General features: G+C 37.8%; 1 long non-coding RNA gene across 1 annotated transcript; it reads right to left on the bottom strand.

The window, feature by feature from the left end:
- Window positions 1-25,737: 25,737 nt before the first annotated feature.
- Window positions 25,738-134,477, bottom strand: LOC134528802 (uncharacterized). The gene is made up of 2 exons (XR_010074426.1): window positions 134,211-134,477; window positions 25,738-25,900 (listed from the first exon to the last, which is right to left on the bottom strand). It is a non-coding gene; the product is annotated as an uncharacterized LOC134528802 (long non-coding RNA).
- Window positions 134,478-144,179: the final 9,702 nt, after the last annotated feature.

Raw genomic sequence — 144,179 nt, 5'->3', positions numbered from 1 at the left:
TCTCAATTTATGGTTCTTAGATTTTTCTCTAGTACAATAGCTGTTATACCTATATGTAATCAATTCAAATTTATTCTTCCTGTAAATACAGTACTAATAAACTAAAATATTATTTTTTCCTTTAATAGGGATATTAACTTCGTTGTGTTGGTAGTAGATTGTAAACCAGGTGTCCGGTGTTGTAAAGCTGGTCACTGCGCTCGGCAGTGCAGACTGCAGAGGCCGAGGTGCGTACAGCGAGGTCTGCAGGCGAAGCTGCGTCGTGGATACAGTTCAGTGAGTCACGCTGCACGGCTGCATGTCGGCGGCAGTTCATGAAACATTCATAAGGAAGACAGCGACGCGCGGAAAGCGAAAAGGGGCAGTAGGGGGTTGCGCCAGAAGTGTGTGTGTGCGTGTGTGTTTGTGGGGGAGGGGGACTATGACGGAGGGCTGGGGTAGTTAGAAAAGGGGGGGGGGGGGTTTAAGGCAGAGCGGGAACACAATCCCCTTAAAATATTCCGCTGCCTCCCTTAAATAGAACTAATACAGGGTGGCCGCAGCACGCAGACATTCCCTCAAACACGGCGCGCGCGAGTGCTGCAGCTTTATTGATGGCGGCAGTTGTAGCGCCGGCCTGTAATATCCCACGCTATTCCTTCGCCAAAACTGTGGGTCTCGCGAGACCTTCCTTCAGTTCATTTCCAAGACGGCGTCCGTACACTGGTGAGAGTTTTTTTTTTTTAAGTGATCACAAAGCAGGGATGAATTCTGCTACGACCTTCCAATATTAATAAATCACTTCCAGAAACTCATGAAACATTTATTGAAACAATACCCATTTCAGCCGCTTGGAAATGTAGTTAAAAAAAAAAAAGATACTAATGCACTCAGTGCAAACCTTTTGGTCTTTTACGAAGCAACATAAAATGTGAAATGTTTCCATTTATCAAAGTATGTAAGCGTTTTATAGTATTACGATGTTGCATAGTAATGCATATCTATTATTTTTTTCAAATTAAAAATCTACTTTAGAATATTTTAACCACAGAAATCGAAACTAAAGCACATAGCGTTCAGCTACTTAAAGTAAGCCGGGTCTACATATTTTATCATTAGAGACCAGAAAATGTTCGCGGTTTCATTTCGCGATAGGATAAAATTCAAATGCATGTAGGTACCCTTAAGCTAATTTTTTCTAAAGTTCACTGGATGACTCTGGGCCTATGAGAAACCCTCAACCAATTAAGTATAGAATCACAGGCAAAACAGTACAGACGACTCACAAGTCAGCAGCCAATGAACTGGCGTCATTTTTCTGATTGTACAGAGAAATGTGAATTCTATCCTCAGGGTCATCGAAACAGAAAATGTTTTCAATCTCTAATTATTATTCATCCTTCCGAGAAGTTGCTGTGTTGACTTGTCACTCAATAAAAACGCAACAATTTTTTTAAACAACAAAACATTCAAAATTATGTAAATCATAGATCAACACCTATTTCAAGAACCAATCGTAGACAAAGTTATACCTAACCATAATAAAATTCATTAGTGTGACTCTATACTTAGGCTATTTTGTTTATGATAACGTGGTCTGGCTCTGTCGGGAAAAATAACAGGAAAATTTAAACTCATTGCACGATATCCTGGAAATACCGAATAAAAATATTTGGTTGATTCTTTTTTGTACTACGACAGTCATGTTATCCTTTTCAGAAAGTGCGCTATTTTAGTAGCCTCACAGTGAAAATGAGATTAAAGTATGATACCAATTTTTTTTTTTTAGATTTTCTACTGAGGGTCTTTTTGAAATTCTCTCACATATTATCCCGAACTCACTTGATACATTTTAACTTAATCAAGTTCTTTTCCCTAAGTTCATTACTGCCACAAGCTTTTTAAGACTGTATACGAGCTACCTCCACAACGAAGTTACGATCTGCTAATTCGGGTCTCGCCACTAATGTTTATGCAGAACCGAGCTAAAGGTGAGCGGTGCTATACCCGTGGCCTGAAGCCGTGTGGACTAGTAGGCGTTGTTTCTCTCGTGTTGGTGATTCAGGAAGCACCAGTGGCAGAGAGACCACCTTAAAAGTGATTGATAGAGACCTGCAAAATTCGCGGATTCATTCGGTGATAGGCTAGAATTTAAACACACATACCTGTTAGTTAATTTTCATATTGGCTTACTGTTCATCAGGACGAATCTCAACCAGTTATAAACCCTCAACCAAAGAAGGATCGAATCACAGACAAACCAGCTGAGACGACTTACAAGTCGGCAGCCAATGAACTTGCGTTATTTGTCCGAGTATACAGGGGTATGTGCAGTCTATCCTGAAGGCCATCGAAACCGCGAATTTTGCAGGTCTCTAGTGATTGATTAATATTTTTACCTTTCGTGCTTCAGATATAAGTTCAAGGTCAAGGTCAAATTTTAAGGTCAAGATCATCCAAGATGGCCGCCGTGACGTCACAATCAAAGATGGCGGACCGCCACCAGCACCACCGCCTGGCGCCTGTGCCAGAATGCCCATTTACATACTACTGTTAATAATCATGATTACTTTTGTGTTTTGTTATTTGTAACAGGTAATTCTACTCTATCTGAACACTATCCAAAGTTTCAAGATTCCTTTAAAAAAGCTGTAATGAAATTAAAAACTTGTTAAAGTTGGCACATGGTAAAAGCTATTAGAAGCTGTCAAAATATTCTAGAATATGGTTAAAGTGTTAGTGGTTAGTATAAATTGGTATAAACTGGTAGAAATTGTATAAATATTCAGGAACTGATAGAAACTGGTATAATCTGGTGTAAGGTTCTATAAGGAGGTTAAGACTGGTTGAATCTGGTAGAAGCTGGTAGCTGTAACACCGATGCGACCAGTTCCCGTAACCAGCTGCCACTCACTTAAAACTATGGGAACATTTCTTAAGCAATCGACGCTGGCTACTAGTCCAGTGTTTGGCAGACCTAAACTTGCATGGATCACCTGGATGCATTATCGGTGATCATATCCTATATAATTTATGCCAAGGCCTGTTTTCATTCACATACAATCGCATGATTTTTGCTTGTATGCGATTAGGTCGATGTGGCCTTATGCTTTCTCAACTCAAATCATAATCCTTTGTAATTCGAAAACTCCATGCAAATATTGCAAACTGTCATCTTTATGGATGAAGTCTAGGCTGTGTTTTCATTCCAAACTAAATGCATCCCAATGCTAGGGACCACAAAAAACTCGCATATTTGAATGATATTTATATCATTGTATCGCGTGTTGTTTGATAACCCCGGAGGACTAGACAACCAGCAACACTGTGTTGAAAATCACACCAAATATTAGATTGAAACCGGGACAAAGTATAATTTGGGCAAAATGACTCAAACTTGGATGCGCAACAGAATTTTGAGTTCAAGTTGGTGCCAAAAATAACTCGAATTTCGCTGTTACCTTTTATCTGAGTCGAAGTTAATTCTATCGTTGCAAAACTTATTTGTTTACGGTAGATCCCGTGCGGCAACGGTATCACTATAGCCGCGTCGATTCCTGGCAGAAATGCCGTCGGGGTTTTGAAAGGGTTGGTGCTGGCGAGGGAATGGAGGGCTTGCGAAGGGTTGGGCAGATAAGGTAGGGGTGGCAGACAGTCTCTCCGTCTAAGTGGGTGACGACATCGAATCACAGAACGAGGTTTTACACCCTTTCCCCCCTCCCTTGCCATCCCTCCTACTTTCACCCTCCACCGTGATCCCCCCCCCCTATTCCTTCAAGGCCCGCGCGCCCCACCCCCGTCTTGCCGGTTTTGACGGACACTCGGGTGTCGTCAAGTGGGGCCCTTGCGATTGAAAGAAAGGGCCGGCCGTCAAACGGGGCCGGGCGCTTGGGAAGGACCCGCGCTCGCGGCTCAGTTTTGACGCCGCCGCGACTGTACCTCTAATGGGGAAATGTTATCGATTACTCGTGCCCTCCCCCGCATCATGGCGTCGCATGCAAATCAGAATGGCGGGTGGTCGCACTGGCTTGTCGGAGGGGCTGGTGGGCGAGCGAAGCGAGGTGCAGCGGGGACCTGAGGAACGAGGCGCAAAGAGGAGTGCGGAGAAACGCGGCGGGGAGAGAGAGGGCGAGAGAACAGAGGCGCGCCGCGGCGGAAGGCAAGCCCCCTCCTCCCCCGCCATGTTGCGGACGCCGCCACGAACGTGCACACATCCCGCCGTTGTACGGGGCTCTTTCGGAACGCACCTTGTTGCTGCACGCCCTGGCGGCGGGCGAGAGGCGTCGCTACTGGCGCGCTGAAGATAGTCCTTTGCCCTCGGCGTTGAACTGTTTGTCCGCCAGCAGGACTCTGGAATACGTGTTTCATGGCGGACGTGGTCACGTCTTTGGGGTTGCACCATGACGCGGCGATGTGCACATCCGAGCTTGAATCCTCAACGGTTTTTTATTCCGTTACTTCCACGTTGAAATATTTTCTGTTTCAAAATACAAGCGCCAAGCTTAACAAAAGAAGCTTACATCTTGTTTGACCGCCATTTATAGACCAACTCATGAGCTGATTTTCGGAATTACGGAACAATGACATGAGCAGGGACTGGAAAAAAATCGCTGGCTCAATGACCTCCAGGATAGACTACATAGTTCTTTCCACACTGAGGTAAATTCCACTCGTTCATTGGATCCAGCAACATGATATGTCTGAACTGGATAGTCGTGGGTTCTTTACTTCTTTTATTGATGGCATCTCATTGGCTCACGATCCTGCAGATAAATTGTCTGCTAAACACACAGTAGCGGCGTAGGTAAAGTTTCAATGTACGGAATACTAACCAATTGCAAAATGAATCCGCGAATTTTTCCGGTTCCTAATCATGATTAATTTACACTATGTAAGAGCATGCAGCATATTTTTAAGGACGAACTGTTTGTTATAGTATCATACAGTGCAGGTGATTTAAAAACTAGGTACTGAAGTTGTCAGAATACTAGGCCTACACCCGTTTGTGAAGAGCGTTCGAGAAATTATTTTAGTCGGAAAGTTAATCCAGTTCTCGTGTTCCAGAAATTTTTATTTTTAAGAAAAAATAAATAGGGGAATTTTATTTACGCCATAGACCTGGGATACTCGGAAAGAATCACCCATGGCTGTTATAAATTGCAGTAAATAAACGGACTTTATTACGAAGAATTTACCTGAAAGAAACTTCGTAATTTCAGATAACTGGATATTCGTGAAAATTACGGTGGATTCCGACTTTTGAGTTCTGTGTCCTTATGTGTAGACAAAATAACTCAGTAGCAGAAGAAAAAAGGAGGTCTTCGCTGTTGATGACTCAACACGTTCCTGAATGTGTTATTTCATACAACATGATTATCATTGGTTGATTAATTATCAAAGTAAGAGAACACAGCACCCGTAAATTTTCGAAGGTCGCTGGATAATGCGTAAACAGTGTTATTCGTAAATTGTAGGTGAAAATGTCCACAGTGTAGTAAGGAACCTTTGTAAAGTAAGTACGTCAGGATAGCAGGAACAAGGATACGAACCCAGCTCCCCTGGAAAACGAGTCCCTCCATTCGAATTAACAACATTGGACATTCATTACGCTTTGACAGCTTTTATTGACCACAAAATATTAAGGCTGCTGCTCAGAGTCGCGTAGTTGCTCACTGGACGACGCGAAGAACGCACGTCAGCTCACAGCTTGCGCGTGGAGGCGATGCCACGCCATATTCCCCAATGTGCGTCACACTCAATCATTTAAAAATGTCAGCTATTTCAATTTATTAATTTCTGGTTCACGTAAATAAAAAAAATATGATATGTGAAACAATTGGAAAGCTGCACGTCATGGACCCATACACACGTGACAATAGGCCCTTTTGGAAGTCTAGCATGGCTTGGGAAGGAAGAATATTTAAAATATGTTTTTAACGAGCTATGCGTAAGTGTTTATCTTAAAATGACCAGCTTTAAGCGCATCAAATTTACATCGTAATTATTTAGCCTACCTAGAGCGTTTCTTTTATATCGTGTTCTTACCTATGCACCATTCATACTCTCTGCCTGGGCACCATGTCTTCCAATGTCCTTCAAATTCTATTGTTTTCGGTACGACGACGTGTGGATTGGTTTATTACCATCATGGTCAAACCATGAATATTAATTAATTTTTGCAGTTCCTTACGAAAATCATGATAAATTCGTAATCTCATTAAAAATATGTTAAGAGTAATTGTTAAAAATGTAAACACTTTTTAACTGTTAAAAATGCGTCAGAGAATATAATTGTAAATTTAAACTGTTTAGTCTATTTCCTTGCCCAAATGTTATGGCCGAAAGTTAGCTTCTTCCAAAAACGTTTGCAGAAAGTAGTAGGCTATTTGCATCAGACTATAGTTAGCTGTTTTGTAATAAAGTTTTGCAGAAAGAGGTATTTGTGTCAGACTATAGCAAGCGGTTTTACAATAACGTTTGAAAAAAGAAGTAGGCCTATTTGTGTCCGACTATAGTGACCTGTATTACAATAACGTTTGAAAAATTAAGTATTTATGTAAGTATTTAGTTAACTGTTTTGCATTAACGATTGCAGAAAGAAGTATTTGTGTCAAAATCTAGTTAACTGTTTTCCAATAACGTTGTATGAAAGAGGTATTTTTGTCAGTCAATTGTTAGCGGTTTCGGGAGTTCGTGAAGAAACTTTCGTCCGTAAGAAGTGCTCCAGTTGGTCGAATAGCGAATTGCGCAAGGGTCCACAGACGAAAGCAAACTCGGTGGGGAAAATCGTATTCTCGCAAAGCGTTGAACGTAGTGCAGACGAGTGTTGTTCGATTTGTTTGTGCGCTGCACGTCAAGCCACCGAGAGTTTCTGTTGACAATGTTGGCAACCAAACAAGAACTGGAGGACAGGATCACACGAACTCGCCCCAAACATCTTCTTCGAAGCTAGGCGTTTGCGCCGTTAAATGTTGGCCCACGTATTTTCTCGTCACTGAGCAAAACATACTGTTGAATAAACCGATATTTTATATCCGCCACGCCTCTTGACTTTTAATAATAGGTACGCTATTAAGAAAGGTTGGAGGTTTAAAGAAAAATATTATCTCACACACATTGTGTTTTTATAAGCTATGCTTTAGAACAGTCATGGCCTAATAGTGGCTTGCTTGGAAAAATCTTATAATAAATTATCATTAAGTAGACTCTGGTGTATTCGCCATATTTGTGTGCCTGTGTGTAGCATACATAAATTGTCAGTGGGCACTACTATGAAGCCATGGTTTTCTCTCACAAAAAAAATTAAATCTTTTTAATCTAATTGTAGTTTCCTGGTTATTCTTCTTAAATGAAAAGGATTTTCTTTATAATTTTTTTATAAATACTATATTTAAAATATTAATTTTTCGTTTATTCATAACATTCAAAGTATTGTAATTACTTGTTACTCTACAAAATAATACATGAAAAAAGTCGCTGTTAGAAATGAAACATTTCTTTGTGTGTGTATGACCCACATATTAGTTTGAAGAAAGATATCTGGCTCTCTAAGGGAGTGGAGTTGGCCATTGTTGGTGTAAAAGGTACCGTATGTTGATCATTCTGTTGGCAGCCCTGAAGTTTGGCTCCCGTTCTCTTGTATACGTATAAGATACGTGTCATAGTGCCATCTTCCGTTCTCTGCTAACGACACTGTCGTGCGCAGTCGCCTGACAAACGTTTATTGATGCAATGCAGGACTATACATCAAGAAGATATGTCGGCCTTCTGTTCGGTGATTTTTTTTTTAAATAATATATTTTGCTTCCACAGATGGTGCAGCGGTGCAATCACACCACTCTTGGTGACTCGAGGACTGTGAGACAGAACAATGTTCTTGTGACGTCAGAGCAGAAGGTGTAGCCTACTTTCCAGGCAATGCCAGAAGAATTGCCTACCTTCCAGCCATTCCAGAACGCCTTTATCTGACGTATTTCACGTTTTATGATGTTACGTTACCAGCCAAGGTTTCATAACAAAACTTATTCATCTTTCAATTCCAGCCAGTCTTCAGCATTACGTGTTACAACGAGCATTAATGCACCTTTGATAGCCTATTAAAACGGTTTTATTAGGTTTCTACGTAGCCTAAGTATCAATATTTCTACAAATTATTATCTTTACAATGTTATGAATTCAAAATTTACCATTTCGCTAATTTATTACCGATTTTTTCTGTTAAAATTAATTCTAAAAGTTGCTCTATATAAAGGTAAATGAATAACATAAGTAAAAAAGATTTATTTTGGTAAATAAACCTGCTTACAATTGAAACAGTCCCAAGTTGGTATGTGACCATTTTACTTAACTTAATATACTTTTATAAGTTTCTAATCTTCTATAGTTTGCGATGAAACTAAAAACAATGTTGACCAGTCTCTTTCCAAAAGAGTTGTTATCATGGTACCAGTAACGAAATACAGTGGCAGTGAAGGTATTTTATGAAAAACGCTAACCATATTTGACTTGGACTGCGGCCATTTTAAAATCACCCACCCAAATCTTGGAGCGTAAGAAAAAAACTCCTTCGCAAAAACTAGTTGATTTGCCCATTACATAAATAAATTTTCCGAGAAAGTAGCGAAATATTGTTTATGATAATTTTACTAATGATTTATAGGCAATCGAACAGGACTGATTCTCAAATAATTAACGTATTTCTTTTACAAAACTTTATTAACAGTAACCTTGATTTATGCTACCAAGTTTTTCAATGATGATTTGATAAACAACTAAAGCTTGTGGTTCCGGTTCAAAACGCCACAAACAATATGTATTCTTCGTATTTGAAGCAGAATAGCTACTTGTAGTAAAGAGGGTTAGCTGTAGTTTTAGTCAAAAACATTGTTTGTAGTAAGAATTAAAAAAATATTCTAGTTTGAAGAAATCAATGGAATTTTATATTAGGACCAAAAAGACGTAATTAGAAAGGAAAAGTTTTCAGTATTTCGTAGTATTTTATGAATAAGTAATTCAGAACTGAAATTTTTTAATGTAAACAACTCTAAACTGTATCTTCACTGTTACATTGAAGTCATTGTTAAGTTTATGATTTTTAAAAATGTATATCAGGAAGTTGCAATAATTACATATTTTGATATTATAGAAACATTAAAAATTTACTGACAGTTTTATATTCTTGACTAATACTTTATTATGTGATACTAAAATTAATCTTATAAAGATGATCGTGAAAAAAACTTTAAGTGACGAGAAATATTTATATTCCAGAAATGATTATTAAGAATAAAATTTTTACAGTAAAAATGTCTTGAATTAACGCAATAAGAAAAATTTCAAAAACAATTTGTGTTATTAAAGCAAAATGGTTTTGATATAAAAATATTTATGATGTATAAAATTTAGCTTAAGAAAATGGAAATCGGTAATTAAGTAACATTAATCCAACAATCTCATTGATTCGAACAAAACTTATTTCCAGCTTTAGTAACAAAAAAAATATAAAAAAGTGTATTTTTATAATTTATTTGTTTTAACGCGTGAATATGTGGGTTCACTTGGTAGCGTTGTTTTTGGTGTCATTCGCACAGATATTCTGTCTGCGTAGTTTGCAATCACTAGTCAACTGAAAAATTCGTGTCTTTATTTGGTGATGGGCTGAATTGCAAATGCTAATAATGCCCTGAATTACCCGTGTCATGATAGCACGGATTATTTTAACACACCTTGTAGGACTTAGAGCCAAAGAAAACAATTAAAAATTGTACCAACGGTTCACTTGGAACAAAAAAAAAAGTAAAATGGGCAGCAGTCAACGGACACCCGAGGCTAACATGATCACGCGTACGGTTGTTGCGTCTAGCCCGGGAGGAGGAAAAAAGAGAACGCTAGTCGCGCAGGCCTGTAGTGATTCTAGAGACCTGTAAAATTTGCGGATTCATTTCGCGATAGGATAGAGTCCTAAACCTTTTGACATTATTTTGCTTCAGTGATTGGGCCACAGTTTATCTGAACGACTCTGGGCCAATGAAAAATCTTTAACAGAAGAATTAGCGAATCACGATCATTCCAGTCAACAGATGTTACGAGTCGGTAACCAATCAGCAGATGTAATTTGCACGAGTGCGTAGAAGATCATGGAGTCTATCCTTTAGGGATTTGAAATCGCGAATTTTACAGGTCTCTAGCTGATTGATTACTAACTTGTGTTACTCATAAATGGGGGCATGCAGATTCCGCGAAAAGATTTCGAGACTAGATGAAAGTTAAATCACTATAGCATCGTCTGTGATTGTGGGGGGGGGGGTTTCTCTTAGGTACATATACAGTGTAACAACACCAATCACAGTGATTCAGTGATTCAGTGTGGAGCAAACACGTCCTAAGTGGCTCGGTCAAATAAGGCAACGGCTTCGCTCGCAGATGGCCGCCAATCACAAGGAAGAAACCACAGGTGCGGGTATACCTTGTTGCATTCTAATAAGTGTTCAGATCTTTTCACGAAAAATGCCTGCCCCTACTCATAAATAGTAACCAAAATTTAATGTTCGTTAGACTGCAATAAGGTTTGTCCGCGCTAGCAAGTGTTCCCTTGTAATTGGCGGCCATCTGCAAGAGAAGCCATTGCCCCATTTTACCAGGCCATTCATGACGGCGTTTACTTCCGAACTGAATTACTGTGATTGGTGTTCTAACAGCAGACATACACCTGAAATAAACTCATCCAATCACTAAACATAGAAAATGCTACAGTGTTTTTTTTTTTTACTTTCAGCTAGTCTCGGAATCTTTTCGCGAAATATGCATGCCCCTAAGGATTGTTATTGGTGGATCGTGTTCGAAGGGAGTGTGTAGGACTTGCGGAGATGTCCGGGTTTGAGGCGGGAGATGCCCGCAGAGTGCGGCGGCTCGGCGTCGCCTGCCCGACGTCTTCCCGCGCGTCTGGCCGCGAGCGAATCAATACCTGCAGTTTGAACAATGCCAGCCGCGGGTCCCCGCTGCGCTCGGCCGAGTCTGAGCCGCGGCGCAGGCACTGCACCAACACACGTTAGGAATCACTAGAGACCTGCAAAATTCGCGGATTCATTAACCTCTAGGATGGACTCCACAGTCCTTTAAATACTCGCGGAAATGACACCTGTTCATTGGCTACTGACGCGCGAGACGTCTCAACTAAGCTGGCCGTAATTCGGCACTTTCTTGGTTTAGTGTTTCCCATTGGCTGACAGTGCCCCGGATAAAATGTGGGCCAATCGCAGAAGCGGTACGAAGGTATAGTTGTTTTGATGCTAGTCTATCGCGAAATGAATCCGCGAATTTTGCATGTCTCCAGGAAGTATATTAGACTGCAACAAGGTGTACCCGCACCAGCGGTTTCTTCCTTGTGATTGGCGGCCGTCTGCGAGAGAAGCCGTTGCCCCATTTGACCAGGCCATTGAGGACGGCGGTTGCTTCCGCACTGGATGGCTGTGGTTGGTGTTGTAACAATCGACGCGGAACTGAAATAAACTCATCCAACCACGAAACACAGACGATGCTACAGTGTGTTTACTCCCAGCTAGCCAAGAAATCTTTTCCCGAAATATACATGCAAACACTACAGGCCTGCGCGACTAACGCTCTCTTTTTTCCTCCTACCGGGATAGACGCAACAACCGTATTCGTTATCATGTTTGTCCCGGGTGTCCGTTGACTGCTGCCCTTTTTACTTCCTTTATTTTTTTTGTTCGCACGTGAATCGGTGGCACAATTTTTTAAGTGTTTGTCATTGGTAGACACCTGCAAAATTCGCCGATTCATTCGGTGATAGGCTACAATTCAAACACATGTACCTCTTAGATAATTTTGCTATTTGCTTACTGTTCATCTGGACGAATCTCAACCAGTTATAAAACCTCAACCAAAGAAGGATCGAATAACATACAAACCAGCTGAGACGACTTACTAGTCGGCAGCCAATGAACTTTCGTTATTTGCCCGAGTGTACAGGGGTATGTGCAGTCTATCCTGAAGGCCATCGAAACCGCGAATTTTGCAGGTCTCTAGTCATTGGTTCCAAGTGCTTCAAGGTGTGTTAAAATAATCCGCGCTCTCATGACACGGGTCATTCAGGGAATTGTTAGCATTTGCGATTCAGCCCCTTCATTGAATAATGACGGGAATTTTGCAGTTGTCTAGTGATTGAAAACCACACAGGCCGAATATCCGTGCGAAGGATACCAAAAACAACGCTACCAAGTAAACCCACATATTCACGCGTTAAAACCAATTAATTATATAAATGCACTTTTTTTATATAATTTGGTTACTAAAGCTGGAAATACCTTTTTTTTCCGGTTACAGTAACAACAAACCGTTTCCGTTTAAAATAAGCTACAAAAAAATAAATAATAAATACAACGCAGGAAAAGAAAACAAACGATTTACCATTTTGATTTTGCCCCGTGCTACACAATAATTCAATACTCAGTGGTAAGCAGAAGTTATGAGATGTGATATTTCTTGTAAAGAAATCTTTCGAGCTAAAAATATTGTTGAAAATCTATGATGAAGGATACTTAAGCTTCATACCCATACGTACTCACTGCGGCGAATATCACAATGCTCTGTTTCTTGTTTATATCGGCAAGTGTTTATATATATATATATATATATATATATATATATATATATATATATACACACACACACACACAATTTTTGTTGTGTTTTTAAAATGCGACAATCTTTGAGGCCAAGAAAGTTTTTTAATTTGCCAGCCTTCACTATATTAAATAATCTTGAAATAAACATTAACTGAAGGCACTTTTTTTGCTAAAAAAATGTTAATGATACTCTTTAGAATGATTTTTGAAAACTGGAAGCAATAAAACATGACTGTGAATTAACTTCTGCAAAAAATTCAACGAAACAGTGCCTGATACGTCAATTGCTTCATTTTGCTGATATGCTTAAGTTAAACTAAAAAACATATGAAATATACATATTTTATTAGCAAGGTGCTAGGCAATTTTAAACGAATTTTGCCATTATTTATTCTGTATAAGGGTACCAGAGAGTAATTCGGTGGTCTTCCATGACTAGGTCATCGGACCAAAATGGTGAACATGAAGGTTCATCTTGACATTTACCTTGTCTTAGACATGATTTCATGTACTGCTAGTTAAACATATTCATACCTCAACTTCCATACGAAATCATTACCCTCATTGTTTCATGCGAGTTGTGAAAAACTTTATTTTACATGTAGTTTAAATTCATGTTTATATACCTACTATTTATGCCCGCGATTTATAAGCACGGAGAGTAGTCTCAGTGCAATGTTTGCAAAAAAAGAAAAAAAAAGTATTTTGTCAGCGAGAACGATGCAACTTATCGGAATAGAACATGCCCTTAGTAAAACTTAAAGATACATATAGATGCTACTTTATGGTAAAATTTTTCGTAATGCCTAATTTCACTTAAATTTATTAAAAGGGTCTACTTTGGTGCTGTAAATATTAACAAGGAAAAAAATAGTTAAATTGATATTTTGGCCATTATATGACAACTGGGTAAGATAACGAACTCGTATCTAATTTTTTTTTGTGTTTAACGTTTTAATAAAAAATAATGATTTTTACAGTAAAAAAATTTAGGTTTTTGTTTCTTGATTTTTTTTCACTTTTAAATTAAGATCTCGTTATTGACATTATAATATTTTGCTAGTATAAATAGTCATCCGTCTTTCAATGCGATTTTAAGGATTGATATTTATCTAGGCATGTATAATTTATGATGTAAATATAATACATATACTTGTATATGAGCATACAAATGAGAGTATCTAATCCTGGTTCAACCACCAATTAACTTAAAACAATAAAAGGCTGGAGAGTAAAATAATAATACACAAATTAGTTTTCCGTGAAAGCTGGAAACGGGAATAGGGGACTCGTGCATCCGCCACTGTTGTGACGTGTCCTATAGCTGATCACCCCCCCCCCCCCACCCTCTCTGGACAAATGCGAACCCTCCAGGGGTCAGGCTACGCTGCATCAGCCTGTCTTTGTCCGCGCGTCTGTCATTGTTTTGCAGCGCAGCCGGAAGCGGTCCATCAATCGCGGGCGAGCGCCGCGCGTGGCTGCGGCGGCTAATGCTCCGCGCAAACGTGACGTCAGTCCACCGGAGCCAGTCCACCGGAGTCAGTCCACCGGAGCCAGTCCACCGGAGCCAGTCCACCGGAGCCAGTCCCACCGGAGCCAGTCCACTGGAGCCAGTCCACCGGAACGTTCCCACAACGTGGCAGAGACGTGTCGCAGAGTTTTCGTTCTGTTAGAGCATATGGGAGGAGCCACAATTGCTAGACACCTGCAAAATTCGCGGATTCATTCGGTGATAGGCTAGAATTCAAACACATATACCTCTTAGATAATTTTTAATTGGCTTACTGTTCATCTGGACGAATCTCAACCAGTTATAAACCCTCAACCAAAGAAGGATCGAATCACAGACAAACCAGCTGAGACGACTTACAAGTCGGCAGCCAATTAATTTGCGTTATTTGCCCGAGTGTAAAGGGGTATGTGCAGTCTATCCTGAAGGCCAACGAAACCGCGAATTTTGCAGGTCTCTACTTATGACCATGCCTATGTAGGCCTCATAACTGTACTATTTAAATAGGTATATTGGAAAAAATGTTAATTTAAATTTTTAAATATGACTTTAACTCGCCGTCCATAAAGGAAACCCATCTTTCATTCCCGGGGTGTCAAACCAAGATTATTCGCTAGTGAGAAACATGGTGGACGTTTCCATGCAGATATGAGATTTCTCGGTGTATCTCCGTCCCTACCCCTAAAACTCAAATTCATTACGTCAACCTACATTAACATCTCACCATCTGTGATTGTCTCTATTGATCCCGATGTCTTCGTGTAGATATTAGGCTAGGCTCAATTAATTTCCCCAAAACGGAACACTTCTCAGTTCCCGAAACGTCACAACTGTTTTGACTTAGGAACATACTGTGTCCGTTTTTGCTGTCGTTGTGTTGTTCCGAATATCTGTTTCGTCACATCACTGGGTTCTCTTTGGCGTCTCTGTTTTTTCGTCGTGTTGTCTGCATTATCTGTTCAGTAGCATCGTTGGGTTCGTCTGTTTGTCGCTGAGTTGTCCGAAGTCGTTTTTTTGTCTTTATTTACGGTTGTTTTTGCAACGTTCTGGTTGTTGTCAGCCTACTGTGTCTGTCTTTGCTTTCAAAAATTTATAATTCCTTTCTCGGAATTTTTTGTGCTATGTATGTTTTTAACTTTTGACATTGGCTGATTTTGGCTTGTTTTCTATGTGCTTGCAGGTTCATAATTTTTCCGTTATTTATGTGTCTTATATACGCAAAGGCGTATACAAAAACGAAAATTTTAAATCAGTTTTCTCCATTGAAAGAAACTTTCGAAGAACGTTATTCTATTCCATTTTTCTCAGCGTCTGGTATAAATATTTTTTTATTGCTCAAATTCTCGTCGCAAACGAAACATTTGAAATGGTAGGACTCTATGACACAGCAAAGGCCCGTTTTACAACGACATGGAAACGGAGATCGAACACGTAAAATGTGACTGATCTCTGGGAACGGATAGAACAGAAATATTCATGCAAAATTACAGATATTTTTAAAATTGTATATTTACACGAAAAGAACTTATTACTAGAAAATTGTGTTTGCCGTAAAATTGAGTTCGTATTCTTATCTGGGCATTCATTAACTGGGTTATTTCAGTACCTTGAATAGTTAATGTTATTTATAACCTTTCCCTGAATAGCTTTCCGGTATTAACTGCGTACATTAATAAGCATAATAATTAAAGTAAAGTCAAATTATTGAGTATTCTATTATATTTTCCATGGTAAAAAAATGTGTTGGTTACTTAAAAAATCAATTCAAATATAAAATTATGCGCCAATTTTAGTGATAAATACTATTATTTCGAAACACGTATTTCATGTATGCAAAAATAACCATAGAAATGTCTTGTGCAATGTAACATTATCTTTCTTGTAGTATTACAAACTATTTTTTGTTTGAAAACTGGTATCCAAAGGAATCTTTTTATGTGCGGCGGAATAGCTCGTAAACGCACAGCTCTCTCGTTTACGTTACTCCGTGCGACCAATATATGCCGTGGTGGCAGTCATATTTGTTTACGATCTAAAAACGTTTAAAATTGTTTTAATTACTTCAGTCTATACATATCGTTGTATCTTTTCTTTGTGGTTAATTTTTATTGTTTGTGTTAATCGACGTGTCATGTTCTCTTATGTGTAAGCGGCAGACGGACTGAGAAACGTAAATATATTGCGTTTCCGCGATCCGTTTCCGTTTTTACTTTCCCACGTCATTGTGGAAAGGGCTTAATGATGTTGAACCAGGAATGAGCCTCAGTTTGTCCGTGATTCCATAGAATATTTAACACACTGATTATCGTCTTGTCAGCGTAGTTTTATCAATGGCCTAGATTTTCCAAATAAATTTTCAAACTATGTCGAAGTAAAAAATGATGCACGCATTCGTAAACTTTTTTTTAACATAAAGGCAATCTTGTGAATAATTATTACTTTTTAAGATTTAGTGTAGCTCATTGAATTTTTCAGGAAATTTCCATTAAATTAATATTATAATTAATTCATTACTTCATGAATTAAAAATTGTTTTACATCGTGGCTATATTTATATTTATGTTTGGATTTAAGACTTTCAATGTTGTAACATAACCATTTTTTCATTACAAAGACCGAATTATTCATCTATACACTAATAGAAATTGCAGTTAATTTGTGGACATTTTATCGAAGAATTTAACTGAAAGATACAAAGAGTTCTTCGTAATTTCAAATAACTAAATCTTCGTAGAAACTACGCTGTATTTTGACTTCCAAGTTACATAACTCTTTCTTAACGAAGGTAAACACAAACGCGGACAAAAGAAAAATGTTCTTGCTATAGACTTAACCAGTATTTAAGTGTTTTGTTAATGTACCAAGAATATTCTTTTGGATTATGTTCTAAGTACGCGAGCTAAGTGTATGTAAATTTACGAAGGTAGGGCCAAATTTACAAAGATCTTGGATAATTTGTAACCAGCGTTCTTCTTAAATTGAAGGTGAAAATTTTTAAACAGTGTTTAGAGGCAAGGAAATTCCGTGGATTCTTTTTGGTTGCACAGTAGAATGCACACATGTATGTCTCTGAATTGCTTTGATGATTGGATCACAATTGCTTGGATACTCCCCTACAGGACTGTAGCCCAGTCAACAAAAATACAGCACATGAGCAGGCAAATCACTTAAGACCCTCTCCAAAGAAGGGGCGTTTCTGCAGAAAGAAATCAGCCAATAAGAAAGCATATGTATGAAGAGTGTATATTGAACTGTGAATTTTAATCTAATAGAAAACGAATGCCAAAAATTTCCGTGTATATATATGTATATAAATATATATGTATATATATGTGTGTTTGATAAAAACATGTTTATTAATCTTCGCTGTAAGACGATACTATCACAAGAAAAAATAAAAATTAACTCTAAAAAATAATATTATTATTGGTTTTTCATCCGTTCTCATATAGGTATTATTTTTGTTAAATAACTAGGTATATAGACTAGTTCTGCTATCAGAATAATACGTAACTTCTTCTTTTTCTGAATAAAGAAACAATATGTGTCCTATGTAGTTGCTTTAAATAATTGGTGGGCATTAAATTACATTTCTTCGTCATAAAAGGTGAAAATACATGTGATGTGTAGAGACATGCAAAATTCGCGGTTTCGATAGCCTTCAGGATAGACTGCACATACCCCTGTACACTCGGGCAAATAACGCAAGTTCATTGGCTGCCGACTTGTAAGTCGTCTCAGCTGGTTTGTCTGTGATTCGATCCTTCTTTGGTTGAGTGTTTATAACTGGTTGAGATTCATCCAGATAAACATTAAGCCAATAGCAAAATTATCTAAGTGGTATATGTGTTTGAATTCTAGCCTATCACTGAATGAATCCGCGAATTTTGCAGGTCTCTAGTGATGTGGTATAATTGTGTTCTGTTGTTATTTATTGCCTGATATTTGGACTACTCGATTGAATGTTTTAATATGAAAGTACTTCAACTGGTACATTAAATACAGTATAGTTGCATGCAATCCAGTTTTATCCATTTCTGATTTCTAAACATTTATATATAACTAGAGACCCGAAAAATTAGCGGATTCATTTTTCTATTCACTTAAATTCAAATAACTAGAGCTTTGTGATGTTGGTGCATTATTGGTTCATGAGTTATCCGGAGAACTCTAGACCAATAAGGGACACTCTATCAAAGAAATATCAAATCACGTTAAATTTAGTTGCGACGTCTCACAAGTCAACATCCAATGAAATGAGCAGGTTTCATTGGCTCAAGTATGCAGAGAACTGTGAAATGACCTCCAGGATAGACTCCAAAGTTCTCTGCATAAGTACTTGAGCCAAAATATTTTGCTAATTGGTAGGGGCATGCATATTTCGCGAAAATATTCCGACACTAGCTGAGAGTTAAAACACTGTAGCATCATCTGTGTTTCGTGAATGGTTGGGTATCTTTCAGTTACATGTCGATTGTTACAACACCAATCACAGCAATTCAATGCGGAAGCAAACCCGTCCTGAGTGGCTCCGTCACATAATGCAACGACTTCTTTCGTAGACGGCCGCCAATCACAAGGAAGAAACCGCTGGTGCGGGTTTACCTTGTTGCAGTCTAATACGCGTTCAGATTATTTTCGCGAAATATGCCTGTCCCCTACTATTTGGCTGCTGACTGGTGAGACGTCTCAAATAAATTTGACGTAATTCGATATTTCTTTGACTGAGTGTCTTTAACTGGCGAAGAGTCCTCCAGATAAATCATGACTCAATGTAATTGTTTCGAATTTTAGCGTAACGCGAAATGAATCTGCGCCGGCAGTAAGTGGTAGAATTTGAAGAGCCCGCAGCGACGTATGTGGTTTCCGGTTGTAAAATGTAACCATCCCCTCCCTCCCGCAATCTTCTCCTTTCCTTCCCTCCTGAGTTGACTCCTCCCACTCCGCGCATGCGCACTGGGTAACTATGAGTGCAGCGTGATTTAAATTTCTTCTTCTTCGAGCTTTTGGCCAGACGTGTTGTAATAATTTAAGGATAGGTGACGGCCGCTGAACTGGTGTGTGGGCAACACTCAATGTGAGTAACGGTTGCGATGGTCTTTAATTAGCAGTTAAGATGTTAATGTTTGGGAGCCCTTTGAAATTTCAACTCTTGTAAATGGGTAAATTTGGCGAGAAGTATTTTTGTGATCTCGCAGCATCGGATTTTGTACCGAACTTTGCTTGTTCTTGCGGTAACCAACGATTTTGTGAGGCGTAAATACACGCAAGGGTATTAGGATGACGTAGTTTTTGTAGCTTCAATTCTGTTGAAATTATGTTAGAGAAAAAGCATTTAGCAAGTTTGAGCACTCGTTTTTACTCACCCCTGGCGGTTATTAGCTCGCAGTTGAATGCCGGGCGGCATAGTGCGTCTAATGTGCACAAAATACATTTTTTTAAATATTTAGTCCTGATGTTAATTTTGGTATGTGAATTGTTCTCTAGTATTTAGGCTTGACATGTCAGTTAAGGGGTGAGATGTTGACTTCATTTACTTAAACTCGTCGTAAGTAGCTGTGTGGAGATCGTTACAAAAAATGTTCAGTATACAATGGTCGAACAGAGTCTGCATAGACCTTGAATTTGAGTGGCATTTTGCTTGTATAATTTTTCAGAGTGTGGTCGTTCTCAGGAATTCGCACTAATGCTACAAGCTGAAAATTTTCATGTTTTGTATTAAAAGTTAGTATTAAGGTTCATGAGGAAATGAATGCTGAAGGACTATGCTTGTTCAAACAAATAGAGAAGCGATTGATTTTGAATGTAGCGAAAACGTTTATAATAGATATACTTATTTAAAATTAGACATGTTGAATGTAGCATTGTGAAAGATCTCTACTGTATACTTTGTGTTCGTAAAAAACTATTAAATGTGTTGTTCTTTTTATAAACCTGTGATTTCTTGAAGTTTATTGTGTAAAGCCAAGAGTATGATTTATAAGTTTATGTTCTTAAATAAGCTTTGTTGTTTGATACAAAAAGAGATTTAAAGAATATTAAACTGACATGAATGTTAGTGTTGGTCAATGATTATTACTCTGAAAGTCGTGTTCATCCTTCAAAACAAACATTTCAGGGTAAAAGCTAGCTTTTCTTCTAACTTTTTATTTAATTTTTAACCGCTCCGAGATCCCCTGGTTACTTATTGGTAGGGACCGGAAAAATTCGCGGGTTCAATGACCTGCAGGATGAACTCCATAGTTCTACGTACACTCGGTCAAATGTCACCCACTCGTTGGCTGCTGTCTTGTGAGACGTCCCAACGTAGCAGCCTGTGATTCGATAAAGCTTTGGTGGCGTATTTCTAATTGGCCCAGAGTCATCCAGGTGAGTTGTGAGCCAATAGCATAGGCAGCACTGAGGTATAACTATTTGTATTTTAGCCTATCGCGAAATGAATTCGCGCATTTTTCCGGTCTCTACTTATTGGTGACAAATCCGCTAATTTTTCCGGTCTCTACGAATATGGGCAGCGGCCTGTAGGTACATCGTAGGCGAAAGCGTCGTCACGATAGCCGCCTCGCTGTTGTGCTGTTGCCAGATGGGTACCGGTGCGCTGTTGCCAGATGGGTACTGGTGCGCTGTTGCCAGATGGGACAGGTTCAATGTTGCCAGATGGTTACATGTGTGCTTTTGCCAGTGGGAACAGGTGCACTGTAGCCAGATGGTTAGATGTGCGCTGTTGCCAAATGGGTAGAGGTGTGCTGTTACCAGATGTGTACATGTGCGCTGTTGCCAGATGGTTACAGGTGCGCTGTTGCCAGATGGGTACAGGTGTGCTGTTGCCAGATGGGTACAGGTAAACCCCATCCCACTGAAGACTGTTGGTGCAGTTTACCACGGACATATTTAGACCGCTGTTGCAAAGCAGTGTTCCAGTGCAGTCAATTCAGCGGCCATATACTTGAATAGGAACTGAAACAATTCGCGTTATCAATTAATTATTTCTACGATAGAATTATCACTCCTCTGTGAACTCGGGCAATGTCACTTCTTCATTGGCTGTGGACTTGTGAGACTTCTTTACTTGGTAGCCTGCGATTAGATATTTCTTTAGCTGTTTTATTGGTCGAGAGTAATCTCAATAAACCACGGTTCAATAGCAGACGTGGTTTAGAGGTAAATATATTTAAATTTTTTACTATCGTGAAAATAAAGCACGAATTTTTCCAGTCACAATCTATGACGTGATTTCACTCACACTGGCGTGATTCAAATTTCCACACAAATTTCCACCGTATGTTTTTATAAAAATGTATAAAAATCTGAAAATATTTTTTACTTCTCTTTATGGAGTTATATTCTCTCACCGCAAATACAGTTGTTTAAAGGAGCACAGTAAATCTCAGTTATTAATTAGATACTATCTAAGAAAGTTTTAATAAAAAAGTATATTTACTTTATGTATGTATGTGTGAATAAGTCTGTTTTAATTAAAACAGAATAAGATGTACCTACTCAAAAAATACAACAGTGCTGACCAACTGTAACAGTCATGACTAGGGACACCTGTATTTGCGAATACATTTCGTGTCTAGGTACATCGCAAAACACCGTAGTTTTTTTCTTGTAATTATTATCTGTGGTCGGCGACAGGTGTTTTCCCGCACTTGACGGGTCCAATGGGAATGTGGATACCGTACCTACTGCTGCACGCACACGATTCGCCATTACTCTAAGAAAAAGCTACAGTGTTTTGTGACATACCTTGACACGAAATGTATTCGCGAAATACAGGTGTCCCTAGTCATGACTAGAGACCCGGAAAATTCGCGGGTTCATTTCTTGTTATGCTAAAATTCAAATAATTATACCATAGTAGCCTACTGCTTCTGTCATTGGTTCACTGTTAATCTGGAGGACTGAGGGCCAATTAGAGACCCTCACGCATAGAAGTGTCGAATCACAGGCCACCTAGTCGAGACGACTCACAAGTCAGCAGCCAATGAACAGTTGGCATTTTCCCGAGTGTGTAAAGGATATTGGAGTCTATCCGGGAGGTCATTGAACCCGCGAATTTTTCTGGTCTCTAGTCATGACTAATGTTTTACTTACCATATGTATGCACTATAAATTTAAAGTTAACTTAAAATTTGAATTTTTTTCTTTAGTATTGGTCATAGAAACAGTGAAATTAGTTATGCATATTTTCTATCGACGATGATAAATATTTTAAAATTGGTATATGGTTACGGCCATTTAAGGTTTTTTTAATGCAGTAGCGTCCTTTTTAAGCTAAATACGTTAATATAATTTAAAACTTCTTTGGTGAATGATTAAATACTTTCTTCACAAAGCATCAAATTAAAAAGTGTAGTTTATAACTTTAATCAACTATAAAATCAAATATAGCCTAATGTTTTCAAAGTTGCACTTTACATATTATTAGAGACCGGAAAAATTCGCGGGTTCAATGACCTCCAGGATATACTCCAATATCCTCTACACACTCGGGCAAATGCCAACTGTTCATTGGCTGGTGACTTGTGAGTCATCTTGACTGGCTAGCCTGTGATTCGACACTTCAATGAGTGAGGGTCTCTAATTGGCCATCAGTCCTCCAGATTAACAGTGGACCAATTGCAGAAGCAGCACTAAGGTATAATTATTTGAATTTTAGCATAACACGAAATGAACCCGCGAATTTTTCAGGTCTCTACATTTTATCTCTCTAGTAGTAAGAATCACACATTTTTTTAAGATTCACTTAAATATTTGTAATAATATATTTTGTATACCCGTGAAAACAGGGTCTATAATAAATGTTTATTGCCACCGGTTTTTGAAATGTAATTTTGTAGTTTTAAAAGATAATAGAATTTTTAACAAAATATTAGTAACCATTTCATTTAAATGTACACAGAATCGCCACCTTCAATAAACCAAATAAAGCATAACCAAACGCTAAGTATGAAATTCTCTGAGAAGAATGCTACATGCACTGCAAACTATAAGATAGAGTGTTGATGCACCAAAGTGGTGGCAACGTTGTATTTAACAATATGTTGCTTTGAAATGACTCAACCAGTACGTTGAATTATTGAAATTTTATCAGCTGTCGAAGTTTTTTTCATGTGTTTAGGTAGTTTTAGTGTTCACAGCAAAAACGTTCGAACCGATGAGTAGGGACCGGAAAAATTCGCGGGTTCAATGACCTGCAGGATGAACTCCATAGTTCTACGTACACTCGGTCAAATGTCACCCACTCATTGGCTGCTGTCTTGTGAGACGTCCCAACGTAGCAGCCTGTGATTCGATAAAGCTTTGGCGGGGTGTTTCTAATTGGCCCAGAGTCATCCAGGTGAGTTGTGAGCCAATAGCATAGGCAGCACTGAGGTATAACTATTTGTATTTTAGCCTATCGCGAAATGAATTTGCGAATTTTTCCGGTCTCTACCGATGAGTGAAAATCAGCAATGATTAGGGACCGGAAAATTTAGCGATTTCGATGACCTCCAGGACAGACTCCGAGGTTCTCCGCACCATTGAGACGATACACGCTGATCATTGGCTGCTGACTTGTGAGACGTCTCAACTAGGTTGCCTGTGAATCGATACTTCTTTGACTGAAGGTCTCACATTGGTCCAGACTAATAGTACCAGCATCGTAAGTTTATAATTATTTGAATTTTAGAATATTGTGGATGAATGCGCGAATTTTTCCGGTCTCTACCATAGGCATATATGTACATGGAATTAATTCAAAAGAAACATTCATTTGGTACTGCCTGGATTGGTTGCAATCCCAATGAAGACGGCCCTGGAAGTTTCTTTGAGCAGATCTCGGAAATAGAAGGAGAAGTATATCATTTTAGTTGTTATTATCTCACAATGGAAACCTCTTACCTATGCACGTAAGGTTGAAAATTGTTAATTTTGCGATCGCTTAGCATTACTGCTAATTTTCCGACGCTACCCCATTGTTGCACAACAACCACAGCATGCCGTAGGTATGCGGCACTTGTTGCTTGCTTACCAAGCAATTAAAATTTGCCATTTGACACTATAAATTTTACGGATAATAAGCCTACCTAATTGTGTTTAGAAAAAAAAATATTTCTGGCAACCAGCATTTTACTAATAAAATGTATGAATTCATCAGTCTTTTTTTCACAAGTATAAGATACAGTTTTTATTTAAAAAATTCTTTGTTTGTTTGGTTTCAAGTATTTATTTGATTTTTCTTCCAATTTTTTTTTTTCAGTTCAGTTATATTTTTATAGGGACCATGGTAAAATGTTGTCTTATTAATTCATAAGAAATAAACTCCTCAGTTTTGTCGATGTTGTTCGCAAACATGATTTAAACTAAAACCAACCGTAGGTGTTTAGAAGTTGTGATGAGGGACATGTATTTTTCGCGAAATGATCTGATCACTTACTAGACTGCCACATGGTTTGCCCGTGCTAGCGATTGTTATCTTGTTATGGGCGGCCATCTGTAAGAGAAGCCATTGCCCTTTTTGGCTGGGCCATTCAAACAGCGTTTGCTTCCACACTGGTTGGCTATGACTGGTGTGCTGACAGTAGACGTGTAACTGAAATAAACCCAGCAAGCCACCAGACACAAAAAATTCTACAAAGATATAACGCACAACCGGTATGAAAATTTATTATTTTCGCAAAAAATACATGAACCTAGTTATGATACTTTAACTCAAAAATTAAATTATCTTTAATACAAATATTGTAAACAGGGGAATTTGACGAAGTTCTTTAGTAATAGTATAAGGGGTAAAAATGTAAGAAGTGCTCCGTTTGTGTCTAAGTGGTGGGTTGGCTCTATACCTATGGGATATGTAGTACACCGAGAACCTAACCTAACTAAATCAAACTGTACATAACCTAAACTTACATTACTTAATTTATCCTAACCTAACGTAACCATACAAAACCTAACATCACATAACTTAATCAAAGCTAACCTACCATAATTCAACCTAACCTTACATAGCTCAAACTAAGCTTAGAAAACCTAACCTAACGTAACATAACCTAACCCTTACTTAACCTAGCATTACATACATACTCAGCCTAAACTAAGCTAACCTTATTTAACATTACCTACTCTCGCCTAACCTAAACCAAGCTAAGATAACCGTATCTAACATTATAACAAAAATTTTACCTACCTTAATTACTTAACCCAACTGAACCTTAAATAAGCTAATTTTATGTAACCTAACCTAACATTACCTTTTATAACGTGGTGTTTTTCGAGAGTAACGTAAATTCACCTAAATGTTTCTTAAGGGTCACGAAAGTTACTTTGTTAGGTAGTTAGGAGAGCGGACAAGTGAAATTTTTACTTCACGCTAGTGTCTTATACTAATTGTTTATCTGCTGTAACAGTAGGCCCTAAATATTTTTATGATTAAATGTATATAAAATAGATTGCAAAGAATAAAATGCTATTTTAGTCAATAATTTATATACTTTGACAAAGTTTTAGATTTTATTTGTATAACATGTTAGATTTAATTTCACAGTGTGATTTTGTAATTTATCACACATTTTTCTGCAACAGAAAACTAAATACAGGCAAAGAGTAGAGTGGTGACTAAAAATGGTATGATTTTATCAGTGAGTATTTTAAAATACAAAATTTTTATTCAAGGTATTTATTGAATGACGGTGAACATCAATTCATTATATAAGTCTCTTGGAGCTTCAAAATGTTGAGTGAGGCAGCGTTGTTTGACGCTTCAAGATACTACAGTTGAAACCTGAAATTGAAAGAAAATATATATCAGTAATAATTTTGACCACTTTAATAACAATTTTATCAACTTTGGCAGGAAAACTAAATGCAAGAAAAATTAAACACTAAAAAAATTACATAACAAGTACTAACTAGACATTTTATAATAGTAACTATAAAATAAAATTATTATAGAGATTTCACACACCTAGGACGAGATTCATATCAACTCTTTATTTATACATATCTTTAAAACTCATCTGCTAATCTATAGGTTTCCATTTTTGAAGTAACAAGGATGATAAATTAAAAGTTTCCTATTTGAACGCCTTTGGGTACCTATGTGCGTTTTTACATTATGTGTGTGATTTTGCGTTCTCTCAGAATAACGCTTAACCGATTTAAATTAAAATGTTATTTGTGAGTTTTGAATAATACATAAACTGATATTCTGACTTGAATTATTTTCAAATCCTTGCTCTTTGAAAACATTTATGAAGGTAAATTCTACTGTTAGTGTGTGTGTGTGTATATATGTATAACATATATATATATATATATATATATATATATATATATATATTCATCGAAATAAAAATATTTATATGGCTCAAGAGAATTAAATGAGTTTTTACTGCATGATTATTATGATATGTTAAAGATAGAGCCACGATTATTTAGCGGATATATTGGGTAACAAAGTAGACTTGAAGCACATATACATCTGCTTAACGCTAATGATTGGCCAGCTTTGCTCTTGACACGCCCTTGACGACGCTGCCGTCAGTAATAAACAAGGAGGAGAAGTGGTTACCCAATCGTATGTAACCCGCCATAGGTTCTGACCTTGTTATCGACCAATAAGCACTCTAAAAAGGCTTGATTAGGTACATGCAAATTGAGTGTAACCTTCAGTAAAAAAATTACGCAAAAAATTATGGTTCTACTTGTAGATAGTTTAATCCACTAACATTTACTCAAATTAAATTGTTTAGGTATATATTACTAAGCAATAAAAATTAGTTAATAAAGTAAAAATTCTAAATTTTTTTTTTTTTTAGTTTGACGAAAGTAAAAGCTTTTATTGTTGGTTTAGCTACAAGCCGTAAGCATTAAATAAGTTTTTTAATGACGTAATCTTCATTAGTCTATCTTCCAAAATATGTGATGAATTAAACGGTTTCTGATTCCAAAATCCTCTTTGAGTATAAATATCATAATGATATTATAAATTATTTATCATAAAATTTTAATGAACTATTTTTAATGTTTAAATTAATGGGTTGTATTTACTGGTTTATCATATAATAGGTTCCAAAGAATCCACCTTTGTTTCTGTAGTGAAATAAAACTTAGATTAAGCCCATTTTCGCTTTAAAGCTTATATATTAAACAAGTTTTACTTGAAAATTCAAAATCTTTAATCAGGTATTTGCTGGAATAAAATCAGTTTAATAAATAAACGGCACAACAAAACACTTATTTGGTGAAATTTATTCACTTAGGAACCAAATCGTCGTCCAAGTAATTACATAATTCAAAAGAAAATATTTCTTGAGAAAACTTTCATTTTCTAAGCTCCTTAACCTCAGTATACATCAAAGGTAAATTTATAAATGATATTTGTTTATGCTGGCTAGAACACAACTAAATAAACACTCCAGTTTCTCCTGTGCAGCCTCCTAAGATATCTGAACCAAACGAAGAGCAATGTTGCTCGAAGACAGACGCCACAGGAGAATGTTCCGTAGTTCTGCAATAATGCGGAGGTTTACTTGGATCAGCATGCTCATCAGTTGTACAGGTAGGCGTGAAAACCGTAAAATGTTCGCGGTTTCATTTCGCGACAGTCAAAAAATCCAAATACGTGTTCCTTTAAGCTGCTCGTGCTATTGGCTCACTGTTCATCTAGACGACACTGGGTCTGTAAGAAACCCTCAACCAAAGAAATATCGAATCACAAGCAAACATGTTGAGTCGACTCACAAGTCAGCACAATATGAACTGGCGTTATTTTCCCGAGTGTACAGAGAAATGTGTATTCCATTGAAGGTCACTGAAACCGCGAATTTTTCTTGTCCCTTCTCATTATTAGAGATAATGTTTTATGGTGAATTGCAAAAAAAAAAAAATAGAATTGCAAGTTCAGTCACTATGTAACTATGTAACCAATCAATCATTATTAAATTAATCAGAATTTTAAGGTAACTGAACTAAAACGACAGTAACATATTTTTTAATAAGCATAGATACATAAATAATATTTATTTCGCATTTGTTTTTTGGTCAACAGTACAGGTGTAAACATTTAAAAAAATAGTAATTTTACCTAGTTTTATTTAGTATCTATTGACAATATTTAAATTACTGATTTTGGCACATTTTTCAAACACTACACAAATTCTAGATGAATTTTCATTATTGATTTAAACACTTTGGTCCTATAGATAGGGACACCTGTATTTCGCGATTTCATTTCATGTCAAGGTATTTCACAAAACACTGTAGCTTTTTCTAAGAGTCATGGCAAATTGTGAGGGCGCAGCAGTATGGTGACCACATTCTCATTGGCCCCGTCAAGAGTGGGACGACACCTCTCACCGACCTCAGCCAATAACCACAGGAGAAAAGCTACAGTATTTTGTGAAATATCTTGACACGAAATGTATTCGCGAAATACAGGTGTCCCTACCTATAGATGAATATAAGGTATTATTTTATTGCCAAATACATTGTGTACATTAGAAAACTCACACAATTTTGGTAAAAATACATATTAAGAAACAAAACGTATAAATTTTTTTTAATAATACACGATCTTCATTTTAAACTAGACGTAAATATATTCTTTACCACCCAAAATACGAATAGTTAAAAAGGAATAGTTCAAAAAGAATAGTTGAAAAAGAATGGTTAAAAAAAGAATAGATAAAAAGAGACTAGTTCGTAAAATAGAATCACAATCTCTTGTCTCTACCTTTAATATATTATTTAATCTTATTTTTCTGACCGATCCCTATCTTTTGCCTTGAAAATAAAATGTTAAATTATGTTCAACATTTGTCATAAAAAACTTTTCCCGAAATAGTTTTAATCAAGAAAATAAGTTTCTTATTCATTATTAAAATACATTTTTTAAGTAAATGTTATGCCATCAAGAACTTTTTCAGCACATAACACTGCCAAGTCTACATTTTACCCTAACGCTGTCTTCGTTTCATCGTCGCTGATTTACGTGAACGTTCAACAAGGTTCACTTAACGTTTTATTCCGTTTAAATAACATTAATTTCACGTCATTAAATTTTAATTCCTGAATTCAAGTTTGTTTACGTTCAGACTTGATTTATTGCTGTGATTTAAGTCATAAATTTGGTTAGTAGTAGTATGTTTTGGTTCTTCCTGCGCCAGGCCCCAGGCGGCGGTGGTAGTGTTTTACCGCCATCTTGGATTGTGACGTCACGTCAGCCTTCTTGGATGGCCTTGACCTTGAACTTTGACGTTGACTTTGACCTTCAAAATTGGCCAAAATTTGCCCAAAATTCGTCAAAATTTACATTTTTTTTTAAAACAAATCCCGTCAAAAATTCTCAAAAAATTCCACAATTCAAAAGTTAGATTTCGAAAAACCTCAAAAGTCTTTTTGCCTTAGAAATAACTCAAAATCCTAAAAGCGGCTTAAAAGTCCTAAGAGCTAACCGCTTTAAGCCGCTGAGGTCATGACCTTGAAAATTAGGATGCCATGGCAGCCATTTTGAGTTACAACATCACCGTTGCAATTTCCGTTACGGGCCGCCATCTTGAAAATCTTTATTTATTATCCAATTTTAATAAAAAAAATTCAAAAATTCATAAAAAAATCCAATTAATAAAGTATTAATAAAAAAAATTTAAAAAAACATACATTTACGACGTGGAGCTCGGAGTCCTCGGTTCGAACCAGGTAAGGGCAAAAAAATAAAAATGGCGACCGATCCTCCTAATCATGGTGGCTGCTGGCAGACTGACACCCCCACCACTTTTTTCACAGCATATATATCGTCAGCTAGTATGACGTCATGTCCGCCATCTTGAAAAGCTGTAATTTTAATGCTAGAATTTCGGGAAAATTTTTAAAAATTAATAAAAAAAATTATTAATTAAATTTTAATAAAAAATCTTTAAAAACTTCGTTGCACTTTTCGTTACGGCCACCATCTTGGAAAAACGTAATTTTTATGGTAGAAATTTGAAAAAATTTCAAAAATTATAATAAAATTGTATTAATCACATTTTAATAAAATACTATTTAAAAACGCACTTACGTCCTGAAGTCCTTGGTTCGAACCCGGTAAGAGCAAACGAAAACCATATGGCTGACGTGACGCCATACCAGCTGATGATATATACCTTGGTATTGGTGGTGTGAGCTCATTTTGCAGGTAGCTTCGGTGGAAGAAGGATCTATTGACATTTTTTATTAATGCTCTTACCGGGTTTTAACCAAGGACTTTAGGGCGTAAGTACGTTTTAAATAGTATTTTATTAAAATGTGATTAATAAAATTGCATTATAATTTTCGAAATTTTTTCCAAATTTCTACCATAAAAATTACGTTTTTCCAAGATGGTGGTCGTAAATAAAAGTGCAACAAAGTTTTTAAAGATTTTTTATTAATATTTAATTAATAATTTTTTTATTAATTTTTTAATTTTCTCGATTTTATAGCATTACAATTACGGATTTTCAAGATGGCGGACATGACGTCATACTAGCTGACGATATATATACTGTGAAAAAGGTGGTGGGGGTGTCAGTCTGCCAGCAGCCTCCATGAGGGAAAGATCGGTCGCCATTTTTATTTTTTTGCCCTCACCAGGTTCGAATCGAGGACTCCGAGCTCCACGTCGTAAATGTATGTTTTTAAAATATTTTTTATTAAAACTTTATTAATTGGATTTTTTTACAAATTTTTGAATTTTTTTTATTAAAATCGGATAATAAATAAAGATTTTCAAGATGGCGGCCGTAACGGAAATTTCAACGGTGACGTCGTAATTCAAAATGGCTTCCATGGCATCCTAATTTTCAAGGTCATGACCTCAGCGGGTTAAAGCGGCTAGCTCTTAGGACTTTTAAGCCGGTTTTTAGGATATTGAGTTCTTTCTAAGGCAAAAAGACTTTTGAGGTTTTTCGAAATCCTATCTTTTGAATTGTGGAATTTTTTTGAGAATTTTGACGGGATTTGTTTAAAAAAAATGGAAATGTTTGTGAATTTTGGGCAAATTTTGGCAAATTTTGTAGGTCAAAGGTCAAAGTCAACGTCAAAGTTCAAGGTCAAGGCCATAAAATATGGCCGACATGACGTCACAATCCAATATGACGGTAAAACACCACCACCACCGCCTGGCGCCTGGCGCAGGAGGAACCAAAACATACCTACTACTGTTAATCATTGACATTTTTCTGCTAACGATTTTCCACGGTTTCCTCAAATTCAGCTGGCTTAAACACTGAAATGCGCATTTCTTTACAAGCGGTACTCCAAAAATCACGTTGTATTTTTTAACAACTATACAATTTTTTTAGTAATGTATTTCAGAGAATATTTAAGTACAGTATGTGTAAAATATCCAACACGAGTGACATCCAAACTTCGACATACAACCAGACACGAAATTCTGTTACCTGAAAACCGTGCCAATTAACTTCCTATATCAATAATTTTTTTTTTACCGCTCTCTTGACAAATAAATAGGAGCACGCAATTTTTAGCGAAATAACCTTATCCCCTATTCAACTAGAACTGCGCCAGCTATTTATTTCTTGTTATTGGAGGCCACTGCAAAATAAGTCATTGCCTTATTTGTAGAGACCGGAAAAATTCGCGAATTCATTTCGCGATAGGCTAATACACAAATAGTTATACCTCAGTGCTGCCTCTGCTATTGGCTCACAACTAACCTGGATGACTCTGGGCCAATGAGAAACGCCCAACCAAAGCTTTATCGAATCACAGGCTGCTACGTTGGGACGTCTCACAATACAGCAGCGAATGAGTGGGTGACATTTGACCGAGTGTACGTAGAACTATGGAGTTCATCCTGCAGGTCATTCAACCCGCGAAATTTTCCGGTCCCTACTTATTTGGCCGGGCCATTCAAGACGTGTTTGCTTCCGCACAATAATGCTTTGATTTGTGTGCCAAAATTAGACGTTTATGTGAGAGAAACCCAACCATTCACGAAACACACATGAAGCCACAGCGTTTTTATAAACTGGTCTTGAAACACACGCCACTACAAAAAAAAAATAACGGTGTGGGACTGCCATACGCGTTAAAGTGAAACTTCGCCGATAGAAGGATAGAACATACACGGGTTACGCAAATATCTGAAACCTAAGAGTACAGTTAAGTTCACAGGTAAGCGAAAGTATAAGAATGTGGGCAAATATCCGCGTGCAGAATTATGTAGACGCGCAAGTATGCAAGTGTGCTATATGTGTGCAAACATGGCATCGAGAGTTGCTGTAGCCATCTGTGTTTTTGGAAAGTTGTTTGATAGCTGAAACATTATTAGTAAACCTGTCACAAACGTGGCTGCGAAAAAGTTTCCAAAGATTCTTGGAGTGGTCTGACACGTTACTCCCCCGTCTTCTCCCATTCCTCACGCATCGTCCCATTCCTGAGCGTTACATTTTTTTTTTTTTTTTTTTTTCGTTTCTCGTTAGACCCTACGCTCAAACGAGTCATCGCCTGGACTTACCTTCCAGGCTGTAAAGTTGCTGAGCTTCAAAAACACGAGAAAATAACTTTCTATCGTACATAGGTTTATATTTTGGTAAATATATACTTATCTAAGAGAGTCTAGCTGAATTAGGTTCGAATTCACGAAATGTTACTCATATATTCTCTATTTTATTTAGATTAAAACTTCAGTACAAGTTCTTTAATTCATGGTGTTGAAACATTTAGAATAAGATGAATATTGTCACTCTTAATTTTTTGTTTTATGAATGTCAAGCACTGTTGAGAAGGAAAAAAAACACTAACATATTTAAAGGAACATGATTTTTTACAATAATGCGTTCACCAGTGTTGCTGTTTAAATGTTTAGTTTTCTATATATTGGTTTAATTAAGTATTTAAGTTCTCTGCAACAGCTTTACGCAGGTGTCTGGCTCGTGCAATGCTATGGACAGCTCAGAGGAGCGCAACCGAACAGGCGGAACATGGCCACTACAAAAACTGTACGGTTGAGAAATGCCAACATCAAAAATAAAATTTAATTTTGAAAAAAAAAAAATGAAATTTCTCAAACATAATGACTTGAATAAAAAGGTAGTTCTTCAAACATCCTTAGCTCATAATTGATGGATTGGTATATTAATGGAGTGGCATATTGAGTATAAATTGCAAAATTGAATACAGTGGAATTTTTTTTACCATGTTGGTAACAATTAAATAAGAATCGATGTCATTTGCACATTCGCAGACGTGTGGACGTGTTTTTTTTTTTTTTTTTTTTTTTTGTAATTAAAACTGAAGTTACGATTTTCAACACTCAAAACTTCGCGACAATCCAGTTTTTAAGTTTTGAAACAAAAATAGAGCACTTCAGCATGGTGTTTGGTTGTTCCGTATTGGAAAATAGATAATCCGAAGCATTTAGGCCTATGGTGAATATTTTCAGAGCAACGTATGACAGAAAAAAAAAACAAAGTATCCAACATTTTCTTTTAAAAAGTTAACGAATTTGAGGTTGTTAGGTTGCTGATAAACATAGTGCAGTTCGATGATTTCCAAAGAAAATAAGATCTTCGGTTATAGCATTGAATTGCTTTGTAATGTCGAATCGAGCGAGGCCACCTTAGACTCGCTTCTTGAGTAACCGTGCCTTGTGCGACGGAATACCTACGTCAGGCCATGTTTCAGGTGTGGTCGCGTAAATCCAGACAGTAGTTATCTTTAGAGCCACGGGAATTTCGCGCATTCATTTAGTCGCAAGCTAGAATGAAAACCTCCACACTGTCGCACTGTGTTCATGATTGGACCGCAGTTATCTGGACACGCCCCTCTACGACCGTGAGCCAACGATGTCAAGCTAGGAGAGAAGCAAGCGAATCAGGTAGTGCCAAATAACAAGGATAAAAATGTTCTCGCTAAGAAATCAACCAATGGGAAAGTAAACATGGGTCGAGCACACCTATAACTTTGAATTTTATCCTGAGGCCAGAGCAATCCGCGAAATTTCCGGGACTCTAGTTATCTTTTAATGACCACAATGTTTGAAATTTCTCAGTTACATTGAAATAACCATTACAAAAACCGTTATGTCAGTGATCGATTACCGCTCGAGTGCCAACTGACGGCTGTTCGCCTCGCTGCACTCGGTTGTACCGCCGACCCGCGGCGGGCCATGCAACGCGCTCGGTCGGCGCCTCCCTTGGGACTCGGGGAACATGCGTTTGTTTTGTTCCGCGGCCGGGAGAGCAACGCCGGAGACGCTGGCTGTTTGCGGCGCGCCGCCGACACACCGCGCCTCCTTCCCTCGTTCCCTTCCGACCAAAACCCTCTCGATTCCCCCGCGACCTCATCCTCGACTCCTCGACTCCTCGACTCCTCGACTCCTCGACCCGCGAGACGACCCGCCGCCCTTCCGCAGGCGTCCGCCCCGCTGACGTCGTCGGCAGCTGCCACGTGGACAGCGACAAGGGAAAAAACACGTCAGCCACAGCGCGTCTTTATCATCGTGCAGTCTCTCTTTCCAATGCCTTTGAATATATATACTGTATAGAAGTCGCCAGCCCAGGTTAAAATTTCTAACACGGTTTCGAGGTAGTTGGTTAATTCACCGCCGCAATCACCACCATCTCTAGGGCATCGACTTGTGGTGGTCCCTAGCGGACAAGTGTCGAACTTTTCAAACACCCCTTCCACCTCCTGTTGAACGACCTTGAGCTGCAGTGAATGAATGGTGGGGGGTGCGGGGAATGACAGCGGGCGACAGTTCTGCGCTCTAACGTGTAAATAACAACTAAGACGATACAGGGCGTTACGGCAGCGCACTGCAGCGGTGAAGTTCCCAAGCTACTCATCATACGCTTCTGAAAAACGTAGAGTAAATCCTATCCACTCGCGACTTCTATACAGTATATATATTCAAAGCCAATGCACAGTTTTTTACATCAGCGCTGTCCTTGTTTCGGCACGCTCTGTTGCCAAATATACACCGCCGAGCAGACTCAACTTTACTATGTAATGAAGATATTTTTAAATGTATTTGAAACATTTATATATTTTCCAGATATTGAAAGACTCCATCTTGTTTTCAAATGCCTTTATTTTTTCAAACAAAATTTTGGTAATTTTTTTTTTCGTTTTGAGAATAGCACATAATTTAATGGAATATCTGGTTATTAGGAGAAGGACTGCTACAAATAGTTTCTCATGTGAACTAATAATTGATGATTTGTAATGAATATTTTTTTGTCTCACAGTGAATACAGCTGTAATTATACTGCTATGTCAATAGAATCTTATTTACAGTCTTGAAAAAATTGACACACATTAGCATTGAATAATATTGCAATTTATGTTGATTTAAGATTTTAAACAAAATACATTTTTTCATATTAACAAGCTATTCGTTATTTCTCTGGCAACAGTGGTCGTCATTTACTCTGTACATATTGAAATCTTAGCGTGAGAGAGACTATAGCTAGGGACCGGAAAAATTCGCGGATTCAATGACCTCTAGGATAGACTCCATTATCCTCTGCATTTCTCAAGTAAACACGGGTGTTCATTGGGTACTAAATTGTGAGGCGTCTCCACTGGGTAGCTTGTGAATCGACGCTTCTTTGGTCGATAGTCTCTCATTAGCCCAGAGAGCTCCAGATAAACTGCGAGCCAATAGCAGAACCAGCAGAATTGTACACATGTTTGAGTTTCAGCCTATCACTAAATGAATCCGCGAATTTTTCCGGTCTCTAACTATAGCACACGATGCCCCAGTTGCATCTACTCATATACGCCTACCTATACGAGACTTATAGCGATGCCACTACAGTTTTATATCAGGTATCTGTGTATACAGTAAAATAATTATAACGTTGCAAGTAAACAATTTTTTTTCATAAAAAATAAAGAATTTCAATTTTACACTCAAGGTCTAGGTCATGACCTCTGATAGGCCTTTTGAGGAAAATTTCCCCATTCCAAAGAAATTTGGTATCTCCAGATTTTTTGAGGCACAAAAAAGGACATTTTCTGTAAACAAAAAATGAGTTTTACCTCAAAATAGGGAAATTTCTAGGAATTTGGAGGATTTTGTATTCATTTTTGAGGAATTTTGAACTAATTTGACACCAAGTTAGCCGCCGTGACGTCTAAATCCAAGGCAGAAGAAACCGCTACCTACACCTCACCCAGAATTCAGTAGCGGGAGCCTTCAAAGTATACTACTCACATTACTAAAACAACTATTCAGTTTATAATGAGAGTAAACAACTTTGTAATATAAGCTTGGACACAAAATTACGTATCTCTTAGAGTGAGAGTTTGGCTGTTGACCGCTGTGATGGCCCACCAGTCTCGCCAAAGTACTGATTACGAATAGTTTGTCCTGCTGTTGCACTCTATCGATTTGCTTTCAAAATAAGTTGAATACCACTTGATAGACCGTTTGATTAAATAATTGAAATGTAGCGACAATTCAAACTAAAACCATTTACATTACGAACACTATACATAATGCGGGCCGTACAAAATGATATCGCACGTCGGATAGCTAATAAGTAGGGACTGGAAAAATTCGCGGTTTCAATGACCACTAGGATAGACTCCACGATTCTCTATGTACTCGGGCAACTATCACCTGGTCATTGGCTACCGACTCGGGACACCTGTTTACTGCGATTCTTATGATTCGATACTTCTTTTGTTTAGTGTTTGCCATTGGCTTAGAGTCCTTCAAGTAAATTGCGGTCCAATCACTGACGCAGCATTAAGCTAAACGAGTTTGGATTCCAGCCTGTCTCGAAAGGAATCCGCGAATTTTTCCGGTCTCTACTAATAAGTTAGGTACCTTCTTGTAAAAAAACAAGTATATTTCCAACATCCTACGGAGCGTTACTTCGTGCCAGGTAAGTGAACTACTCAGGTATGGATGTTTGTGTCTGGTGAGAGCTGACGGTGCCTCCCTCACCCCCCTCCCCCAATCTAACCTTTTTCACACACACAAAATCTCTCGTTAACTTTAGTTGGCATCCGTTAAGTTAACCAATTGATGGACATTCAAGGGGACAAACTCGCACTTTAAACCCTCATCCACTCTACGCGCTTAATAGTGAACGCATATATAATTTGACAGTCGATAACACAATCTTAAACTTGTATTGTTTATTTTACTTGTTATTTTCCGTTTTAATATAGAAGTATAATAATATACTGTGTATTTTGTATTGTAAACTTATGTTTTAATTAATTGTAATATATATATTATACTAATGTTAAACAAAAAGGTATATTAACATAATTGTAATTTCACTTGGAAATTTAGGTAAAAAAATCTAACCCTTATAAACGAATTTCAAAGCGCATTGCAGTACATAATGCTGTGGTAGGTGCATGCTGAAACCTTTAAGGATGTGTGTATTTAAAGTTTCTGTGACTTCGGTATAGTGGTAAAGAGCACAGATGAATCATTTCTCACAAAGCGTTTCTGATTTTTTTCCCCAACAAGTTAGTGAGCTGATGCTTTAAATCGGGAAGTTTCCGTCCTCCCAACCAAAATAATTCCGAGGTTTCCGCTTCTCATTTTTTTCTTCACTAGTCATGCATGTGAATTCATTCGCAACATAAATAATGATTACGAAAACTTAATCAGTTAAAACAGTGTTTTGTTATAATTTGTAACTGTTTTGGTGACCTATAACAGAGTAGCATTAACTGTGGTTTGACGATATGTTCTGAGAGGTACAAGAGTTTTGCTGCATTGTTAAAATTAGTACTAGTATAGTTACTGGTGCAGGATTCAGGCTGTGGATTGTGAACGTGGTCAATGATCCGCAATGTTTTGATGAATATTTTCACTATATTCTCAAAATATTTCGGAAGATTCAGTTTTCTCTGAGAACCATTATATTACAAAATGAGGACCTTATTCATTGGATGTACCATTTCAGGTCATGTCTATGACCTTGAACCCGGCCCCAATAATTCATAAAAAGAATTCGACATAAAATAAAAACCATACAAAAAAAAGATTCTAAAACACATCTGTTTCCAGTATATTACCATTAAATTGATTGCGGTCTTTGGTTCGAACCCAACGAGTGAAATTTCACTAATGGAAATTTAAAATCTAATTTTTTTAATAATAAGCAATATTCAAATAGCCTACAAGCAACACATATTACGAAATTCTTCGGTTCGGTTTCCGTTGAATGCACATAAAAAACATTAACAGAAAAGCCTTCAAGAAACCATAACACTAATCTGACTAACCCCCTCCCCGCCACTAATAATAACATGTTTATAACTGTCACCAATGCAACCTTATTAGAATATATATGGGCCAAAACTTTAGGATTTACCAAAAGTTACAAAAAAACATTAATTACCTTTAAAGAAATATGTTATCTATATCCCTACTAGTGAATAAAAGTCAGGTTTAAAAATAATAATTAAAAGTCATTTTTTTTCCTTTCCTGTGAACAAGGACTGCATCAAAGCAACTACCCGAATAATTATTGATAACATTATTAGCTATCTTATTGGCTCATATGGAGTGCCACAGGACGAAACTGGGGACAACTACAAGCATATGAACCTAAGTCTCCACACCATGAGAACTTTGACCGTACCTGGTATGCCTTGCAACAAACTCAAGACCAATGACAGGCATAATGCCATTCATCTCGGAAACAAGAGTCATACTTAACACATATTCAGCCATAATATTGGCTATAAGCAGACTCTATGCCACCCTCACCAACACAGCTATGTATCATACTTGTGACTAGATGCAGACATTCTGTCTCCTATATTGGCTTCTCGTCATCATTTCACTACTACAAACATTATCGTACCCATCTCCACACACCTCTTTGCACTTACGTATATTCGTATATATAATCTTTCATTGACGAACATACTCGCAATCATCCTTTCACATTGACGCACATTTTCAATTATTATTTTTATTCGAAACACATTCACCATCATAAGTGGGCAATTATGAACACATTCAATAGTATAAATGTACAATTGGAAGCACATTGAACAAAACCGACGCACAATTCCACGCACATTAATCATCAACGACGCACAATATTATGCACATTACCAGCGACGCACAATTCGATTCAGATTCTGGACGCAATTGTCGTCACATATTCTCAATCATTGATGAAAAATCTAATTAATCATCATCGACCAAAAATTCGAGGCTCATTCATAATCATCGACTTAAAAATAACAGTTATCGGGAAACAATTCCAGATATTTGCTGGTCACTGACTTGTCCTTCATCCACTGCATAAAGTCTCCAACAGAACATTTATTTATATACTACTAATAAACTGTGTATTGGCGAGCTGTTCTGGGAATGAAAGGTTTTTTAATGAGGCATTGTAATGTGTTAAGATGACTTTGTCCAACCACCAAATGTATTTTTCTGGATCACTTCACTATTATTTGGTGATTTGGGCTGGAAGTAACACGTGCTTTGCTGAAGAACTGCGTTGTATTTTGGCGACAGGCTAAGAGTAAAAAATTTTGCGTCTGATTACATTCATTTTGTTTTGACAGTCTAAGCCAGTAGTAAAACATGTTCTTATGAAGCTGTACACTATGTTTAAATGATATGTATATTTTTCTCAACCATTGTGCTGTGGTTTGCGACCTGTATCGGAATCAACAAAACGTTCCTTCTGAAGCACGGAACTGAAACGGGAATAAAGTGTTAAGCTGAAAAACTGTTTTTGTTATATTGTTTTGGAGTAATAATTGTCGTTCTGAATAACTGCACAGTGTTTGGCTATTTTGCCTGAGAGGAAAAATTGTCCTTCTGAACCACTGAACTGTGTTTTGGCGATCTGGGCCGAAAGGAACAAATGTCCTGCCGAAGCACTGCACTGTTTTTTGGCTATTTTGTCTGAGAGGAACAAGTGTCCTGCTGAACCATTGAAATGTGTTTTAACTATCTTTTATGAGAGAAAAAAGTGTCCTGCTGAACCACGGAAAAGTGTTTTGGCTATATTGTCTGAGAGGAACAATTGTCCCGCTGAACCACTGAACTGTGTTTTTGCGATGTGTGCCGAAAGGAACAAATGTCCTGCCGAAGCACTGCACTGTATTTGGGCTATTTTTTCTGAGAGGAACAGGTGTCCTATTGAAGCACTGCATTGGTTTGGTCGGCCTGAGCCTCATGACAAGAGTTATTCTAATAAACTACACTAAGTTTTCGCAACCTGGGCCTGAAGTAATGATTGTCCTGCTAATGCACTGCTCTGTGCATTGGCGAACTTGCCTTAGAGTGACAGTTGCTGTAATGAGGCACATGGGCGTGCTCTCTCGTCCTGGGCCGATCAGGCGGGAGTCTAGTTGCGGACAGGGGACAGTCACTTCTCACTGCGGTCAGAGGCTCTCGTCCTGAAAGCACTCAGTGTTGGGGCGACGAGGGCCTGGAGTGGCACTGATGAATTACGTCGCGGGGCGCGCAGCCACAAACTGGCTGCCGTTAAAGCTTCTCCCACAAGTGGTGAGTAGGGGAAAAAATGCTACCTTCCTCACTAAAAAAAGAGCTGATTTAGCGTGCTCAAACTGGCCCTTTACTAGCTTATCGTCGTGTCGACGAGGAATTAATTTTGTTTTTTTTTCTTTAACCACACAGTGTTTTGTGAGCAAAGAACCAATTTCTCTATGAAGTCCTTCAGAGATACGTTCTTTGAATAATTCTTGCAATGGGGAAGATTGATATCAATCATTATTTTGGACGTATGCCAAAGTTAGCTTGCAATGTGTGTCGTAAAGAAAACACCTAAATTGTAACTATAAAACAAACTGAATACAAAGATTCAGCCGATGTGATGTGTTAAATGTCTAGACAGCTCGTAAATTATCTCGTCGTTAGTACACCGACGTGTTCATCGGTGCTATGATATAGGTTTTAATAATTCCTCAAATGAAATTCTCTGTGCTGTCTATAAATTTAAAATTTGACCTCGGCTGATTTTGGCTTGTTTTCTGCGTGTTAGTGTACTCTTCTTTCTTTGTCCTTTCCTTGATGTTATCTCTATGTCATGCAGTGCTCGTATTCAAAATAACGATATGGATTAGCTTATAGGTGTCATGGTCAAATTTTGGCTGTTGTGGTGTTTTATGTAATCGTGAATCGAAAAGAAAAGAACTTGACGTAAATCCAAAACTCGTTGTTTACAGCGCACGGAACAGCACATCGGTGCGCATTCACGCGGTTTATTTCGTGCGGCGGAACCACGTAAAGTGGAAAAAAAAAACGCAATGCGGGAAGAATTCGCGGCAGTTGGTCGCACTAAGTGCCGCGCGTGTAATGTATTTCATTTCCGTGTTGCGGTGCTCCGGGGCAGGTCGCTGGATCGGTGGCTTTTGGGGGAGGGGGGGTCGGTGGGGGGAAGGGGGGAAGTGCGGGCAAGGTGCGAAGAGATTTATGCGCGCGCGGAGATTTATCGGCCGGAGTAACCAGACTCGACGTCCGGGATTTGAACTGTGTGTCGCGGTCAGCTTCCCCCCTCCCCTCTTCCTACTGTTTCCCACTCCTTCCCGCGGCCGCAATCGTCCCGATGCAGCGAGTCGAAGGGACGAGCAGTAGAGTGGGATGAAAAAAATTGAGTTTTCGAGTATTTAGTTCTAATAGGGCTCAAAATTTGCGTACTTCCATGCTTATCAACGAAGAAATAATAACAAAAATCATACTTTTGATCGTCAGTTCGCGCAAAAAGCCTAAATTTTGAAGAAAAAATATTCACCAAAATCACTCAATTCGAACTTTACACTTTAAATATACAGGTAAATATTTTTAGGAATAAAATAGCAACTACGTACTTCATTTAAGATGCCTGATGACAAAAAAAAGACGAATAAATAAAATGCATTTAATTTTTAATTCACACAATAGAATGTTAGATCTTTCATGAAAAATCTGAATTTTAACATTTTAAAAATAAATGCACGTTGGTATTTAAAATTATAAAAAAAAACTCTTAAAAATTCTTAAATTTGAATAATTCGATGAGAGTAAGTCATTTTGCAGTTCCTTGCCCATTTCAAAATTTTGTTTAATAAAATTACCCATAACTCACCACTAAAGTTCCACCCACGCCCTACCCAACTAACTATCACATTAGGTTATTTTTAGTCAAATACGGGGTCTTAAATTTAGATTTTTGATCAAATTTTTTTCATTTTGGATCCGAAAACAAAGTTTCTCGCGTATATCAGTCTCTGGTTTCTTGTCCGCACACTTTTTCTGCAGACTCTGTGACAAGTTTGACGCATCGTTCAACAGTTTGGGTATGCCATGGAAAATTTAAAAAAAAATCGAAGTCAAGTAGAATTTTATCTCGCAGAACTGACGAAATAGTTTCTGTTGTCAAACTTTTCAGCATTGGAGGGAGGGTTATCTTACACTTTGTCCAATCAATCAGCTCATTGTAGTCCGAAGCATCAAAATGTATTGAGGGAATCGTTTCAGTTCTAGCAAACTTTACATTCGGATTTTGAATTTTTGCTTTTGATATCCTCCTATAAACCAACTCTCGTTATGTATTGTCTCTCATCCACTATCATAGCCAAGAAAATGTTATTTGGGTGACATAAGAACGCGTTTCTCTCAATCAAAGGATCAATTATTCTTTTAATGTTTTCTGGCAATTTTCTTGTTGTTTCAACAACCTTAAAAAACCACATTTCACAGATTTATATATCTTAATGTGAAACCAGACATGACTTATTGTCTTCATAAAGTAAGTAACAAGCATCTTGATATCATTTGTAGGACTTTTTTGGGAAATGAATAATCGTAAGACCCGGTTTTCACAGGTCAGCCATCGGAAGTAACTAATAGGTCCAGGGTCTCCTACAGCCAGATCTGGAACACAATGTCCTGTCTGGACTGCTCTGACAATATCCAAAAGGTACGGTTGGTCTTCACTTAGGTCAGTTTCATCTACATTAATTTCATCTAATTCATTTGCATCTAAATTTATAATAGGTTATTTCTCACAATGAGGCAATTGTTTACAGATTTCCCCAGAGAATTATGCCGGTCTCGTCGTCTCTCCGTCCAAGTTTTTAAATAAATGTCTGAATGGTAGCTCGTTGATGTGCAGTAAGCAAATGAGACACTGCAATGGGCTCTGAATTGTGACCTCTATGTCGCAGGTAACACACTTTCTCCACCACGTGTTCGGTGATGTGCCATCACAACCAACTGCTTGCAATTCACGAATGTCTTCTGGGAATTTAAGGAAGCACTTGGATACTTCACTACCGGTTCCACTCGTAGATGTGACGTGAACGACATATTCCCCACCAGGCTCACGAATCACGCAAATGAGTAGTATACGAATGTATGTTCTGCGGCTGGCTTCTGGCTGTGGAGTCTGTGGAGCGGACCGCCATCTTGGATTGTGACGTCACGGCGGCCATCTTGGATGACCTTGACCTTGACCTTGACCCTGACCCCGGCAGCCATTTTGGATCCGCCATCTTGGATGCAGCGTAACGGGACACGCCGTAATGGGACACGGCGTAACGGGACAAGTAGGTCTCGGTCGCTATCTTTAAAATCCGCCATTTTTAAATCGAGCACCCCACTCATGATGAAATTTTCGTCTCTGTCGTCATATTGATTTTTTCTGTTCCACTGGAGGCCGCCATCTTGGATACCGTCGACTCTGTTTCTGTTGTTTGTTCCTAGATAGCACCAGCGTCGCTCTTGATTTTTTTTCTGTTCCACTGGAGGCCGCCATTTTGGATACCGTTGACTTTGTTTCTGTTGTTTGTTCCTAGATAGCGCCAGCGGCGCTCTTGATTTTTTTTTCTGTTCCACTGGAGGCCGCCATCTTGGATACCGTCGACTTTGTTTATGTTGTTTTTTTCCTAGATAGCGCCAGCGTCGCTCTGTCTCAACACATAAGGTCGATGTTCCATTACCTACCAGAGCTAGTATGGTCCTTATCGACATATCAAATTTATTTTTTTATGCAAAATACATTGGAAGCGCTGTGATTCGAACCAGCGCAGCTCTGATCTCTAGGTTGGAAAACATACGCCTTTAACCGCTCGGCTATCGAGACATTTACCGGACTGAGAATAAAATAAGGTATATAAAAAAATATTATGCATATCGGGACTTGATTTTTTTTTAATTTTAAGTAATAATAGCACTACATGTTCGAGACAGATCCGCCATCTTGTAATAAGTCGTAACTGTTGCAATTATCGTTACGCCCGCAATCATTAAAATCCGCAATTTTTATGTTAGAAAATCGGGAAAAATTTTAAAAATCATTAAAAAAATTATTTAATCGAATAAATAATAAAAATTTAAAAATCACTGTTGCAGTTATCGTTACGGCCGCCATCTTGGATTATATAAATGTTGCATATTTCGTTACACCCATTATCTTGGTTGAGTACTATGTCATCGTTACACTTTATGTTGCGTCCGCCATATTGGATCCTATTAATGTTGCAATTACCGTTATGGTCGACATTTTGAAATTTAGTCATCTTGGAAATCCGTAATTTTTATGTTAGAAAATCGGGAAAAATCCCAATATTCGTCAAAAAAAATAACTTATTAGAATTCTGATTGATTATATCGATTCCCGTCCTTGGTTCGAAACCGTTAAGAGCATACAACCGATCCTTCCTACACGGAAGCTACCTAGACCGACCTCACACCACCAATACCAAGGTATACATCGTCAGCTGGTATGACATCATGTCCGCCATCTTGGCTTAGTCCGCTGGAGACCGTCATCTTGTTTTCGTCTGCTAGAGTGTGCAGGCATCATGTTAGTATAATTTTATGTTCACCATACCTTTAACCTCGACTGTAGGCATTGAACTTTGTCATTGACCTTGTACTTTGACCTTGACCTTGAACTTTGACCTTGACCTTGAACTTTGACTTTGACCTTGAACTTTGACCTTGACCTTGAACTTTGACCTTGACCTTCAAATTTAACCTTGACCTTGACATATGACCCTAACCTTGAATAATTGTCCTTGACTTTGATCTTTGACTTTGACCTTGACGACCATCATGGATCCGACAGTTTATGTTTAGTACATGCTACCAGGAGTACCTACCACCTGCTAGTGGTCATTGCCACCATCCCTTTTTTGTCTGATGGAGGACACCATCTTGTGTGTAATCGTCTTTCCATTCTAACCCGATGCAGTGCAGTAATAATTTATTATTACCGAGGTGCCCCCGCCATCTTGAAATTCGGTCGCCATCTTGAAATCATGTAATTATTTAGCTAGAAAAGCGGGAAAAAATTCCAATTGTCACCGAAAAAATAAACTATTAATTTACAAATTGATAAGAGCAGTTCCTGTCCACGGTTCGATTCTTGAACAGTGACAGTTGTAACTAAATATTAAATAAATTTTAGATTCTGTTTTCCATTACCTTTCGCGGAGTTTATTAATCATTCACTCTACGAAAATCAGCTCAAGACAATATACCGGACGAACGAATTAAATACAGTGTCGCAATGCTTTACATGAAAGTCTAGTTTTTTGATATTTAGATTATCCTTTAAAATGTTCATGTACAAAGTCATCCATACATATAGCCCAAGTGTCTCAGGACCATGAGATCGAGTCATGAACAGTCAGTCATATAGTCCATGAACACAGTACACACAGGAAAACGGAATGTACACACAGTACACACAGGAAACGGGTCGTACACACAGGAAAACGGAATGTACACACAGTACACACCGAAACGGAATGTACACACAGGAAAACGGAATTTTCACGCAGGAAAACGAAATGTACACACAGTACACACAGTACACACAGGAAAACGGAATTTACACGCAGGAAAACGAAATGTACACACAGTACACACAGGAAATCGAAATGTACACACAGTACACACAATACACACAGGAAAACGGAATGTACACACAGTACACACAGGAAACGTGACGTACACACAGGAAAACGGAACGTACACACAGGAAAACGAAATGTACAAACAGGAAAACGAAGTGTACACACAGGAAAACGAAATGCACACACAGGAAAACGAAATGTACAAACAGGAAAACGAAATGTACAAACAGGAAAACGAAATGTACACACAGGAAAACGAAATGTACAAACAGGAAAACGAAATGTACACACAGGAAAACGAAATGTACAAACAGGAAAACGAAATGTACAAACAGGAAAACGAAATGTACACACAGGAAAACGAAATGTATACACAGGAAAACGGAATGTACACACTGAAAATCGGAACGTACACACAGTACACACAGGAAATGGAATGATCACACATACAGTAGCGGAAACACAGGCTTATTTGGAAATCAGAATACAAGAAATAAATCATACTTTTTTAAAATATAAATAATTCATTTTAATTTTCATTAGTACACACATGTCAGTTAATCAAATGATTATTGTATGCAGCCAGCGTTCCGAAGTTCTTTAAGTATGGTCGATACTTCCACGATATGCGAGTAGTTCCCTCTACGAACAGATGCCACCATCAGTCTTAGCCAGTCAACCAATATGTTTGGATCTTTCCATGATGTGGAATCAATCTCTTCTGCCACCATCTTCATTGCTTGTTTATTATAAATATTATGATCTCTGGTGTCTTCCGTTTTAACACCAACCTCAGGGTTACTTTCATCATCTAGCCAGCGATCATCACAAGCTTGATCAGATTTATTATAACACGACGTTTCCATCGCTTCGGTCTCAGGACACCAACACATTCTTCTGTCTTGTCCGCTTTAGGTTCTGCATCACAGTCTATGTCTTTGTAAACAGCCTCAGAGTCACTGTAGCAATCACCGTAGAAGACAACGTCTTAACCCAGATTACCGTATAAACTCGATATCGTTGATGTCGAAGGGTCTTCATCGCCTGTATGCTTCCTTTTCAGGAGTCCATCATTTTTACAAAGTATGGTCGATCTGCTAAATATAGGCTTGAATGTATTCCCACTTTTCACGGTGTTGATACCTTCATTAGTTTCAGTCTTCCCGAAACCATCAACATCCTTCAATATTTGTTTCTCGTCACGATCGACGTGCTACGGCTTCCATCTTTTCTATATTAATAATATTATTTGTCATAAAATCTCCGCGTCCATGTCACTATCACATATGTAAATCATCATCATAGCTGTCATCATTTTTATCATGAGCTGCATCAATATCACTCATTTTATGATATCGTTTCCACATTTCAGTTGTCAGAGATTAACCACAATCTATGATCTTGTGAGCTCCATTATCATTTTCTGTAAAAACCTAAGTGTCCTGTTTTATTATTTAATCTGTCAACCCATCATCCCAAACTCAATTAAATCATCTTAGTATATAGAAGAAAAAATCATCAAAGTTCCTTTCATTTAATCATAGGAACCGCATCATCCTTTCCACCTATAGTGTAGTTTCTTGAGCCCAAAAGTCTTTCATTATATATACCATGCAGTTTTCTTCAAGAGATGTGGTATACTAACAGTTCAACATACAAATCCATCCTATCAATAATTTGTTTACACATAAAAAAACCTTCACGCTATTTTTTCGTGTTTTATTAAATTATCACTTCGACTAAAATAACTACCACACCTAGTAATTTCTACAAAGGACACTTTGTCCAAGACATTTTAACCATCATCTGTCTGAAAACAACCATGTCCCATCTATATCACAAAGTAAACGAGGGTAAGTGGAGATAGGTCAAACAAGTGCTAGTCACTCATAGGTAGAGACATGCAAAATTCGCGGATTCATTTCGCGATAGGCTAGCATCAAAACAACTATACCTTCGTACCGCTTCTGCGATTGGCCCACATTTTATCCGGGGAACTGTGAGCCAATGGGAAACACTAAACCAAGAAAGTGCCGTATTACGGACAGCCTAGTTGAGACGTCTGACGCTTCAGTAGCCAATGAACAGGTGTCATTTCCGCGAGTATTTAAAGGACTGTGGAGTCTATCCTAGAGGTCAATGAATCCGCGAATTTTGCAGGTCTCTACTCATAGGGTAAGAACCATGTGTTCGATACCTATCTCAGTCAATGTAGCATCTATGTATTTTTCTTACCTCAAATAGAAAAATATGTTCCATTGCATACGAATTTAAACTTATTCATGTACGACCAGGCAAAGAATTTAAATTCAAGCACGTTAACCTCAAAGAAAATTAAAAAAAATTCTCAAGGATAGAGGCAGAGACTTCTCGATCGAGACATGCCTACCATCACCTGCAAATGAACATTGACCCCTCGCGCGGGAATTGCAAGCTTGCAGAATGCTGCGACAGTCATATGTTTGCTCGAGTCATACACACATCACGACGCTAGTCTTCCCACTCATTTCACGTAAAACTCCAGTGAAATCGTAATCGAGCATACGTAAAGTACTTGCTGGTACCACTTCAAAGTATGCATCACTGAACCAGAGCAGAAAATCAGCCTACATATGTATAACTCGCTACCAACAAATAAAAATTTGTAGCACATATACGAGAGGAGTCGAACCCTACATACCATACTCAATACTCTGATAATTATAAGCAGAAAAATATTTTAAATCATGACCCCGGCTAGTATACATTTTTTTTTTCGTGAACCCTAAATTCATGTTAGTAATCAGCAACGAAGGAGTGAGTAATTCGGACGATTAATCGCTTACCAAGTATCCAGAGTATTACTGTTACAGCCCAGCCAGTGCACCAGCATACCCCGAAGTGTGGTCAATTGATAAACATTCTTTAATTTTTTAATATCACCTCCGTAGTATACACCAATATATGACAGGTTACGATTTAAGACCATAAATTTCCCACAAGTCTGTTAGTTTTATTTCGGGAAGTAAAAAATTATTATTTTAGAAATAATAAATCAAGTTCCTATTAGATTTGCTCTAATGTTACGGTATTACCTGTACCTGCACTTTAAAAAAACATCTCCCATAAAAATCTTAAGAATGCAGATGACATACTCAGACTGAAATAATTTTAACAAAAAAAAACAGTCTTCAGCATTATTGATAAAAAAATAATACACACAAACAAGACAAAACGCGCATTTCAAATCCAACCTAAATTACGTGTCAAATTTAGTTTATTACATATAGATAAAAGTAAGACTTTATTTACTGTAACTTTTTATAAACATGTTACTCTTAATATAGCCAGTATTAATTTACAAGTGTACTTTTATTTGTAAATTAGGTTGTTTATCTGCAATAGGCTATTTTTCTTCATAGTAACATTGCAACAATTTAGCAATTTGCATTTTTATTACATTTTATATTTACTTGAAAAAATTTGTTTATAATGTAATTTTTATTTTCAATGCAGTTTCTTTGTGTTTTTTTTTACTGTTGTAGGTTAATAGTGTTAATACCATAGAAATTAGCTTAATTTTTAAATGGTAACTAGAGCAGGTTTTTGGAATATGGTCATGTTGAGAATTTTATGTAAAAACTCAAGTTCAACACAAACCAAAGTAATATGTGTAAGTAAAATTAGACAAATATTATTTTATATAAATTTTTTTTCAGTTTTTGTATTTATTTTCTAGTGTTTGTTGCTGACCCGATTCGCCCTATTTAGTGACCCTATTCGCCATTAACCTTGGGCGAATAGGGTCAATTGCAGGGTTAGATATATGACCTCGTTGCTTGGAAAATATTTGAAGCAAAATTTGTTTTATTAGTGTAATCTGTATTAAATTAACCAATTTTTCTTCTGATAACATAATTATTTAGTACTTTGTATTTTGGTGTTCTTAATTAAGTGTTTTGCATTTTTTGACCCGATTCAGACCATGTTACCCTATAGTGTGCACAGTTAAAATTTGAGGCTTTTGTAACATTCTACTAAATTATGGTGAGATATTTTTAAATTTCCGATTACTATAAATAACTTAACTTAACTAGGAGAAACAGTTATGATGAATTGTTCTTTAAAAATATACATACAGACACATATATTCACTTACATTGACCACCATACAATATAGTTCTTTTCAAAAATTCTGTGCATTCCTTAAAAAATTAGCAGTAATTAAAAATGAACATAAATATGGGTACTCATTGGTTTATGTGAGCGTCTAGAAAACAGTTTGTACACAAGCTGAGATCCTAGAGTAGTTTCTAACGGTTCCTTTTAACAGGCCCCACCCCCGCTTCTTTCACAAAGAAGTGGGATTTAAGACAAAACAGGGCACTGTTTCTGTAGTGATATCAAGATTGTAGTTTTAAAACGCGGGCAATTTAGCCCTTTCGTAAAGTAGTCTGGAAATATTGCTAATTGTTTTGATGACAAGAAATATCGTTTCCATTGTAATTCACGCAGTTAAGTTAATCAGCACAGAAAATGGCGTCGAGTACGAACGTGACGGTCTGTCACGTATCGCTTGTGCGCGCACAAGGATCAAGCATTTGAAGAGCGGCTCGAAAGCCCTCCAGCGCTACAAGACAAAATAGGTCCGTAGAATGCCCTATTAGTGGAGTCGGGTCGGTGCATCGAGTGGGCGGTAACTGAGTTTCGAGATATCGAATCTCGATAAGGTGCTCATTAGGGCGGACGTCGCCTGCCACGACGCGTGAGCGACGCCCTTGCGCGCGGGCCCGTGAGATTCTTAACCCCATCTAACCCTCCCCCGTTCGACGCGCCGGCCCTTGCCTTCCCCGTGCAATGCGCACGCGGTCTCGAGGGCCGCTGGAGAGGGTCAGATAATGAGGGCGTGCGGGGAAGGATGCTGGGGCGCCAGCACGTGTACTCCAGGCCCGCTCGCGTCCGCCTCACCCCCGCATCGGCAAACACTCGCCCCCAGCCGCCACACACACAGTGCGACCCCTCGAACCGTACACAAGCCGCGCGCACTTTACTCAAAAGTCGATGACTTCGCATATCCTGTAAAAGACAAACGTCAGCCGGTTCCGGACGGGAGGGCGAGGCGACAGTTTATGTGCGGCAAATAGGCTGTCGTCGACCCTGCTAGTGGTCGTGCTGGCGATAGCGCGCCTGTATGGTCTTAGGGGGCGGGGCATTGCCCACTGGCGCATTACGTCATAACAGTATTGCCAACGCTACCAGTATTGCCACCACCGTCAGAATTGCCACTGCCGCCAGTAATGCCACCGCCGTCAGTATTACTTCAACCGTCAGTGTTTCTACTATTTAAGTATTAATATAGAACCCAGTTTTAATCGCCGCCGTTAGAATTGCCAAAGCTGTCAGTATTTCCAACGTCTTCAGTACTGCCACCCAGTTACGGCTGTCAATGTCACCAACGCCCCCAGTTTTGCCACCATTGTCAGTATTGCACCACTGTCAGTATTACCATCGCTGCAGGATTGCTCCCGCCGCCATATTGCCGCTGTATTCAGTGTTGCCACCACTACCAGCATTACCACAGCCGTCAGTACAGCCACCGTTACCAGTATTGTTACTGCCGCCAGTATTGCTACCGATATTATTAATGCCACGCAGTCAGTTTTGCCACGACGGCCTGTATTGCCACTGCCGCCAGTTTTGCCACCACCACCAGTATTGCACCACCATCAGTACTGCACCATCATCATTAGTGCACCTAACGTCAGTAATACCACCGCTGCCAGTATTTCTACCGCCGCCATATTACAACTACCATCAGTATTGCCACTGCTGTCAGAAATGTCACTGCCTTAAATATAGCCAGAAATGTCAGTATTGCCAATGCCATCAGTATTCCCACCAGCTACTATTATTACTAAAACCTTCAGAATAAACACTGCCACCAGTATTGTTACCGCTTAAAGTATTTCCCTCGCAGTCAATATCGTCAACTGCCACCAGTATTAACACCGCCGTCAGGATTGCCACTGCACACAATTTTGCCACAGGCGTCAGTATTGCCACTTCCGCCAGTAATGCCACCGCCGTAAGATAAAAATCGTTAGTATTGCTGATATTTCAGTATTGCTACCGAATCCAATATTTCTACTGTCGTCAGATTAATCAATGCAAGCAGTATTGCAGCCGCCCTCATTAATATCATCACCATCATTATTACCACCAACGTCAGTATTGCCACCTCCACCAGTACCACCACTGCTACCAGTATTGTCACCATCGTCAGAATTGTCATTGTCGTGAGATTTGCTCAAGGTGCCATTTTTTACCCTGCTGTCAGTATTGCTAACGCCTTCAGTATTACCTATCACCGCTAAAAGTATTGCCAACGATCCAAGTATTACCACCGATCCAAGTATTGCCACCGTTGTCAGAATAGCCACTGTTACTAGTATTGCCACCGCCATCAGTTTTGCCACTGCGGCCAATTTTTTCTGTTCCATCAGTATAACCAATGCCGACAGTTTTGCCACCTGCATCGGTAATAACTTTTCCGTTAGTATTGCCACTCCCGTCAGTAATGCAATTGACATCAGTATTGTAACCGCCATCAGTATTACCACCACCGTCAGAATTGCCATAAATGTCAGAACTACTAGCGCCATCATTATTGCCCCTGCCTCTATTATTGCAACGATCCAAGTACTGCCCCCGCTGTTAACATTTTCATCACAGTCAGAATTGCCACCGCCGTCGTTTTGCCACCTCTTCAGGGGTTAGTATTTTCACTGCCGTCATTAATACAACCGCCGTCAGTACTGCGACAGCTGTCAGTATTGCCAACACCGCCAGAATTGCCACCACCGTCAGAATTGCCACCACCGTAAGAATTGCCAACACCGTCAGAATTGCCACTCCATCATTATTTTTGTTTCCGTCAGTATTTCCACTGGCGTCATAATTGCAACCGCCATCAGTACTGCCACCGATGTTGGTATTACCACGACCGCCAGTATTACTATTACCTTCAGAACTGCCATCTCCGTCAGTATTGCTACTGCCTCCAGTATTACAAACGATCCATGTATGGCCACCGATTCCAGAATGGTTACAGACGTCAGTATTGCCACCGTTGGCAGTATTGCTACTACCGTCAGTATTGCCAGTGCCGTAAGTATTGGCACCATCGTCAGTATTGCCACCGCCGTAAGTATCGCAACTGCCGTATGTATTGCTACAGCTGTCAGATTCACCACTGCCGTTAGTAATGCCACCTACGTTAGAATTGACATTGTCCTTATTATTGCCACCGTGGTCTGTATTGCCACCACCCTCAGTTTTGCTACCGCCGTCATTATTGCCACACTTGTCAGTATGGCAATTGCCGTAAGTGTTGCCTATTACATCCGTAATCTCACCGCCATCACTATTGACATTCTCATCAGTATTGCCACCCACATCAGTATATCAATTGATGTCACTGTTTCCACCCTCCTCAGTATTTGCCGCCGCTTCTATGTCCCGCAGTTATGCGTGGAGACCAGGACGTGGACTCAATACATTTTTCTACTCGGACAGGGTCTGATAAGCGCTAAAGACGATATTAATATTCGCGTCAAGCACCCAGTCGTCCCTACGTGCAAGGCAGTGTGAGGGCGTGCGGAGTTCTCGTCCTGCTCCGTGCAACTATGGGGCTTTAATTAGGGATCCTATAATGTTATCATAGCTAACCGCATGCCTATGTACGATACACTTTTCTAGGGTGGTCTGGTAGGTATTTATTTAAAATGTGTGTAAATACGAGAGTATGAAAACTACTAATTCAAGCCATTTTCAATAGCATGGAACAAACATTTACCAAATTCTTGATGCGTTGAAGAATCATTATTTTTTTTATTGTGCGAAAGCGTTTGGTTATCACGTCTACATTATGGCAGCTGAGCGGTGGTAGATTTATCACCCGTCTTTCGCCAAAACAGGTAGGGCTTTAACTTCTGGTGGAGTCAATAACACAATTTTTTTTTCAAGCAAGAAACGTGGTGGACGTTGCGTGGATCGACAATTTTTGTTGGAGTACTTCCATTTTCCCCTTGCGTTTATTCCGCCAACGTTCCGGTATCAACTCATAGTGCCACATTTTCTACAGTGACCTACTGGTGATTCCCGGCAATATGGCTTAGTGCTCAGGACTCGTTGGTGAGTCAAAGCCTCTGTTATGGTTCCTAGCATTGCAGTGTTAGCTTGTCGAAAACATTGCTTACCTGTTTCAGGATCACCACATTGCCGTGGAAGGCAACGGCAGTCACGGTCAAATCCTACCGAAAAGTCGATACTGGACACAATGTCGATGTCTTGACAAGTGGTCGATGTTTAAAGAGTTGGCATTTAGAAAAAAACGGTGCAAGAAAAATTTTCAGATTATTAGCAAAATCTGTGTTAAATTTTTTGTTTCTTAAAACGTTACCTGAATGGTACTACACGTAAGAAAATCATGGTTGCGTTTTTCACTCTTTATTCGAACATTTATCACCACGATCAAACTGATGTTGGGGTTTAAAATTTTCAATTATTTAGTGTAATGAGGATCTTTGCACGTCAGCGAGCATCACGTAATTTTATAAAGCGCTTGCCATCCGCGTTAAGATTAATATCTAGGACCAAGAACAAGTTTCTAATTACTATTTTCACAAATAAAAGGCGTATAATTTTTTAAGATATTTTTATAAATTGCAAAAAAAAAAATTTTATTGCCAAAAAAATAAACTTCAAGTAGCTAAACTTTATTTATCATATTTCCGAATTCTTCTTCATTTTTGCTGTAACATTTTGCATAGGGTCTACCTGCAAGCTATAATATAGCAAAACATTTTACTCAACGCACATATAATAAACTGCATTTGTTAAGAAGTGAATGTGATACGTTTAAGGGGAATGGACTGTCAATGTCTTCTAAGGCTGGAGAAAAGACGAGAGCTTCGGGCGAGACTGTACCGTCTCTGTTTGACAATGCTTCAACAATGGAGAGGCGGACCTATTGTGTGCGGACAACCTTCCATGGTAAAGGGGAAAAAAAATAAAACGAAACGGAAGTAACAACTCAAGTGAAAAAAGCTACAAAACAAAAGAAATACGCCTTGTTCCAAGAATAATAGGTAGAAGGGCGTCACATAAAAAAAAAAAAGAAAAAAGAAACAAACAAATGCGGGGATCATTGCCAGGGGTATATGATGACCGATGGGGTATAGTGACGGAAATTTCTTAATACTGACACTCAATTTTATTGTTCGGTTATAAATATTAAAAAAATCCCTATCATTCGTCATAATAATTTTTTCAACTTTGGTAACTCAATATTAAAACGTTATTTGGGTGTTCTAACAACAGAATTAAAGACAACTCTAAGAATAGCAACAAAAAAATATATGTAGGCCTAAAGCAAAATTAAATACAAGGTAAAAGTAACATTTTTTAGTTGTTCAACATTAATACATATACAACACAAAATTTAACTTCGTTTTTAGAAGCATAGAGTTAATGTTATATATGTACTCAAAATAATTTTGTTGGTAATATTTATTGTTTAAATTATTAAGACTTTGTTTGTACAATTCTCATTTATAGCCAAAAAAGTGAAAATGTGACATAAAACGTAGTTAAAAATGTAACGTGACTGCAATAAGCCACATTTAACACATGTCATGTAATATTTTGATTTCAACTGCAACATAGATTTTATGGGTGGGTTAAAGAACTTGCTACAGTTTACAAATGCAAAATGAAGTTAGGTTGGTCTGCCGGTACCAAAAGTACTTTTACATATTGTAATTTATCAAACGGAAAATTAAGCATTTGACTGCAAAAAGATACAATAATATTTAAGCTTTTCACGCCTTTGTTTATTATTTTTTTTACTTTGTTTGTCACTTGGTAGATAACAGTTGGGAAATTTTAATGGAATAATATACCAACATATTTATTAAGTCTATTCTTTGCTTTAACATACATATTATGCGTGGTATAAAAATAAGCATGTTTTCCAAAGAGCCAATAACGAAATATAAACTTCGAAAAACGAGATGTATTATTTTATTAGAATGGAAATTAAATTAGTAACAATTGTTAAAAAAAAGGTTTTAAGTGATATCTAAAGTAAATTTTTTTGGTTTGTAATTTAAATTTATGATAAATTCTTTTCACGGTAAAGTATTAACTTTAGGAGAATTGCAAACACATAACCTATAATTTTAAACGATTATTTGAATTATTTTTTTTTGTTTTCTTATAGTACTGAAGTGTTGTTAGCTGAAACATTTCGAAGGCATTCAATACAATACTTACGTAACCAACATGAAAATAACACTTTCCATACATGAAAATATAATAAATTACAAAAAAATAACGTTGTCGTTAATTGCTCTTGATGTAATATTCTTAAGCCTCTTTTACACTGGCGAGGAAGCCTTGAAGCATCAACTTTATTACCGCCACCAGGGCTCGTCTTTTAATTAAATCCTGCCATACATTTTTAAGCAACACTTGGTTTATTAAACAGTTCTTTTTTTGTGGTTGGGGTTGGAGGGGGGGGGGGGGGGGAAGCGGCTGGAATTAACGCAAATCGATGGGAAGGGTTTAAGGGAAGCGCAATAAGACGTTGATGGTGCGGAAGGGAGGGGTTGACCTGGGGGCGCTATGACTCTATCGTATGGCAGTTACTCATTTCGAGCATCGCGGCTCTTAATTCACTCGGAGGCCCCGCGGAATGCGGCCGGCCCCTAGCTGATCCGCGCTGGAATTTGCGCACACTCTCTGCAACAAGCGACGCGACCTGCGCGCTCATCTTTGTTCGCCGAGTGTGCACCAACTCGGCCTCCCTTGCAACTTGCTGTTCGCGTCCGTTACGCGTTGGTCTGTTGGATGTGAAACTCAATCCTTTTGGCTTTCAAATGTCGAATCGGCGTGTGTCTCCAAAAATTAAAAATTAAACTTTTCTGCTGTTTTTGAATTGTATTTTTTTTTTAATTTAAGTGAAAATAAACTGAAACTATAGACCAAAGCTTCGTTATACGCATATCACACAAAACGTATTCATTCAGCCACGTCTATTTTGTGAATCCATGACAACTGATTTCAGATATATCATAAATCAGTAGCCAATGAACAAAGGACATTTGCCTCGATGTGCAGAGTACTGTGGAGTCTATCCTGGTGGTCGTTGAACCACCGATTATTTTTAGTCACAACGTATTAGTTCTTAACTATTTAAAACCGTTCGTGGTCCATAAAGTGCAAAATAAAACTTTCTGCTTATTTTTAAGATGAAGTATGGTGTTTGTAAATTTTAGTGATGATCCACTGAAATCGTAGGATTACGAATTGAAATGGGCGAGTCGGGTGAAAGAAATGCATAAAACAGGAGTTCTGAGGTGATCCCTAGAGCCAAGGAATTTTCGCGCAATCATTTAGTCGCAAGCTAGAATGCAAACCTCCACACTGTCGCACTGTGTTCATGATTGGACCGCAGTTATCTGGACACTCCCCTCTACGACCGTGAGCCAACGATGTCCAGCTAGGAGAGAAGTAAGCGAATCAGGTAGTGCCGAATAACAAGGATAAAAATGTTCTCGCTAAGAAATCAACCAATGGGAAAGTAAACATGGGTCGAGCACACCTATAACTTTGAATTCTATCCTGAGGCCAGAGGAATCCGCGAAATTTCCGGGACTCTACCTGATCCCTGGCGGGTTCGTCGGGCAGCAAAGTAGACTTGAAGCACGCGGGCACGCGCACCGGGTCGCAGTGCCCCTGGGACGGCTGCAACCCGGAGGACGAGTGGCCGCCCAATCACGCGAAGGCTCGGCTATGCGCTCAGGCCAGTTGGAAGTAGAGACCAGGCTGGAGTGGCTCTGTCGCGCCACGTCGCCAGTGGTTGTCGCAGGACGGGAGTAATGGCACGGAAGATGGCAGCGAGGCGGGGCACTAAATCTCTAGCCAGGGGGGGGGGGGACTCGAGAGACGCGTTGAAGTGGCGCTGCAACGCCGGCAGCCCCTGGGGGGGGGGGGAGGGGGTTGAAGCGCTTCAACCAACCCTTCCGCAGTGTCCCTTCCCCGACCCTCCTTAGCTTCAATTCCCGGGGCGAGAAACGGCGCCTCGCATGCAGTTCGCAGTTTATATCCGCCCGAAGAAGAGGGGGGAAGGTTGACGAGAGCCGAAGGGGTTGCGTTCTGAGATATGGATCCAATTAACTCTGTTAATTAATTGACACTCAGCACTCTCGCGCCGATAATGCTTCAAACCGCGCCAAGTGAATGAAATTTATCTTTGCGCTGTCAGAACGCTATTCGCGCAGCCTCTGGCGGGTCCTCACAAGCCTGTTCCGTCCCAGGTTAACATTATTTTTTAAGATGATAACAACTCGCTGCGTTCGTATCAAAAACTCGTCACCAATGAAAATAAATTCAGGATTTAAAATGATTACATAGGATTCAAATTTAGTAACACAAATCTAAAAAAAAAAAATGTTTACAGATACTTATCATAAAAACTTACCTTATCATAAAAGGCATTCAATATAGCAATATTATGTTAATAAAAAGAGACTGGAAAATTTCGTTTTCCCAATGAACCCTGCGATAGACTCCGCACTCCTATGTACACTCGGGAAAATGTCACCAGCTCATTGGCTGCCGTCTGGCGAGACGTCTCAACTTAGGAGCCTGTGATTGGAGACACGAGTGTTTCACACCTGCCAAAGAATAATCCCAGTATAAACTATGCGCCAATAGTGGAAACAGCTTAGAGTTATTCATATTTGAATTTTATCCTATCGCGAAATGAATCCGCGAATTTTTCTAGATCCTTCTAATTAATACACAAGGAGATATTGAAAACTTCCTATGTTTAAAGTAATTAATACTTCCACGATGTGTTTGTACTGAAGGAATTAATTTCTACTACTGATTTTTAAAGAATTTTAAAAAGACACGAAATAATTGCTTAACAAAGTCCAAAATATTTTCTGAAAAACTTCACAGAAACCTAATAAAAAAATGTAGTAACAAACTATATAATGTACTGGACTTGCGTGTAAACTATTAATACTTGTCAGGAAAAAAAAAGAATTCACGAAATACAAACAATGCCACTATTTTTAAATCCAAACCATAATTATATCTCTAAGCAACATAAAACTGATTCTATCCACAAGTTACAGCAACTACCTATAACAGCGAACTGGAAACTGCGTTGGTTCTATGTCGTATTGGGAACCAAATTAGGTGTGAGGATTGAAAAAGAGATAATTGACCCGGGCTGCAACATTGGATCCTCGTGATCTTTACATTTGACCTCACTCTTGACCTTTTACCCTGAAATACGATACTTCGAATGAAAAAATGACAATGTGAAATTTGACACCCAGATTATCTTATTACAAAAAAAAGTATTTTATCAAAATAAATTTAATTTATTATTTTATTTACTTAGCTATTTGCTCTCGCTATGCAACTATCAATTTGCCATCTGGCAGTTCCTAAGAAGTAATACAATTATTAACAATAATTATAGTCCCGAAAATTTCGCGGATTCCTCTGGCCTCAGGATAGAATTCAAAGTTATAGGTGTGCTCGATCCATGTTTACTTTTCCATTGATTAATTACTTAGCGAGAACATTTTTATCCTTGTTAATTGGCACTACCTGATTCTCTTACTTCTGTCCTAGCTGGACATCGTTGGCTCACGGTCGTAGAGGGGCGTGTCCAGATAACTGCGGTCCAATCACGAACACAGTGCGACAGTGTGGAGGTTTGCATTCTAGCTTGCGACTAAATGAATACGCGAAAATTCCGTGGCTCTAACAATAATAATAAAAAGTAATTTAATAAATAAAATAAAAATACTATATTTTATGTACGATATACTATACCTATGAAAAAAAAATGAACTCAGTGTGTCCTCAGTTTGATCCTTAAAGAAAGTATTAATAAAACATTTCCTAAAGAAACCCACCTGGATGTCACCACCTGACGAAGCTGCATCACCGCAACCAAGATATAAACATGAACGCCTAATGTGATGTCACGACGGCCATATTGTCCGTCATATTACATTCTCTTGTCGCTTACTAGAGTGTTCTTGTGTCAAGAGCCTCCTTCCTTCACTTTGAAGGCGGCTGGAGTGCACTTGTGTCAGCATCCAGACTGTCAGATAGCATCGAGTCCGCCATCTTATCGCTCATATTTGCCAACACGTTGATAATCCGTAAATACCAAACCTTAAACTTCGGAACACATTTTGTAAATATATATTTTAAAAATGTTCTTATTAAATTTATCAAAATAATTGGTTCGAGCCATCGTCAGTAAAAAATGCAGGCCTATCATTTGATTAAACATATTTATGAAAAGGTAATCATTAATACAAGGTGTCCATAAAGAATTTTCTATTTTCAATGGTATATTAACACAGTTTAATTTACACTATTTACAACAAAGCAAACATCAAACTTAAGGTATCTCTACCTAGTTTTTCTTACAAATGTCCAATATGTACACTTTTAGTTATACAGCACACATCCAGCATAAAGTACAACTTTTACCGCACTTTGGTTAACACGTCTGAAGTAATGAAATCAATAAATAGCCTTTTAAATTTTGTTTCGTAACTCTGGAAAATTATTAGGTAGCGGCAGAACGTAGACACGATCTATTAAAAAGCCTCAAAAGAAAAAAAATCGCATGGCGTTATGTCAGGTGAACGTGGAGGCCAGCGAAAAAGAGATTTTAAGTCTCGATCATTACGACCAATCCAACGTCAGGGACTTCGACGTTCAACCGCTCTTGTACAGACGAAACGCGCGTTACACTGAAATTACAGATTCACTCTTGGCAAATTACAGAACACAAAATGCTTTACGCTCAGTAGTCGCCATTTAGCGTAGGTGACGCTGTACGCGAGAAGAAAAAACAAAGCAGTACTCACGCATGCGCTTATCAACAACTGTTTGAGTAACTATTTAATTGTGACTTTGAACCAAAACTCTACAACGCTTACAGTTGATACAAATAATTTTTTTTTAACTCGGGCATTATTTTATGGTCATACTGTATAACATATAGGCCTACCTACTTTGGCTTTTACCTTTTATGTTGAGATGCATAGCAGCCGCTCTGTTTCTTGATAACTTTTAATGTTCCAAAACAAAATGTGTTGGTTGAAACCAGAAAACTACTCTTTCTTGTGTATTTAAAACTAGGGCCTGAAACATCACGCTAATTAAGTGAATTTTACGTACGAATACATATTCCTTTAAGAACTGAACCGGTTAAAGTATGCTTATTGGGTACTTGGTTCGAGAAATGAGGACATGTGTGTATCGTCATTCGGTATTTATTTCAAGCCTCATATAGTCATATGTAACAAGTCCTGTGAGGACGTGCAAGGAAGACTCTGATCAAATTACGGACGAAATATAAATATGCCAAGTGTTATGGAGTCCTATTCACAAAGGGCAATCTCCCAAAAAAGAATCAAATAAGTACTTTTTTAAGTTATTTTCCTTGATATTAAAATTTCTGAAGCTTATCTCAGCTAGTGAATGTCAGTAATTTATTTAATATCTTTACTGTATTCACAATGAATTCTTACAATTTGAGCAAATATCGCCAAAGCAGTCCACTCAGAAACAGCAAAATAGCAAAATCTTCAGTTACTATTTATAGCTAGGGACAGAAAAAATTCGCGGATTCATTCGGCGATAGGCTAGATTTCAAATACATATACCTTTATAATGATTTTGCTATTGGCTTACTGTTCAACAGGACGAATCTCAACCAATTATAAAACCTCAACCAAAGAAGGATCGAAACACAGACAAACCAGCTGAGACGACTCACAAGTCGGCAGCCAATGAACTTGCGTTATTTGCCCAAGTGTACAGGGGAATATGCAGTCTATCCTGAAGGCCATCTAAACTGTGAATTTTTCCGGCCCCTAACTATAGGAAAACTATTTTACAGGTTAATTTTCACGCCAGGGTAGACTCAACATGTCTAAACATACATAAAAAGCCTTTTTTGAATTCTCATTGGTGAAGAACGGAAAAATTCTCGGTTTCATATCGCGATAGGATCAGATTCAAATACATATACCATAAAGCTGCTTTCGCCATTGTCAGAGACCTGCAAAATTCGCGGTTTGATGGCCTTCAGGATAGACTGCACATACCCCTGTACACTCGAGAAAATAACGCAGATTCATTGGCTGCCGACTTGTAAGTCGTCTCAGCTGGTTTGACTGTGATTCGATCCTTCTTTGGTTGAGGGTTTACAACTGGTTGAGATTCGTCCAGATGAACAGTAAACCAATAGCAAAATTATCTAAAGGTATATGTGTTTGAATTCTAGCCTATCACCGAAGGAATCCGCGAATTTTTGCAGGTCTCTAGCCATTGTTCATCTAGACAACACTGGGACAATGAGTAACCCTCACCAAAGAAGTATGGAATCACAGGCAAACCAGTTGAGTCAACTCACAAGTCAGCATCCAATGAACTGGCGTTATTTTCCTGATTGTACAGATAAATGTGTATTCTACCCTGAAGGTCATCGAAACTGAATTGTTCCAGTCCCTACTTATTGTTAAAGACCGGAAAATTCCGCGATTTAATTCGCAATATGTTAGATCTCCAAACATTGTACTTTTGTACTGCTAATGAGATTGACAAACATTTCATATCTTGGACCGTGAGCCAATGAGACGTCATCAGTAGAGACCTGCAAAATTCGCGGTTTCGATGGCCTTCAGGATAGACCGCACATACCACTGTACACTCGGGCAAATAACGCAAGTTCATTGGCTGCCAACTTGTGAGTCGTCTCAGCTGATTGTCTGTGATTCGAACCTTCTTTGGTTGAGGGTTTATAACTGGTTGAGATTCGTCCAGATGAACAGTAAGCCAATAGCAAAATTATATAAGAGGTATATGTATTTTAATTCTAGCCTATCACCGAATGAATCCGCGAATTTTGTAGGTCTCTAGTTATCAGTCAAAGAAGTAACGGATCCATGACAATCCCCTTCAGACAGCTTATAAATAGAGACCGGAAAAATTCAGGGATTCATTTAGCGGTATGACCGAAGTCAAACATGTTTACCACTAAGCTGCTTCCGCTATTCGCACATAGTTTTCTGAGAATACTCTTTGCCAATGAGAAAACCTCAACGAAAGAAGTATCGAATCACGACCATCCCATTTAACAGGTGTCACGAGTCAGTAGCCATTGATAGAGACCCGGAAAATTTGCGGGTTCAATGACCTCCAGGATAGACTCCAATATCCTCTACACACTCGGGAAAACGCCAACTGTTCATTGGCTGCTGACTTGTGAGTCGTCTCGACTGGGTGGCCTGTGATTTGACACTTCTATGAGTGAGGGTCTCTAATTGGCCCTCAGTCCTCCAGATTAACAGTGAACCAATGACAGAAGCAGCACTATGGTATAATAATTTGAATTTTAGCATAACACGAAAAGAACCCGCGAATTTTCCGGGTCTCTAGCTATGTTGAAAGAAGTGTTGTTATTTGAAGTTGGTTATGGATTTAGCTTTGTCGAGGACTTGGGTAGCAAGAGGCTACAAAAAAAGAGTAAAGTTTTAATGTTCCTTCGTACTACAATGATGTGTGGATAGCGACACGCGGTAAGGACGTGTTTGTGAAAGCATTCTGCTAGGTACCGGAAACATTCGTGGTTTCACTTCCTACTACTACACAGTCATTTGTATACTCAGACAAATAACGCCAGTTCATTGGCTGCAAACTAGTGAGTCGTCTCAACTGGGTTGCGTGTTATTCGATAATTTTTTTTTTGGCTGAGGGTTTCTCGTTTGGCCTAGAGAGGTCTAAATGACAGCAAAATCTGCTCACAGGTAAACGTATTTGAATTTTAGCCTATCATGAAATGAATTCGCGAATTTCTCCGGTCTCTTCCCATTGATGTGCACAGCAAAGAAAACTAAAAAGCCAGATTTATTTATTTTGTTGAAGATGAAAAAAATAATGTTACCTACAGAAATTCCTCACCCTTACTATGCGTTAAAGCAGGGCACATAGTTTTATTTTTTTGCGGCTTTCACGGATATGTTGCAGTATATAATTGTCGATTATACGTAAATTGTTGCCTGAGTACTAAAACATTTGTTTACTTCAAAACAAATCGCCAGTAAATAATCAGAAAACCAGTATGCTTTGAAACACAAATCTATTGTATTTTATTCCAAAGAACATATTATTTGAGCCGAAATTGATTTATTATGGCTGGAAAAACTCCCGTTCCACATTCGTATTTAAATTTATTTCGCATATCTTAGATATAAGTATTTCCTTCTTTATTTCTATAGTGTTTAATTGTGACAACTCAAAAATGTTGCCTGCTATAATTTTGCTATCCGATATTATATTCAAATTTAAAAACCCTTTGTCCATTGAGCATTTGTGGCCACTCGTATAATTCGATAAGGTAATTCAAGAGCGTCACGGCTATTCCATGAATTAAAATATTTTATTACCCCCAAAAAAAGGCGCTTCGAAATTTTCTACTAAATTCCGTAATGCTCAATACTGGGGAGGGCAACTAAGTCCAGGGAAATGGATAGGTACAAATATGAAAAACGAGAGAAGAATTTCGAAAACAGAAATAAATAAATATAGTCGTTTTAACATTTAACTCAAAAATGCCATTTAAAGACTTTGCTTTTTTAAAAAAAATGCCGCTCCCCGCCTAATTACTACTCCTAAGCCGTGCTGCAGGTGTTGACGTGTACAGTTTTTACGATTTAGCTGTGTTTCTGTACGGCCAATGAACTGTTTAGTTATAGGATCTAGAAAAATGAATCCTTACAAACCTCGCAAACTAACTTGTTTTGTCTATTACCGAGTTGTGTTAAATGAAATTAAATAGTTGGCACAATCGCGACTGCGCGAATTTGGCAGGCCCCTTGTGCTGTCCGTATATATTCATGGATTAAATATTTATTGTGATAATTAATTTTCATAAATATAACTGTTAATATCCAGTAAAAAAAATATTACACTGTCACGATTTAGTAAATTGTTCTCGAACATGAGCACACTTCTTTTCATCTTCCAGGCCGACTTATATTTGATCTGAAACGAGGTTTCCTGCGTGGGAGGGATTAAGTTTACAAGGTGTTGTGAATTCCAACGAACTTGGAACGGTATTTTGCTTTGAAAATTTAACTTCGGAAATCAACATTTCTATAAATGCAGTGGCGACGTTTTTCGAGCACACAACGCACGTGCGCTGAGATTTGGACTTGAACGATCGTTCCAGCAAACTTATTTTTTTTATTATTTAAAAAATTGTTTTTTTTTTTTTTAAGGCGTGCGATGCTATTTTAGGCGTAAGACGTGTACTCTTACAATAAGGGACGAAACAGTAAATTATGTAAAAGCTTGAATGGAGAAAAAAATATATTAATTATTTCCTTGCAGCCGTATGCAGCAGTAGGCAGCGACTGCTTTTTGTCCCAAGGTTCCTCCCCTCTCCACGTGTGTCACGTGACACCATGACGTCAGCGGGCGGGTACGTCAAGTCGTCCATGGCAATGTCAATGGCAGGGGCATTTGTTTTTCCGCGAAAGTATTTCGAGACTAGGTGTGAGTTAAAACATTTTTGCTTCATCGTTGTTTCGTGATTGGTTGAGCTTCTCTCTGGTCCGTGTTTACCGTCGGCACACGAATCGCAGCAATTTTGTGCGGAAGCAAAATCATTCTGATTGGCCTGGTCAGAGGTGATAACCGCTTCTCTTGCTGATGGCCGCCAATTACAGTGGAGGAACTGTTTGGCGCAGGAATACTCATTTGTTTCGCGCAAAATACATGTCCCTTAGTCATCGGTAGAGACCTGTAAAATTCGCGGATTCATTTCGCGATAGGATAGAGTCCAAATACTGTTGACATTATTTTGCTTCAGTGTTTGGGCCACAGTTTATCTGAAGGACTCTGGGCCAATGAAAAATCTTTAACAGAAGAATTAGTTAATCACGATCATTCCAGTCAACAGGTGTTCCGAGTCGGTAACCAATCAGCAGATGTAATTTGCACGAGTGCATAGAGGAACATGGAGTCTATCCTTTAGGGATTTGAAATAGCGAATTTTACAGGACTCTAGTCATCGGTCAAAGGAGCAACGATTGCCCGACAATCCAGCTCAGGCTTTCCACACATAACGAGCAAGTAAAGTGCAACAGAGGTCTGTGGAGTCTATCCTGGAGGTCTCGAACCCGCGAATTATTTCATCCACTAAACATAGAAGTGTATCAAACAGTCAAATACTTCCGTGAAATACAGGTTTTTACAACACGTATAGGCTACGTATAGTTTGCGGGAAATCTGTTGGAAACTTTAATCTAAATATATCTTAAGTTTATGTGAATCAGTGAGTTATTGTTAAAGTAACTGAAAAAATTCGCGATTTCTAATACCTTCAGGATGGACTACACACTCCTCATTTGTGAGTCGTCTCAATTGGTTTGCCTGTGATTCGATACTTTATTGGCTGAAGGTTTGTCTGCGGCCCAGAGTCGTCCATATGAAAGGCGGTCCATTAGCAAAAACACTTTCAACGCAAATTTTATTGAATTTTACCCTATCGCAAATGAGACTGCGAATTTTTTCGGTCTCTGAATATCGTATGAAACCGGATGCGATGAACAAGTGAGCAGTCTCTCCTGGAGGTGTTTGATCCGGCGAATTTTTTCCAGTCCTTAAACATACTGCATAGAAGTTTAGCAGAAAAATCTCTCTGCGAAATACACATGTGTAAAATTTTGCGTGAACATAACATTCGGTGTAAGCGTATTGTTCCTTTTTTGGTTGTGTAGTTTGGAAAAAAAACGTACATTTTGCGGAATTTTATACATTCCTTGTGAAAAATTTCTACAACATCGTGTAATTTTTCATCAAATGTAGGTTAGTATTCTAAAAACTCAACATTGGCGTAAGACTGATGAGATGCCTTGTAAAATTAATGAATTTTTTTCCTGTTGGTTTTACACCCACAATGTTCCAGTAAATTTTCATTTACATGAAGTAAAACGACACGTGTTGTGGCAATACTGCACCGACGGGGTACGAGTTGTTTAGCGCAGTGGTTGCGAGAATTCCATTGGGAAGTTTCATCCAAATTTGTCGTTGCTGTTGCTGTTGTTGTTGATGGTGGAGATGTTGTACGTGTGTGTGCTCGTCGCACGACGGGGCGGTCCACGGACGGCGCGCAAACTCCGTCAGCGGCCGTGAATCAGGAGATCGACCGCCGCTGCTCGGCTGGGGTCCAGTCAATGTTACTGTTTCGTGACCAGGATTTTAATTAGATGAGATGTGCGGCGGCGCGCCCCGCCCCCCTCCACATCCACCCCCACCCCTCGGCAACAAACCGGGTCCCCTTTCCGCCCCTCTCGCGCTCCGACACTGTTGTGATTTCAAAATCGATGCGACGTGGAAGCTCATGCGCGCGAAGAGCAGTCGCCCCCGCAGACAACTGCCGGCGACGCCGGTTACGGCTTTGCGTTCGGGAAGGAAACTCGAATCCAGGTTCAAAACTCCAACTTGCGGCCCCAGGAGTCACTGCATTTTAACCACCACGCTAGACTCCGTGCACAGTAAAATATCCTATATATATTACGAAAAAGTTTATTTTTTTTTGTGAAAGTACAAACATTTGTAAAGTTAATAATGTTCGCAGGCTTTCACGGCCATTGTCTGAAGTAGCTTGGCTTCTGGGCTGTAACCGTGTCCTTGGCGAATAATTCACCTACGTTTCGGTCGACATTGCAGTCGTCATCATCAGGGAGCAGTCACCGACTGTACAGTTACCAGTAGGTAACTGCTCCCTGATGATGACGACTGCAATGTCGACCGAAATTATTCGCCAAGGACACGGCTACAACCCAGAAGCCAAGCTACTCCATTTGTAAAGTTACCAATTTTATTTTTTAAGACCGTGTCTTTTGTACAATATTGAAAATTATAACAGTAGTTATAATTTTTTTTTGTGTATTACCGAGTCAAATGGACTCGGTAAGTTGCGCACACTGCCGATGGATGGCACTGAACTTTAAATACGATGTGGACGATTGTATTGTAATCTGCTTGTGCTTCACACCAGCCAAACACTGCGAGTAACTGTTTTTTACACTGTGAAAAAATTGTAATTTTAACATGGAAAAATCCTTGGAAACCTAGTTGCCAATGTTAGTAGTATAGGATAGCCGGTCCTGAAACTGGCTTCTGGCTGTGGTGCTTGGTGCCGAGCCACATCTCTGACGTCACGTCTATCTGTGACGTCACGGCGGCCATCTTGGATGAGCGTAACGGGACATAACGTAACGGGACATAACGTAACGGGACATAACGTAACGGGACAAGTAGATCACGGCAGCCATCTTGGATCCGCCATCTTGGATCCGCCATTTTGGATGACGTCATTTTGTTTTCTCGAACATTCCAGCATTTTGTTGTCCGACATATTGGATTATGACGTCACCGTTGCATTTTCCGTTACGGCAGCCATCTTTAACTTTTTTATTTATTATCCGATTTAAATGATTTTTTTTAAAAAATAATTATAAAAAAAGTTAAATAATATAAATTTAATAAAATATTTATAAAAAACATACTTTTTAGACACGGAGTTCGGAGTCCTCGGTTCGAACCCGACGAGTGCAAAAAAAATTAAAAATGGCTACCGATCCTTCCCTCTCAGTGGACGCAGGCAGACTGACCCCCACCACTTATGTCATAGTATACATATCTTCACCTAGTATGACGTCATGTCCGCCATCTTGAAATTTGATCGCCATCTTGAAAATCTTTATTTATTATCCGATTTTAATGAAAAAAATTCCAAAATTCATCAAAAAATTAACGTATTTGAATTCTGTTTGATTATATCGATGTACGTCCTTGGTTCGATTCCCGGCGAGAGTAAACGGTTGATCCTTCCTCCATGAAAGCTACCTAGACTGATCTACCACCTCCAGTACCAAGGTATATATCATCAACTGGTATGACATCATGTCCGCCATCTTGTATTAATCCGCTGGAGACCGTCATCTTGTTTTCATCTGCTAGAGTGTGCCGTTACCATGTAGTATAATTTTATGTTCACCATACCTTTGTCCTCAACTGTTGACATTGAACTTTGACCTTGACCTTGAACTTTGACCTTGACCTTGAAATTTTACCTTGACCTTGAAATTTGACCTTGAACTTGAAATTTGACCGTGACATTGAAATTTGACTTTGTCCTTGAAATTTGACTTTGTCCTTGTCGACCATCATGGATCCGACATTTTATGTTCAGTACATGCTACCAGGAGCTACCACCTGCCAGAGTACTCCATCTTGTGTGTGTACTTGTATTATGGAGTACATTTCCATCTGGATAATTTTATTCTAACCCGCTACAGTGCAGTAATCATTTATTACCGAGGTGCCCCCGCCATCTTGAAATTCGACCGCCATCTTGAAATCATGTAATAATGTAGCTAGAAAAGCGGGAAAAAATCCAAAATTCATTAAATAAATCACTAATTAACTTACATATTGATTCGATTCGCTCCAGTCCTTGGTTCGATCCCTGAATGATGCAAAACATTTAATTTTATATAAAAAATAATAATTTCAATAAACCATGTTCAAAATTCTTAAAGAGACTTTAAATCCTCTACTACCATCATCCTATCAGACATCAAGACCACCATATTGGAAATTCATAATTTTAATGCTAGAGATTCGTGAAAAAGTTCAAAATTCATTAAATAAATTTGTAATCTATATACTGATTGATTAAATCGACTAAGGTCCTTGGTTCGATCCCTGACCGATACAAATCAACTTTAATTTTAAAAAAGTACCAGAAAAGTGTAAGGTTCGAGAAATAAAACACCTCAAAGTCTTTTACAAACATAATATTTATTACACAATTTCTATCCTACTACAGAATCACTTGCGAAAGCCAGCAATCTTATAAACATTTAGCCCTGCATAGACGTGCATCGACTACTTCTTAGCTCCAAATGGCTCCAAATGCTCCAAACGGCCTTCAAATGGCTCCAACAGCTCCAACAACCTACAAATGCTTGACAGCTCCAAATGGCTCCAAATGCTTCAAAAGGCTCCAAATGCTCCAACAGCTCCAAAAAAAAGGCTCCAAATGCTACAATAACCACCAAATGCTTAACACAGCTCCAAATGGCTCCAAATGCTCCAAACGGCCTCCAAATGCTTGACAGCCTCCAAATGCTTGACAGCTCCAAATGGCTCCAAATGCTCCAAACGGCTCCAAATGCTCCTAATGTCTCCAAATTGCTCCAAATGCTCCAAACGGCTCCAAATGCTCCAAATGTCTCCAAATTGCTCCAAATGCTCCAAACGGCTCCAAATGCTCCAAATGCTCCAAATGGCTCCAAATGCTCCAAATGGCTCCAACAGCTCCAAAAGGCTCCAAATGCTTCAAAAGGCTCCAATTGTTCCAAGAGCTCCATCTTCAATTGATTCCAACTGATTCCAATTACTTTTCTTATCGAACTTGGCATGGTTACTAACATGTCTTTATTAGTATACATTTTGACTAGCAGTGGTAACGTATTTTGCACCTTTAAGTTATAAGTTTTATTTAGAAATCAGATTTCGATAAATGGTAGATACCATTTGGAAAGAAAATATATTAATTTATCTTCAAGTTTATACACATACATTTAATTTAAGCCATTATTGTATGTAGCCAGCTTCCCTCAGTTCTTTGAGTATGAAGGATATTTCTTTAATGTTCGAATAGTTTCCTGCACAAAGCGATCCATGTAGTAGTCGTAGCCTGTCAACCAATATGTTAGGATCTTCCCATGAGGTATAATCAAACTCTTCTGCTGCGTTCATCATCCTTGCATGTTTATAATAAATATTATCTCTGGTGTCTATCGTTTTAACACCAACCTCAAGGACACTTTCGTCATCGTGCCAGTGATTATCACAAGCTTGATCAGGATAATTTATTTTATTACGACGTTTCCATCGTTTTGGTCTCAAACCACCATCACAGTCTTCGCTCTTGCATGCTTTTGGTGCTTCAGCACAGTACTCAATCATGTCAGCCTTAGATGTGTCAGCACAGTCTTCGTTCACGCCAGCTTCTGATGTGTCACCACAGTCTTCAATCATGTCAGCACCACAAACTTGATCAGGATAATTTATTTTATTACGTCGTTTCCATCGTTTTGGTCTCAGACCGCCATCACAGTCTTCGATCTTGCCTGCTTTAGGTGCTTCAGTACAGTACTCAATCATGTCAGCCTTAGATGTGTCAGCACAGTCTTCGTTCACGCCAGCTTCTGATGTGTCACCACAGTCTTCAATCATGTCAGCACCACAAAATTGATCAGGATAGTTTATTTTATTACGTCGTTTCCATCGTTTTGGTCTCAGACCGCCATCACAGTCTTCAATCTTGCCTGCTTTAGGTGCTTCAGTACAGTACTCAATCATGTCAGCCTCAGATGTGTCACCACAATCTTCAATCATGCACGCTTCAGATGATTCATCAAAGTCTTCGACCTTGTAAGCTTCAGATGGTTCGCCATCTTTCTCATTTTCATGGAGACGACTAGATATTGGAGTAAATATATTTTCATTTCTAATGTGGTTACAACTTCCTTCGTTTGTTTTAAATTTTAAATTATTATCTTGATCTAGATCAGTAATTTTAGCATTAGCTTTTTCGCCTTCGTTCCTCTTCCGCGATGTTGTAGCCCAGTCTTCGTTATCTTTATTCATCTTAATTGTACAGGTCTTGTAATGTCTATCCAAGTAATATCTTCTACCAAAGGATTTCTGACACTGACTACAATGAAATGGTTTTTGACAAGGACCCAAATTACACTCGCTTCTCTCATGTCGTTTAGCATTCTTTCTCAAGGTAAACACCTTGCTACAGTATCTACAGTGATGACGTTTCGATACAGCGTCAGATCCTAAATCGGAATTCATATTAGTTACCGAGACTAATGCCAGATGCAAACTAAGAGTTTTAAATTAGATATATTACTTAAATAGAATTTTTTAATTATTTCATCAGCGAGAATTAATTTATCTCATTCAAAGGTACTTTTTGCAAGTAGTTCTGCTTTTCAACAACAGATGTCGCCACATGTTACTTGCAGGTAAATAATATTTAGTTCTTTTATGCGGGATGCGGGATGCTCACTAACGATCGAAATAGAACGATGGCTTCGCTAGACTCCAAGGAGAAGGAAGTTCGTCCATCCTGTTAGTGCTTCTTAGATTTCTCAGAAATTATTTGACTGAGTAATGATAATTTTTTTTTTAATTTCCGCCTGATAAAAATATTACAAGTAATGATTGAGTAGCAGAAGTTCACTAATTATATGCAACCTTGAATAAAAAATGACATGCTTCATTAAGTAAAAAAATCCTTCATGCAGAGATAAATTCCTCATCAGTAACCAGAAGCACTCGGAGAAAACCATCAGATGTCTAGTCAGGAATAATCAGAAGCACCCAGTGAAAACCATCAAAATATTGTCAAGATTAATCAGGAGCACACGGAGAAATCCATCAAAATATTGTCAAGAATAATCAGAAGCACACGGAGAAATCCACCATAATACTGTCAAGAATAAACTGGAGCACACGGAGAAAACCGCCATAATATTGACAAGAATAATCGGAAGCACACGGAGAAAACCGCCACAAGTTTTCTTTGATATCATAAAATTTCAGGAAAAAATAATAATAAAAAATAAAAATAAATTAATAAAAAATTTAAAAAAATAAAATAAAAAATACATAAAATTCTGGCTTGTACTAGAACTATATCTTTGCTCAACAATGAGAATTTCACAAGCTAGCAGAATCTGTTTATATATTTTTTATTTTATTTTTTTAAATTTTTTATTAATTTACTTTTATTTTTTATTATTATTTTTTCCTGAAATTTTATGATATCAAAGAAAACTTGTGGCGGTTTTCTCCGTGTGCTTCCGATTATTCTTGTCAATATTATGGCGGTTTTCTCCGTGTGCTCCAGTTTATTCTTGACAGTATTATGGTGGATTTCTCCGTGTGCTTCTGATTATTCTTGACAATATTTTGATGGATTTCTCCGTGTGCTCCTGATTAATCTTGACAATATTTTGATGGTTTTCACTGGGTGCTTCTGATTATTCCTGACTAGACATCTGATGGTTTTCTCCGAGTGCTTCTGGTTACTGATGAGGAATTTATCTCTGCATGAAGGATTTTTTTACTTAATGAAGCATGTCATTTTTTATTCAAGGTTGCATATAATTAGTGAACTTCTGCTACTCAATCATTACTTGTAATATTTTTATCAGGCGGAAATTAAAAAAAAATTATCATTACTCAGTCAAATAATTTCTGAGAAATCTAAGAAGCACTAACAGGATGGACGAACTTCCTTCTCCTTGGAGTCTAGCGAAGCCATCGTTCTATTTCGATCGTTAGTGAGCATCCCGCATCCCGCATAAAAGAACTAAATATTATTTACCTGCAAGTAACATGTGGCGACATCTGTTGTTGAAAAGCAGAACTACTTGCAAAAAGTACCTTTGAATGAGATAAATTAATTCTCGCTGATGAAATAATTAAAAAATTCTATTTAAGTAATATATCTAATTTAAAACTCTTAGTTTGCATCTGGCATTAGTCTCGGTAACTAATATGAATTCCGATTTAGGATCTGACGCTGTATCGAAACGTCATCACTGTAGATACTGTAGCAAGGTGTTTACCTTGAGAAAGAATGCTAAACGACATGAGAGAAGCGAGTGTAATTTGGGTCCTTGTCAAAAACCATTTCATTGTAGTCAGTGTCAGAAATCCTTTGGTAGAAGATATTACTTGGATAGACATTACAAGACCTGTACAATTAAGATGAATAAAGATGACGAAGACTGGGCTACAACATCGCGGAAGAGGAACGAAGGCGAAAAAGCTAATGCTAAAATTACTGATCTAGATCAAGATAATAATTTAAAATTTAAAACAAACGAAGGAAGTTGTAACCACATTAGAAATGAAAATATATTTACTCCAATATCTAGTCGTCTCCATGAAAATGAGAAAGATGGAGAACCATCTGAAGCTTACAAGGTCGAAGACTTTGATGAATCATCTGAAGCGTGCATGATTGAAGATTGTGGTGACACATCTGAGGCTGACATGATTGAGTACTGTACTGAAGCACCTAAAGCAGGCAAGATCGAAGACTGTGATGGCGGTCTGAGACCAAAACGATGGAAACGACGTAATAAAATAAATTATCCTGATCAAGTTTGTGGTGCTGACATGATTGAAGACTGTGGTGACACATCAGAAGCTGGCGTGAACGAAGACTGTGCTGACACATCTAAGGCTGACATGATTGAGTACTGTACTGAAGCACCTAAAGCAGGCAAGATCGAAGACTGTGATGGCGGTCTGAGACCAAAACGATGGAAACGACGTAATAAAATAAATTATCCTGATCAAGTTTGTGGTGCTGACATGATTGAAGACTGTGGTGACACATCAGAAGCTGGCGTGAACGAAGACTGTGCTGACACATCTAAGGCTGACATGATTGAGTACTGTGCTGAAGCACCAAAAGCATGCAAGAGCGAAGACTGTGATGGTGGTTTGAGACCAAAACGATGGAAACGTCGTAATAAAATAAATTATCCTGATCAAGCTTGTGATAATCACTGGCACGATGACGAAAGTGTCCTTGAGGTTGGTGTTAAAACGATAGACACCAGAGATAATATTTATTATAAACATGCAAGGATGATGAACGCAGCAGAAGAGTTTGATTATACCTCATGGGAAGATCCTAACATATTGGTTGACAGGCTACGACTACTACATGGATCGCTTTGTGCAGGAAACTATTCGAACATTAAAGAAATATCCTTCATACTCAAAGAACTGAGGGAAGCTGGCTACATACAATAATGGCTAAAAATTATTGTATGTGTATAAACTTGAAGATAAATTAATATATTTTCTTTCCAAATGGTATCAACCATTTATCGAAATCTGATTTCTAAATAAAACTTATAACTTAAAGGTGCAAAATACGTTACCACTGCTAGTCAAAATGTATACTAATAAAGACATGTTAGTAACCATGCCAAGTTCGATAAGAAAAGTAATTGGAATCAGTTGGAATCAATTGAAGATGGAGCTCTTGGAACAATTGGAGCCTTTTGAAGCATTTGGAGCCTTTTGGAGCTGTTGGAGCCATTTGGAGCATTTGGAGCCATTTGGAGCATTTGGAGCATTTGGAGCCGTTTGGAGCATTTGGAGCAATTTGGAGACATTTGGAGCCGTTTGGAGCATTTGGAGCAATTTGGAGACATTAGGAGCATTTGGAGCCGTTTGGAGCATTTGGAGCCATTTGGAGCTGTCAAGCATTTGGAGGCTGTCAAGCATTTGGAGGCCGTTTGGAGCATTTGGAGCCATTTGGAGCTGTGTTAAGCATTTGGTGGTTATTGTAGCATTTGGAGCCTTTTTTTGGAGCTGTTGGAGCATTTGGAGCCTTTTGAAGCATTTGGAGCCATTTGGAGCTGTCAAGCATTTGTAGGTTGTTGGAGCTGTTGGAGCCATTTGAAGGCCGTTTGGAGCATTTGGAGCCATTTGGAGCTAAGAAGTAGTCGATGCACGTCTATGCAGGGCTAAATGTTTATAAGATTGCTGGCTTTCGCAAGTGATTCTGTAGTAGGATAGAAATTGTGTAATAAATATTATGTTTGTAAAAGACTTTGAGGTGTTTTATTTCTCGAACCTTACACTTTTCTGGTACTTTTTTAAAATTAAAGTTGATTTGTATCGGTCAGGGATCGAACCAAGGACCTTAGTCGATTTAATCAATCAGTATATAGATTACAAATTTATTTAATGAATTTTGAACTTTTTCACGAATCTCTAGCATTACAATTATGAATTTCCAATATGGTGGTCTTGATGTCTGATAGGATGATGGTAGTAGAGGATTTAAAGTCTCTTTAAGAATTTTGAACATGGTTTATTGAAATTTTAATTTTTTATATAAAATTAAATGTTTTGCATCATTCAGGGATCGAACCAAGGACTGGAGCGAATCGAATCAATATGTAAGTTAATTAGTGATTTATTTAATGAATTTTGGATTTTTTCCCGCTTTTCTAGCTACATTATTACATGATTTCAAGATGGCGGTGTAATTTCAAGATGGCGGGGGCACCTCGGTAATAAATGATTACTGCACTGTAGCGGGTTAGAATAAAATTATCCAGATGGAAATGTACTCCATAATACAAGTACACACACAAGATGGAGTACTCTGGCAGGTGGTAGCTCCTGGTAGCATGTACTGAACATAAAATGTCGGATCCATGATGGTCGACAAGGACAAAGTCAAATTTCAAGGACAAAGTCAAATTTCAATGTCACGGTCAAATTTCAAGTTCAAGGTCAAATTTCAAGGTCAAGGTAAAATTTCAAGGTCAAGGTCAAAGTTCAAGGTCAAGGTCAAAGTTCAATGTCAACAGTTGAGGACAAAGGTATGGTGAACATAAAATTATACTACATGGTAACGGCACACTCTAGCAGATGAAAACAAGATGACGGTCTCCAGCGGATTAATACAAGATGGCGGACATGATGTCATACCAGTTGATGATATATACCTTGGTACTGGAGGTGGTAGATCAGTCTAGGTAGCTTTCATGGAGGAAGGATCAACCGTTTACTCTCGCCGGGAATCGAACCAAGGACGTACATCGATATAATCAAACAGAATTCAAATACGTTAATTTTTTGATGAATTTTGGAATTTTTTTCATTAAAATCGGATAATAAATAAAGATTTTCAAGATGGCGATCAAATTTCAAGATGGCGGACATGACGTCATACTAGGTGAAGATATGTATACTATGACATAAGTGGTGGGGGTCAGTCTGCCTGCGTCCACTGAGAGGGAAGGATCGGTAGCCATTTTTAATTTTTTTTGCACTCGTCGGGTTCGAACCGAGGACTCCGAACTCCGTGTCTAAAAAGTATGTTTTTTATAAATATTTTATTAAATTTATATTATTTAACTTTTTTTATAATTTTTTTTAAAAAAATTCATTAAAATCGGATAATAAATAAAAAAGTTAAAGATGGCTGCCGTAACGGAAAATGCAACGGTGACGTCATAATCCAATATGTCGGACAACAAAATGCTGGAATGTTCGAGAAAACAAAATGACATCATCCAAAATGGCGGATCCAAGATGGCGGATCCAAGATGGCTGCCGTGATCTACTTGTCCCGTTACGTTATGTCCCGTTACGTTATGTCCCGTTACGTTATGTCCCGTTACGCTCATCCAAGATGGCCGCCGTGACGTCACAGATAGACGTGACGTCAGAGATGTGGCTCGGCACCAAGCACCACAGCCAGAAGCCAGTTTCAGGACCGGCTATCCTATACTACTAATGTTATCACTAGAGACCCGTGAAATTCGCGGGTTCATTTCGTGTTATGCTAAAATTCAAATAATAATACCTTAGTGTTGCTTCTGCCATTGGTTCACTGTTAATCTGGAGGACTGAGGGCCAATTAGAGACCGTCAATCATAGAAGTGTCGAATCACAGGCCACCCAGTCAAGACGACTCACAAGTCAGCAGCCATTGAACAGTTGGCATTTGCCCGAGTGTGTAGAGGATATTGGACTCTATCCTGGAGGTCATTGAACCCGCGAATTTCACGGGTCTCTAGTTATCACTTGTAGAACTGCAAGGCATAGCTAAGTAAAATTGCCGATTGTTCAAAACTCTGCCTTGCAGTTTTACAAGTGATGCCGTTGGCAACTGAGTTTCCAAGGACTATCCTTGAAAAAGTACAATTATTTTTTTACTATTTAGCTCCCTGGACTTATTAGGTGCGATTGCCATAGTAATGTAATAGCCTCCGGTCCACGTAATCACAGTTTTCTCAATGTGAACGTACCGAAATATGTAACGTTTTATGGCTATTATTCCGATGGCAAACCAAGAAATACATAAAACAAATTCTGTAAGAAAAAAGAAGGCTGTTCCAATAACGTTGAAAATGTCGCTTCCGGTGAGCGAGCCTCCTCTGACTTGTGACATCATAAAACACTGCATGCAGATCTCACAATCTAGTGGCGTGCTATTTCTATAAAATGTTCCACTGTTACAGTTTCTGAGTGATAACAGTTACTGAAATCATGTAAACACATAGCTATAAATGCAGGATTTACTTTGTGATTTCGCCAATAATATGCTATAAAAATTACAGCATTTACCTTGTACTTATACGAAGGAAAAAAAACACTTATTTGCAAGTGTTTTCCAAAAATGGTTATTTTTTAACCATACAAATTGTTTACTGTGTGATCCTTTACAAACACTATTGACTCGATGGTTATAAACCTGCCTATTTCGCATTTTTTTTAAACCCACGCGTAATTGCATACAATCAATATTTTAGATTATTTTCTCACTGGAACATGGCCATAGGGTTTGGACAAATTCCCGGATTCGTTTAGTGACAGGATAGAATTCTCTAAGCTTCCACTATTGGCACCTAGTATACCTACTACTCTTCGCCAATGAAAAACGCTCAACTAAAGAAGTATCGCATCACAGGCTGCCAAGTAGAAAACGTTTTACCAGGCGACAGCCAATGAAAAGTTGACATTTGCCCGAGTGCACACATGTTTATAGAGTCTATCCTGGAAGTAACTGAAAACGCGAATATTTCCGGTCCCTTATCATTAGAGACCTGCAAAATTCGCGGATTCATTGACTTCTAGGATAGACTCCACAGTCCTTTAAATACTCCCGGAAATGACACCTGTTCAATGGCTACTGGCGCGTGAGACGTCTCAACTAGGCTGTCCGTAATTCGGAACTTTCTTGGTTTAGTGTTTCCCATTGGCTCACAGTTTCCCGAATAAAATGTGGGCCAATCGCAGAAGCGGTACGAAGGTATAGTTGTTTTGATGCTAGCCTATCGCGAAATTAATCCGCGAATTTTGCATGTCATGAGTACTTTGACGCTTCATGGGAGGTGATGAACCAATTACAACATTACAATATAAATACGACTAAATTATACGCAATCTGTAGAAAGGAAGCAGCTATTTCGCCTGTTACTAGAAAAAATTACGAATCATTGATTACTTCTCGCGGAAAGTTCTGCGGTCAAGATAGTTGACAAAATACTTTTAGTTCTTCGTAATCATTTTGTTAGAAGAATTATTTCAGACTTGGCGTGGTAGATGCCGTAAAGATCAAAAACGTTCTAAAATGCAAGGTTGCATTCTCATTGTTGTTAATTCCCAAGCTCTAAGAGTCTCCTTTTAAGATCTGCGCGAAGTCAATAATGTTACAAATCGAGCAGGCCAAGTCAAAGTGTATTGAAGGCTAGCGATCAGGAACATTTTTCTTGCGATAAAATAGAGCCATGTGTATTTCGCAGATCCACTAGGTAACAAATTATACTTGAAACCACAATATATATGCTCCACGTTGATGATTGGACTGCAGTGATCATGACACTCTCTTGAATACCCTAAGCCAAATGTAAGCAATGCCAAGAAGTGGTTACCCAATCATCTGTAAAAGATGCGACCTTGTTACTGACTAACGAAACTTTTAAAAAAAGTTTAATTATATGTAGATAAGTTGAGTTTAGCCTAGAGAGAAATTATTCCAGGAAATTGTCGTGTCCAAAACGATAAATATATATAAATATATATCCTTAGATATAGCTTTTAGATTATTTATAAAAACTGTGAATTAATGTAGTAAAATCACATTATAGCGACGGAAAACTATGTTCAAGCTTTTAAAATATGTGGACCGTTGCTTAAAATAGTGTTATTCACTATAAGTGTTTTGAAACTCACTGATAAAACGTTGGTATTCTGCTAATGAAATAAACAGTTATGTTCTCACCAAGCCAAAATCATAGCGTCAAGGCCCTAAGAAAGAACGCCGTAGTAAAACATCTAACCCAGTAGGTGGACGTGTGATTGTCGGTCGATGGATTTTTTCACGAATGCCGCGGATTTGACGGGAAGTGGTTTAAATCGAAAGGTGAACTTGAAATACAGATAGATAGGGGCAGGCGTTTTTCGCGAAAAGATCTGAACGCTTAATAGACGGCAACAAAGTATACCCACACCTGTGGTTTCTTTCTTGTGATTGGCAGCCGTATGCGAGAGAAGTCGTTGCCTTATTTCACCGAGCCATTCAGGACGCGTTTGCTTTCGCACTGAATCACTGTGATTGGTGTTGTTACAAACGAAATGTATATGGGAGAAACTCACCCAATCACGAAACACAGAAGATGCTACAGTGTTTTAACTTTCAGCTAGTCTCGAATTCTTTTCGCGAAAAATGCATGTCCCTACAGATAGATAATTTACGTCGTTAACGCTTCCGTGGTGATAATATTTATCTTTTAATAATTCATGTTTAGGATATGTAAAACATTCAATCCTATTAAGTATTTTGTACATACAACGATATTGCCGATTTAACCCTTCTACCAACCCTTTATGTTACAATACTTCCGACATATTAACCAAGCCACGATATCTTCACGTTTTAATTTAACTCCAGAATGGACTTAACTTATCAGTATATAAAAAGCGTTTTCAGAATGATCACTGGTCTATAATAATATCATACCGCGGGTTACACATGAATAGAGACCTTTAAAATTCGCGTATTCATTGCGCGATAGGATAGAGTCCACATACTTTTGACATTATTTTGCTTCAGTGATTGGGCCACAGTTTATCTGAAGGACTCTGGGCCAATGAAAAATATTTAACAGAAGAATTAGCGAATCACGATCATTCCAGTCAACAGGTGTTACGAGTCGGTAACCAATCAGCAGATGTAATTTGCACGAGTGCATAGAGGATCATGGAGTCTATCCTTTAGGGATTTTAAATCGTTAATTTTAAAGGTCTCTACACATGACTGTGTAATAACTTCTCCTAGTTTATAACCGGATAAAAGTCGTGAATATCACTGTAGTAAAATCATCATCGTAAAGCAGATTTTGCTTCACAAAAATGGTCTCACTTTCAAATAATTTAAAAATATTCATAAACATAACACTAAGGTAAGAGATTATATATGGCGAAAAAGTTTAAACCAAGATAGTGTGCTGTATACTTAGTGCCAGGAATATTTTCGCAAAAAAATCTGGACGTCTATTAGACTGCAACCAGGTACACCCGCACTAGCGGTTTCTTCCTTGTGATTGGCGGCCGTCTGCGAGAGAAGTCGTTGCCTTATTTCACCGAGCCACTAAGCAAGTTTGCGTCCGCACTGAATTACTGTGATTGGTGTGCTGACAGTAGATATGTACCTGAAAGAAACTCAACCAAAAACGAAACAGACGATGTTAAAGTGTTTTAACTCCCAGCTAGTCTCGAAATCTTTTCGCGAAATATACATGCCCCTATGTAGAGACCTGCAAAATTCACGGTTTCGATGACCTTCAGGATAGACTGCACATACCCCTTTACACTCGGGCAAATAACGCAAGTTCATTGGCTGCCGACTTGTAAGTCGTCTCAGCTGGTTTGTCTGTGATTCGATCCTTCTTTGGTTGAGGGTTTATAACTGGTTGAGATTCGTCCTGATGAACAGTAAGCCAATATGAAAATTAACTAACAGGTATGTGTGTTTGAATTCTAGCCTATCACCGAATGAATCCGCGAATTTTGCAGTTCTCTACCCCTATGTATAAACTGTAACCTATTATTGTTTTTAATAGAGACTGGAAAAATTCGCGGGCTCAAAGACTTCCAGGATAGACTCAACAGTCCTCTGCACACCGAGGCACATGCCACTAGTTCGTTGGATTCTGATTTTGGAGACGTGTTAATTGGATTGGAGTGGAATCGTTACTTCTTTGACTGATGACTTCTGATTGGCTCACGGTCCTCCGCATTAACTATGTGTAGAGACCTGTAAAATTCGCTATTTCAAATCCCTAAAGGATAGACTCCATGATCCTCTATGCACTCGTGCAAATTACATCTGTTGATTGGTTACCGACTCGTAACACATGTTGACTGGAAATATCGTGATTCGCTAATTCTTCTGTTAAAGATTTTTCATTGGCCCAGAGTCTTTCAGATAAACTGTGGCCCAATCACTGAAGCAAAATAATGTCAAAAGTATTTGGACTCTATCCTATCGCGAAATGAATCCACGAAATTACAGGTCTCTTACTATGTGTCAATCGAAGCATCAAGATACACTGTTTGGAATTCTAAGCTATCGTAAAATCATTCCGTAAATATTTCCGGCCTCTAATAAAAACTCTTATTACTCTAATAACTATTAAATTACGTACCGGTAACGTATTTATTTTACGGATAATGAATGGTATGCTACTTTGCAGCACGAAATTCTTTATTGGCTGAGATAAAAGCGGAACACACACTTTTCGTCGTAAAGAATTAATAAATAGGGCCATGCATATTTCGCGAAAAGATACCGAGGCCAGCGGAAAGTTTAAACACTGTATCATCGTCTGTGTTTCGTGACTGGGTGAGTTTCTTTCAGGTACATGTCGATTGTTACAACACCAATCACAGTAATTCAGAGCGGAAGCAAACGCGCCCTGAGTGGCTCGGTCAAATAAGGCAACGACTTCTCTCGCAGACGGCCGCCAATCAGAATGAATAATCCGTTGGTGATGGTATGCCTTGTTGCATTCTAATAGGCGTTCGGATTTTTTCGCGAAAATTGCCTGCCCCTACCAATAAAAGAAGACTTACTGCAAATTTTGATAAAGTGTGCCTAAACCTATCATGGATTTTGCGCGAAAAAAATTTCCAGGTGTGCTGCGTGTTTAATCTAATAGCATTGACTGTGTTTCGTGGTTGGCTGGTTTATTTCAGGTACACGTCTGCTGTCAGCACATAAATTATTTCTAGAGACCCGAAAAATTCGAGGGTTCAATGACCTCCAGGATATACTCCAATATCCTCTACACACTCAGGAAAATGCCAACTGTTCATTGGCTGCTGACTTGTGAGTCGTCTCGACTGGGTGGCCTGTGATTCGACACTTCTATGAGTGAGGGTCTCTCATTGGCCCTCAGTCCTGCAGATTAACTGAGAACCAATGACAGAAGCAGCACTAAGGTATAATTACTTGAATTTTAGCATAACATGAAATGAACCCGCGAATTTTACGGGTCTCTAATTATTTGTAGAGACATGCAAAATTCACGGATTCAAACGGTGATAGGCTAGAATTCAAACACATATACCTCTTAGATAATTTTGCTATTGGATTACTGTTCATCTGGACGAATCTCAACCAGTTATAAACCCTCAACCAAAGAAGTTTCGAATCACAGACAAACCAGCTGAGACGACTTACAAGTTGGCAGCCAATGAACTTGCGTTATTTTCCCGAGTGTACAGGGGTATGTGCAGTCTATCCTGAAGGCCATAGAAACCGCGAATTTTGCAGGTCTCTGCCATTGCTCTTTCTTGTCCCCACGTATGAATATTGTACTGTGATAGTTTCTTGTCCTTCAGGACGTGGGTAAATACTTATGATCAAATAAGAACGTGTTTTAAATGCGTGTTAGTATGCATTCTATCATGACGTCAAATAATGCAGCGATTTTCGCAGGTTTTACTAGGGACACCTGTATTTCGCGATTTCATTTCATGTCAAGGTATTTCACAAAACACTGTAGCTTTTTCTAAGAGTCATGGCAAATTGCGAGGGTGCAGCAGTACGGTGACCACATTCTCATTGGCCCCGTCAAGAGCGGGACGACACCTCTCACCGACCTCAGCCAATAACCACAGGAGAAAAGCTACAGTATTTTGTGAAATACCTTGACACGAAATGTATTCGCGAAATACAGGTGTCCCTATCTTTTACCAATCGCAATAGAGACACAAATTTAAGTTTTAAAAAATTGTTTTGTGTCTACACATGAATTTTTGTTATTTACTATTTTTCTGACACTTTCAATTTTAATAATAATTCTTATTTAGGATTTCAAACTATAAAAAAAACTTATTTTTTAAGTAAAATATCCATAGGATCGTAGCCAAACGTCTGTAGTTACATACGAATATTTATTTAGATGTGAGAAAAGTATACATATTTTTAGGAAATGAAATACGTAAGAAAAAATTACTGCGATATTGTAAAAAACTAAAATCTTCTCTCCGGAACGCATGCAGTTAATTGTAAGTAATGGCACTCGTTCTTTGTGGATGAATCAAGCTTTGAAATGTGGTTGCAAAAAAGTACTTTTGTGTGCCGTGATTAAATGAAGGAGGGGTAAAAAAAACCTTTACCCTTGAAAGAGTTGACGAAAAGAGAAGTAAAACACAAATCGATTTCATAGAAGATACACGGAAAGAAACTGCAGAGAAATAAAAACCCGTACAATTGAACAGGGATGAACCCACAATCCGGCAAACGTGAGTCATATTTACCGACTGCATTAATGACCACGCCATTAGGCACCGGCAAAAAATTCATGTCATTTTCCGCGCATAACAGACCCTATCATTACCAACCTGGGAAAATCCCGTAACGTATTGGCACCACATTGTCGGAACAAATCAAGTATAGTTATTTCTTCACTGGGTCGTTTACTTTTGAAATTAGTTCCAGGCTCGTGTGACTTTCGTAAGCGCAGTTACTGGCTTCATTATGTTTATAACCAAAAATATTTCGTGGCTTCAATGAGTAGGAAAGTAGACGTGGAGTATATTTATATCTGATTCACGATGATTATTTGACTACAGTGCTCTTGACATGCCTTTGGCGTTCCTGAACCAGTTATAAACAAGGATAAGAAGTGGTTACCTAATCACGTGAGATCCGCCAATGTGGTAGTATTAGAGACCGGAAAAACTCGTGGTTTCATTTCCCGATAGGATAAAGTTAAAATACGTATATATTTAGGCTGCTTTTTCTATTGGCTCACTGTTAGGGACTGGAAAAATTCGCGGGTTCAATGACCACTAGGATAGATTCCACGATTCTCCATGTACTCGGGCAACTATCACCTGGTCATTGGCTACCGACTCGGGATACCTGTTTACTGCGATTCTTATGATTCGATACTTCTTTTGTTGGGTGTTTGCCATTGGCTCACAGTCCTTCAGGTTAATTGCGGTCCAATCACTGACACAGCATTAAGCTAAACGAGTTTGGATTCCAGCCTGTCTCGAAAGGAATCCGCGAATTTTTCCGGTCTCCACTCACTGTTCATCTGTACAACACTGGGCCTATGAGAAACCTTCATTTAAAGAAGTATTGAATCACATGCAAACCAGTTGAGTTGACTCACAAGTCAGCAGAATATGAACTGGCGTTATTTTCCCGAGTGTACAGAGAAATGTATATTATATCCTGAAGGTCATCGAAACTGCCAATTTTTACAGTCTCTAGACATTGTTTGAGACGAGACCCCGGAAATTTCGGTAATTCGTTTGGTGTCAGACTTAAATTTAAAGTTTGGTTTTTTTTCTATTAGCTGGTTTTTGAGTGGAAAGTTACCCTATATTTTTTTAATCGGAACCACCTGATTTGCTTAGTCCTCTCCTAGCTCCTAGTTGGCTCTCGGTCGAAGTGGGGTGTGTTCAAATAACTGCGGTCCAATCATGATCACACTGCAAAAGTATGAAGTTTTGCATTCTAGCTTGAAAATAATAAATCCGCAAAATTTTCCATACTTCTACTCATTTTTAGAGCCAAATATATTTCGCGAAAACATTTTCTGACTTTCTGAGAGTTAAAACACTGTAGTAGCATCGTCTGTGTTTCGTGTTTGGGTTGGTTTATTTCAGTTAAATGTCTACTGTTAGAACACCAATTCCAGTAATTTATTGCGGAAGCAAAAGTATCCTGAGTGGCTCGTTCAAATAAGGTAATGCCTTTTCTTGCAGAGGGCCGCCAATTACAAGGCAGAAACCGCTGGCGCAGGCATACAATATTGCAGTCTAATGAGCGTTCAGATCTTTTTTCGCTGTAATGGCCTGCCCCTGGTTATCGCTTTAAAAAATGCTAGTTAATATCTAGAGAAGCTTAGTCTTGCCTGCAGCAAAATTAATACGTGAAATAACCACCTCTCTTTCAATTACACTCGCCGTAGAAACAAACAACTATCTGTAGAACAGATTGGTGGTTAAATATAATGGCATCACAAAATGCAAATGATTGTAAGCGCTTCTTAATGCTAGCGACCACACAAAGGAATGTAATACTTAAAATTAGTTTCAGCTGTTAACATAAGTATTGTAGTAAATGTAGGGTCTAGATTATTTGGTTAGTTGCGATAAAACCAAAGTAACACCTAAAAACATGTCTATACACCATATACCACCAAAATACAAGTTAATACACAATAAAGATACGAAATGCAACTATAAACATGATTTAATTTACCATTTTAATCAAAACTTAGGTTTTTATTAACGATGAGGATGGACTACACAGTTCTCTGCATACTCTGGATAATGTCGTAATTAGGGAAGGAAAATATCCACCGGTTTAACGTCCTCCATGATAGATGCCACAGTTATCTGCACACTGAAGCAAATATCACGTGTTCATTGAATCCTGATTTACGAAATGTCTGAACTGGATTGTCTTGGATTCTTTATTTCTTTGACAAGTAACTACTTATTGGCTCACGGTCCTCCAGATAAACTGTGTGTCAATAACAATAGCAGCATTATGGTACAATAGTTTGAATTCTAACCTATCGCGAAATTAATATTCTAATTACCCCTGTTGCTAGTTCTTCACCTGATTAGCTGCTATATCTATTTGCATGTTTAGATTAGGGATTCCTGTGATTCCGTACAAGAGGCATTTTTTCAGCCCGCCAAGAAAAAAATTCGCAGATTATTCTCCTATTCAAGCTTATACTAGAGAGCCGGTAACTTCGCGTTAGGTTGCACACGACTTGAAGCAATAAGTGTATATGTCGAGTACGATTTTACACGTCACACATTATAATAATAGACACGACCATAGTTACACTCATACAAGCGTAAAAGTTTATTCTTGTAGCTGTGGAATTATACCTTTTCGACATTAACATGTTTTGACGTCCAAGGTAAACGAATTAAGTGGATGAGATCGTTAGCTGTTGAAAACGAACCACAATTTAGAGGCTAATGTATTTGATGAAATACCACACGTAATGGTAAGAGACCAGAAAAATTCGCGATTTCAATAGCCTGTAGGAAATAATCCATGATCCTCTATGTACGCGGGAAAATTAAATTTGCTTATTGGCTACTGACTCGTGACATCTGTTAACTGGGAGCTAGAGATTGGATAATTCTTTTGATGAAAGTTTTTCATTGGCCGAGTGTCATTCAGAAAAACTGTGGCCCAATCACTAGAGACCCGGAAAATTCGCGGGTTCAATGACCTCCAGGATGGACTCCAATATCCTCTACACACTCGGGTAAACGCCAACTGTTCATTGGCTGCTGACTTGTGAGTCGTCTCGAATGGGTGGCCTGTGATTCGACACTTCTATTAGTGAGAGTCTCTAATTGGCCCTCAGTCCTCCAGATTACAGTGAACCAATGACAGAAGCAGCACTAAGGTATAATTATGTGAATTTTAACATAACACGAAAAGAACCCGCGAATTTTCCGGGTCTCTACCAATCACTGATGCAGTAAAAATGAAAACTTTTTTAGATTCTATACTATCACGTAATGAATCCGCGAATTGTTCAGGGATCTAGTAATGGTTGTAGGATTTCTACGATATAGAGTGGTTTTGGGGTATTACGTACGGAAATAATTTTTTTACGAAAAAATTTAGAGATACACATTGTCTGGGTTTCGTTATTGGTTGAGTTGTTTTTTCAAGTATTTGTCTACTGTTGGCACACGAATCGCAGCAGTTTTGTGCCGAAGCCAACGTGTCCTGAATGGCCCGGTAGAATTAGGCAATGGCTTTGTTTTTCAGATAACCGCCAATCATGCCAGGAAGAAACCGCTGGTACAGGCATAACTTATTGTATTCTAACGAACAATCAGTTTTATTTTAATAAATGACCCCCAAAAATATATCTTATCTAAGAGGTTTTACTTTGCACGTGTAACACATATTCTCCTTGTAAGAGAATCTGATTGACCTAGGTCGGAAAATTATCCTTCAATTTTTCTACGGCATTACCTGGTCGTTGAATACAATTTTACCTTCACGATCGTAAAATGGCGTGTGTGCAGGAATAATGCTTGCGTGCGAGCTGGGTGCTGTGTGCTGTGTGCTCGTGGCAGGGTGGGTCTGGACGGATCTGAACGAGCCGAAGGCGCCTTCCTCGCCAACCCAGGGGAGGAGGAGAGCACTTGAAGGGCGCGCGCAGCAAAATGTTTGAAAATCACATTTGGAAGGCCACGTCCTCGAACTGACGTGCAGTGCATGGTGGGAAGGAGAGGGTGGATGCGTTAGTAGGAGGGATGGTTTTGAAGAAGGGGGAAGGATGGGGGTGGGAGGGGGGAGCTCATTTGGCCCGCAGGCATCCAGCGCTCACAACCCACTAATCCGACACACAAAGCCATCACGTCATTTAGTTTATGCAAGAGCAATGTATCTGAAAGTCCTCTCGTGGGCATAGGCTCGTCCCCGCGGGCTATGCTATCCCCTCGCCGCGCCGTAAGTGTGAAACACTCTCCCTCGGCCATACGCCCTTCCCCCCCGGGCACCACGTTGGGCGCCACTTTGCAGCAAAGGTGTCGGCATGGAAAAATCTCTTTTACTTTGAAGTGTGACGTATTAAAGGCGGCGGGTGTCGGGGGTGAAAGCACAGTGGTAGCGGTGGGGGGTGGGTGGTGGGGTTTGGCTGTCGGCTACCCCCCTTCCCCCCCTCTAACCACCGCCTCAACCTTCACCCTCGCGAGAGAGACCGGGCGGGTGTCCCCGTTGTGATCAGATCTTGTTCATAGTTAAAAGCAATTGAGATGAGGACGCGGGAAACGAAGAGGGGACAGGGGTTGGTATTAAAAGAGAATGCGTGCAATGAGATGGTGAAGGGGAGGGGGGGAAGTGGCTAGGGATTGCCCACGGCGCCTCGGGGGCCCTTACGTCCGTGCGATGTTCGGTCTGGCGTAATAAATGTCATTTCCCGGGGTAGTGTTTCGTGCTTTACTTTCACCTTGCCGATGGAAAACCCATTTCAACTGGCTCCGAGAATTGCGTTTTACGACGTTCCCCAAGTTTTTTTTTACAAACTTATTTACTGAAAAAAAAAAAATTATCAATTTAATTTTCTTGCTGAACTTTTATTTGTATGGTAAAGAATGGTTCCAAAAAAAAAAAGGAATGGGTTTGTTGAATCAGCTTAGATTAAAAGTTCTTTTATAAGTAGTTTTAAAATATACTAACGATTTCTAAAATATATATTACGGTGTCACATTAAATCTAGTAATTGAGTTTGTAGAGTTTTTAAAAAAAATATTAAAATAATAAATCTTGAAAATATAAGATATACACAAACAAAAATGTTACATGAAATATTTTATTTCAGAATCAAAGAACGTTGTCGATTCTTTACAGTTCACAATACGTAATTTATTAATCAAAATTATATTTACATAAGCTGTTTTAAGTCACAAAGGAAAAATTCACGCAAGTATGCCTAAATTTTTTTCTAAGAGTGTTTTTTATTAAGTTCTTGTAGAAATGTTTGAAAATATTAAGCGAGAAATGTAAGTTAACTTACACCAATAATTTAATCTCAAAGTTCATGACACTGGCATCCACTAGTAAAATAAATGTTTATTTGCATCTCAGCAAGTCAAATGTAAAAAAAAAAAATCGTATATTCCTCTATAACTTATTTTCAATATGTAATTTATTATTTTACTGGTTAACGAGTAATTCGTAATTCTATTTTTAAACAATTCGGTTGCAGTCTCGTTATCAAAAAGAAAGTTGAAAATAAATAGTAAATTGTGGTCCTAAGTTTTCCCAGTGCCAGTATAGAATCATATGAAGCCGGAGCTTGCAAAATAGACAGTATTTGAAATGGAAAACCAAGCGTCTTGATAATGATTAGTTGAAATGAATTTCCACAAGCAACGAAAAATTTGTTACTGTCATAAAATGATTTCTTTTTAATAATTAGTGGTAACAACAGGTCACAAAAATGAATTGAATAAAAATATTGCATTTTAACTATTGCAATAAAATTATCTTTTTTTTGACAGTAAAACGTTTTGCGGTGTTCGTATGAATTCGTTTAAAAATATGTTAGGTATACAGACGCTTAGTTTTTCATTATAAAAAGGTTCTCTATTAATAGCAGTAAAACGTTATTCAGCTGCATATCGACAGGTGTGTATGTACTAGCCTTGGGAAGCACTTAAAACTATAGATCGTGTAAGTATTACAGAACTGTCTGTCCGAGCACAGGATTAAGGCTGTGGTGCTTGGTGCTATTGGATAAATATTCAATGTTGGTGCGGGCCGCCATATTTGATTGTGAAATCACGACGGCCATCTTGGATGACCTTGACATTTATTCTTAACCTGGTTGCCAACTTGGATAATATTGACCTTTGACTTAGGCCTTGACCCTGATCGTTATCTTGGGATTACGCTATCTTGGATTATGATATCACAGCTGCCATTTTGGATTCCACATTTAAGTTTTCATGAATTTTCCGCCATATATGATTATGACATGTCCGCAATTTTGAACTCGTATACTGGAGGCCGACATCTTGTTTTAGTCTATTGGAGGCCGCCATCTTGGAATCAGCTGCGATATTGTTTTCGTCTGCTGGAGATCTTGGATGATGCATAATCGCCATCATTGTTTCTGATGTTTGTTCCTAGAATGCGCCAGCATCGCTCTGTGTCATGAAAGTAAGGTCGATGTTCCATATGTATATACCAGTGTTGTTATAACTCTTATAGACATATTAGAATAAATATCTTTACAAAATACATCGAGAACGAGATAATTTGAACCATGAGGAGTCTGACATCTGGTATCTAAAATATATGCTATTAACCACTCGACCATCGAGACACATACCAGAATAATAAATAAATAAAGTACAGTATATATCAAAATTATACAAAATTTGACTTGTTATATTTTAATATGAAGAAATAATTGCAGAACCTGTCGGAGAACATGCTCCAACTTTGTTTTAAATACTTTATACCAGAAGCGCTAGTGTCGCGTATTGCTCTCATCGCCTGCTAGAGTGCGCTACCGCAATCTTGGTTTAATTTATACCCACTAAAGTGCAGTTGTGCTAATCACCAGACCGCCGTAGCATCCGCCATCTTGTCGACCAACTTGGCTGCAATATTGAAAATTTTTCATTATTAAATAAGTATTCTGAAAAAATTCCAAAAAATATTTTAAAAATTACTAATTAATATATTGACTGAATCATATCCTTAGTTCTATACTTATTCTATGCACAAAAAAGTAGCAATTTTGGCTCAATACAAACAAGTGGGTGCTGTCACAACTTAGATAGATACAACTTAGAAACACATTACTCAGAAATGCAACAAAATAGAATTTTGTAAGTAATGATGATCATAATTTATGTGGTTCTGCGTTGTGTGTTCTCAAGTTACGTGTTTGTTATTTACAAACATTTTAAAATTGGTATTTCTAAGTTTTGATGGTTCTAAGTTATGACGTTTCTAATTTGTATTGATATTGTATAGTAAATTGTTTGGTTGTGTGTTCGTGGCGAATGTTTTCATACGGTCTTATATCCAGCCCCCTACAAGGGTTCTCATTTTACGTGTTAGGGGGAGATATGTGTATCCATCTTGACCACGAGCGCTCTCTGTATATTTCATTAAAAACTACATTCTTGAAGCTATGTTTGTTTCTCAGCAGATGGTATTCTCAAACATGACTAATATTTAAAGATGAATACTGTATTAAAGTAAAAATGTCAACGCTGTATTTAAATAACACACATAATAATTAATAAATATCACCTCATAGTGAATATTGAAACAAAAATGACAAAAATGATTCAGTTTCACTAATAAACGCTATTCCAAACAAGAAATATTTTTTATATTAATAATACTGCATTAAAAAAACTCGAAAATATATAGCAGTATCGTCTTTATAACTAGATGGTAAAGAATAAACATGTTATTTATGAACAATAACTATATAAATAAGTTAGAAAAAAATTCAGTGTGCAACGCATGCTTACTGACTATATCTTCATGCGTTATTGTCTTAAATCTGTAAATTTGATTCTTGGTCTGATTATTATTATAGAAGGCTGTAGTGACTTTGCCTAAAAATTAAATTAAAATGTTCAATAATACTTTATTTGTTTACATCACGTTGTTTAACTAAGTAAGCACCGCTAGATGTGGCAGCAATGAATCATACAATTATGTACTAAGGACACTTTTTAAGGCGTAAGTTAAGAATTTTTGTTCACTGAACTAAAAACAAGTAATTCCATACACACCAATGTTTATTTTTTACCTGATTTATGAAAATACTGTTAAAATTAATTGTAAAAATATGACACGTTTTGTTACCAAAATGTATTTAGTTAAATTTTTTGAACGTTTTTAAACGTTTTTTAAACGTTCAAGACTTTACATTTTATGGCCAAAAAACAATGAATATAAGCTTTTTACAAGCACAGCACTGTATTATAGTTAACAGTTGAACTACGTGTAATTCCGTCTGACTTGTTACAATTTTACATTGCGGTAAGCCCGGTATTAGTATTAAGTAGAGTTCGCGCTAGGTTTTACTTTTGATTAATAATAAAATCGTTACATGTTTTCGGCCAATCAGAATCTCTGAACTTCATAGTAAAACGTCATTTCAGAACTTATTTTAATTATTAGGCTAACTCTTGTGTTAAATAGCTTGTAATGAACTTTAATTTATTTTGTTTTTAATGTACGAACGATTGAGGCAAGCTATAAACATCAAGTTGCAATTTTCGAAGGAGAAAAAAAAAATATTTGGTCATTAGTTTTGCAATTCCTGTGCTATAATAATTGATTAGTACCAATTTTTTTCTTTATAACTACACACTGCCAACTACAGCAATATAAGTTTTTCTAAGGATAAAACTATCAAAATAAATAAAGAAATTGGGTTATGTGTATACTCATTGTAGCGAGGTCGCTGTGCTAGTTCTGAGTTGTGTAAGTGCTTGTGGCTATAACTATCAAAATTGTTAATAAGGGCCTTTAGCCACCCGCTGTTCAGGATTCTGCACCGTATGCAGAACACGCTGTCAAGCAATCTGCGTAGCCCAACGGCGCGTGTAGGTTGTTTATCGACGAACGAATACACCCATCTCATAATTCTTTACGTACAATGGAAGTTGTTTAAAAGTTACAAAAAATCGGTACCGTGGTTCAATGGATGACGCATAATTGCCATTATTGTTTCTTTGTTTGTTCCTAGAGTGCGCAAGCATCGCTCTGTGTCATGCAAGTAAGGTCGATGTTCCATTATCTACCAGTGCTGTTATAACTCTCATAGACATTTTAGAATGTGTATCCAGTAAACCCGTTTTGGTTTTTGTTGAACATGATTTAAAACAGCTCAACTTAGAAATAAAAATTTCTCTTACTTACTCGAAGTTAGTGGTTGCAGCACGGGAACCGATTTACATGCATGGTAGATTTTGTAAGTGGGTATGTTGTGAACAAACGTAAAAAAATATGAAGAGCAGGGTCATAAAATTTATTTTAATGATTAATGTTAACAACTAAAAACTAAATCACAAAACCAATTATTTTATTGCTTTAACCTAGCAAAATTTCCGTAGCGTTAATTTTGATTACAATCAAAATCGTGGTTTGTAATTTTAATCGACCTAGAAGTGAATTTATTTTTCAATGCCAACGAATAAAATAGGAGACTGTCTGGAAAAAATAATAATCACAGATTAAATTGTTTACCTCTTGTAGTTTTAAAAAGTTAGGAAGCAGTCTACGAATATTTATTTCTTCGCCATATAACCTACTTTTGGCAATTTCTGTCAACCAACACTAATTGATTTGAAATAAAATTACATTAATCGGTCTTAAATTTTCAGGAAATCTGAAAAAATTTCGCAATTTATGTATTAATCAGGAATTTAAAATTTTATGATAAGGAACATTTTCAGATAGTTAAAATGAAAATTATTCAACTTATTTCTAGGGGCATGCATATTTCGCGAAAAGATTTCGAGACTAGGTTTCAGTTAAAACACTGTAGCATCGTTAGTTTTTCTTGATTAGGTGAGTTTCTTCGAGGTACGCGTCGATTGTTACAACACCAATCACAGTAATTCAGCGCAGTAGCAAATGCGTTCTGAGTGGCTCGGTCAAATAAGGGAACGACATCTCTCGCAGATGGCCGCCTATCACAAGGGAGAAACCTCTGGTGCGGGTATACCTTGTTGCAGTCTAATAGGTAGAGACCCGAAAAATTCGCGGATTCTTCTGGCCGCAGGATATAATTCAAAGTTATAGGTGCGCTCTACCCATGTTTACTTTCCCATTGGTTGATTTCTTAGCGAGAACTTTTTTATCCTTGTTATTTGGCACTACCTGATTCGCTTACTTCTCTCCTAGCCGGGCATCATTGGCTCACGGTCGTAGACGGGGGTGTCCAAACAACAGTGCGATGGTGTGAAGGTTTGCATTCTAGCTTGCGACTAAATGAATCAGCGAAATTTCTGGGTCTCTACTAATAGGCGTTCAGACATTACTTCTATGCAAAAAATTTCAAGGTTCAATTTTTTTTTATTGATGATTACAGGCGGTCGTGAGCACATGGTGACAGCCGGGACAGGATGATTCCACGATGGTCTGACATTGCCTTCCGCAGGATGGAGGTGGAAAGGCCCCGAGCTCAGGGAGAAGGTTTGAATAATCCCCTCCCCGGCCGGGAGTCGATCCCGGGTCCCTTGGCCCACCAGCCAGACGCACTAGCCACTAGAACGAGTGGGCAGTCGTTTCAATTGAACAGTTGGATGTAAATAAAAATGTAGGTACATACATTAAATTGAGAAATTATAAATATGTAAAAATTTTTTAAGAGTGAATTATAAATGTCAACAATTTTTTAAATTACCGCTAGACATAATAAAAATAATCAAACAAATTGTGTAACAATTAGGCATGGTATGGATAGACGCACACCGTACGATTGGTTCACAATTGCTTGAATGCACCAACTAGATACCTTACATCAAGATACCGGAAGAATTCGCAGATCCATTCCACAACACGCTATAATTAAAATAATGATGACCTTGCGATCCTGGTGTTATTGGCTCATGGTTTATCTGGAGGACTTTGGGACAGTGTGAGACCCGTAGCGAAAGGAGTAACGAATGGCGGGCAACCTATTTGAGACGTATTACAAGTCAGCAGCCAATGAGCAGCGTGTATTGGCTCAAGCGTGCAGAGAAACTTGAAGATTATCCTGGAGGTCATCTAAATCGCGAATATTTCCGGTCCCTACTTATAAACGCGTTTTGATGTAAGACTTAATTTATGTACAACGTTTACATTATTTAAGTTTTTCAAGACCTACTTGAAATATATTATATATGCATATTTCTATAGGTTAAAAAACTATAATAGTTCGTTAAAAATTAAAATTCATTAGTTTCAATGAAAGATCTAATTTATTGACTACATTAACAATTTTATTAAAGTTTTTTAAAACCTACTAGATAAATATTACGTTATACATGTATAAATATGTTTATAAAATATATTTTTTTTTCGTATAAAATAAACAATCTTAGTGTTTAGCTTTAATAATAGATATTTTTTTCGTTTGATATTCTATATAGATATATAGATAGATTTATAGATATATGATATTAAAAATAACTCTTTAGTTTTTTTTAAATTTATATACTACAATTAATTGGATTTATTTGTAAACACGTTTAAATTGATTCATGTAAGTTCATCAAGTAAAGCTATATTTAGTTTAACAATTAGAGACATTTTTTGGGCGTCAATATTAGAATACTCTTATACGGTAGCAAAAAATACAGATTATTAGGACCTCTTGAAAAATTTATGTTTTGAATTCAGAAGCTAGTGACAGTTTTAATCTGCACATAGTACTGAAGGTTTAACTGTCGTCTATTTAACGTTGCTGAAGTAAGCGATTGTAGAAATAAATTGATATTAAACTACATAAATTTTTATAATTTAATTTTGGATTGGTAGGTGTTATTTCATTACTGTGATTACTATCCTGAGCCCAGTTTGCTCTAGTTTGCGGAATATTCTGATTTCTGACTCAATGCAATTTTTAATTTGCAACCATTCATTCCTAATCTTCCATGATAGCGGAAAAAAGTTGTAAACACTTGCATTCTTTCCGTCTGGCAAATGTTGCAGGTATGTCGTTAACTTTCCCAAATCACAAATACTATCGTACGGAAAGCAAGAAGCTACCCTGCCTACATATTGTATTTTTGATAGACTTTTTGAAACTATTTGAAACTGATTAATACTTAAAGCTTAATGTTATTTTTTACACGAACGAGCTCGTTTTTCTCAGTGACGTATTTTCTGCTAACTACAAATTTCCCAAAGGAACTGACTCTCTCATTGTGAACCCTTTTCTTGCACAGTACATTAAACCTTTCTGACTATGGGAGGAGGGAAAGTAAGAAACTACACCCTTTTCCTTTAATGGAGTCATTACGAGCTTTTCCTCAGTTCATTTGTCCAAGCCGATTTATTTTCTTAATTAAGTGAATGAAAATGCGCTTTTATGAACATGAAGCAGACTTTGACGAGGTATTTAAGAACGTTGCTACTGCAAATCTTACGACCGAGTTATGTAGTTCAATAACACGACATGAGTATATCTGATATTTTAACGTTTTACCGTGTGAGATTTTGCACACAATACCTATAACAATTCTCTTGTTATATAAACTGAAATACTTATATCGCCTAATTGTTTGCATTTTACATATTTTAAAAGTGCAAAGGAAACCAGCATATTTAACCTGTTAAAAAACTAACAAATTTACATAGCAAACCTGGAAATGAAAAAAAGGAAAAAATCTAAATATTTCGGCCTCTAAAAAAAAAAATATATATATACATATCCTATTGCTTTGCTGTATTTTATGAGCTTGAAATACATATTTTAATCTACCAGAACTATAATAAAGTGTTGTATTGAAAATAATTTGGTGTTGAATTCAATTAATCATACAGCTTGTATTTACTAGTAAATTTAATTTTATAAACTTCAATCATTTGGCCATGTGTTTGGAATGCTTAGCTACTATAAAATATATTGTCGCGTAAAACAACTCTATTGACAGTACTCTCTCACGGTAGATTTCAAATTCAGGCTGGATTCCAAAATTTTATACATTATGTTGCACACATTGCATAATGTGCCTAACATAGAGGTCGTATAAATGCACCTCAACTACTACACTGCCAAATACAAACATATATGCCAAGCGTGACCGAACTATAAGGTCTTCTTTGTATATATTTAGTATACAATACGTATACAAGTATAAACCGATGTCAGACGGATAGGCCAAGCGTCTACGAACCATAATTCCTTCTTTGTCGATGCTTGGCGTACCTTTCAAACAAGCCATAACCAATGTCAGGCACATAGGACCAAAAACCCCGAACTGTCAGCCCTACAGTATACAAGCATAACCTAAAGTTTTTAACAAGTACTATAACCAGAATAAAAAGTATATAGATAAATTCTACGAATTGCAGGCACATAACTAAAGACAAAATTGTAAATATTCACAAATAATATTTAAACATTGCTCCAACTGATATATCTAGCTACAACTGATCCAATTGCTTCAACTGGCTACAATAGCACCAGTAGCTCCAATTAATCCAACTCAACGAGCCCAATAGCTCAAATTGCTCCTACTGATCCAAATGCATTTTGCTCCAAATAGCTTCAATTTCTCCAATAGCTCCAACTGCATTGGCTCCTAGGGGCTACAATAGCTCAAATTGTTTAATTGGTTTCTAATCACTTAAGACTCTAACTGTTTTCAATTGCTCTAATTTCTTTCTCATTACTCGCAATTTTTCAATTTTTTTAGTCACTGGCGACGGTTTTTACATTCTTAAGCTAGAAGATGGATCATAACGAAACGAAAAGTGCAACGTTTGGGAGCGGGGAACTCATTTCCAAGATGGCGGTTGATGACATTGTCAACCAATATGGCGGATGGAGTTAAGGATCAAGGTCAAAGTCATCCAAGATGGCGGTCGTGACCTCACAATTCAATTCAGCGGATCCCAGCTCCAGCATATTACTCCGACTCCAGCAGCAGGAAATACATTTGTATACTACTAGTTTTGGTTTCTTGAGGGTTTATGAAAGAATGAGACTGCGTTTATACCATCCCTCGAGCATTGGCAGGGCCACAAAATTTGCCTGCATAGGTAATCGAAAGTAAAGTTGCCCTGTTTGTCGGGGAACCCTAGATGCGCACGCTCTCAAAATGGCGCAACCGGCCATTAATATGGCGGGAACACAATCCGCCTATCATCGCCCTGTGGAGATCTGGCCAAAGTGTCGGGCCCGGCCAATGCGAGGTCTTCCATGGCGGGGAGTGACCAATCAGACGCAAGGCCGTTACCGCACCCCGACCCAGCCAGTGGGCAATTAAGTTCGCCTACATCAAAGGAGCCGCCACTTCATTTCGCTTTTAGACACACTGCGGAGTCCAGCCTGGTGTTCGAATACAAGGCGAGTTGATAGGGCCTGCGCTCACACCACAACATCAGCACGGCGTGATTTCCGAAGCTGTGGGTTCGGGGAGGGGGTGATTTTCCGCGGCGGGTGTTGGGTGATTGGGCACGTGTGCTAGCGCTGTTGAAAAGATGGGGGAGGGGATATCGTTAGGAAAGGGGGGGCTAGGGGTGGGCTGCCCAGCTAGGCAACTATCCACTCGGGTGTAACAACGCGCGCATTGTGCGACAGTGGCGCAGCCTACTGCAGGAACCCCCCGCGGTCCAGTGGGCCAGGAGGGGGAACTCGACGATAGAGGCTGCGCTTAGCCCCCGGGCGCCATTCCGAGTGATTAGCACCGCCGGCGAACCTTATATTTATGAGCTACAAATTAGCCTTATATTAGCGGAGTGAATGCGCGCGCGCGAAACGACAGGGGGGGAGAGGGTGGTTGGACCCTTTCAGAGGCCTCTCGCCCGATGGCCAGTGTTCGCGCCTACCTTCCCCCCTCCCCGCTCCCCGACCGCCCTTTCCCAAAGTACCACCAGAAACCCCCCGCGGGGCGGCATCGCGCCCGGCCCTTCAATCTATTTGCTTTATTGAACGTCGTTACTTAATCGTACCCCATTTGATCATTGTCCGCGCTAAGGACGATTCCACACGAAGTCCTCAGCTCGACGCCCGGAAAGGGGTGGAAAAGAACCGGCAAATCACGGGATGCACACACAACCGATATTGGAGAAAATTATACATCTAATTTATACTTGGGCCGTGGTCTCAAACGTGTTGGCTATATAGTTTTTTGCTCGTTACTATCTTGAAGTCATTTCTTTTGTAACTCTATGATGAAAATTTGGAATTTGTTGTATGGTTCACGAAATACGTCGTCAGATGTTAAATAAACTTTATAAGCGATCACTACAATTTCACGTAAATTATTACAGTTATTGTGAAACCTGGCGTATCATTTTAGCGCTATTAGATAGGCCTTACACTTTGAATTTATCTGACATATAAAAATTGTGACGAAACATAAAAGGCAAAAGAGGTTTTGAAATATATTAGGTACATGATTTGCTCTTAAATAGCAGTAATGGCCAGAAAATAATAGAAACGGCTAGACAACTGAGATCAAGAAACTGTCCCCAAATTACTTTCACAGGTTTTCCAGCTACTCGTCGTCACAAACTCACAGACCTTGAGTTTCGTGGGACGGAAAATCATTTACTCGCTCACGAACGGCTATCCATGGGAATATATTATTTTATTTTTATATTTTGTCTTGTGACTCGACAACCAGGCTAGACGGACAAACATTATACATTTAATGGAAATTGGGAGAGTGTTTGTTGTGTGGAGTATTTATTTAATTTTGGCGTAAATAATCTGTTCTACGATAGTAAATAAGTCCAGATATTACTTTGTATATTTTTCATTTCCCTAATAAATGCAGTGTGTCTAGGTAGATTTGGTAACCGAATATCACAATGTGATCCGTTGGTTCAGAAATAGTCATAAAATATGTTAGTGTAGTGTGTTTATACCGATTATAAGTAGATATGAAGAATGAGTACCAGGAAATTACCCCAATTATTTGTGATTTTAATGAAGTGCGAAATAAGAAAATCGACCTTTGTCTTTAATTTTAATTCATTTAAAGTTATTCAGTTTGTTCACATTTAAATTTTAATTATTTAAATCAAGTTTTAAAATGAATTTTAGTAATAATGCATTATTTGGAAGTGTTTGTAATTTGTGTATTTAGCGATTTGTTGATTGCCCATATGTCGAATAAACCATTAATTTATTTGTAATAGTTTGGCACCTTTCACTTGTCACATAAAATATTTACTTTAAAAATAATAAAATTAATGTTTCATTTTACAAAAAAAAATAATATGTTGACTTTCAAACATAAATTTTAGTATAATGAGTGACTCATAAAAAGATGATTTAATGTATTTGAATTAATTTTTTAAAAACAAATAGTATTCCATCGAAAAATATCATTTCATATAATAGAAAAAAATGTAACTATATTGTTACGATTTAATAAATCGTCGTGTGGGAAACTACAGGGTTCATAAAGAATAGCCCAATTAAATATTTTATCACTACACAAATTTATTAATTGCCAATATTTACTTCACTAACAAATAATCTTCTAAAAATGTCTAATAATTAATTACACTTAAAAAATGTTGCTTCCCCAGTCACTCGATTTTATACACCGCACACACCGCTGGGCCGCACCTCTGGCGCAACTCTCGCCGCAGCACCCCTCGTGGACCTCCATCGCCGCACTCCGCCGCCACCGCACTTCCCTTCGCCGAGGATCAGCTCGACACTTCGCTCGGAACTTCGCTGCACTCGCGGCAATCTCACGCAGACTCTCTCGGTCCGCAACTCCACCGCACCCGCGACACTATCGCCCGGAACTGAACTCTCCGCACTGCAACCTTCATCCAGGGACTTCGCAGCTCTGCTGCACAGGTGGCACTATCGCCCCGGAAACTCCGCCGCGGGAAAACTCCCAGCTCCCAGCTGAACTGACTCGGAGGCCAGCGTGCTGGGCTTATATTTAGGCCCAGGCGCCCTTCTAGAATTCACGAGCGCGGCTGGGGCCAGTCGCATCATTCCGCGCCGACCCAACGGCAGAGATCTCTCGAAACACGTGTCGGCGGCTCGCGTAACTCCGTAGATGTCAGGTGTCAGATAACGTGTCAAAGGCATGGCGTCGCACGAGGAGCGGTGGGAAGGAGGGGGGAAGCGACGATCCTTGTAATCTACCAGGCGCACGCGGCATGTCTCATGTGGCGGCGGCCACGTGACATCAGTGGCCGTGTGGGGCCGCCGGCCAGCTCTGCACATGCACGTGTCGCGGCCCTGCTCACGTTCGTAACAATATGTTAAATAATTGTATAACTGCAAACGTATTCAACAATATTGCTGATATTGGAAACAATTTAACACCGTGTAGTATTAAATTTCGACGAATTAAAATTTATGTTTATATAAAATGCATAATCATGGACTTTAAAATAAGTTAATTTTTAAAATAAATAATATTAAATAATAAGCATTACTTTAAAACTAACAAGTTGTAAAAAACTGCAAAGTATTAGAAAATATGTTCGATTTATTTTCAAACCAAACTTTTAAATCTCATAATTTAGCAAAAACAAAGCTAAATCTTTCACATAGTAAACGCTCAACAGTTTTGTTTCTATGACTTTTATTTAAAATAAAAATTTACGTAAATGAGTTCATATAAGTAGATTGTTTGTTGCTTGTACTTAAAACAACTTTCACACGGCCGAAGACGTCACAACGTAATCACCCTAACACCCTACCAAACACAAATATCAGCGCAGTTGCCGTTTGTTGGATTATAAGCCATTGCTACGTTTTCCTCCATCCGTTAGGTACACACTGATTCCCTTTGTTGAAGTGATTATTCGTCAACGATGTTTCTCAAACGAGTTTCAGTGCCAATGTTCTCGAGAATGCATTCATGGAGCATATTTTATTGCCGTTTTTACAGCACAGATACTTTTCATACAGGCGCGTGTTTTTTTTTTCCTGCGAGAACCTTACTGTGTACTTTACTTTTAAGGTGGGCTTATATGAAATTCCACTACCGCGGAAATAGGGAAATCTCGTGAAAATACTACTTCTCAAGAATGCGTACATGTCGAAAAATTTTTGTATATCACGGTGGAATCTTGGGTGACTGCAATTTCGGGGCTCGATATTACTTCCTTCCCGGTTTATACAGTTTCGTTTTTTTTTTATCCTTTGGACCGGCGCTTTCTTTTATTTTTTCCTCGGCCACGCTCCTGTTCACCCTCCCTTCAATTCCCCCCCCCCTTCTCCTTGGGTAAATCTCCTCCCCAAACTTGGGCTCCACTCATTTTCTGCGAGCTTCTTAGGGATTCCGCCGGCATCCGCCACCTTGTATTGATTGCCCCCGGATCCCGTCTGCCGGCGGCTGCACGAGAGAGTAAAATCGAGAGGACCTGCGTTATTGCTTCACCCGAGCCATCGAAACAACATCCATTTTTTTTTTGTTTAAAAACGAGTGTAGTGAAATACAACAACGTGTGATGTCATAAATTTTACTTGCCAAAAAAAGTTCGAAACTGAGTTCATCCAGAAATTTCTTTGAACTCTATCGTTTCACGGTTGATTTTGTTTTTCAAAATAAAAAAAAATAACTAAAGAACATGTTCATAAATTTAAAGTTTCACATCTTCATACATTATTAATTTAATGGGAGTAAAAAATTTTTAGTTTTAAGCTCTGTTCAATGTTTCCAACAAATTTTCAAATAAAAAAAACTGCGAATTCGCTATAATTGACCATCAAAGAATTATATACAGTTAAATTATGATCGGCTATATAAAATATACAATTAATTCCTCTTAATAAAATATATGTGAAATTACTTATTATTTTTTATATGTTATAGAGCGCTTCCCACAAAACATTATAGAAAAAAAAATTGCATAAGAGTTTATCATCATAACGCTTTAATAAATCTTATATTTTGTAGAATAATATCAGCCTGAAAAACTTTAAAAACTTAACATAATTAATTCTACCTAAGCATTTATTTATAAATGTTAGTGAATTTAGTTGTAACAGTAACCATTCTTCACTTAAATTTCTTGGGTCCACATATTTCACTTTATAGTTTATTGTTATTTTTGTCTTGATATATTTAATTCTTAAAAATTCCAGAGAGAAGCGAAGAGGATCTGTTCTGTCAAATGTAAGTAGCCTACATCCTATTAATTTGCTACTGGACTAAAAATTTATTCGAAACATAAAACTTGACCATTATTTGACTTTTTTGTTTAGTGTTTTACACTTAAGTAGAGGGTTCGTTACTTAGGGTCGATCTATCATCAGCTCCCAACAAAATAAAATCCCTACAAGAAGTAAAAAGGGGCTCTGATTAGGAGCTGAAATGTTTTCGAAGACTTAAGAGACCCGTAGAACTCACGCATTCATTTGGCGATAAGCTAGAATCAAAAATGTTTACCTTCAATCTGCTTCTTTGAATGGCTCCCAGTTAAGCTGGCGGACTCCAACAAAATAATTATCGAATCACTGGCATTCTTGTTGACAGGTCTCAAAAGTCAGTAACCAATGAGCAGGTAGTATTTTTCCGAGTTTGTGGAAAACTGTAGAGTCTATTCTAAAGCAGGAATTTTTCCAGTCTCTACGTATCAGTGCTTGGCTATTTGCCGTAGTGGAACTAGTTATGACTCCTATATGTTAAACACTGAACAAGAATCACATATGTGCAGTACCATGCAATAGCTTTAAAGTGTACATTAAATTGTCAGGGCGATTCCTTGAGTTCCTAAAACGCGAATCATTAGTTCACCAACATTAAATTTTCTTCTATGGTAGGACCATCCTTTTTTCAATAAACAACGTAAACATGTCACTGATCTCCGCAGCAGATAGTTTCATTTGCGTCGTAAAGGAAAACATGGATTTATATTCCCCTATAAAATTGGGGGCAATTTCAACCACCCTGTACGTCTCACCCAAGAAAATGTGGTGCCAAATTAGCCTACAGGTATGCAATGTTCAACCAAACCGTTAAAAAGATAATGTTTTTTACTATACTCATTCACTAAAATACAAGAGTTGTATAGAAAAAAACCTACATGAATTATCAAGTTTTTATAGCTGAGGAATAATTTAGACTAAGCGCGTCAGCTGACGCCATTCCTTACCACGACCGCTGTGTAAGGAACTGAATGGGAACCAATTAAAACTGCTTTAATTTGTTTTAAATCATTATTTTTTTCACGATTATCAATGCCGATTTTTGATTTTATTTTATAACTTGATCTGGCATTATGAATAATTTAGGATCTTTTTAAGGATCAAATTCGAGAACATGTGTAATTTTTAATTTTCTTACAATTACCTGCATGGTGACACAAATTATTCCATTCCTGTTATTTCCGCCTAAAAAAATTACATTATTATAAAATTGAAAAAAAAATGCAAATAAGAAAGTGACTCCGATAGCAATGCTTAATTATTTAATAATTTTTCATCGCGTTTGAAGATTATTTGTTTTGAAAATTATTTTTATTTATATGCCACTGCTTGCGTAGGCCTTAATATAATAGTATGTTCATCCAATATATTTTTTTTTCATTGCAATCGCAACACTTATCTTCATAACATGCATTCCCATAATTGAAGTCTATGCAGAATAGAATGGAATTTATATTGCGTTTCACACGGAAATCCTTTTATGTTATCTCAATTTCATTTTCATTTGTTGTAGTTCACTCTAGTGAATAAAGAGATGAATCAAATTCTTTGACTGTAAATAGTGAAAACCTTCCATTTAACCTTGTAAACCTTGTAAACCTTGGTATTCTTGGTAAAGGTAACTGATTATAATTTGTCTAAGCTTTCTTTATTTTCTCAAAGCTTATAAAAAAATGGCATGTTTATGGTTTGGAAAAAAACTTTAATAAACCAAATCATCTTCTCTTTACCCCTGGAAAACCTGCAGAAATCTATCTTGTCATACTGCTTGTAGTATAAAGATATTTTACTACTATGATAACACAAAGAGTGGGTAAATAAGCTGGATGTAGTTTTAAATTCTTCGCTATGGTTGAGTGAGTAACATGTTTAACTTTTAGACTCTAATAACTATCTTAAACACCTAACAATATGTAAATTAAAACCACCAACGAAAAACAAAACTTTCATTTACTACACAATACGTTAAACAAAATTAAATAACCATACTTAAGTAACACAAATGGACATTATTTTATTTACCGAAATATTTTCGAAAACATAGAATAGTAATGTATTGACAACGTAAATTTTACACACAAGCACATTTATCATGTATAATATTTTTTGATGTGTAAACATCTTACCTATCGGTAGGGACCGGAAAAATTCGTGGATTCAATGACCTCTAGGATAGCCTCCATTATCCTCTGCATTTCTCAAGTAAACACGCGTGTTCATTGGGTACTAAATTGTGAGGCGTCTCCATTGGGTAGCTTGTGATTCGACGCTTCTTTGATCGATAGTCTCTCATTGGCCCAGAGAGCTCCAGTTAAACTGCGAGCCAATAGCAGAACCAGCAGAATTGTACACATGTTTGAATTTCAGCCTATTACGAAATGAATCCGCGAATTTTTCCGGTCTCTACCTATCGGTATACGGCATTTTGTAGAAGTAAATTCGTGAAAATGTAACGGAAGTCGATGAACGGAACCATGGGACATAGATGGCGGACCCACGTTAAGCAACATAAACCGGTGAATATAGTCAATTTCGAAAACTAATTCTGTAACTAAATTAATTACAAGTCATTTAATTTTTCTCAAACTTACGTACACGTAAAATACGTATATGTGTGTTCTTTCTACACTAAATATAATATACGAATGAAAAATTTTAACTCTATGAATATTACGCGTAACAGTTTTATTTGATTTAGGCTATTACATAATTAGTATTTCAAATTGTAAGTCAGGTTGGAAATAAATTTCTAAAGAAGAGTACATAAAACGATGAACGCTGTGTGATCTATCAATATACTGTCAAAATTCAGGTTGCCAAGTTGGAAATATTTTGGATAATACTTCCCACCTGCAATCGCGTATGTGATATTTAACCCGTATGCAACAGCGAACGAGCAAGAACATCCACTTGAATATTTAAATTCCTTTTTTTATGAAATTGTTTTAATTTTCTATGTACAAGCTGCACAAATGTGTACCAGCTAGAGAGCTTGGTTCGATTCATTTGAATAGGCATTAACATACTCAACTTCATCAACAAGTGAATCAAAGCTTATTAAGCAAACTGTGCACGTGCACACATGATTATTAAAATGTCTTTGGATTTCTCAATTTGGTGAGTAGGTCTGTACTCTTGACTGTCGTAAAAATCGTTGAAGACATAACAAAGCATCTGACGAATTTTTTTCCCACTAAAATAAATTTCTATAAATTTAAGAAAAATTTCACGGAAACGTAATGAGACAAAAAGAAGCATTTTCGGTCCTATGTACATTTTCATTTCTGCCTCATCTGCAGGATGTTTTCACGTCACATCGACAACGCCCAAAAAGTAAGTCCTTGTGGAAAATTAGACGAAAACATATTTAGAATATTTTTTCTCGCGTAGTTTTTAAGGAAAATATAAAGGAAAAATAATAACATAAAAATACTTGCAGTTAAGCATTCAATAAGAAAATTATATCTTTTTTAACTGGTAGCATACACCTGTGAAAACACGGTTGAAGATATTTGACTTTGGTATTAAAATGAGTTGGTCACAGTTTTTTTCCGTATAGTTGTATGGCACTGACTAGTAATCCCTTTCTTAGTAAAATGATATTACAAGTACAAAAATTACAAATATGGCAATTTTTGGGAAATACACGCCCTCAGGTGAGGAGCCATTTACAATAAAAGCATGCAGACGCATCTGACGCTAAATTTGAATTGCCTGACACGTAGGCAACATGCATTACACACGACATGTTATGGTGGTCGTGCGATAAGGGGAACTGAAATAGAATGAAACCGCGAAGAGAACATGCAGCATTTTGAACTTACATAAATGGCGTTGAAAAAAACCTTAATAACCACGTTACGAGATGTGAGACAGCCAAATGTAGGGCACTGGAGATTCTAGGAGCTGGTTTGAATCCCGTTTCGGTACTCGTGATTTTGGTTTTCCGCTGTCCTATGTAATTACTCCTCGTAAAAGGCTGTGATATTTCCTTGTAATAGCATACAGCCATTTCCTTTCTTAATTTGCTTGAAATATAATGTTGTGTGTATCGGTCTCGTATGGCATTACTGTCGAGAAAACAATTAACCCAACTGAAAAAAAAAACACGTGAGCAAGTATTTCGGTCCTCGCCAGAGATGATTAACATCTAACCTCGGTAAAAAACAAATACTCGTGTTCTCATGTTTAAATACACTTATAATACGAAAATCAGACCCGAAAGTTAAAGTAGAATTATTTAAAATAAGGCCGAGCGTGAAAAATATAAACGCAAAATGTGTTTGTGCTTCTAACTACGTTTCTTGACGCAAATCACATGCAGTTTCCGTACCAGCCAGAAGAATTAGTTTCGTATACTATCGAATCATTATATTGGCAGAGCGAAATATTAAACAATATAATTATACGACTACGATAAAAGCGGAAATTGCTTGAAAAAAATACCAAATCCCAGCTTTGGACCTGATTTACGACAAAAAATATTATTTAAATACCGCCCATCTTGTTAAATTTTACAAAACTGTTAAAACTATAACGTTTTGCTTTAGCTTTGTGAACTTTTGCTTGCGCCATCCACCACAGATGACAGCACCGTTTGTACACATTTCCGTTCCATGTGAGTTCCGTTCCTTTCACGAAATTACTCCTACCAAATGCCTTATACCAAGAGCTAAGATGTTAAACATCAAAATTAATTAAAAAATAACTTAATCTAAAATAACTGTTTGAAGATGCGACCACAAGTGTCGGCACAGACTCAGCACACAGGTATGGATCGTATGCCATAAACAGCGACGAGAGTAGATAGTTGCCAATAGAGCGCGGGTGCAGGGTGAAAGGCGGTCAATGACAAGCCGCCATCTTGGGTTTCACTGAACATTTACCTGTTACATTTTACCTTACCCTTTTTATCCCTTAAAACGACTCAAAATTGCATTAATCGTCTAAAAATATTTCTTGTCGCGAGAGAAAATGGCCCAATTTTTAAAATAATTCCCCTCCAACCAACCTAAAATAAAAAATCGAAAAATTGAAATTTTTCCAAAGCGGCTTATTATTACTCCTACAAATCATTGTCTCCATTTTGAATTACACTACCGTCGACATCTTGAATAACATCGTCACGATGGACTACTTGGTTATATTTTTTTTTAATTTTGTAAAATATTTTAAATAAATAAAGGTAAAATAAATAAAAAAAACACCTGTAGACCAACAACTTCGTAGTCCCCAATTCGAACCCGACACGTTAAATTATATAAAAATATTTCAAACCTTTTAAAAACACACATGAAAACATATTTAATGAAAAACACAATAATTGTTAGTAATTATTACGTCATCGTTATTTAAGGTTCTTGGTTGAGATTCCCGGTGCGTGCATTAAAAAAAAGTGAGCTAGTCTTTCATTGCTCGCCAATCATGTGTAACATGTAATCTCGGTATCGAACATAAATCATGTGTAACATGTAATCTCGGTATCGAACATATTCATGTGTTCTCATGTTGCGAATACATTTTCAATACGAAACGCGGAAACGAAATTTAATGCCAAATCATTTAAAGTAACTCCAGGAGTGATCAATATACGAATGTTGTTTTTTCAACTACGTTTCTGGACGCGAATCACGCGTAGTTTCCGCAACCGTCGCTAGGATTCGCTATCGGAGCAGCTGCGTCGACTAACGAATCATTCTATATGCAGTAGGTAGACCGGGGCAGGTTGTAACAGTTTTTGTATTTTTTTTTGTGTTCATGTATAATACCTAAGAAAAATATTTACTGGGCAAATTATGAAAGAGCCCTTCTTCTTCCATCTCAGATATTTTGGAAACAATCCTTCTGCTATTTTTTGCTGCACAAGGGGAAAACCGCTTAAGAGAAAAGTGTTACAACCAACCCCGCTCTGGGGCTGGATGTAACAGACCCTGGGGTTGGTTGTAACAGTATTTAAAAGTGTTTAAAAACTGAAATCCAGGAATTATTTACAATTTATTGCGAGCCATACAGGAAATATTTGGCAGAACAAAAAAGTCTTACGAATTCATAGTAAGTACCTAATGCTTACTCGGATAATCCATCTGATTGACAGTTGTGACAAACATACATTTTCGATTTTTTCGCACAAGAAAAGTGTGACCACAATTGGCAGTCCAAACAACGAACCCACTCCTCACCAGGCTTGCTTGAAGAAAATAGTTCTAAACACACTTAAAAAAAACATTCACTGTCGTCCTCTGATGAGCTTCTGTCACTTTGTAATGAATTTCGTTGTTTTGGAGGAAGTTTTGGCTTCTTTCCCTTCAGGAAGACCCGATTTCTTCGTTTGGATGGATTTTGGACAGTAGTGACCCCAGTTTCATCTACATTCCAAATGTAATTTGCTGTGAAAGAGTGACAATCGTAAACTTGAGACAATTTATCAAAAAATCTGGGAAAGTTTGCTCGGTTGAAACTTGAAGCCCTTCCTAAACTGGTAGCCTCTGGAATGCGAATCGAGAGGGATGGATGGCGCTTTAAAAAGGAAGATAGCCAGTCGGAACCAGCTAGTTCGTTGTCACTCCATGAACTTTGCATGGGAACATTGTACTTCTTACCACATAAGTAAGCAAGGTGACGGACATCACGCGGAGTGAGTCCAAATTATATATCAGAGCATGTTTTGATATAGGAAACGAACGCTATTTCTTGTGAAGGAGTGAATACCTGTCTGTTTTCGTAATAACCAGACAAAGGCTTCCATTGCTCCTGATGTTTAGGTTCAGGCTCATTTAGACCTGAAATAAAAGATAATTACAATTTTTTTTATTATTTATAAAATACACAGACTATTGGGAAATATAAAATATTTCTGGATGTTAGTAATGTAATGTTGATACACCTACATCTAATGTGCAAGGCTTGCTAAATGTGACACAAAGATATTGTGTTGTAAAACTCACGTTTGTTTTACTTTTTGATGTATCTCCTAAGTGTTACATTACATATTTCGTACATTTTTGCTGCTTGCCTCACAGATATGCCTTCCTTCACAACTCCTGCTGCCTTATCCAATGTTTCACAAGAATATTTTCCTTTATCTGATTTTCTTTTGTATTTCCGCATCTGAAAACAAGAACGACAGTTTTAAGTTTCAGTGGGAAGAAAAATGACACATGTAGCTGTCAAGGTGAAAACGAGAAAGAGGGAATAAATCCTGCTCTAAATAGTATCTGTAGAGTGTAGGGGAACAAATGCAGTAGGTTTTTTTGAACTGTCAAAAGCTTAAGGAAAACCATAAATTATTTCGATGTTACTGCGGGGCAGGTTGTAACAGTCGGCGGGGTTGGTTGTAACAACTTATTTGAGCTGTTACAACCTGCCCCAAATGACACTATTAGAGAATTCATACATTTTGACAAGGCAGTATGTATATAATTTAAATGCCAATAACATATATGCAAAGCCAGTGTTTAGAATATGTATGTACTCCAAAGAGAGATTTTAAATAATGTAAACACAAATAACAATAATTATGAATATTAAACGGGAAATATTTACTGACCTTATCGAAAAACAGTCTTTCTCTTCTTGTTTCTAACGAGCGTGTCTGACCGGCGATATGTTGCCATTCACACTGAGAGCAACTACATGCGCTTCCGTGACTAAATGGAGAAGACTCTCTGGCGACTGGTTGTGGAACTAACTGTTGTGTTACAACCTGCCCCTGTTACAACCAGCCCCGGTCTCCCTACCTATGCTTTTCTCGACCATATCAATTACACCACTTAGATAACTCTTTCATAAATTCCATACTTTGTCTATTCTACTACAAATCTATAGGTTTGTTATTTGTTTCGGTTCTTTTTTCTCGTCTCCAACGAGGTAATTACGGACAGATGAGTGCGCACCAAATGATGGAAATCATTGGAGGAACCGACGGTAGTATATAGAAATGAACCATCCCAGAATTACCTTGGAGTTGGTTTGGGATGTCATGGATGCCCGATGTCAAAAGGGCTGGACAAGGTCCGAACCCACTTACTCGTAAATATGAACACAAAGTTTTACCAGTGTGCAAACTCGCTTGTTCCTCGAGAATAGACTTCGTGAAGAAATGTACGTTGCGCCGACGGGAATGTCATTGATTTCCGTGGATATTACACTTGTTCTCTGAAGTAGTTTATTTTAGTTCAGAATAACACGCAAAATTACCATAACTAAAATATTAATTATGTATATTTTTATTGAACATCTGAAATTGTAAAATGTTCCCACTGAAACTGTAATATTGAACATTGGGAAGCAAAACATGTCTCTCACCCCAGAATATATTATTTAACTATCCACACCATTAAAAATATTATGTTGAAATATTTTTTATGTGTAAACATCTTAGCTTTCAGTATAAAGCATTTGATGGGAGTAATTTCGTGAAAATGGAACGTAACTCTATTGAAAGGAAATGTGTCACAAAGTTGACGGACCCACATGAAGCAATATAAATACGTATAAAGTCACTTTTTTTTTTAAATATTAGGAGACATAACAGACATATAAGTGTCCCAAATGATAATGTATGATAGTGAAACTACCCTGGAATATATTTTATGTGTAAAATGGTTTATATATTCATAAATATTGTTTCAGATTTATATTTGAAAATATTTTAGGTTATGTTTTGATTGTGGTGGTCTGCGGTATGCGAAATCCTATAGCGCATGCGCGTGTGGAGGTATGCGTCGCTACGGTTATGGCCTCGCTGCAGCTCACCGCGTGCACCAGCCGCAAGGAGTCCTGTGTGCGGGAAACATGCATTTCGCGTCGTTAAAACCCTCCCGAGCAGGTATAAAGTTCACAAAAATCACCGCTCACTCGTACAACTTCGGTAGCATTTTTAAAAAAAAATGTAAAAGAGAGGTTAAAACTTGTTTTGAGTAATAGAATAATATAATCATTGTTTGAATTTTCTATATATATATATAATACACGTTTTCGGTGGAAATAAAGCAAAATACACCATTTTAGTGTATTTGGATACACAAAGAGTACCTATACAGCAATTTTTCATTATATTCCTATGCTTTGAAAATTATATGCTTTGAAAAATTTAGAATATTGTTATTCAGTTCGTGAAAGTAAAAAAAAATGCAACAGCAGATAATTTAACTACTGTATAAAATGTAAATATAATTCTCAAATGGATGGTAATATAGGCTGGAGAAAAAATGTAGCTTAGATTTTATATGTTTATACTTAGTGTACGTAGTGCTGGATTCAGGAATTTTTTCTGTAAAAAGAAGGAGGTGGGGTTTAAAAATATAGAAAATATTTAAAATGTTAACACGTTTATTTAATAAAACCTATATTACTCACTTACTATCCTCAATGATATTTTTACAAAGTTTTGTCATAAATTTTTGGGGGAGGGTTTTATATCCAACCTGTTAAATCTGTCACTGTGTAGGTACATATAAAACTATCATTATTTTTATATGGTATGTAACACAACTGTTTAGGTAAGTCAAGAGCAGTTGATTGAAGTGAAATCAGCTAAGTACTGAATTTAATATAATCTTTACGCGACACGGATGCGTAAACGTAATTGAACCTTTATTCAGGAAGATACCGGTTCCAATTCTGCTCCATTCATCCTTGTTTTCGTTTTCCACGTGCGTCCAAAATCGTTCCTTGCAAATTCTGGTCGATTGTTCCCCAATTTCGCTGATTTGAAATTTATGGATAAATATTGAACTTAATGTTTCATCGACATCAAAGTCAATACAGACGGTGAAAGCTGGTGAGCTTCTAATGAAGACTAAGAGAACGATTGTGTGTGATAACCAGAGCACCCCAAGACCACTCACCGATATTAGCAACGTCCGCCACATATCTCACTTGTGAATAATCAGGGCCTAGAATCGAACCAGGAACACCTTGGAAGGAGGCAAGTGATCTGACCACGCAACCCCCCTGTCCCTAAGTCGGCCTGTTAGTGACCACATTGTCGATGAGACTGGATTCCAAATAACTCTAGGTGCCGTTATTTTGCCCATCAACAAATTGACTTGATTTTATAGAACATAAGGAGGTAGCGACTGTCTAGATTAGCCGGTAACCATTAAGTTTAAAAAGGGTTGTATATGAGGAAAGTATACAACACCACCCTCAAAATTCTAAAAAATCTATAAAAATCTAGCATATTCACTTACAAAAGGAAAGTTTTTGAAGGCAACGCGTTTGTATTCCCCCAAGAAATGGAATTCTGTGTACGCTTTTCAGACTGAGGACTTCTTCCGAGATAATTTTGGTTTAAGTTCTCTGTTACTTATTGTAAGAATAGCTGTATGGCATCCTTCTTGTGAATACAAAATAATATAAGGGTTTTGTTTTTACTATTTATACATTTCAGATGATAGGAACACAAATTTTTGACGGGTAAATATCTTAGCTCTTGGTATACGTCATTTTGTAGAAGAAATTTTGTGAAAATGGAATGGATGTCAAAGGACGGAAATATGCAACAAAGATGGCGGACCCACGTGTAGCAACATATACCCTATATAGTCACTTTCGTGATCAGTAAGGTACATATGCCAAATTAAACTTTATGATAGTGTAACAACCTTTAAATTTGTTTGGTAAACTAATATAGCCATATTAATCCCTCGTTTTAAAGTACGTAAGAAAACTGACATTACAGTCATTATAATCCACATTCTTCTTCTAAATTGAATAGAATATAATATTATAATAATGTTGAATCAGCTCAATGAAATTGAGGTTTGTTTGTAGAAAGTATTTACCGACTGATTTTATAAAATACAAAAATATACTTCGAAATATAATAGGGCCTATAGGCCTATATGTTTTAAAATCATTCTGGATATAATTTAAACAATGCAACAGAAGAATTACTTATAACGTCTGCGGAAAAAAAATTATGGTTATCTGTTTAATGAATTTTTTAACAACTTGCGCAGTACGTATTTCAATTAAATTACTTGTCGAAAATTAGGTCCAAAGCCATGGTTTAAGGTTTTTGCAAGTCTTTTTCGCTTTTATCGGAGTCGTTTATACTGGTCCGTGCTGCTATTTGCGTTTGATTGTGGCAAGCAACGTTTACGATTCCGGCAGCGAGTCCTAACTGTGGCCGCAGAAAGTACGTGGGTGTGATTCGCGTACAGAAATATTTTTAAATGTAAAGAGAATAATTATTCATCAGTAGATATATTCATCACGCTCAACATTGTATTAAAAAATTCAACGTTGAATTTCGTGTCTGAATTTAATATTAGGTATACGTTTATTTGTACAATAACAACATGAAAACACGTGGATTCGCTCGTTACCGAGGCTAGAAGTTTACACATCACTGGCGAATGCTCAAAGACTCACATTTATTTATTTTATAATTTCAGATTGTTATGAGTTTGCACGTTTGTTAACCACATATAAAAACCTTAAAATGTCACGTCCAACTGTGGATTTAACTCGACTTTTAATTGCTTAGTCATATTTAAAATTTAATTTATGTGTGCATCTTTTTTTTTTCTTTCAGTTAAGTGATATTGATGCGTTCAAAATCCCTCGCTAGAAAATTAATAACATATCTAGAGCCACGGAAATTTCGCGGATTCATTTAGTCGCAAGCTAGAATGCAAACCTCCACACTGTCGCACTGTGTTCATGATTGGACCGTAGTTATCTGGACACGCCCCTCTACGACCGTGAGCCAACGATGTCCAGCTAGGAGAGAAGTAAGCGAATAAGGTAGTGCCAAATAACAAGGATAAAAATGTTCTCGCTAAGAAATCAACCAATGGGAAAGTAAACATGGGTCGAGCACACCTATAACTTTGAATTCTATCCTGAGGCCAGAGGAATCCGCGAAATTTCCGGGACTCTAAACATATCATATGATACAAACGTTTTTATGAAAGTGACTTGAATATCTACACATCGTGTTTCTTCTCCTAGATAAAAGTTTACTATTCAAACTATCGCTCTTGTGAGGACTGGTGTCCCAACATTTCAGTCAGGCAATACTGGTCCTTTTTTTTTCTTTCTTGGAATGTCTTCAGTGGAAAATGTCTCCAGGAGATACTTGGGATTATTAATTAGGTCCGTGGCCAATTTGTCAGCATTTCTTGTGCTTGCAATTTTAAAAGCCCCAGTGAGCTTAATGACGGCGGGACGACGAATTGCGATGAGTTACTGCCTGACGTATAAGTATTGCAATTTGCCGACATTTAAAAAAAGGCGGGCTTCGTAATGGCCGCACGGAGTTACGGCCGTGAGCAATGCGCCCGCCGCGAAGCGAGGCCAGGTTTCCTTGCGGGGACAGAGAGTTGCCGGCCGCCGAACGCAGCTCTCGATAATGAAGTGTATCCACCCCAGGCGAAGATGCACCTCGATCCCTTCCCTCGGCGTGGGGCGGTTGTAATTCCACGGCTCCCGGTGCTCGTCTAAGACCCGGCTTGATTGGCAGTGTTTATGGGCGCGTAATTAGCTGGAGCAGCAGTCGGCAGTGAGTTATATCGCGACGCCAGCTTCCCCCCCCCCCCCTCAAGGGTTGGATCACCGCCCGAGTTCTGACGAGCGAGGGAGGAGAGAAAACTGACGGAGTGACGCGGGTGGAAACCCACTTTCCAACTCTTCACTGCGCGAGCTCCGTGCCGACTTCATCAGGCGAAAGTGCGGCGATGACGTCGTCAGAGGGTAACGAAAATGTTAATCTCGTAGAGCAACCAAAAACAGCAACGATCAGTATAGGGGCATAAAACGTGACAAATTCGATCGAAACGGAAATTTTTATCTCCATAAGAGAATTTTGAATTTTCTTAATTACTTTGAGGTTTTTTTTGACGGAAATGATTTTTTTTTTCTAAAAAAAAACAAGGGCACGTTTGGTGTTATTTTGTCGAATGTTGGGCAAATTTCGGCAAATTTTAAGTAAATTTTGGAAAATTGTTTTGGCGAATTTTGAAAGTTTAAGGTAAATTTCAAAGGACAAGGTAAAGTCAAGGTAAAATGCCAAGAGTCAAGGTCAAATGTTAAGGTCGCGATCTAACCGTAATGGAGAGTGCGAAATTTGGGACTGGTACACTCGATAAAGATGACGGAGAGGGGAATTGCACACTTGCATACTTGTACACATTATTATATGTACATTCTTAGTTGTGCTTATATTTGTGAAGTTTCACTTCGTATGTGCGTGGTAGTACGCAATCTTATGTTTTTTATTTTCATCGAGCGAGGCCACGCAAAGGCTCGATTCTAGATACGATATGTTAGTTGGATTTTTTCCGTCTTTTCCTAAACTACTCAAGGCTTCTCCTTGGATGGTTCCTGACAATAGCCTGCGACCTTTATCTTCGCGTGTTTCATTAGACTGCCTTCTCTTCTGCACAGCCGAAGCGCATACAAAGTGTATAAAAAAAAACACGTTGGAGAAGTGGTTTCTTATGCAGGACATGTAGACGAGGCAAGTACGCCTTCGAAAACAGTATCGTCTATGCTTTTGTTCATCGATACACAGACGGTACCTTGTACACTGAGACTTTTACCTGTTACATGTAATGTCATCTAGGAAAGTTACAAAACCAACCATTGTTTTGCAGTCTTTTCCGTGATGAACATGCAAAGGTTCACCACACATCTCTACGGCACGTGCTCTAGTGAGCTAACTACTTGTAGTCACTGCGCAGTCCGACTGTACCCTACACATCCACAGCTACAGCCAACACTGGCATGCATGCCCAACATGTACGTGCGATGTGCTGCGTACTCTGCACACGAGCGCTTGAAGGACATTTCACATAACCAGGATTCAGTGTGTATTAAAGTATGCACACGGTAAGGGATTTAGAACAGAACATAATTTCCCGTTCTTGCGTACATCTTCGTCTCCTCTACATGTCCTGCATGAGTGAATTTTGTGATTTACTTTTTTTGAGGTGCGTCATATCTGTTAGAAAAAGGAATAGAGCCACAATTATTTTATGGATTTTCTTCGCTTTAGGCTCGAATTAATTCAATGTTTTTTTCTTGAAGCTCATTGGTCGATAAAACGTTATTTTCCTTTGGCGTGTTACACTTGATTGGGTGACCATTTATATATTTGTTTATAACTGGCTAAGGGTCGTTAAACGCATGTTAGTAGTACCGTAGTCCAATCATCAACGGGTATATTTTGTTACCCGATGAATCCGATATTAAATTATCGTGGCTCTACGTATAGACATGGTGATGAGGACGGCAGGCAACACAGCGACGTAATGCAGGGCTATTGGATAAGAAATGGGAAACAGCCTGTTGATAATAAGGTGACAACTCAGAATTTGCCTGGAATGATAACTTACCAGCAGAGACAGGAACAATTCGTGGGTTCAAATACAGTCAGGATAGTCTCCACAGTACTCTGCACACTGAGGAATATGTCCCTTGTTTTATTTATGATTATGAGATGTCTGAAACTGATTGTTTTGTATTCATTACTTCTTTTACTGATGACTTCTCATTGGTTTACAGTCATACAAATGAACTGTGTACCAATAACAGTAGAAGCGTAAAAGTACAACGGTTTGAATTCCAATCTATTGTGAATTAAATACGCGTTTTTTCTGGTCTCTACTTAAGAGAAACAATGGGGAACCGAAATCAGGATGGATGGACTGGTTTTAGAACCCGGGACATACGAAAGACGTTTCCAGTAGCTTGCCACTACGTTATATCAATCCGTCACATTATTATCGCATTCATTTTATCGTGTTGTAATAGAAAAAAGGGAGGGATCGAATCCTCGACATTACTACATTAGCGCGACGAGTAAGCCATTAGTAGTACATAGCTAATAGCTAGTTTTGATGTTGGTGTCGATGTCCGCCATCTTGGATTGTGACGTCACAATGGCAATCTTGGATGACTTTGACCTTTGACCTTTAACCTATAGGAAATTTGCCAAATTTGGCCAAAATATGACTCAAAATTTGTTCAAATTTGACAAAAATTTTCCAAACTTAGACAAAATTTCCAGTTTTTAGGAAACAAATTCCACCAAAATATCTTAACAAAATCAGAAAAATTAAAATTTCCCTATTTCCAGGAAAATATTCCCGTTTGAGGATAAATTTTCCTTTTTAGACCTCAAAGAATGTCACAGTCCGAAATATCTTCAAAGAGGCTTAACTTCCTCATTTACAAGCCTCCAATAAATCTCTGAGGACATTTTACCTACACCATTAGCATGTAATGACCACCATTTTGAATTGTGACGTCATCGTTCCTTTTATCGTCACAATCGCTATCATGAAAATTCGTAAAATTATTTTGGGGGAAAATGGGAGGAAATTAAACATTTATAAATAAATCTTATAAAATACAATTTTTATAAAAATCGTTTCGCTATTTTTAAATTATGTCGAAACATCTGCCACTTGAAAATCCGTAATCATCATCCGACAAATTCGGAAAAAATGGTTTTATTTTACAAAAAATACTTAAATACATTTTAAAAAAAATTTTATTTAAAAAAAAACTTCCATCATGATATCCACGGTTCAAATTCGGTGAGCTAAAAAAAAAAAAAAAAAATTGTGACAGATACTTCCTCCATCAGTTACTTCCTCCATAGAAGCCACCGACAGACTGACCACCCACCAGTTATACCAATGCATACCTATACCTAATACATCAACAATCTTAAATCTGACATCTTTATTTGGTCTGCTGGAGACAGCCATCTTAGATTATGACAAAATAACCAGAAACATGTTTTCATCTTCTGAAGGCTACCATCTTGGATTATGACATCATAGCCGTCATCGTATATCTGTATGCTGGTGGCAGCCATCTTTATTTTTAATACTAGTTACTAGGAGTGCCAGTGTAACGTAGTACACTCGTCGTTTGCTAGAGAGTGCTCTCGTGTACCTTGTTTTCAGCACTCGATAAAAGGAGAGCTAGTTTCACGAAGTACACACGTCGTCTGACAGAGTGCTCTGCCGCCATATTGGTTTAATTTTTACCTGCAGTAGTGCAGTAGTATTTATGTCCTCAATACTGTCTACCACGTGGGCCGTGATCAGGAAAATTAGCTAGAAATTCGGGGAACATTAAAAAATTAATAAAAAAATAATAATTTACTGATTGATTCGATCTATACATGTACTTGGTTCGATATTTAATTGATGAACAAAAATTTCATTTTACTTAAAAAAATTTGAATTTAAATAAATATGGTGTAAAGTCCTATAGTAGGCTTTAATTCCACTAGTTACAGCCTCAAGTAAGCCATCCTGAATATCTGTAATTTTTAGCTAAAAATTCGAAAAAATTCTAATAATCATAAATAAAAGTACTTTTCACTATATTAATTAATTAGATTGATTTAAGTCCTTTATTTTATTCTTGTTCGATGCAAAACATTAATTTTACATTAAAAACATATTTATTAAAATTACATTTCACATTAAAAGTTCAGGATTCAGGTTCGAGAAATAACACAACACCTTTGAAAAATAAAATTTATTGCATAAATTATACACTGCTACAGGAACACTTGCGAATGTTAGCATTTTAATAAATATTTAGTTCTTCATTTGCTTCGAATAATTCTTATTTTCCAATCGATTTACTGAAAACAGAGACCAGCCAGATCCTTTACCTACATAGTCTTTGTCTTTGAGACAGAATTTATCGATATTGTGTTTAACAGATTGCTTCACATCGTTGGAAGTATAAATGAGAGTATCCACTGTCTTAAAAGCTCACTTCTTCACTTTGTACTCGAACGGATATGGTTTGCCATTTGCACAGTCCAGCCTCAAGTTACATTTTAAAGATACATGCGTTGCTACTTCATTAGTAAACTGATTTATTATGTATTGCTTGATATCATCAAGAAAAGCACAAACTATTTTGAATCACTAAATGTATTTAGAAAATAGTAGTCATTCAACATTCCACGAAATGCAAATTTAACCAAGTGGAATCAGTTATCATTTACATGTAATGGACCAAGCACAATCTTAGGTTTGTATTCATGTCCAGGCATTATCGCAATCGGTTGCTGAACATATGTTTTTGTGCTTGACGCACACGAGTCTCTCATCTAAACCGATGAATCGAAATAACTGCAGATAGTTCAAAAGTAGGCACACGAACTTCATCTAGACAGTTTTTCACATGACGTCTCGAATTATCAATACGAGTAAGAATTGTTTGCATATTTACTCTTCTCGTGTCTTTGTGCATCATGAGAAAATGTGAACGTTTTAACACAGCTGCAAGGACCCCTAGTTGATGAAGATTAATCTTTCAGGATCGAACCAGATTCTGATGTAACTGCTGTAGTACCAATTCCCGTTGAACTCATAAGCGAATTAATTATTCAATGTTGTAGCGAAACCTTTATTTACCTAATGTCATACAGCAGGACATTTGCATGTCTTAAGTGTCTTTTCCAATTATCATTTCTTGGTAATTATTTGCGACATATTTCACAGATAACAATTTTGCGAGAATTACTATTAGCACATTCACTCTTCTCTGCTCGACGAGCTTACTGTTGTTCAAAAAAAATTGTCACAGTAACGACATCGATGCTAGTTGACGAGTCACCAGCCAATGAAGTCTCCTTCGCTGGCGAAACGTAATTCATGGAATTTTCCACTGCAGCCAGCAATGAAACAGTTAAAGTCTCTTCTTACGGTTGAACCATGCCTGTTGAAGTCTCCTCTAGTGTGTTCGGTGATGATGGTACACATTGAAGAGTTCTGCATAGTTGTCGTTGACGATGACAACGGAATCTGCGACACCGTCGACGTCGCTGCCATCTTGGTTCCCATCGACGATGGTACAACTTCTATCGAGTTCGGTACGAAAAATGGTAAAAATGATAACAATTTCTCAAGAATAGATAATAATTACCGGACTTATGCATCAGATGGTCAAACTAGGTGACCTTTACACCGTCGTAGCCAGTAACAAACAGAGTCGCATCGTTCAGTACTCGCTTATATACTCGCAGTCACTGAAAAAATATGCGTATTTTAAATAACAACCATTTACATTAATGCAGGAGTCAAAACAACATTAAAAAAGACACATTTGGAAGCACATTCACATAAAGGAAGCACTTTTAACCAACAGAACGTATATTGCACGTACATTCTTCTCAGTAGGATACGATCCCATTAGTACCTATACGATAGGTCGCAGGATATAGGTAGGATACAATGCCAGTACTATGTTTTGGTTCCTCCGGGCACAGGGTTCAGGGTATGGAGCTGAGGAGCCGACCGCCATCTTGGGTTGTAACGTCACGGTGGCCATCTTGGATAACCTTGACCTTGAACTTTGACCAAGACCTTGACATTTGATCTTCAACAATTTCCCTAATTTGCCCAAAATTCGCCAAAATTCGCCCAACATTTCCATTTTTTTTGTAAAAAAATTCCCCAAAATTTCTCAAAAATTTGAAAACTAAAAAAATTATTTTTTCGAGGAAAAATTCCCGTTTTAAGTCCATAAAAATATCAGCGGCTAGAAATGTCCATATATAGGCTTAAGCATCCATGTATAAGCCTCCGATAAGCCTCTGACGTCATCATGGATTATAACGTCACTGTTGCAATTTCCGTTATGGCAGCCATCTTGAAAATCTTTACTTATTATCCGATTTTAATGTTTTTTTTAATTTTAAAAATAAAATAATTAAATTTTGATTAAAAATATTTTAAAAAATACCGTTGCAATTTCCGTTACGGCCACCATCTTGAAAATCCGTACTTTTTATGTTAGAGTGTCGGTGTCCTCCATCTGGGATTTTAACATCATGGCGGCCATTATGATGACCTTGGTTTGATCTTTAACCTTGACCCCTGCGGCCATCTTTGTTCCACCATTTTGATTTCTACAACTTTCCGAATTTTGAATTTCACATCATCGTTGAAATTTTCGTTATGGCTGCCATCTTAAATAATCGTAATAATTAACCTAGAAAACAGGAAATGTTTTGAAATTTATAAAAATTTACTTAATCAAATTTTGATAACATAAAATTTAAGTAAACACTGTTGCAATTTTCGTTACGGTTGCCATATTAATAATCAGTAATTATTATTCAAATTATTCAGAATTTTTTATTCAATTATAAAATAATTAATTAATCCAATTTTAATAAAATATTTTAAAATGCACTTACGCCATGGAGTCATTAGTTCGAACCCGATGAAGGTAAATATAAAAAAAATTGTAACCGATCCTTCCTCCACAGAAGCCGCCGACAGACTGACCACCCACCACTATTGCCAAGGTATATAATTAGACAGGAAGTATTATGTCATTTCCCCCATTTTGTTTTCGTCTGCTGGAGGCTGCCATCTTGGTTTTTGTCTGCTAGAGTACACTGCAACCATTTTAGTTTATTTTTTCTCAGTAGAGTGCAGTAATAGTTTATTATTATTGTGGCACCCGCCAGCTTGAAATTTTTATGCCAACTTGAAATTTCGTAGTTATTTGGCTATAAATTCGGTAATAATTACAAAATTCACGAGAAAAATTACTCATTAATATACTGATTGATGCTATCGATTCTTGTCCTTTGTAAGATACTTGATCGATGGAAATAATGTAATTTTTTGTAAAACATAATTTAAATAAATATGGTGGAAAGTACTTAAAGAACCTTTAATTCCTCTTCTACGAGCCTCTAGTAAGCCGATGATGATGATGCTACGGCCACCATCTTGAAAATTCGTAATAATTAACATAGAAATTCTGGAAAAATTCCAAAAATCATCAAACAATCACTCAATAATTTACTGATTGATTCTATTGATATCCATCCTTGGCTCGATAATTCTTTAATGCAAAAAATGTATTTTAGACAGAAAATACTTATTTAATAAATTATGTTCAAAATAAAAAACTTCAAAATTTCTTCATAAAGGTATCAACCTCCAGTAATCCCCTATGATCGTCATCTTTATATTAGGACACCATCTTGGAAATATGTATTTATTAGCTATTAATTCGGAAAAAATTCCAAAATTCATAAAAAAACTCATTGATATACTGATTGATTGGATCGATTTTTTTCTTGTTTCAATCCCTGGGTGATGCAAAAAATAATTGTAGACCAAAAACTTATTAAAAAAATTATTTTTGAATTATAAAAGTGGTTTAGGTTCCTTATATACTAGCAGCACGTAAGCCGATATGACCGCCATCTTGAACATTTGTAATCATCTATACTAATATTATAAAGCTGAAGTGTTTATTTGTTTGTTTGTTTGTTTGAACGCGCTAATCTCAGGAACCACTTGTCCGATTTGAAAAATTCTTTCAGTGTTGTATAGTACATTTATCGAGGAAGTCTATAGGCTATATTATATTATCAATAACAAAAGGAATCCTTACTAAAAGTCCAATTTAGAATCAAATGCGTTGGAGGGGATTAGATACAACATGCAGTACACGTACGAAGTGTGTGTTGACAATGCCGCAGGCGCATAGAAGTTTAATTCCTATTGCCTATTAACATTGTTGCCACGCACTAGATGCCTTACCATTCTTAATTTTCCCATACAAGTAAAAAACACCCGTGTGATATTAACAAGGAAGCAATCAGTACCCTCATAAGAGTTCAATTAGTATTTAAATACTATTTATCGCTTTAAATCTCAAACCTAAACTATTGATTTTTTTCCTCTCTCTGTGTTTAATTTGTTTTTATTGCCCCTTTTTTCAAGTATATATATTTTACAGACTTGAAACTCCACAGTAATGTTCCTTATGTTACGCAGGATGACATTTTCCGAAAATTAGATCCCATGGGTGGTTAAAACCAGGCAACAGTGGGTACTTTGTCTGCATGAGAAAAGGATTTTGCATTGTTCATGCCTTCTGCGTCTCCATGGCAACGGGCATCGCGCGGCAATGGCGTACCCACAAGGAGGGGCATGTATAATGAGCGGCGCAAGAGTGATCTGCCTGTAGACTGCCGTAGCGAAGTACGGGTACATCAGTTGTACGTTGCATGCACGAGTCGGGAAACCATCGGTGCTATTCATTTTCTGTCCGGTAGGCTACATTATACAGCATTGTAATAAATTTTTACTGAATATTTTTTATTTACCAATACTGTAAATGGGAGATGTGGCTTAATTTTTTCCATTAGTATAGCCGTGCGAAGCCAGGTCGGGCAGCTAGTTGACTTATAAATTCAGAAAAATTCCAAAAATTAATAAAAAAATCAATGGTTGGCGCGATAGATTTATATCCTGTTTGTTTCTCGACAAGTGATATGAGATACTAAACCAATATAAATTTTTATTGTTTCCCAATACATTTTGTGGAATTTATTAATCATTCACTATTGAAAAAACCACTATTAACAAAATACCTGTCGGACGAAATAAATACAATTTCACTATGCCTAACATGGAAGTCTAATTTTTACGCATGAAATACATACCAACTAGTTCATTATTAATAAATAAATTTGTTTATGAATTTTGTAATTTTTCCCAAATTTATAGCTAATTAACTACTAAATTCCAAGATGGCATCAAATTTCAAGATGGCGAGTGCCACAGTAATAATAAATTATTACTGCACTCTACTGAAAAGAAATAAACTAAAACGGTTGCAGTGTTCTCTAGCAGACAAAAACCAAGATGGCTGCCTCGAACAGACGAAAACAAAATGGGGGAAATGACATAATACTTTCTGTCTAATTATATACCTTGGCAATAGTGGTGGGTGGTCAGTCTGTCGGCGGCTTCTGTGGAGGAAGGAACGGTTACAATTTTTTTTTTATATTTACCCTCACCGGGCTCGAACTGATGAGTCCATGGCGTAAGTGCATTAAAAAATATTTTATTAAAATAGAATTAATTAATTTTTTTATAATTTTAAAATTTTTTTCCGAATTTTTTGAATAATAAATACTTGTTATTAAGATGGCAGCCGTAACGAAAAATTGCAACAGATTTTTTAAATTTTATTGTATCAAAATTTGATTAATTAAATTTTTATAAATTTAAAAAAAAATTCGGAATTTCTAGGTTAATTATTACGATTATTTAAGATGGCGGCCGTAACGAAAATTGCAACGGTCATGTGATTATCCAAAGTTCGGAAATTTATAGTAAACGAAATGGCAAAAGTTCTAGAAAACAAAATTGTGGGATTCAATATGACGGAAAGTTCTAGAACATAAATTGGCGGATCAAAGATGGCCGCAGGGGTCAAGGTCAAAGGTCAATGTCAAGGTCATCATAATGGCCAACTTGATGTTACAATCTAAGATGACGGAGGAACTATTACAATCGCAATCCACAGCTGGAAGCCTGGCACAGGAAATACTTTCCTATACTACTTGCTTGCCTCATACACTGCTAACTTCAGACCCTGCTTGCCTCGGATCCAGTTAATTTTTGTCCAGATTGCTTCGAAATTGTTTTGTCTAGTGTTTGGCTTTGGCCATGTGCCTGGCTTGCACCATGCCCAGTGGGCCTTGTACGCGTTTTGGATGTGACAACATGCCCTGCTTGCCTCTTGCAGATGCTTAAATTATAACATGCCCTGCTTGCCTCTACCTTGTTTATAGCCTGGCTTAAATAATGCCAGACTACATTTGTAGCAAGGCTACATTTGTAGTAATTGGTTACAAATGTAACGTGGCGATTAAAGAAGCCAATGGCTCCATCTGGCTACAAATTTAGCCTGGCTTCATTTTAGCCAGGTTACATATGAGGTTGAAGAACGAAGAGCATGTTGCATTTATGCATGTGCAGGAGACAAACCTGGCATGTGGTCAAATCAAACTTTAGGCAAAACCCGCACGAGGCATTCTGGGTACGATTCAAGTCGGACATGTAGTCAAAGCTAAACACTGGCCAAATACGTACGAGGCAATCTGGGCAAGACGCAAGCTGGGTATGTGGTCAAAGCCAAACAGTAAGCTAGACAAGTACGAGGAAATCAGGGCAAGAAGCAAGCAGGGCCTGAGGCTAGAAGTTCATGAGGCAAGCAAGTTACAATACAGGCTAGGTTCGATGCAGGTCGGTCACGTAGTCCAAGTCAGGCATGAACAAGTAAGTCATATGGTCCAAATAGGGCAAAGATCTAGACTAATATAGGTTGACACAGCAGGATGTAAGCCGAGCACGTAATCAAACTAGGTTAGTGGGATGCAAGCCGGTTACATAGCCCAATCCAGGCAAGAGGCAAGCTAGGCACTTGAGTAATATACGTACAAATTTACATCCTGTTAGAAGAATTTGCGTACAAAATTTGTGTCATATTCGTTGAATGTGCGTCCCATGTTGTGGAAAGATACAAAACATGTTAGTCGACGGGTTAGGACTTCTACTTGCTTCGCAAAATGTTGAACATTTATTTATAACCAATGACACTTAAACTATGCTTCGTAAACTAAGAGGTTTGGGGTACATACAACGATTGAATTTTATAACCTGCATGTGTATATGATTGAAAAATAATTATATTATTTGGTTTTAAAAATAATGTTATTGTGATACTTCTTGTAAACTAACTACCAGCTCAGAGCTGATATCGTAATAATACTTCTAACTTAAGAATGCAAAGAAACCGTTGCCAATGACTAACAAAATGGAGAGTAAAAGTAAAGACATTCGAGCCATTTATACAAATGAGATCAGTTGCAGCATTAGAAGCCACTGTAGCTAATTATTTCCAATTCCAATATAAGTAATTTGGTGCAATTGGAGGCATTGTAGCCAGTTGGAGATAGTCTTATCACATCCTGTCGTATCCTTCCGAGCTAGAGGTGGGTCCAATATGTACTTCCTTTTCGTTGAATGATCGTAGTGATGTCTGTAGTCATAAAAAGAGATTATAATTTTCAGCGTCTCTTGGTCTTGTAGTAAGCATGAAATGGTTTTGCAGGGATTCTTGGTCTTATCGTAAGCATAAAATATGCTCGGTTGATCTAGATGATTCTAATAGGTTATAGCCATACAGTAGGGCTAGCAGTTTTGAAAAACTTTTCTGTTTGAAATATGTAATATTTATTTGAGAGATATGACAAGTATAAAATAAAAGGCTCGTGGTTCGAATACGCTTGACCTATAAGCCTGACCTTGGACATGGCATGGTTAAAAGGAATGATAAGTATCGACCATTAAAGCCCCGTGGTTCGGAAACGCTTGGCCTAAATGCCTATAGTTGGCAGTCTAGTAATAGTAATTTTTGTCGAATGTGGTTTCCAGGTAAGTGGAGTGATATTGTGTAACATATTTATTCAGTCGGGCAGTTATGTATCTTTTTTTGAGTCCCTTGCTCTCAGTAATGCATATTAATAAACTCATTGATAGGTGATGAAAACAAATAATTTATAAATGATTTTAAGATTTAAGTAATCTTAGTACTGACAAATGAACGAACTACGGATCAAAATCGATAGAATTACCAATATATATTATTAATTATATTTGTTAATGCTTGTGGAAATATTTTCAGTATTGTTTGTTAATGATTACAGATTTTTTAAGATGACAGACAATATGACCTCAGCGGCTTATTGCATGCTGTCAGAAAGAGCAATCAAGATACTTTGGGGACATTTAGTCATATTTTACTAAATGAATAATATTTAAGAAAAAAATTGTACTTTTTGCATCGACCAAAGATAGAACCGTGGACAACAAACGATTGAATTAATCGTTATATTAAAAGGTAACTTTAAAATTATTTTTGATCATTTTTCTGATTTTTTGGTTAGATAATTACAGGTTTTCAATATTGCAGCCGAAATGATCACCAATATGGCGGATGTTAAAATAGCTGACAGCCGGTAAAAATTAATCCAATATGGTGGCAGCGATTTCTAGAAGATGAAAACAAAATGCGGATCGAAGATGGCCGTCATGATGTCATACTGGTTAGAGGTGTTGAGTCAGTGTGTTGGTAGCCTCCGTGGAGGAAGAACCCATCGCCATTTTTTATCGAATGACCTCAACAGGTTCAAAGAGAGGACTCGATCCACGATAAAGTCAATTTATGTTTTAAAAAAATTTAAAATTGTAATTTAATATTTTATAGTATTTTTAAAATGTATTTATTATTTTTGGATAAATAATTACGGAATTTCAAGATGACGAACGTGATGTCATATTTCCAAATGGTAAAAACAAAATGGTGGACTTAACGTTGTGTTCAAAATGGCTTACAGCTCTGAAAACCAAATGGCGGTCACTGTCATTCATGATAGTGGCCGGGTATAAGTCAAGGTCAAAGTACCCCACCCAAGGCTTACTGGAGGATGGTAAATTGAGAATTAAAGTCTCTTTGGGGACATTTCAAGCCATCGAAATTTTTTTTAGAACTAAACGGAAATTTTTCCCATTGGCCTAATACGGTAACTTTTCCCTCAAAATGTGATTTTTCTATTTTTCAAATTTTTTTGGTATTTATTAGGGGGAATGTTTTCCAAAAAACTGTAAAATTTAAGTCATTTTAGTGAATTTTTGGACGAATTTTGGAAAATGTTGGTATATTTTGAAGGCAAAGTTAAAAAGTCAAAGCTAAATGTACCCATAACGGAAAGTGCGACGTTTGAGAGTGGTACTCTTGATGACGTTGCAACCGTATTAAAAATTGCAACATTAAGGTGTGGACACTCGATGGAGATGTCAATGTAACAAAAAATGCAACTTTCTGGAATGGGCACTCGATGGCAATGTCACCGTTACAAAAAATTCCAATGTTCGGGAGTGGGGCTCTCGTTGGTGATGTAACCATTACGACAAGTGCAACATTAAGTAGTGGACGCTAGATTGATATGTAACCGTAAAAAAATAGCCACTTTTGGGATTGCGGCTCTCGATGGCAATGTCACTGTTACGAAAAATGTGACGTTCGGTCGTTAGTTACTCGATAGTGATGTCACCGTAATTAAAAATGAAACATTAAGGAGTGGGGCATTCGTTGGTGATGTTGCCGTAACGAAGATAGCAACGTTCGGGATTTGGGCATTCGATTACAATATGGCGACCTTGGCGTCACAATCCAAGGTGGTGGACTCCGGAACCAGGCTAGGATCAAATTTCTAATACATGAGGAGTCTGAAATCGACTGACCAACTTCAGCTGCAGATTAATCACGACGAAATAAGTTAAAAAATACTATACCACTTATGGTCTCAAGTACTTACCGAGGTTGGTACATGTTTTTGAAGTTGGGGCTGAACATCATGTCTATTGTAAATTCAAGAGAAATTATTAAAGACAGAACAATGAGCGTCCAAACCAAGTTAATTGAACGAAGTTCTATAACCACCACAAATTTGATCGCAATAACAAAACTACTTCGTATAAATAATTATTTCTATTATCTATCTATTATCTATTATAATAGAGTGTTAAAGCTTATTTTTCCACAAATTTGTGTGGCTTGCTTCTATCCTCCAGTAATTTCAATGAAATAATTTTGCTACAGCCAAAGAATTTTCTTTGGTTGTAGAAATTCACTCCAATAAACATAATCTAGATCCTCAGTGTTCTATCTTAAATTCTCTTTCTATTATTTACAATAAAATATTTGTTCAGCTGTAAGTTGAAAGGCGTATACCAGCCTTAAGAAGCACTTTACACCATAAGTCACATATATTTTTCTACTTATTTTTTCGTGATTAACCTGCAGCAGAGGTTTTTCGGTGGAATTCAGACTCGGCCAGTTAATAATTTGGCCATTTTAAAATTATCGGTGGTCGATAATAAGGTCACATCATTTGGTTGTTTACACGAGAATGGGTTACCACTTCCGATAATTATTTATAACTAGCTTAGGTTCGTCAAGGGCGTGTCAAGGTCACAGCAGTCAAATCATCGACGTGAAACATATGTGTAAGTGCTTCAAGTCTACATTGCTCACCAAGGGATCCGCGACATTAACGTGACTTTAATCATATATGATTATAAAAACAACCTAGATTTGGCTTCGTATCGAATACGACAAATACTTTATTCCTACTAACGATGTCTAAGAGTCTATGTGCCCTTTGTTTTTTTGTCACCGTTTCAGATCTTAATAAGCAGAGTTGCTTTCTCTTAATTAGAGACCGGAAAAATTCAAGATTTCAGTTAACTAGAGGATGGACTCTAGTATACTCTATGAACTCGGGAAAATGACGTCTGTTCATTGGATACTTTCTCGTTACACTAGTTCACTACGACTACATGTAATTCTTCTTTTCTTGAAGATTTATCAGTGGCCCAGAGTTCTTCAGAAAAAACTGTGGCCCAATCACTGAAGCAGCAAAAAGGTAAAGTACATGGATTCTAACGTATCGTGAAATGAATCCACGAATTTTTCAGTTCTCTAATTATAACACACTGACGATAAGAGTAAGAATTCCAGTGTTAAATTCTATATTATACACAGGGACTGCAAAAATTCGCCATTTCGATGAACTTCAAGAAATACTTCACATTTCACTTTGGCAAATAATGTCAGTTCATTGGCTGCTGAATTGTTAAGTCATAAACTGGTTTGCGTGCGTTGCAATACTCCTTTGTTTGAGGGTTTCTCGTTTGCCCGGAGTCGACCAGATAAACAGTAACCAATAGCAAAACAGCATAAAGGCATATGTACTTTAATTTTAGCCTATCGTGAATTGAAAATGCTATTTTTTCTGGTCTTCCATTAAACATTTTATTTGGAACAATGCTACAGTTCCGAAGAAAAAATTAACGTGTTGTTTTACATTGGAGGTTAAAGTGAACCTGAGTAAGCTAGCGTTAATCATTGAGAATAATATATGTTGACGACTTGTAATTTAAATGATTATATGCGACAAAGGGTGGCCACCTTGTCAGCGGTGTAGCTGTGTTAAGTGTTAGTGAAGTGGGATGATAAGTGCGACGCTTCCTGGTGCTTCTAATACGGTATCGCCTTTAAGCGCAAGGCCCTGAACTGGTGCGCCGTCTTCTCGTCGAGCATAGGGCAACTATGAGATTTCAGCGGTAACCAAAACATCATAAGGCGGAGAAATAAGAGAAAAAAGTGTAATGCCAGGCCCTTAGGTCCTTTCGAGTATCTTAGTTGGGCATAAACCACTCATATATTTCGAGCAGTTTTCAATCACGTGGTTTATTCTGAAGCTCTACACACCGCATGTGTGCCCGGTTAGGCAGAGGCCTCGTGTGTTCAGAACGAAGCTTTAAAGGAATGCACGGTATTTTTAATTTACGGGAGTGCTCCGATAAAACCTACCGGCGCATGGAAACGTCCGCCACATTTCCTACTAGGGAAAAACCGGACTTCGTCCAACACTTGCACAGAGGCCACTGCGCTCCTGAACCAGTGCACGAGGCAAGAAGACACGTGGTCCAGGTTGTGGCAAAAAGGACCTCCGTGGGCAAACCTGCTGGTCCATCAGCATTGTCCGCCGGGTTACCCACGTCACAGGGATACAGGTTCCGTACCCGCCAGGAACCAAATGCGGATCGCAGACGTGAGAAACAATTTGTTTGAGCGCAGTGACTCAACAATGACTCCTAGTTGACTGTTTATGAAAAGATTTTTTTTTTTAATTTGATTCATTGCTTAAGATCTAGCCTACGTAAGCTCATACAGAATATTCCTGAATAGCACCGATGAATTCTGGAGAAAATAACAAAACACTACTTTAAAACAATGACTGATACCTTGATTTTCTAGAAACCAAAAGTGTTTTTTTTTTGGTGGAATCTGATAACGTGAGGGTTTTAAGATAATTTAAAATTTTTTTGTTGATTTCCATTTGTGTTAAAAATCTCGTTTTTAAATATGATAACACTTAATCGCTTTAGACATTTTATCTTAAGGAGTTTATATTTATTATTTTGGTATTTAAAGCTTACTGTGATTTTAACTTAACGGCCACAATTAAAAAACATTTAATTAAAACATTTTTTTTTGGATTCACTCAATTATAAATGGACTATATAAATAATTATTAAGGTTTGTTGCTAGTTTAGTACTATTTAAGCCAAATATAATTGTAAATGTAATATAATATATTACCTCTATCTTGTATGTAATACTGGATTTAAATTTCTATTATTTTTTTGTGTCAATAAAAACTTATGATTTTACTGACATTAATGTAACGTACCTCTAGGATTTTAATTTAACACTTGACTTTACTTAGCACATCAATGTATTAGGCCAGTAGCGAGTGTCAACCAATCTTTATAAGGTAAAATACATTATTTACAAACATTGATGTTTGAAATCACCCTTATGTAAAAAAAATTCAAATGTAAAAACGAAAATATTTATTAATTCTTGATGTCTGCTTGCAAATATGTGAACGTTATACTTTAAATAACTTTAAATGTGAACCTGCCAATGTAAAGTTATATTTTCTTTTATAAAATTTTTAATAAGTTTTTCGCCAGAACTATCACTATTACGTTATGAACATTTATTATGAAGGCTTGGTAAACACTTAAAATACTTTTCAAAATAAAATAAATTCAAAAAATCTTTTTATAAAACCCAATGTTAAGAACTGTAAAATCAGTACACGAATACTATAAATAATTACTCTTTAATGTTCAAAATTAATGGTTCAGAATCTGGCCTTGGGCCCTTTAAAGACGATTTCCATAAAACATTAAAATCATAATGGTTAGTATTGTGTGTTAAATTTGATTTTGTTCTTTCAATTTATAACAGTCGATTTTTTAAACATTAACTAAACTTATATTCTAATTGCAAAACGTGATTTTAAAATAATTTTCTTAAGTTATTTTTATCCGATTATAAGAATTAGAAATTTAAGGTCTGTATTATTTACATTAATTTGTTAGTTAAATTGATGATTACACTTAATTTATTTTAACATTATTTTCTAAATAAGCCATATTAGTAAAACATTAATTGACTATGACATAACTCTTTCATAACAGAATAACACGTATATAGAATTTCGTTACGTTCATGAAACTAAATAAGAATTCCTTTAAATAATTTATTTCCTATGTTTAAACCTAAAATAATTCATTCTCATAATTTAGCTAACAATTTTACTACTCTACTCAAAGTTATGGCGAATGAAAAAGCATATTAATTTTTTAAAATAAATCATCGTTTTAAAACAAGCAACGTTAAAAACAATACACATTGAAATTAACTTGAGAAAATTCTATTTTCTATATTATTCATATTTTTTTTGTAACGCAAATCGGTTGTTTTCTTATTATGTTTATCTTTAATTTGTTAAAGAGGTATTTATTTATTTCCCATTACGATAGTACATACGCCTGTTTTGCTCGTTAGGAAGTTAGTGCCTTGTCGCACATAAAATTTAGGTAGTGCGTATTATCGAAACACCGGTTAGTTTGGAGTTTAATAATAACAATCTTGGCAGCAGTTAATTGAAGTTTACATTTAAAAAAAAATAACAAAATACATAGCTATGAGTATAGTACTGTTTTTGAAATGAATCTTTGCCCAAGAGAGGGGTGTGCATGAATGCATCAAAATGCAAGAAAAATTGGTTTTTAATAATTTTAAATATATTTTAACGTACTAATATGAAACTAGAATGAGCACGCAGTAACTCACCACGTGCGGCGGCTGCAGGACATCCAAGAGGCACTGTTTCGGAAACAAGCGAAAGTCGCACTCGACCGGCGCGCTCGGTGCGGTCCGCACGCGTGTCGCGCACCTTCCCCCCGGTCTGGCCTCGCCCGTCCTGGTCCAGAGCGTCACCTTGACCTTTCAACCCGTCCTACCCCCCCCCCTCCCTTCCTCCCCATCCCGAGTTGTCCCGCCGCCGGAGAGGCGTCGAGGTTAGGCCAACGTCTCGTCTTCGGCGTCGGCCGCGTGACTGCGCGGCCACCGCCTGGCTGCGTGCTCGCGCCCCCGCCCCCCCCCCCCCACACACCCGGGCGCCCCCTCGCTGCATTATACGGGACAACCTTTGCATGTTAAGCCCCCTTTCCCCTTCCCCCTGCGCCCCCCTACCGACGCCCGCACCTGTCTCTGTCTAGTTCCGAAGCGCCGCGCCGCATGCACATCCAGGACTTAACTGCGTCCCGCCGCTGGGGGGCCCCCCTGCGAAACTGATCACTATGCAAAAGTATGAATGAGATACGGTCAACAGCCACAAAAGACTTGGTGCAAGAGAGGGGCGAGGGTGGAATCCTTCCCGTCTCTTTCCCACATCCGCAACTTCCCCAACTAGCTCTCTCTCTCTCTCTTTCTCACTTATTCCAACCGTGGCTTTTTTTTTCCTGGTCGCTTCGGATCCCCTGCTCCCTCCCAACTCCACGTGAATTCCGATTTATTCCCTCCCTCTGAAACCGTTGCGTGCTTTTTTTTATTAGCAATTGAAATGAGTTATTAGGCATTTCAAAATAAAAAAAATAAACCGCCCAGACGTGCCCGCGAATATACGACGACGCACCCTGAGTCGTCGTGTTCACGAGCGCAGGCGACATAAATTTCGAGTGACGCGGTGTTCGCGTTTCGGGAGACGTGTCGTCGCGTCTCGAGAGATCAGAGCCTGAAGGCTTTGTCGGCCTTCTCGCCGCTTCAGACGAACAGGCGCTGCCTTGGGGGAGGCTTGGAATGAACTATTTGGTTGATTGTAGCACAATCAAAGTGATTACACCTCATCACGAAAAGAAAAATAACCGTCGTGATGAATTACCTAACATGACAAACAAGTAACACTGAGAAAATAAAACTCAAAGAAGAACCACATGACATTACTGTACTCAGAATGCCATCGCTGACAGGAAATAATTCTCTTTTGCGATGACCTTCAGGATGAACTACATAGTTCTCTGTAGACCCAGACAAATAACTGGTTTGCCTGAGATTCGATTCTTCTTTGATTGAAGGTTTCTCATTGGCCCAGTGTCATCCAGATGAACAGTGAGCCAATTGTAAAATCATCCTAAAAGTGTATGTATTTGAATTTAAGCCTATCGAGAAATTTTCCGTTCTCTAATAATAGTTTGTAACATTTATATGTTTAGCAGAAACGGTTGTATAGTGCCAAAACCTAGAAGTAGAGCCATCATTATTTATCGAATTCATGTTAGCAAAGTAGTCATTAAGAACATTTTCATCTGCTTCACGCTGATAAAGTATTTCAATGCTCTTGACACGCCCTTGACGACCCTAAAGCAGTTTTAATAACGAGAAAAAGTGGTTAACCAATCACATGTAACCCACCGAAGGATACGCCCTTGTTATCGACCAATGAGCATTCTTATAAGATCTTCATTATATACAGGCCATTTGAGTCTAGCCAAAAGTGAAATTAATCGTGGCTCTTTTTATTTAGTTAAGGGTTGAGCTTTGGCTCACAGGTCAACCAGATGTTCCTCGTCCAGTTGCAATAGCGGCATCGTAAGGGTGTTTGAATTGGAGTCTGTCGCACAATTAATCCACGAGTTTTTCAGCCTTTACATTTGTTAATTAATTTTAATCTCGTTTTAACTAGACATTAAAAATATACTAAAGATTCGTCTTATTATTATCATCTCAGATCCTCCTGAAAAGTCACGAATCACGTGTTCAACCAGTGGCGTTGGAGAGAGCTGGCACAGAGATAACACACACTGCTCCCATTCATGAGAACCTAGATTTGAAAGCCAGTCCTGACGAAATTATTTCGGATTTAAGTGGTCTTAATGAATTACTCAGAGCTTATTCTGAGATAGTTTCATACTATGGGTCATGGCCGATTTCTTCCACGATATCTTTCATCCATACAGGTATGTGTTCATGGTTTCTGAAGACCTCGATATACACGTGATGTTAAGTCTCTCTTGATTAAAATACGTTGAGGTACTGAAATTTAGCGGATTCATTTGGTCGCAAGCTTGAATGATAATCGAAATATCTTGCACTGTGTTCATGATTGAACCGAAGTTATTTGGACACGCCCCTCTACGACCGTAAGCCAATGATTCCAAGCTAGGAGAGAAGAAAACTAATCAGGTAGTGCCGATTAAAAGATAGAACTCAACTATTTACGCTTAGAAATCAGCCAAAGGAATAGCAAACATTGGTAGAACAAACGTAAGGATTTAATATTATCCTGCCACTTAACTAATACGTAAAATTTCCGGGTTTATAAAAATAAGCTAGAGTAGTTTTCTAGCTGGACAATGGCATACCACATTCCATACTTTTCTTTAGTGAAATGCTGTTTAATTGGTAATGTATTTGCAATATAAGACTTTTTAATAGTGATTGATATCGTTAAACGCACTTCTAGCTGTTAAATAAAATGGTATAAATAATTAGAATAACTGGCACACGTAATTAGGGGACTAGGAAAAAAGAATTATGGGATCGGACAAGATGTGGTTTTCAGCAGCAGTATGGGCAGCGAACAGCATCTAAAGCCCCGAATATCAAAGTGCCATTCGCGTAGACATTTCTTAACATTTTTACTGGTGATGTCACAGATTAGAGTGTTTTTTTTTCTTTCTATTTTAGTCCGCTGTTGGTGGCGAGAGCGTTAAGTTGGGAAAGTAAATGCCACATCCACGTAATCTACCACAATCGATGGCTGGGAGAGCCGTAGAAAGGACGGAAGCTGGACACGGAGCTGGAGTGCCGCAAAGTGTGATGTCCAGACCACGGACTCGTTCTGAACCACAGGAACTGTTTGAAGAAGTGGCAGAATGTAACGCTAATGCGACCTATCCCCTAACTGTGTTAATCAGTGTTCGTCTGACGATTGTGCTATGCGATGGATATCGTTAAATTCCGTGCCATTTGGATGGCTTGAAAGTATGCTCGGAAATCTGTAAAGTCAATGCCCTCTTATTTAAAGTTTTACGTAGACATTTTTGTCTAATGTGGATGTATATTTTAACATAATAACATATATTTAAGTTGCTGCAAACCTGCATCCACAAGTCAAGCTCACCAGTCCCTACGCGTCTTTCTTGCTGCGATCTTACGACTAGGTCTAATCAAGCAAACCCATGCTTGGCTAGAGCTTATATTCAAGTTTTAATGACAAGCCAACTTGGCTAGTCTCACAGTCTTGTTGCAAGCTTACAAATGGTAGTGTGTAATGACTATCAAAGTTACGTTTCAAACCATCCTAAATCGAGCTTGATATGACAAGCATTTACGAGTTTATTTCAAATAATTTTGCGAGCTTACATCCTATGAAAATATGATGTGGGTAGTTAAAAAATGGAACGATAATGCAATTATTTATGTTACTTGCATAGGCTGCGGTTTTTATGAAGAATACATAGTTTTAATGAAATAAGTTCTTCAAGATCCGTTTAGTGTCTAAAAGGAGCATTGAAGTAAACACAGATTTCACTCCCATGTACCAAACATGAGTCATTATTTTCCCCTGAAATTGGTTACTTACAATTTTGTTACTACCAAGTACACAACATAAAATAAAAAAAATAATAATTTTGCCCCACGGGTATCATGATTTAAGTAAGATTATGAAACACTTTTGGCCTTAATACGAGTGAACGCAACACACTCTGGGGCTTGACTCCAAACTAATAGTGTTTCACAAGGCAGCAAGGCACACTGTTAAAACCTAACTATATTTACAAGACTATTTATTGGCTGAGTTCTAAAAGTCGCTACTGTTACTATCATCGAGAAACTTTCGTCCCCACACCTGAGCTGGGCCTGCGTCTATTCTCAGCGGAATCATAACATTTAAATATAAATTAATTGTGGGCCACCTGGACATAAATAATGCTACCGCAACAAAAGGGTGTGAGCCCAAAAAAATACTGACTGGTGTTTAAATCTAAAAAAATGTACATTAAGAAAACAATTATAGTAGCAAAACTGATAAAAATCACAGATCAAGTTCCTGCTCACTTAAAAGCAATTTAAAGTAAATAAGTCCATATCACAAACCAATGTTTACAAGAAAAACAAATGGCAATAAGGTCATTAAAAAGTTAAAATATATATTGAATGTAATTTTAAATAATATAAATTTATTAAAGTCTTTACTCTTTGTAACCTTCAAAACATAAATACATGCCTTAAAATAAATATTAGTAAATGTAAAAATTATATGACATGAGAAATATACAGGTTATTTTATCACAAAAATGTAAATAAAATTTACAAAAATGTTAACTTATGCTTTGACGTGTGTGAGCACAGCTTACTAAACCTTAAGGAATTTTTATTTTTAAAAAAAATTTCTGTGAAAGGTTTTAAAATCTGTTTGCCGGCATTTCCAAAATTAAATAAAATGTAAATAGTCCATCGTTATATACCGCATTCTCATTCCTACAGATCTTCTTTCAAACACAAAATTTCAAGCAATTTCGCCAAATTTAAAAGGTCCACGCCTTTGGATTCCTAATAAAGTAGAATTAACAATCTTCGCAAGTTTCAGATAGCATCCAGCTTGTCTTAACGTGCAATGGGGCCACACTTACCTGCAGGTTTGTGCTGTCGACTCTGGTACTCCATTTGCGCGAGGAGTATTCACTCACGCCCAAAATTTCAGACGATGGAAAGGGCATAAACCCGCCCAAAACCATTCAAGTAGTAGTTTCCGCTGACCACTTCCCGAAAGCCACGAACCATGGCTGTTGCACGATTCCGGTGGCCAAATTCGTATAGGTCACGATGCGAAAAACTTCGTTGCACAATCGCATAAGCACTTCGACACCATTTTTAAGAAAATTATCACGCCAGGTTCTCATTCAGACGTAAAACACACACATCTATCCACGCGCACTTCTTTTAAACCACTTTAGGCCTTGCGCCGATACTCATTATACAGCACACGCCTCGACCGTGACCTATCGCAACGCCGACCCCCACAGACTGTCCGACAACACATTTCTCCTAACACCCCTCCAACCTAGCTCGCTCCCGACTAGCACTTTCCACAAGTTTATGCTCACACACGTAAATATAAATACTTCAAAGTGTCAACGCTCACATTTATAATAAAAAATTAAAACATACCAATTCAAAACTTAGTTAATAATTTTATCTAATAACTTAAACTATTTTTAATCGTGTTCAATGTAAGAGCTTCTTGTTCTTTCCAGCAAATTTTCCAAAATCATTCCCAAACTTAAACATTCTGAACGATATTTTTTACCGTTAGTATAACATTTTTAAACAAATTAAATAAATAAACTAAGTTCAAAACGTAATTAAATAATAGTTATTTGTCCAAAACAACCTAAAAAAGATAGTACAATAATTCAGAAATAAATGGGATTGGCACGCCTATGCCACAGCTCCTATCACAAAAATATTTAAAACCACGAGCAAATGTTAATGCTTAAAGCCAAAGTGTGTCAACGTATTGTTACGACTTATAATGTGGGGAGAACTGGGTTCATAATGGATAGCCCAATAAGGTTTACTTACAATTTTATTAATTACTAATATTTACATTAATAATAAATAATTGCACCAATTTACAACTGTGAGCCAGCTAACCACCAGCTAGCAGAGGAGAGAACGAATCACGACGACCCAATCAGCTATTAGGCAAGCAAATGTGGGTAGAGAATACGCATGACAGCGAATTTTAGACTGAAACCTAATAAATCCACACAATTTCTGGGTCTCTTTACAAATTTTAGCCAGACAAACCTTAAGATAAGATGTTAAGACTAGTAAAATGTTTAATGGCAAGCGGCTGCTGGAAAAAAATTTTCCCCTTAGAAAAGATTTATATACATTGATTTCCTGTTGGTTGGTCACAAACATATAGAGCTTGTTGGAAAACAAGGTATCGTTGAGAGAACAGTTACTGTGCTCTCTTGTAAAGTTCAAAAGTTAAGACGAAAGCTGGTTTGTTTTGAGATAGAGACATGTCAACATATACATCAATATTGGGAATTCGATCCACACTCACATGACATATTTTGCCCCAAGTGACGAAAAGAAGAAGCCCTGTAAGTGGCTGTGACTCCTTGTAAATCGTCCTGTAAATACTAGTGATGTTGGAGTGTATTTGTGTTAGTGAGACTGGATAATAAGCGTGATGAGCGCTGGTGCTTCTAAGGCGATATCGCCTCTAAGAGCAAGTCTGTGAACTTGCGCGAAGTCTTCTCATGTACGGGGCAACAATGAGATTTGAGCGGTCACCATAAAATTGTATGGCGGAGAAACGAAGATAAAGGTGTTATGCAATTGCCTTGAGTGCTTTCAGAATATGCACTGTGTTTTTTCGGGAAATCTGCCCTAAAAATCGCGTTTTAGCCACTATCGCTCTACTTAAAATGCAGTTCAAAAAGATGAAACGGAGTCTGACATCAGCGTAGGTTTTGAAAAGATATTCGTAAACAGAGACCAATCGGGTACCACTTGTTTTTTTTTTGTTTTTTTTGTTCTGAAGCGTTGCGTACCGCGGGAAGCAGGGGCCTTAAGGGGCCCGCCTCGTCAGTGGTGTATGTGTGTTAGTGAGGCGGGATGATAAGTGCGACGCTCGCTGGTATTTCTAGCGTAGTGTCGCCTCTAAGCGCAAGGCTCTGAACTGGCGCGCAGTCTTCTCGTTGTCACAGGATAACTGTGAAATTTGAGCGGTGACTGTAACATTATATGGCCGAGAAATGAAGGTAAAGGGGTAATGCAAGTCCCTTAAGTGCTTTCAAGAATCTGCACTGGTTGTTTCACGCCTAAATATTACTCTAAAAACACGCGTTTTAGCCATTCTAACTCTTCTAAAAATACAGGTTAAAAACTTAATACGGAAACAAAAGTACTTTTCGGCCCTTAGCTTACTCTTAATGATTATCGTAAGCAGACCCCACTCGAAAATCTTGAGTAGTTTTAAAATCACGTTGTTTTTCCTGAAGATCTGCATACGGTATGCGTACCTTGGGAAAAGGGGGGGGGGGGGGGGGGCGGCCTTAAGTAGCGGCGCTGACCGGCACTTGGACGTAACTTCCCGCCCAGCCGACGCCCGCAGGAAACTTGCCGCGTGCTCAACAGGTGCGAATCATTTGTTCTAAGGTGTGACAGCGACAAGCCGGGCGATCATCGCTGTCCCAGGTGCGCGATGAGTGATGGCGCTAATGAAGCGATTCGGGAGGCGTGTTCGGATTATTGGTGTTTGGGGATCGTCAGGGCCCTCGTCCCCCGCTTCCCCCCTTGCCCAAACACTTCTGCTGTCCGCCCGCCAAGGGGTGGCGACACGACCACTGCAGGGGGGGTACCCCTACTCGCTAGAGTTACACGGGAAAAATACCAGCGCCATTATACCTCAAGTGCTTCGCTTCCCATCTGTTGCGGCTGGTGAGATTTTACACACCCATTCGACCCCTGCCATCCCTAACCTATCGGCAATACTCGCGATCCCACTACCTGTTCGCGGACAGCGCTTCAAGTCCCGGTCTCACACAACAGCCTGATTTTTTTTTCTTCCGTCATGACTTCCATTGAAGGGCAGTAGTGTATAAGTGGGAAGTCTGGGACAGAGTCCATGGCGGGGAGGAGACAGCTGGTCAATGACCGACCGACATATGGACTGTGACGTCACGTCGGCCATTTTTGATGACCTTAGCCTTGAAATGAGAATGAAGTATGAACCTTCCTGGGTAATTTGACACCTATATAATAACAAATTTCACCTAAAATCTCAAAATAAATCATTTCATTTTAAAGATCATAAAAATGTATTTAAGAAAATTTAAAAAAATATGTATTTCTAAAGATCGATACCAGTTTAAGCGTCTGCCATCTTTTCAGCCATCTTGGTAACCATAAGGAATATTAGTAAGTAGTAATAATTAAATTATAAATTCGGAAAAAATTGAAGACTAAAATAAATTACCTATTAATATATTGATTGGCTTGATCGTTTCCTCACCTAGATTCAACCATTATTCGATACAAAAAAGTTTATTTGAGCTTAAAAATATTTATTCCATTTAAACTCTCCTGAATTTAAAATTTTACTATAAGAGTGTCAGATTCAAGGGGAAAAAAAACAAACTTTTCCACAAATATAATTTATTATGTAAATTCTACACTCTGACAAATAAAAAAGAGAAAATTATTGAATCTTAAACGTTTCTCGATTCCTTCAATATTCCTGGAGTGTGAAGCAGGACCTTTATATGTGTTAGCATGTCTTTTAAGTTTATAAGTTAGACTAATTAATTGGTAAGCCTACACCACTTTTTTTACTCGAAGGTTAATTTATTATGTCATAAAATTACAGTGGTTTATTTCATGACGCTTGTGCCGAAAATTTGAAATAATTCTCACAAATTTATTTTTTCACCTAAATTCCTTAATATAAAATTTGTTAGCACATTGTTCATTCATCCTGACCAAATACGTCCTATTAGAGTCCCGCTATGATTTCCTAGCACTGCAACCAATAGCCTGGTGTGATTTCACCAGGCAAGTGTTAGCCATCACTTTGCTTCCCGCCTCAGGCCACGAACGCGACAAGTACCTACCAGGGACCGACTTCGTGATAGAGAGGGGCGACCAGCGACCGGCTGAGTGCCCAACATCGCGGCAGTCAGAAAGTAAAAGCGCGTGCCAACCGTCCGTGGAGCCCACGTGCGAGTTGGCTGCAATCCCTGGTAACAGCTAAACAGGGCATTAATTAAGTGAAAAATTGCAAAAGGTAATAAGAAAATCAAAATTAATAAATATTATAACAGCAGCTCATACTGTAACAACTCTAAACATATGCTGAGTGTCAGCGAGCGCGAAAGTAGCCGAATTAGAAAGAATTATGAGCCAGAGTGCGATCGACATTTTGCTCATTCAAGAAATCGTACCAGAAATAGTAAATAAATTCCACAACTACATATGATGTGTATGCAAATATTAGTTCCGATGCAGGGGGGACTGCAATTGTTACGAGAAAGAAGTTCGAACTGGATAACCTACGCAGTCATCTTAACGGCCGTATAGGCTAATGTCTGGAGATTTACGGGACCTCAGAATTACAAACATTTATGCTCCCTCAGGGTCGCAAGGAAGGCAGGAACGGGATTTGCTGTCCAACACTGACATCGTGCCTTTCCTACAATGTGGTAATCAACACCTTGTGCTCGTAGGGGACTTCAATTGCATTATAGACCACCGACATCACGTCGGAAGAGTTCACCCTGTTAATATGCAGTAGCAAAAATTAGTTCCAAAACTACATCTAGAAGACGTCATCACTGTCTTGCACAACACACCTCTCTATACATTAGCAACAACAAACAGTAGGACAAGTCTTGAAAGGTTTTACGTACATGAAAGCCATAAAACAGACGTAGTTTCATATTTCATATTCCATGTCTATAAGTGATCACCACATGGTTATCATTAAATATAAAGAATTTTAATCAATCTGGCACAGAGGGAAAGGATTATAGAAATTAAATACGAAGCTTTTGTATGACCCTGGAATTAAAGAAAACTTCCGGTGAAGCTGAAACAAATGGAGAAGCCGGTCGAATAAATTCACTAACATGGGGTTGTAGTGGGAACACTGCATCAAGCCAAACATGCAACGTTTCTTTCAGATTCACGCGAGAAACATAGCGGAGCAAAATCGTATGAATCCTTATTTTCACTATAAAT

The sequence above is a fragment of the Bacillus rossius genome, chromosome 2 (assembly GCF_032445375.1).
Source record: "Bacillus rossius redtenbacheri isolate Brsri chromosome 2, Brsri_v3, whole genome shotgun sequence".
In the NCBI taxonomy this organism is placed as follows: Eukaryota; Metazoa; Arthropoda; class Insecta; order Phasmatodea; family Bacillidae; genus Bacillus; species Bacillus rossius.
The sequence above is the reverse complement of the archived record's forward strand: the minus strand, read 5'-3'. Positions and strand labels throughout refer to the sequence as shown.